The sequence below is a fragment of the Symphalangus syndactylus genome, chromosome 24 (genome assembly GCF_028878055.3).
Source record: "Symphalangus syndactylus isolate Jambi chromosome 24, NHGRI_mSymSyn1-v2.1_pri, whole genome shotgun sequence".
NCBI classification, from domain to species: domain Eukaryota; kingdom Metazoa; phylum Chordata; class Mammalia; order Primates; family Hylobatidae; genus Symphalangus; species Symphalangus syndactylus.
The window spans coordinates 22,804,102-22,948,280 of record NC_072446.2 but is presented as its reverse complement, the minus strand read 5'-3'; the positions used below and the strand labels follow the sequence as shown (position 1 = coordinate 22,948,280).

Sequence of the window (144,179 nt, the reverse complement as noted above, 5' to 3'; positions counted from 1 at the left end):
GCATCTGGCAAGAATATCATGGTATTTTTAGCACTTCTTGTACTTATTTTCATAATTTTTTTTTTGAGACAGAGTCTCACTCTGTCACCCTGGCTTGAGTGCAGTGGCACTATCTCAGCTCAACCTGCAACCTCTGCCTCCTGCGTTCAAGTGATTCTCCTGCCTCAGCCTCCTTAGTAGCTGAGATTACAGGTGTGCACCACCATGCCTGGCTAATTTTTGTATTTTTAGTAGAGACAAGGTTTCACCATGTTGGCCAGGCAATCTTGAACTTCTGACCTCAGGTGATCTGCCTGCCTTGACCTCCCAAAACGCTGGGATTACAGGTGTGAGCCGCCGTGCCCAGCCTTATTTTCTTTTTTTCTTTTCTTTTTTCTTTTTTTTTTGAGATGGAATCTCACTCTATTGCCCAGGCTGGAGTGCAGTGGCATGATCTCGTCTCACCACAACCTCCGCCTCCTGGGTTCAAGCGATTCTCCTGCCTCAGCCTCCCAAGTAGCTGGGACTACAGGCATGCATCACCATACCTGGCTAATTTTTATATTTTTAGTAGAGATGGGGTTTCACTATGTTGGCCAGGCTGGTCTCGAACCCCTGACCTCATGATCCACCCGCCTCAGCCTCCCAAAGTGCTGGGATTACAGGTGTGAGCCACCGTGCCTGGCACCCAGCCTTATTTTCATAATTGTTTGCATGATAAATGATATAGGTTTTCCATGTTTGCTAATGATATAAAATTTCCTCTGCAGAAACAGGTTTAAAGAAAAAGGTGGGCAGAAAGTCCATTTAAAATATATATTAAGGAAAATAAAACACAGATGGCACAAAATCCAAAGCTACCTGGAGTTTGGGAGACTCAGGAGCCACGGTGAAGAGGACAGACTCCAGATCTGAGGGCCCAGGCTTGCATTCTGGCTGTGACTCTGTGGGCCCTGTGATTTTAGGAAAGTCATTGGCCTTCTCTGAGTCATGGTGCTTTATCTGTAAAAGAAAGGAAAATAATAACACCTCCTTCCTATGATGATCTCTGAGAATTCAATAAAACAATGCTGAGAAAACACTCAGCCCAGTACCAGGCACATGGGTTGCATTTAATGCTGTCGAACACAAGGTGGGTGCTACTTTTATTCCTGTTAGGAAGCTGAGGCCCAGAGAGGTCATCTAGTCCATCCAAAGTTGCACAACTTGTAGGTGGTGGAGGTGGAACTACAACCCACAAAGTTCTAATGTGAGGCTGGGATTTGTGCTCTTAAACCGCTGTGCTGCTATTGGCAGATCCATCTATCCACCCATCCATCTGTCCGTCCGTCCATCCGTCCATCCGTCCATCCATCCGTCCATCCATCCATCCATCCATCCATCCACCCACCCATCCATCCATCCACCCACCCACCCATACATTCATTCAGTCAGAATTCATGGAATTGTTCTGAGTTGTTGGTGTTTTCTCAAAAAGCAGCAAAGTGCAGAGGTTCCCAGAGCAGGTTCAAATCCCAATCTGCCATGTACAGGCCACCTGGGCAAGTTGTCCCACCTCTCCGAGCCTCAGCTTGCCCATCTGGAAGAGGGGAACATTGATAGCCCTTTTAAGTTCCCGCAGGAGGTAGAAGACTGTTTTCTGGGACTTCACAGTGTCCTACGTGCCCTGCATCTGACCCCATGCTCTGCCTCCACCTCTAAGTCTCAGTGAATCAAGCCCCGCCATATGTCTGCCTCATCCTGCCTCCCTCCTCCCTTTCACTCCAATTTAGCCAGACTCAGCTATTGGGGTTCCCTGAACAACCCCTGGGCCTTTGTACACTTTGTTCGTCCAGCCTGAAATGTCCTCTTGCTTCCATCTGGTAACCATGATTCCTCCCTGAAAAATCAGGTGGGCTTCCCCCTCTGCCCCAGGAGCATCCCCTGAGGCTGAGCCAAGCTCTGCCTTTCTGGGCTCCCCCAGCTCCCCGCTTCTCTGACATGGAAAGGTCATGGATGTAATAATTTAGACAAATTCTTATGCTCTGCCACAGTCCACCTTCTTGGTCACAAATGTCTGCTTCCCTTCTTTCATGCAGGTACATGTACCCCTCTGCAGACGAGGCCATACACATGTTTAACACAAGCATGGCATGTGATCCGAAGGCATGAGATCTGCCTTCATACATCCAACATGCAATGGTGGAACAGCATTAGCTCTGGCTAGTGACCTCTCCTGGACTCAGCTATCACCTCTGCAGAAAGGGGGCAGTAACAGGACCTGCTGCACGTCTGCTGTCATGAAGACCACATGAGCTAACATATGTGGGAAGCCCTTAGCACAGCGCCTTGGAGAGCATAAGCACTCGATGCAAGGCAGAAGAGAGGCGTGTCCTAGTATGACAGGGCCCTTCCGACCAGGGCTGGTACTAAGGTGAGAGAAGCGAGGTGCCCACCGTACAAAATGTAAGGCAGCATTCACTCTCAGAGCGGTGCACCTGCTGCTGGGTCCTAGGAGCCACAGAGCAGTCCCGCTTGCCCCCTGCTGGTCACTCTGCAGAATGACGTCCCTTCCTTCTGCTCCCAGGGGTCCCTGAGCCTCGGTTTCTTCACCTGTAAGGTGGGGTAGGAGAATCTGCCTCTCAGTTTGCAGGGCAAACAGGAGGCACTCCTCCAACATCAGCGTCCTCCTCTCAATGCCAGCACTTAATGAGCACCTACTATGTGCAAAGGAAGATGACTGAGACATGATCCTTACCCTTCAGGGGTTTAGCGAGTGGAGAGGGGAGGAGGAAGGCTGGGAACAGTGACTAAAGTAAAACACTTGTCCCTGTGCAGCACCTCCTGCTTACCCCAGAGCAGTCAGAACCACTGCCCTGGCACCTGTTCATCTGCATATGTTTACTAAGCACCTACTGTGTGCCTGAGCCCAGGCTCAGCTGTGGATTTACATGGATTAAGGGATTTAATGCTGTCAGAACACAAGGTGGGTGTTCTTTATATTCCTGTTGGGAAACTGAGGCCCAGAGAGGTCATCTAGCCCTTCCAAGCTTGCGCAGCTTGTAGGTGGTGGAGGTGGAACCAGAACCCCCAAAGTTCTAATGTGAGGCTGGGATTTGTGCTCTTAAACCACTATGCTGCTATTGGCAGATCCATCCATCCACCCATCCATCCACTTACCCATCCATCTATCCATCCATCCATCCATCCATCTATCCATCCATCCCCATCCGTCCATCCACCCACCCATCCATTCATTCAACAAATATTCGTTGAGCACCTACTGAGTGCCAGACACAGTGCTGAGTGCTGGAGAGACTCCAGTGACTAGAAAGACACAGCCCGTCCCTGCCCCCAGCAGCTGTTCACAAAGAAAGGATGGGCAATAAGCAAGACAAATAAGTAAAATATATGGCACTTGGTGATTCTTGCTATATATAAAAATAAAGTACAGGCTGTGCCCAGTGGCTCACACCTGTAATCCCAACACTTTGGGAGGCTGAGGCAGGAGGATCACCTGATCCCAGGAGTTTGGAACCAGCCTGGGCAACATAGCATAGTACAGACCCTGTCTCTACTAAAAACACAAAAAATTAGCCAGGCGTGGTGGCTCACGCCTGTAGTCCCACCTGCTTGGGAGACTGAGGTGGGAGGATTGCTTGAGCCTAGGAGATCGAGGCTGCAGTGAGCCGTGATTGTGTCACTGAACTCCAGCCCAGGTGACACAGCGAGACCCTGTCTCAAAAAGGCTGAGCGCGGTGGCTCACGCCTGTAATCCCAGCACTTTGGGAGGCCGAGGCTGGTGAATCACTTGAGGTCAGGAGTTTGAGACCAGTCTGGCCAATATGGTGAAACACTGTCTTTACTAAAAATACAAAAATTAGCTGGGCGTGGTGGCGTGCCTCTCAGGTACTCGAGAGGTTGAGGCACGAGAATCGCTTGAATCTGGGATGTGGAGGTTGCAGTGAGTCGAGATCGCACCAGTGCACTCCAGCCTGGGTGACAGAGCGAGACCCTGTCTAAAAAAAAAAAAAGAAGCACAGAAGAGTGAGAGGATGGGGCTGAAGTGTTTCAATTTTAAATCATGGGGTGAGGCCTTGAGGGCCATTTAGGGACCTTGGCTCTCACTGTGAGTGAGCTGGGAGCCATGGAGGGTTCTGAGCAGGGGAGGAACCTGGCCTGACTTAGGCCGTTACAGGATCACTCCACCAGGAGGCCAGACTATTAGGACCCAGGGTGGAGGCTGCGAGCTCTAGGAGGAGGTGACCACACACAGGATGGCGGCTGGGCTTGGTGGGGCAGTGGAGTGGGGAGACAGAGTCTGGATGTATGCTGAAGGTGGAACCAACAGGATTAGCTGGTGGATGGGACACAGAGGTGGCAGAAAGGAGTCGGGGATGCCTCCCTGAGCCTCTGGGGAGGGTAGAGCTGGCTGCCCTTAAGGCCAAGAAGGCTGTGGGCAGAGCAGGTTTCTGCGGGAGATTAGGAGTGGGTTGCGGATGCATTCACCCCGAGTTACCTGGCAGTGTGGACATGGAGTTTGGGTTTACCCTCGTGTTGACTGGCACATGCTCGCGGTGCGGTTATCATGCTGCTGGTGTCGTCACCACGCGGGCGCTGCAGGGACGGACCTTTCCCAACGCCAGGCTCTTCGGGGACTGCTGCGATGCCCAGTGCAGCCGCCAGGGGGCGCCCGAGCCACACCCAGGACGCGCGGGGACGGGGTCATCCTCCGGGCGGGCTACTTGTGCGGGGCAGTACGCTTAGCCGCACCCTTGGCCTCCTCCCACTCGGAGTCTGTTGCATTCCTCCTTCCCCCCCCCGGCGCGCGCCGTGTGACAGCCAAAACTGTCTCCAGCCATTGCCAGGCGCCCCCTGCAGGGGAAAATCGCCCCCACGGCAGTCAGAGCCATGGCCTGCGCAGCCACATTCATTTACTGAGCGCCTACTGTGTGCCTGCGTCTGGGCTCCGCAGGCGCTCACGGGGGTTCCTCATTTTCATCCAGGTTTCTGTTCAGATGTCACCACCTCAGAAAGACCCTGTCCTAGACACGCTCCACTCAATGACCTGAAAGGATCTTGTTGAAATGTTAACTTATTACAATTTTGGTTTTGTTGTTGTTGTTGTTGTTGTTTTTGTTTTTGCTTTGAGACAAGGCCTTACTCTGTCACCCAGGCTGGAATGCAGTGGCACAATCTAGGCTCACTGCAGCCTCAGCCTCCTGGGTTCAAGTGATCCTTCCACCTCAGCCTCCAAGTGGCTGGGACCGCAGGTGTGCACCACCACACCTGGCTAAACTTTTTTTTTTTTTTTTAGTAGAGACAGGGTCTCACTATGTTGCCCAGGCTAGTCTCAAACTCCTGGGTTGAAGTGATCCTCCCGCCTCTGCCTCCCAACGTGCTGGGATTATGCCACTCTGCCTAACCTTCTTTATTGTCTGTCTCCCCTACCCAGCAGACAAGCCCCTGCCCTCTTGGAGCGCACCTTCCAGTGAGCCAGATGGTCACCTCTTTGAAGTGGTGGCATTTGAGTTGTGCCTTGAAGGATAGAAGCTGCTGATCATGGCGGAATTTGAAGAAAGGTCTTTCCTGGCAGAGGGGAAAGTCAAGGCGAAGGTCTAGGGGCTGCTCAAGTCCCTGCCTTAAGGCATTTAGAGCGTCCTGCCCAGTGGGTGATGGGTCCCCAGGCCACACACAGCTGCTGGCTGAGCGCCCAAGTCATCGGGAAGCCATGTGGTGTGGACAAGGGCCAGGCAGCTTGGACACACAAAGGCCCATTGACAGCTGCATGGGAAGGGCCCAGGGCACCCAAGCTGGAAGCCCAAGGCAGCTCCATCTTGTCAACTCCCAAGGAGCTTTGGGTGGGGACAATAGAAAAGCCAGACCTTCTCAGGAGACTCAAGTTTCCCTGGGGTGGGGCGAAAATGCAGGTGGCCTGGTCACTGGGACCTGCAGGGCAGCTGCGTGAGGCTTTTGCAGTCCTCCAGCCCTGGTTCTAAGTCTAGCCCTGCCCCCTGCTAGCAGAGTGACCTTGGCCGTGTCATGCTCCCTCTCAGACTCTAAGTTCTCTCATCTCTAACACAGGGTGAAAGCCGGGTGCGGTGGCTCATGCCTGTAATCCCAGCACTTTGGGAGGCCAAAGTGGGTAGATTGCTTGAGTCCAGGAGTTTGAGACCAGCTACAAAAATACAAAAAAATACAAAAAAACAAAAATTAACTGGGCATGGTGGCACACGCCTGTAGTCCCAGCTACTCGGGAGGCTGAGGTGGGACAATCACTTGAGCTAGCGAGGTCGAGGCTGCAGTGAGCCAAGATCGCGCAACTGCACTCCAGCCTGGGCAACAGAGCAACACTCAGTCTAAATAAATAAATAAAATGGGGTGCAAAATAGAAGCAACCTTCCAGCGATGGTGTGAGACCGCCTGGGTCGAGTAGTGGCAACCAGGCCTGATTCAGCAGGTGTTTAACAGCAGGTGGTCAGCTCCAGCAGTCAGCTGTAGTGGCTGGCTGGAGTGGCCGTCTGTGGTGGTCAGTAGTGGTGGTCGGTCATAGTAGTCAACTTTCATGGTCAGCTGTCATGACACTAAGCATGAGGACCGTCAGGTGAGCATGGCTGGGGTGTTTGGTCAGACAGACCTGGGTTCCACAGGTCTCCTGCTTTCCAGTGTGGGGCAGGTATGAGCTCCTTTTCCCAAGCTGCTGTTTCTCCATCTGTAAGATGGGGATAATGAGAGCCCCACACAGGGCAATGACTGTGAAGCGCCCAGCACAGAGCGCCCAGCACTGGGATTACAGAATGTTCCAGAGCTTTGGAGGGCAGCCTCAGAAGAGCAGGCCAAAATGCAACTGGCTGGGCATGGTGACTCTACAGAGCCAGCAGGTGAGGAGTGGCTGTAAACGAACAGGAGCTGGGCCTCCCTCCGCGGGCAGGGGGGATGTGTGAGGGCATGTTCCCCGCCTGATAGCAGGAAGCAATTCCGGAAAGGCCCAGCTGAATAGTGAAGATAGCAGAGCAGGAATGTGAAGAACGCAGACCTGGGGTCAGCTTGCTGGGCTCAAGTCCCCTGTACTAGCTGTGTGTCCTTGGGCAAGTTACTTAACCTCTCTGTGCCTTGGTTTCCTCATTTTTGAAACAGGAATAAGATCAACCCTACTAGGCTATGGGGTTGATGTGAGGTCCTGATGAGAGAATATTTCTACAAAGAATGACAGATAGGCTAAGGGCCTTAAACGATGACGCAGGCCAGGCATGGTGGTGCGTGCCTGTAGTCCCAGCTACTCGGGAGGCTGAGGTAGGAGGATCACTTGAGCCTGTGAGGTTGAGGCTACAGTGAGCCGAGATTGCACCACTGCACTCCAGCCTGGGTGACAGAGCCAGACCCTGTCTCAAAATAAATAAATGATGTTGGACTGAGAAAGCATCAACACTCACCCAGGCTCTGGGGGGAAGATGGATGTGAGCAAGGCCAGGAAGAGCCAGGAGGAATAGGAGGCAACCCCTGTATGTTTGTAAGAGCACAGCCAGGTGTCAGGGTGGAGGGCGGCAGGAGCAGAAACCCTGAGAATGTAAAACAACTCGGCAGCGGCTGGGCAAGGTGGCTCACGCCTGTAATCCCAGCACTTTGGGAGGCCAAGACGGGTGGATCATGAGGTCAGGAGATTGAGACCATCCTGGCTAACACGGTGAAACCCCGTCTCTACTAAAGATACAGAAAAAATTAGCTGGGCGTGGTGCCGGGCACCTGTAGTCCCAGCTACTCGGGAGGCTGAGGCAGGAGAATGGCATGAACCCGGGAGGCGGAGCTTGCAGTGAGCTAAGATCGCGCCACTGCACTCCAGCCAGGGCGACTGAGCGAGACTCCGTCTCAAAAAAAAAAAAAAAAAAAAACTCAGCAGCATTGGCAATGGCCTCGGGGACTCTGAGAGCTACTAACACAGCCACCTGGACCCACACAGGAAAAGCAAGCATTCTGAGATCGGAAGTATGAACTTTGGCCTGGGACAATAGGGAGCCACTGAAGGTTTGGTAGTCAAGGGTCAGGCCCCTCTTACCGTGAGAGTTGATATAACTAGGATACTCCACAGCTTCATCCCCAGCACCTACCTCGGGGCCTGCCACGTAGTAGGTGGCAGTAGGTAGGCAAATGATTTTAAATGAAGAAATGCATTAATGGGTGAATGAGAAACTGGCTACTAAAAGCTGGCCTTACTTTGCCTTTCTTCACCCACATAGCACTGGGTACCTCCGAGGACTTAGACACAGAGGGACCAGCAAAGGTAAATGTCCGGAGTGGGAACGAGCTCAGGGAGACAGAGGTGCAGTGAGGAGGCCAGAGTGGCTGGAGTAGAGAAAACAAAGGGAGAACGAGGAGGGGAGGCCCCGCGGAGGTCAGCCGGCTGGACCTCTCAAGGCCTTGCGGGTAAGGAACAGGGCTTTCTTCCAAGTGCAGTGGGAGCCTCCAGAGGGTTTGGTGGTTGTGTGTGTGTGTTTGGGGTTTTTTTGTTTGGTTGGTTGGTTTTTTGTTGTTGTTGTTGTTTTTCAGACGAGGTGTTGCTCTGTCACCCAGGCTGGAGAGCAGTGGTGCAATCTCAGCTCACTGCAGCCTCGACCTCACAGGCTCAAGCGATCCTCCTACCTCAGCCTCCAGAGTAGCTGGGACTACACCACCATGCCTGGCTAATTTTTTTATTTTTTGTGGAGACAGGGTCTCGCCATGTTGCCAGGGCTGGTCTCAAACTCCTGGACTCAAGCGATCCTCCTGCCTTGGCCTCCCAAAGTGCTCGGATTACAGGCATGAGTCACCATGCCCAGCCAGGTGCATTTTAAATCCTCCTATCAAAGAGCATAGGCATTATTATCATCCCCATTTCACGGATGAGGAAACTGACGCTCAGAGATTGAATGATTTACCTAAGGTCACACAGCTACATAGAGACAGTGCCAGGATTCAGCCTCAGCCCACTGGGCTGTGGGATCTGCAGGGCTGGAGGGGATAGAACAATGCCAGCTGGAGCCAGCACAGGTCCCCATCTGCTAAGCTCTGCCCTGCGACCTCTAGGTGACGCTGGGTGTTGGCAGGCATGAAGGACCTACACCGTGGGACTGTGGGGAACACGACCAGGCCCTGATCAGTAGGTCTGCTGAGTCACCAGGCCTGGCCCAGAGCTAACCTCTGGCAGCCGGGAGCCACCCCAGGGTCCGTCCTTGGTGCCCTGCCCAGCAGCTGCCAAGCACAGCTACTGCCGCTTGGGCTGGATGTCCTGCAGAAGCCAGAGTGACAAACTACCCCCAAATCTGCCCTCCTCCCTTTGCTGTGTGGCCTCTGGCAAGTCCCCTGCCCTCCCTGGCCTGCGGTGCACCTGCTGTCTCATCCAAGCCCCAGCCCGCAATGCCCCTCCCTTTGTGCTGGATAGAATCCTGGCCAATTGCTGATACTGGGTTTAGACCAGAGGGCAGAAAGGCGGGACAGATAAGTGCAGGCAGTGGAGAAGTCTGTGGGCCCCACAGGACTAGACTCCTGTGGGTGTGGCAGAGGACAAGGCTGCCCATCAGAGCCCCAGGGGCCCAGGCTCCACCCAGATAACAGAACACAAGAAGAGAGAGCCTCCTAAGCAGAACTCGGCTTCTGTAAGCAAGACAGATAGATAGGGCAAGCCAGCTAGCATTTATTGAGCACTTAATATGTGCTAGGCATTCTACAGCTATTCTCTTATTTAATCTTCTTAATAGCGGATGATGATCATGATGCAAGGTGATTCCTGTTTTGCAGATGAGGAAACTAAGACCTAAAGAGTAAAGTCCTTGCTCAAGGTCCTCAAGCCTGGAAGTGGCAGAGCCAGGGTGAAATCCAAGTCCATGTCATTCCAAAGCCCCTTTGCCTGGACCTGGAAGCCCCTCAGATTCTAAAGCTCTAATCCGCCCCGCCAACCCCCCAGCAAAATGCAGCATTCAGGACTGAGCCTCAAGGGACCAGTCAGGCCTGATTGTGAACCTCAGAGCAAGGCAGGATTGTCAGTGCAGTAAAGTAAGACTGGTGGGGCCTGATGGCCTCCTTGGGGACAGCCCGGGACAATAGCAAACAAGCTGGCTCTGTGCTGGAGCTTGCCCTGTCCTGGGGACCTCTTCCACCCAGGATGAGCTCACCTCAACATACAAGTCACCTGGGGCCCAAGTGGCCCATTTTAGGAATGTAAAACCTGAGGCTCAGAATGTCCCTGTAACGTGCCCAAGGTCACATAGAGAGTGAGCACACAGTTGGTAATACTGGAACCCAGTTGTCTCTCTTGTGCAGCCTCAGTTTGTTTTCCTCCCGGGATCGCCTGTGTTAAAAAAACATACAATGTGGCCGGGTGCAGTGGCTCATGCCGGTAATCCCAGCTCTTAGGGAGGCCAAGGTTATCAGATAACCTGAGGTCAGGAGTTCAAGACTAGCCTGGCCTACACAGTGAAACCCTGTCTCTACTAAAAATACAAAAATTACCTGGGTGTGGTGGTGGGTGCCTGTAGTCCCAGCTACTTGGGAGGCTGAGGCAGGAGAATCACTTGAACCTGGGAGGCGGAGGTTGCAGTGAGCTGAGATTTCGCCATTGCACTCCAGCTGGGCAACAGAGTGAGACTCCGTCTCAAACAAAACAAAGCAAAACAAAACAAAACAAAACAAAACACAAGAACAAAAAAACACACAATGTACTCTCTTGACCCTCATCATCTTCCAACAAGCACCCCAGTCCTCCGTCCCGCCTAAGGCTGAACTTCTGGCGGAAGCTGTGCATACTCCCTGACCCACTTTCACACCCCGCACCCTCCTCACCCCACCCCCTCTCCTCACCCCACCCTCTCCTCACCCCACCCTCCCCACACCATCACCCTCTCCACACCATCACCCTCCCCACACCATCACCCTCCCCACACCCCACCCTCCCCACACCCCACCCTCCCCACACCCCACCCTCCCCACACCCCACCCTCCCCACACCCCACCCTCCCCACACCATCACCCTCCCCACACCCCACCCTCCCCACACCATCACCCTCCCCACACCCCACCCTCTCCACACCCCACCCTCCCCACACCATCACCCTCTCCACACCCCACCCCCTCTCCTCACCCCACCCTCTCCACACCATCACCCTCTCCACACCCCACCCTCTCCACCCCGCCACCCTCTCCACCCCGCCACCCTCTCCACCCCGCCACCCTCTCCACCCCGCCACCCCCTCCACCCCGCCACCCCCTCCTCCCCGCCACCCCCTCCACCCCACCACCCCTCCACCCCGCCACCCCCTCCACCCCGCCACCCCCTCCACCCCGCCACCCCCTCCACCCCGCCACCCCCTCCACCCCGCCACCCTCTCCACACCACCATCCTCTCCTCACCACCACCCTCTCCTCACTGCCACCCTCTCCTCGGTGCCCTTGAGCATGCCTCCATCCTCTGTGTCACCAACTGGCTCTTGGTGTTGTGATCCTTGCTGCCAAGTCCCAGCGTGGGATCCCATGCTCAGAGCCACTTCTCAGCAACTTTGGACACTACTGACCACCCTCTCCTTCCCAAAACATCCTTCTTGAAACAGCCTCTATTCCTGACACTAGGTGCTCCATGGGCCCTGCCTCTCCTCCTCCTCCCTGGCAGCTCCAACTCCATGGCTTTAAACAAACATGTGTTCTGATACATCTCAGACTCCCAACAGCGTCCTTGATCTCTCTCCAGGGCTCTGGACTTGAATGTCGAATTACCTACTTGAAATATCCTAAAAACACAGCTTGGTTTCCCACAAAGACTTCTTTCTTTCCTCCTTCCTTATCTCTACACTCTCCAGTCTTTGTTCCTCAGTGACACCACCCTGTAGCTCAAGCATCAAAGTGAGGTATCATTCTCAAGTCCTCTGTTTCCCTCCCACCAACTCCAAAATTTGTCCTGAGTTTTCCATTTCTCTGTAACTCCATGGCCACCACCCCGGTCCAGGCTGCTACCGTCCTCACCCTTGACCTCCTTGCTGTTTTTTTTTTTTTTTTTTGCTGCTACATTTGCTTCCCATGCTGCCAGGGGAAACTTTCAGAAACATAAATCAAAACATGTCACTTGCCTGCTGAAAACCTTCTAATGGCCTCTGGCTGCCTTTCCCAAAACTCCCAAGTCCTCACATTGGCCTACAAGGCCCCATCTTCTTCTCCAGCCTTCCCTCCTCCCTTCTTCTTCAGCCACATTGGCTTCCTTTCATGTTTTCCAGCAAGCCAAGTTCTTTCCTGCCTAGGGGCCTTTGCACTTGCTGTTTCTTCTGTCTATAACTCTCTTCCTTCTGCTTTTCCTATAACTACCTCTTTCTCTTCTTTTGAAACCCAGCTCAACCATCACCTTTCCAGAGGTCACTTCCCTGATCATTTAACTGAAGGACCTCACCCTTCACCCTGCTCACTCTCAACACTATCACCCTGTTTATTCCCTTCGTAACTCAGCGCTGTCGGGAGCTCACTTACTTGTTGACTTGTTTATTGTCTATCCACCTCTCTTCCCCAGAATGTTGGTCCCATGAAGGCAGAGATTTAATATCTTTCTTGTTCAGTGCATTAGATGGAAACCAGGTACACATAGCACAGTGCCTGGCACATAGAAAATGCTCAATAAATATTGGAGGGATGGATGGATGGATGAGATGGATGAATGAATGGATGGGATGGATAGGATGGATGGATGATGGATGGATGGGATGAATGGATAGATGTGATAAATGGATGGTTGAGATGAACAAATGGATGAGATGGATGGATGGATGAATGGATGGATGGATGGGTAATGAATAGCTGGAATGGGTAGATGGATAGATGGATGATGGATGAGTGGATGGGATGGATGGATAGATGGATGGGTGAGGGATGGATGGATGAGATGTATGGATAGATGGGATGGATGGATGGATGGATGGATGGGATGAATGGATGGATGAAATGGAGGGATGAATGAATGGGATGGATAGGATGGATGAATAGATGGATGAATAGGTTGACGGATGAACAGGTGGGTGGGGGATGGATGGATAGGGTGAATGGATGGATGGATGAATGGATAGATGGAGGGATGGATGGATGGTTGGATGGATGGATGGATGGATAAATGAGATGGATGGGATGGATGCATGAATGTATGGGATGGATGGGATGGATGGATGGGATGGATGGATGGATGAATGGATGTGTGGGTGGGGGATGGATGGTTGGGATGGATGAATGGATGAGATGAATGGATGGATGAGTGGATGACATGGATGGATGGATAGATGGATGGGATGGATGGATGGATGGATGAGTGGACGGGATGGATGGATGGATGGATGGATGAATGGATAAATGGATGGATGGATGGGATGGATGGATGGATGGACGGATGGGTGGGTAATGGATAGATGGGATGGATGGATGGATGGATGGATAAATAGATGGATGGATAGATGGATGGGATGGATGGATATATGGATGGGATGGATGGATGGATGGATGGATGAGTGGATAGGATGGATGGATGAGTGGATAGGATGGATGGGTAGATGGATAAATGGATGGATGGATGGATGGATGGGATGGATGGATGGGTGGATGGATGAGTGGGTAATGATAGATGGGATGGATGGATGGATGGATGAGAGGTTGGGATGGATGGGATGGATGGATGGATGGGGGATGGATGGATAGATGGATGGGGGATGGATGGATGGATACACAACCAGATAAATAAACCTAAAGTACACCTTTAATCATGCCACTCTCCTTCTCCAGAATCTAACTTGGCTGCCCACTGCCTATGGAATAGACAGCAAATTTTCTTCTGGGACATTCAAAGCGTTCTGAACTGGTTCCAAAGTGGGGGTGCAGAGAGTGATACGTGAGAAGATAAGTCATTCATACTGAAGCATTAGGAAGTGGATCAGTTAACCATCTGTCTCTTTGATCTGGGCATGAGCCATTTGAGGGCAGGGTCATCTTCTCTCTGTCTAGACATTGAGCTCCTGGTCGGCAACATCAGAGATGTCTGATGAATAAATACATGACTGAGTGAGCAAATGAGCAAGTGAAAGCAGCCCCACTCTGCCCCAAAAAGCCAGCAAGTGAAAAGCAAGAAGCTTCAGACCCAGAGGGCTGAACAGTTCAAATTTAGAATAGGAGAGTAGTTTCACTGTTTCAGGTCACTGCTCCTGGCCAAGGTTTCAAAAGTATGTAAAGCTGGGGCTCTGCAGCGACCGGGAAATTGAAACTTGCCAGAAACTAGACTGGCAGTGTCTCTCGGGAGGGACTGATTTGAATGCCAATGACCTGATCCTCCAATTATAAGAGCAGCACAGTGTCAGACTAAAAAGCACACTCCCACGTAATTGCAACCAAAGCCACAAAGACTCGCACCACTAAGAGTGGCACTTCTTGAGTGTCCTGTCCTGCTGACACACTTCTGGTTTTTGCAGACCTTGGGCCCTTCCATTGTGACTCTCTTGGTTTGCAGGTGGAAGAGGAGCAGAGCTGTGAAGAGGAGAGCTTGGGGTCACCTCAGCTCTACCAGAGGTTCTGTGACCTGCCAGAGGCTCTGGGACCTTCCCTGAGTCATCATCTGTGGAGAAAGGACTTGCCGTTGAGTGGTGCGTTCTATTTGTACTGCTCTTCTGATCGATCAGTGTCTTTGGTTGGGTTCCCTGGGAAACAGACTCAGAGAGCTGGGCACACATGTGGTTTACCGGGGAGCGCTCTCACGCACAGCACCTGTGAAGGGGGTAGAGCAGTGTGGGGGACGGTGATGTGGGGCTGGAATGCAGGCACACCAGAGGCCTCACCAGAGCTCAGAGGCTGGAACAGCCCTTCTGAGTTGCCTACATCACGGCCATGAAATGGGGTCCTTAGACCCCCATGTCAACCCGACTTTGGAGGTGGCCTGCCCCTGTGGAGGAGGCAGTCTTAGGCAAGGCGGTTCCTCCTTGGCTGAAGGCGAATCCTGGAGCCTCTGTCCTGAAGGGGAATCTAGGTGGCGGACTACAGTTTCCACTGAGGTCCACTCTTCTTCACTTCCACCGCCTGGAGCCAACCCATCACCTCTCATCTGGATGCAGCCTTAAGCTTCTCCCCGGAGCTCAGCATTCATGCTTGGCCCTTCACCAACACAGAGTCCAATCTGCACCAGGAACCCAAAACCACAGGGGGACTCCCAGCACAGAAATCAGATCACTTCACTTCATTGCTTGAAACCCTCAAATGGTCTCCCAGAACAAAACACACTCAGAATAAAATCCTGAGTGATCCCTGCTTCTGTCTATGACCTCTCTCTTCACGGTGCTTCAGCCCTCTCTCTCTCTCTCTCTCTTTTTTTTTTTTTGAGATGGAGTCTTGCTCTGTCACCCAGGCTAGAGTGCAGTGGCGCAATCTCGGCCCACTGCAAGCTCCGCCTCCCGGGTTCACACCATTCTCCTGCCTCAGCCTCCCAAGTAGCTGGGACTACAGGCACCTGCCACCACACCTGGCTAATTTTTTATATTTTTAGTAGAGACAGGGTTTCACTGTGTTAGCCATGATGGTCTCAATCTCCTGACCTAGTGATCCGCCCGCCTCGGCCTCCCAAAGTGCTGGGATTACAGGCGTGAGCCACTGCACCCAGCCTCTCTCTTTTATAACAATCCATCATGACGTTCAATGTTCTCTGTTTCTTGAGACAGCAGCTGTGTTCCACCGCAGGGCCTTTGCTCTTGTTGTTCCCGCTGCCTGACGTTTTCTTCCCTCAGATCTTCCCATGGCTGACTCTACGTCCTTCAAGTCTCATCTGACACGTCACCTCCTCAGAGGCATATTCCCTGGTTGTCCGATCTAAAGTGGTTCCACATTCCTCTCACGTTACCTTCCTTTTAAACCACTTCTCGCTGTCTGAAACTATCTTATGACTTTACTGGTTGACTTCCTGTCTCCTTCCATCAGAATAAACTCCATGGGGGTAGGAATCACATCTGCCTGTTCACTTCTGTTACATGCAGCATCTAAACCAGAAACCAATGCATTGTAGGTGTTATCTATTTGTTGAATGGCTTAATAACGATTTCATGGTTCTGTCTCCTTACTTATTGCTAATCTTGCTCTTTTTACTGTTTGCGTTTAAAGAACACCTTTTTCATTTTATCACTTCTATTTTGTTTTTTCTATTTCATTAATTGCATAGTTTACCTTTACTTTCTTATTCCTACCCTTTTGGCTTCTTATATTTTCTATTTTCTTAAGTTAAATACTTAATCCATTTTGTTTTCAATTTTTAAAAATAATAAATATCTTTAAGGCTATACGTTTTCCTCTGTGGGCAGCATTAGCTATGTCTCACACACTTTGGTATGAACAGTGTCTGCTTTTTAAGACTCTAGATAAGTTTCCATGTTGGTTCTGATTTTCCTCTGATTCAGGGGCCATTTAGAAATAATAGCTATTTTTCAAGAAGTTAAAATTTTGAAGTTGCTTGTGATAATTTATTCTGAATTTTATTGGCTTATGAAATGAGAATGTGGCTTGGAAACATCTCTACCTTGAAACTTCACTTTGCCATTTACAAACTCTCACTAGACCAGAGTTTCCTTGCTGAGCATGTTTCCTCATCTGTAAAGAGAGCACAATAAATAGTGGCTAAGGATTTATGCCAGGCATGGTGGCTCATGCCTGTAATCCCAGCACTTTGGGAGGCCAAGGCAGGTGGATCACTTGAGATCAGGATTTCGAGACCAGCTTGGCCAACATGGTGAAACCCCACCTCTACTAAAAATACAAAAATTAGCCAGGCATGGTGGTGCACACCTGTAATCCCAGCTATTCAGGAGGCTGAAGCAGGAGAATCGCTTGAACCTGGGAGGCAGAGGTTGCAGTGAGGCGAGATAGCACCATTGTACTCCAGCCTGAGCAACAGAGCCAGACTCCACCTCAAAAAGGAAAAAAATAGAAAAAGAGTTTCTATGGCCACCTGGGCTAAGAGGCTTGTCTTGAAGCCACCTTACCCTAATAAACCCATTGTCTTTACTTACGTTGTATTTATATCTGTAGTGGCCTTGATGCTGTCACTGACCACTGGGACACCCCAGGCCTGACAGGCAGCTCCTGACACCAACTCAAATGCTAGTTCCACCGGGTGCAGTAGCTCATGCCTGTAATCCCAGCACTTTGGGAGGCCGAGGCAGGCAGATCACCTGCGGTCAGGAGTTCAAGACCACAAAACCCCATCTCTACTAAAAGTACAAAAATCAGCTCAGCTGATTTAATCCCAGCTATTTGGGAGGCTGAGGCAGGAGAATCACTTGAATCTGGGAGGCAGAGGTTGCAGTGAGCCAAGATCGCACCACTGCACTCCAGCTTGGGTGACAGAGCAAGACTTCATCTCAAAAAAAAAAAATTATTTTGCTGAGAGAAATCTAGACCATACATTCCAGCTGTGACCAACTTATGACACTGCAGCTACATTTTTATTAGTCAGTGGATCTGAAACCAAAAAGTGTGAAAAAAGAAAAATTTCTCAATAATAGGCAAACAAATCTTAATATTTGGTGGTATTACTTTGTATTTGGTTCCACTGATTATTCTTTCAACAGGAATGTTAGTGGCCTTGCCACCAGCGAGATTAGCAATCTTGGCTCCCAGTTACTTCTCTTGTAGGTCGGCCTTAAGAACAAGCCTTTGGCCGGGTGCAGTGGCTCACGCCTCTATTCCCAGAACTTTGAGAAGTCAAGGTGGGTGAATCATGAGGTCATAAGTTCGAAACCAGCCTGGCCAACATGGTGAAACCCTGTCTCTACTAAAAAAAAAAAAATACAAAAATTAGCCAGGCATGGTGGTGCATGCTTGTAATCCCAGCTACTCAGGAGGCTGAGGCAGGAGAATCGCTTGAACCTGGAAGGTGGAGGTCGCAGTGAGCCGAGATCACGCCATTGCACTCCAGTCCGGGTGACAGAGCGAGACTCTGTCTCAAAAAAAAAAAAAAAGAAAAGAAAAGAAAAAAAGAAAAAGGCTTTAAGGTTTTAGGATTGGATGTGGTGGCTCATGCATGTAATCTCAGCACTTTGGGAGACTGAGGTAAGGGGCTCACTTGAGGCCAGGAGTTCAAGACCAGCCCGGGCAACATAGGGAGACCTCTTCTCTACAAATAACGTAAAAATTAGCCAGGTGTGATGGTGCATGCCTGTAGTCCCAGCTACTCGAGAGGCTGAAGTAGGAGGATCACTTGAGACCAGGAAGTTGAGCCTGCACTGAGCCGAGATCGCGACACTGTACTCCAGCCTGGGCAACAGAGCAAGACTTTGTCTCATTAAAAACAAAACAAAACAAAACAAACAAAAAAAGAGACAACAAGGCTTTAATAGCAAGAGTACTTTAGATTTATAGATGGTGCTTTGCAGTGAAGCTGCCATGATGAAAGCTTCCATTGACCGACCACCTATAGTGTGTAAAGCATTGTGCTTGGTAACTCACATATGTTGCAGCATTTCCTCTTCACATTAACCTCATGCGGAAAGTCTTACCACCTCCCTTCTCCAAATGAGAAAACAGTATCAGAGAAATGTGACTTTACCAAGAGCACCCAGCTCCTGAGTGGGTTCAGCCTGGGGGTGTCTGGCTCTTCCTACATCTGGAATCTTCAGATTGAGAAGGTTCATTGTCATTTACTCAGCAAGTATTTGAGCACCTGCCCCTTGCCTTCTGTCCTGCAGTATGCCGAATTCTGGACTAGGTGCTGGAGATGGAACAGGGAGCAAAACAGCGTCCTTCGTTCCCTGTCCCAGTTGGGAAAAAAGACCAAAGAAAGACAAGCAAAACAAAACAAGACGAAAACAACACTTCACAGTATATATGATGTTAGAGAGGGACGGGGCAGCTAAGATTCTCAACAGTTCAATTCAGTACTAAACTGTTTTACTTCTATTCTGTTTCTTTCTTTTTTTCTTTTTTCTTTTTTTTTGAGATGGAGCCTCGCTCTGTTGCTCAGGCTGGAGTGCAGTGTCGTGATCTCGGCTCACTGTAACCTCCACTTCCTGGGTTCAAGCGATTCTCCTGCCTCAGCCCCCTGAGTGGCTGGGGTTAGAGGTGCCCGCCACCATACCCGGCTAATTTTTGTATTTTTAGTAAAGACGGGATTTCACCATGTTGGCCAGGCTGGTCTCGAACTCCCAACCTCAGGTGATCCTCCTGCCTCAGTCTCCCAAAGTGCTGGGATTACGTGCATGACCCTTTGCACCGAGACTCTATTCCATTTCTGTCATCAGGTGGATTGGCAGACACAAAAATGTAGTGTCTCTATTGCCCTAGATCTCTTTAGCCATGTCCCAGGACCAAGGAATGTAAAATTTGTTTGTTTGTTCGTTTGTTTTTGAGACAGGGTCTCACTCTGTTGCCTACGCTAGAGTGCAGTGGTACAATCATAGCTCACAGCAACCTCAACCTCCCAGGCTCAAGGGATCCTCCCACCTCAGCCTCCCAAATAGTTGGAAGTACAAACGTAACACCATCATGCCCAGCTAATTTTATATATATATTTTGTAGAGACAGGGCCTTGCCATGTTGTCCAGGTTGGTCTTGAACTCCTGGCTTCAAGCAAGCCTCCCACCTCGGACTCTCAAAGTGCTGGAATTACAGGTGTGAGCCACCGCGCCACCCAGCCCAGGGTTCTGTTGTAATGAGCACATCCTTCTTGTAGTGTGTCCTTTCTTCACTTCAGTCTTCACTCACAGCCCTGCCATTTCTTGTTCCTGTGTAATCTGTCACTTTGTGGCACTTCCTTTTCCTCTGTGTTGACACAGCCTGGCTTGTTTAGCCACTCTTGTGTCCTCAGGGGGTTTGATTTCCTTCCATGTTATTGCTATTATGTGTTACATAGCAATGAACTAGCCAGGACACATTGTTATTTTTCCCCGGGTTTGCCTCCCTGTTGGTAATCCTCCAACACCGTTCACATTTCTATTGATTTTTAGCCAAATTCGGGGGTTGGCAAATTACGGCCACCCGCCTGTTTTTGTAAATAAAGTTTTATTGGAACGCAGCCAAGCCTGTTTGTTTATATATTGTCTGGGGCTGCTTGAGCTATGAGAGCAGAATTGAGAAGTTGAATAGTTGAGTGACAGAGACTGCATACAGCCCCTGTGAGGGTGGAAGAAACAACTGTTTTTCCTCTGCTCTCACACTACAGCAATCAACACTAAAGACTTTTTTTTTTTTTGAGACAGAGTCTCACTCTGTCACCCAGGCTGAAGTGCAGTGGCACAATCTCAGCTCACTGCAACCTCCGCCTCCCAGGTTCAAGTGATTCTGTCACCTAAGCCGCCAGAGTAGCTGGGATTACAGGCACCCACCACCACGCCCGGCTAATTTTTGTATTTTCAGTCAATATAGGTTTTCACCATGTTGGTCAGGTTGGTCTGGAACTCCTGATTTCAGGTGATCTGCCCACCTCAGCCTCCCAAAGTGCTGGGATTATAGGTGTGAGCCAATGCACCTGGCCACAGAACATCTCCATGACCAAATGTGTGTCTGTTTTTCCCCAAGCACCAAGCAGTGGACACCAGCGGGGCATCCCCCAATTCCACTCCGATGCTGCCTACCTGAAGATAGCCTCAGGTCACACAGGTTGAGGGCTCAGTCCCCAAGACTGTCCCCTCCTTCCCACCAGTCACAAGTCCAGGCTTCCAGAACTTCTGACCGATCAGCTCCAAACCCGCTCTTTGGGTTTAATTTATTTGCTAAAGTAGCTCACAGAACTCAGGCAAACTTACTTTTACGTCTACCAGTTTATGACAAAGTTTCTTTTAAAGGATGCAGATAAACAGCCAGATGAGACACCCACAGTGAGGTCTGGAAGGGTCCTGAGCCTGTCCCCATAGGGTTGGGGCATGCCACCCTCCCAGCACGTGGATGAGTTCTTGTTCACCTTCTTATAAACCTCCGTGTGTTCAGCTATCTGGAAGCTCTCTGAGCCCTGTCCTCTTGGCCTTTTTTTTTTTTTTTTTTGAGACAGGGTCTTGCCGTGTCACCCAGGCTGGAGTGCAGTGGTGCAATCTTGGCTCACTGCAACCTCTGCCTCAAGGGTTCAAGCGATTCTCCTGCCTCAGCCTCCTGAGTGAGCTGAGATTACAGGCGTGTGCCACCACGTACAGCTAATGTTGGTATTTTTAGTAGAGAAGGGGTTTCCCCATGTTGGTCAGGCTGGTCTCGAACTCCTGACCTCAAATGATCCACCTGCTTCAGCCTCCCAAAGTGCTGTCTCTCCATCTGACTGCAAGGAAATGAAGTTGCAGGGAAGTGAAGTGACTTCCCCAGGCCATGGAGTTGTTGGCTGTAGAAGTGCAACCAGCAGAACATCTCTCCTAGGCCCTGCTCTTCCTAGAATTCACAGTGGAAGATGTATACCCTACTCTCACCTATTCCTTACCTCCGAGCCTCCCTACACAGCAGAGACCTCTCTCCTACATGACTGCCACCCACCATTGTCCTAGAAATAAGTCGAACAGTGGCATCTGTCAGTCCCACATCTAGTCGTAGCCGGGTGCTGAGTGGGGTGGGCATGGTGGCAGAGAAAAAGTGTGTCTTGGAGCAGTGAGAAAAGGACTCAGGGCTGTGCTTCCTCAGGGAGTCTCATGGCTTGTAGCCTGCCTGGAAAGTTTTCTGCCAGCATCTAGCAGGATGCATTTCACAAGCGGCATAAATCTTCCTTAACCGTTTGTCCTTGCAGCCAGGTTGCGTGTGATGGTGAATCTGAATTGTCACTCAGTGACTGTGTTTTTTAAGAACAGCCCACCTGCAAGGTACTGTGGCATCGAGGGTACCAGGTTAGGAGGAAACTAGCGTTTTTGTTTTTTTTTTATACAGAGTTTTGCTCTTGTTGCCCAGGCTGGAGTGCAATGGTGCTATCTCAGCTCACTGCAACCTCCACCTCCCAGGTTCAAGTGATTCTCCTGCCTCAGCCTCCCAAGTAGATGGGATTGCAGGCACCTGCCACCATGCCTGGCTATTTTTTGTGTGTGTATTTTTAGTAGAGACGGGGTTTCTCCATGTTGGCCAGGCTGGTCTCGAACTCCTGATCTCAGGTGATCCGCCCAAAGTGCTGGGATTACGGTGGTGAGACACAGCGCCTGACCTCAGCAAAATAATTTGGTAAGTCTAGAGGTAAAGCTTAATACTGTAAAGATGCTAAAGATGCTGTCTTCCCAGATCATTAATTTAGTGCAATGTCAGTCATGATCCTAAATAGATTTTAAAAAGCAATTTTTTAAAATATAGAGACAGGGTCTCTTTGTTGCCCAGGCTGGTTTCAAACTCCTAGCTTCAAGTGATCTTCCTGCCTTGGCCTCCAAAGTACTGGGATTAGAGGCATGAGCCACTATGCCTGGCCCTTAAATAGATTTTTAAATACAACTTGACAAAATAAATCTCACTGGATTGAGAAAATACATAAACATAGCCAAGAAAAACAATTTTTTTGAGTCAGAGTCTCATTCTGTGTCACATAGGCTGGAGTGCAATGGTGCGATCATGGCTCACTGTAGCCTCACTCTCCTGGGCTCAAGTGATCCTCCAGCCTCAGCCTCCCCAGTAGCTGGGAATACAGGCACACACCACTGCAGCTGGCTAATTTTTTCTTAAATTTTTGTAGAGACAGGGTTTCACTATGTCACCCAGGCTGGTCTTGAACTCCTGGCCTCAAGTGACCCTCCTGCCTCAGCCTCCAAAAGTGCTGGGATTACAGCCATGAGCCACGATGCCTGGCTGAAAATTTTGATGAGAATGGGGTTGTGTGAGTATGTTCACCCTGACAAAAGAGCTGTTTGCTTCGGATTTATGGACTTTTCTGTATGTACATTACACTTCTATAAAAGTTTACAAAATTTGGGGGAGGATATAGAAAGTAGAGGTAAACATGTCTTATAAAAACATACTACAGGGCTATCATAATTAAAACTGTAAGGCATAATAAGACAAATAGCTCAATGAAATGGAAGAATCTTGCAACAGAATTTAATGTGTAAGACATGGGGAAATTATTGATTGTTCAATAAATACTGTTGAGACAATTAGCAATCCATTTGGAAAAAATAAATTATAGACCTCCCCTCCTGACCATATCATACACAAAATCCCCTTTAATTCCAGGGGATTAAAGATATAAATAGCATGATCATTCACTGATGGTAGAAGGATTAATTCATACTGCCTTTTCGTAGGACAATTTGGTAGGCTCCTTCAACATTTAAAATGTGCAGGTGGGGTGTGATGGCTGACGCCTGTAATCCCAACACTTTGGGAGGATGAGGCAGGTGGTTTGATCCCAGGAATTTGAGACCAGCCTGGATAACACAGTAAGACCCTGTCTCTACAAAAAATACACTAATTAGCCAGGTGTGGTGTGTGTGCCTGTGGTCTCAGCTACTCAGGAAGCTGAGGTGGGAAGATAGCTTGAGCCCGGGAGGCCGAGGCTGCAGTGACCCATGATCACACCACTGCACTCCAGCCTGGAGTGACAGAGTGAGACCTTATATCATAAACAAATAAATATATGTATGTATTTGTGTGTGCATGTGTGCATATATATATGTGTGTGTGTGTGTGTCTGTGTGTGTGTGGATCCCTTGCTCCAACAATTTCATTTCTTGGACTCTCTCAAGTTAGCCTACACATATATGTGCACATGGATTGATGTGCATCTGTGTTCACTGTAGTGCATATAACGTGATAGTAGAAAACTGGGAACTACCTCCACGTCCATTAGGAGGGGAATGGCTAAATTACATACAACCACAGAAGAGATTACCATGTGCCACAATTCAAATAATAAGATAGGTTCAGTCATTCATGCAGCAAATATTTATTGAGCAACTACTATGTGCTAAGACCAGTTCTTAGCACTGGAGATAGAGCAGAAAACAAAACAGTCTCTGCCTTCATGGGGATTATATTTTAGTGGAGTTGACAGCCAATGAACAAAGAACAATAAAAATATAGTACAATTCAGAGTGAGAATATTGTGAATCATAAAACAGGGTAAGGGGGGACAGGGACAGGAAGATGGCATTTCAGACTGGGTGCTCATCAAATCTTCTCCAAGGAGGTAACATCTGGGCTTTATTTGAGGGAGCTCTTCATCCACGGAAAAGAGGTCTCCAGAAACATTAAGAAAAAAAAAAAAAGTAATTATAGGACAACTTACGGTTTTTAAACTATGCCTTTGTTTTCCTAAGCATGCATATAGCTATACAGGTATAGATCTGGACATCAGCCAATGGCTGGACATGGTGGCTCACACCTAGAATCCCAGCACTTTGGGAGGCCAAGGCCAAAGGACAGCTGGAGCCTAGGAGTTCGAGACCAATCTGGGCAACATGGTGAAACCCCATCTCTACAAGAATTACAAAAATTATAAAAATTAGCTGAGCATGGTGGTGTGGGCTTGTAGTCCCAGCTACTTAGGAGGCTGAGGCAGGAGGATCACTTGAGCCCAGGAGGTTGAGGCTGTGGTGAGCTACAATCGTGCCACTGTACTCCAGCCTGGGCAACAGAGACTCCGTCTCAAAAAACTAAAAAATGTGGACATCAGTCAAACTGCTAACATTAAAGGAGAGGTTTAACACCTTTTTTCCAGTAAGCACATATTCACATGTTACTTTTAGAATAGACTTTTCAACTCTGTGAACAAAAACTATTTGGAGCACATATGCAAAAGAGTTGGGTCAGCAGAAGCAGCTTAGGGGTTAAGAGCATCTTCCCTGGGGCAAAAATGTCCCCAACCGGCTCAGCTGCTAGCTTTGTGACCTCAGGCAAGCTGTGGCTTCAGTTTATCTAGAGTAGCTGTTCCATTTTCGTTTGTACCTAGAGGGAGGAGGCCAGGGGTGCTACTGAACACCCGACAATGAGCAGAACAGCTCCCCCATTTGTCAAGAGCAATGTGGAGAAGCCCTGCTCTAGAACAAGGGGCAGTGTCCGCCTCTCAAGAGTTGAGGATTCATGGTGTGCAATGCACTTAGCATGGGCCCTGGCACATAGCAAGTACTTAATAAATAGGAACTATTTTTATTACTGGACTTCCCCGAAAACTAAAAAAAAAAAAAAAATGTTGAGAGTGTGGAGGACGTGGTAGTGCCAGGAATCAGTTCTGCTGAATCCCAATTCCAGCAGCTGGCTGGAAGGGATCTCTGACCTCCACAGCAACAACGGTCTTCACGGTGTGTGTGTCTGCCAATGGGATGGCCTATACAGAGCTCCTCATTCCTCCTGTTTGGTTTTTCTGGTTTGAATCTCATCTCCTGCCAGTAGTTCAGGGACATTCCCACCAGATCACCTGGTCTCTTGTACATATTCAGCTGTCCTCTCTCAGACATTCCCTGTGGTTCAGAAGAAACACACTCAAGCTTCTCTTGTAGGAAAACCAAAACCCAAGCCCACCTCACCCCGCACCCCCAGCTTCCCATGCTTCCTGTGGCCCTGACCTCCTCTTTCCACCCCCTCCCAGGAAATCCAAGAGACACCCACTCTACTGCTATCTCATCCCTCCACCCCATCAGGTCAGCAAAACGACTCCTGCCACATTTCCAACACCTGGCCACTGCCAAGTCACTGCTTCTCCCTCTTCCTCTTGTATCGCTTCTCTGCTGCCTTCGCACTGCTGACCACTCTCCCTCTTGGCCTGCTCGTTCTCCCACCTCTCCTCCCACTCACTCATCCTCCTTTTCTCAACCAGGTTCTCAGAGGCTGGGCCAAGGCTGCTGCCTTCTCTCACTCTATGCTTCCTGTTCTCAATCCCCCAGCAATCTCACCCACTATTGGGTCCTTACTAACCTCCTCCACCCAAAGACTCCTCAGTCCACCTGTAGCCCCCACCCTGCTGTCTCTGCCAGGTTGTCTCAAAACTCCCTGAACTCAGCAGTCACAACTGATCTCGTATCTATCCCGCCAATCTGGTCTGATTCTAGTGCTCCCATCTCAGGGAATGGCCCTGTCACCTGTGCAAGTGGGAAGCCAGCAGCTTAGGTGGAGTCCTCCATCCCAATCACCCCTGGCAGGTCCTGGGAGCACGACCTCAGCATCTCCCAGTCTCCCCTCTTCCATCATCCCTGCACCCATCTCACTCGCCCCTGCTTCTCTTCTGCTTCTGTACCATCACCCATTCTCCCTGCAGCCAGAGCCAGCTCTCAAAGTTGCTATGGAATCCGAATCGCATCACACAGCCCTGCCTGCTGAAAACTCTTGAATCCATTGCTCTAAGGATGAAATGCAAACTCCTCCCGCTGTGCATCCCCCCGCCCTCTACTCCAGCCACGCTGGCTTCCTCCCTGCCCTGCAGCTGTGTGCCCCACACTCCTTGTCTCCCCCTAGCTCACTTGCTTCCTACATTCCCACCTGGGATGCCCACCCTAGCATGCACTCATCACCTGCAGCTTCCCCTTTTGGACCAGGTATTGAGGATACAATTTTAATCCTACCCCCCAATGGATCGTAAGCTTAATGAGGCCACTGATCCTGTCTTATTTTCTCTATTATTATGTCCCCAGCATCTGACACTATTAATACTGTGAGTGGCAAACATTCAACACATAGAAGCCATGATGACAACCTCTGAGCAGAATCTGGCATATACACCCTACACTGATCCTAGAGAACCTTCTGGAATCAAACTCCATCAACCCTCACCACCCCCTTCACCCCCAAGTCCCCTCACCCAAGTGTCTTATGCAACTTTCTTAGTATCACCTGGGTGATTCTTGAAAGAAAACCCAAGTGTGGGCGTGCCTGGGCAGCACAGTGGGGGACTGCTTCTGTTACACTGTGTAGCTTTTTACTCAGCCCGTTCACTTGCAGCACGGGTCAGGCAATATTTACCCCAGCAAGACCCAGAGCTCAGCTGAGCTGCCTGAAGTTGAACCCCTGTAGGAAAGGAAAGGAAAAGGCAAAGAACCCCAAGGACCCAAACTGTCCAAGACAAAGAGAAACGACCACCAAGGTTTGGTTCTTGAATATGTATTTTTTACTGAAAAAATCATTCATAAATTAACATACAAAAATGTACAAACACATGAGTAAATAATGTAATGACAAAGGACTATTTCTGTGAAAAGTGTTTTTTAAAACATCTTTAGATTTCAGTGCAAAAATGTACCCCTGGCACCTCTTAAAACGTAAGAGCAAGCTCAAAAACACGTAGTGATGGAAATAAGCTAGCTACGCTCAATGCCATCGTCAATGGTGAGTGGATACAATCAATCCATGTGGCTCCTGCTCAGCTATTAATGTCTGTAGAGCATCTCTGACAAGAGGACCTATTATGTCAAAATGAGTATTCTTGCAAATATCCCCCCACCCCCCAAAACAGCATGAACGAGCGGGGACACCTTTCCCTGCACACAGCAATCAAAGACAAGATTAAGGGGCCACCCATCAGTAGCCTTGAAGATTTTCAGCTACCAATATATGCACAACGTCACATTTGGTTCCTGTTTTTTTTTTTTTAACATGACAATTTCACGCTATTAACAGCACACAGGCCTGGCTGTATGTTTTTAACTATGACATTTCCCATATGATATTCGAGGCCTGGTGGACGCATGACTGACAGTGCACATCCAGAGATTCTACACTCATCAGACACAGACATGACTGCAAGGGTATCAAAGTGACCCCACTTTAAGCAGTGAAAAGAGACCTTTCCTTTTGTTCTCAAATCAACATTTTCTTAAGTCAGGTGTTAGCCTTTTGCCAACAGTGTGTACTTGATGGTAATTATGGTAACGTAGAGCTTCAAACAAGATCGCCTTACAACACTGCCGCATACACACACGGCACCCATGGCTCAGAATCAGTCTGTTCTGGCAAATCCTTCCAAATGACATCATAGTGTTGTCACATTGAAAGCAACTCACAGCCTTCAGTGAGGAAAGGGGAGAGGAGACTGAGAAGGGGAGAAAAGGCAAGGCAGGGACAAAGGCCCGGTGGGGGGTGGGGGTTGCAGGGTGGAGGGGGGTCTTTATTGCTATATGCACCATAAAACAAAGGAAAACCAAATGAACTTCTGTGTGTAATGTTCCCTTGTGAAGGTATTTTAAAGCATGAAATGCTTGAGTCTTAAAAAACATACACTATAGCTTACCAGCATTTTCAAGGGCAGGAGCCTGCTCTCTCATATGAGCCGATAAGAGCTTTGCAATGCAATTTATTTTCTAAATACCACTCTATTCTTCAAAAGAACAAAAACACAAACAAAAAAAAACCAAGGCCTGGCCAATCACTCCCACAGTTTGTGGGGATCATATGTCCACAGAACCATCACATGCAATGAAAAAAGCCCTAACCCACACACATACACACACACACACACACACACACACACCCCTACACACACCCATGTAAACCATAAAAATCAAGAAAGTTGAAGGCAAACAAGGCAATTAAAAAAAAATACGAAGTACTCTTCAGAAAGTACTCCTCATCACAATATATAAATATGTTTTATGGAAAACAAGGGCGGGGGAGGAAAACTGGCATTTTCCAGAATTCTGCAGAAGTCGACAGAGACTACAATTTGAGGGCTTTGGTTTGGGGAAAAACAAAGAGGCACAAATTCAAATACAATTTAGAATATGACTTCAAGGCTGGGCGCAATGGCTCACACCCGCCCATAATCCCAGCACTTTGGGAAGTCAAGGTGGGCAGATTGCTTGAGTCCAGGAGTTCGAGACCAGCCTGGGCAACATGGGAAAAACCCTGTCTCTACTAAAAATACAAAAAATTAGCCAGGTGTGGTGGTGTGCACCTGTAGTCCCAGCTACTCGGGAGGCTGAGGTGGGAAAATGGCTTCAGCCTGGGAGATGGAGGCTGCAGTGAGCTGTGATCGTGCCACTGCACTCCAGCTTAGGCGACAAGAGCCAGATCCTGTCTTAAAAAAACAAAACAAAAAAGAATATGACTTCAAAATGCAGGTGGAGGTGTAAGCAGTGCACCTGGGCTCTTGCTGTCTGGAGCTTTGTTAGCCTAATTTCAAAGCTTCAATCCGGTCTTACCTGGATCCCACAGCATACAAGTGTCACCAGCTCCCTGGCTCCTGGCTCCCTATTTGAGTGCTCCTTGGTTCTATGTATCAGTTACCAATGTTGACAAAGAATCTTTCCAGAAACCAAAAAGGGACACAGAGGAATCACTGAAGCCAAGTGGTAATGCAGGCACATTGTTCAGAAACTGTGGCCAAGTTCCACAAGAGAAAAAATAGGTGGGGGAGGGATTCCCATACACACCCCCGCCCCCCGCCCCCCGCCCCCCGCCCCACCATGCTGATGAAAAGACAGAACATGAAGCCTGGAGAGCCAGAGATGTGTGTGCAGCGAGCCCCGGAGGGCCTGCTTTGGGCAGGAAGCAGCCTGCTCTAACAGCAGCCTCTCGCTTAGCGGAGAGTGGGATGAGCACGTGCGCGGCCGACAGGGAAGAGTGAATCCAGAGCAGAAGTCAAGGGCAAGACTCATAGGGGAGGAAGAAAGGGGCAGATGCCAGCTCCCGGCAATAAAGGTTGGGTTATTTTGCTCTTTTGTGACATGCCCTATATCCACTCCCTTCCCAAAGTGACAGCAATTCGGGAGATGACATTCTTCAACTGCATTTTAACTGAGTTCCTGTACTTGCCAACCAAGTGAGTGGCCTAATATATAAATCCTCGATTTGAATTGGAGCCAGCTAGAAAATTAAATTTTAAAAAGGCATTTTACATGGCTTATTTACAATTATACTTCTTCAAGAAGTGATTGTTATATATTTGTCTATTTATCTTTCCCAAACACCCTCCCCTCCACCCTCAATCCCCACCCAAAGAAGGTAATTTTTTAAAAAAATGAAACCAAAGAGAACACCAGAGATATAGAAGAATGGTGTGGAGTTTCATTTGCTCTTCCTAAAACGCAGCTGCCCTGTGGTGGGTTTGCCTCTGCTCTGAAGGCCAAGAGGATCCAAGGTCATGTGTAGGGACAGGCTCCACGACAGGACCACGGCAGGACCACGGCAGATCACAGTTCATCATGGGTTCTGGAGACTGTGGCTAAGACAGGATGTGGGGTAGGAGACAGGGAGAGAGCAGCAGGACAGACGTCTGTCTTGTGAAAACAGAAAGCCAGTGCTGACGAAGGAAGTCCCCAAGCTCACTCCCTCAGTCCCAGCGGCTGATCCAGTGAAGGCGTTTGTGCGTGTGCTGTCACATTTTCCCCCTGAACCCTGTGATCCTTCATGAGACACGGTATTTCTGTTCTCTTGCTGTGTAGACCCTCCCCCCTCCAAAAAAAATCTCATCGTACTGCTTTCTTGGTGGCGGTGGGTAAAGCAAACGTACATTCTCTCCTCTCAGTACTCATTCACCTGAGCCAGCTCGGGTGTCAGGTTGACAGTTATGTTTTTATACAAGGCGTCGTATGTGATGTTTGCAAAGTAGTTCAGGTTGTTGAGGCCATCCAGCCCTTGCCGTTCTTTTGACTTCCTCAGCAGAGCATACCTGTTTAGGGAGGGAACAGAGAAGAGGTGGCTCTGAGTGAGGATCCACGCCTCTGCAGTCAGAGGATGGAGCAGGGCGTCCCACAGCAGAGGACGCAACCCACGGCAGCACTTCTGCAGCACAAGGCGGGCGCACGGCCATTCTGCTATGCCAGGCTGAGTGCTGCGGTCAGAAACACCTCCTGTGTTTCATGCCAGGTGCTTCACTTAATTATTTCATTTAATGCTCACCCTAGCCCCTGCTAGCAAATGAGGAAACCAAGGCTTAGTAATGTGAGGTAACTTGCCCAAGGTCAGAGTGGGGAAGTGGGAGGTAAAGTATTAAAAATACAACAGATGAGAAAGTTCATACTCTGTATTCAGTGCCATTTTACTCCCATGAAAACAGAATTTCAGCAATTAGAATTGGTTGTCTAGAGCACAGTCTTCCCCACAATTTAGAAAAGACACACACACGCGCAAAGAAAGAAAAGGTAACACAGCAACTGCAGCCACCCAGACAGAAGCTCAGGACACCATTCGGAACGGGAGCCTGCGGAAAGGGCGCCACTGCTCTGTCACCTCAGGGACCTTCATCTAAGCCGTTTCTTCCCAAATTCCCCAAAGGCTACTGGGGAGACCACAATGCTGAAGACATAGGACAAGTGGTTTCCTTAGAAGAATCTTACTATTGAAATGTTCACCAACGGTCTGATCCCCACACTGGTCTGCCTCAGAGTTAGAATACATGCAACAGCTGTCAAACAACTGTCAGAACAGGGCCTCGGGGTGGAGAGTAGGAGAAGGGGTTGTAATATGCTCTAAGACATCCGGACATGAAAGTATAGGGGATACTTCTAAGAGACAGAGATAAATTGCACCAACCTTCCAAGAAACTGGACTTCTCCTCGATGGTGATGAGGAATGGACTTGTACTTTCCTGTGTCACCCTCTGGCCGGCTCACAGAATAGCCTGCATTCTGTACTCTGTCCAAGACCAAGAGAACGGGCTTTTAGATACAACGGTAATAGCCTAGGAGTGACCAAAGTCTACAAGACATGTTACAAGCTTACCCTGGAAATCACACACAGCAAAAGCTCTCACCCGCTCAACTGACTCACTGTGTCATTTCTTAAAAACTGAGTTAAAACTCAATTTTAACTGAATTAAAGTTTTTATGTGAATGGAAAAAATAGGCTGGGCTCAGTGGCTCGCGCCTGTAATCCCAGCACTTTGGGAGGCCAAGGTGGGCAGATCATTTGAGGTCAGGAGTTTGAGACCAGCCTGGCCAACATGGTGAAACCCCATCTCTACTTAAAAAAAAAAAAATTAGCCAGGCATGGTGGCGCAGGTCTGTAATCCCAGCTACTCAGGAGGCTGAGACAGGAGAATCACTTGAACCCGGGAGGCAAAGGCTGCAGTGAGCCGAGATCGCACCAGGCTGGGTGACAAAAAGAAAATCCGTCTCAAAAAAGAAAAGAAAAATACAGAAAGAAATGGCTACTTCCAGGGAATGAAACAGAATCAAAATGGGGATTAACATTTAGACACTTATATCATCTAATTTTTTTTTTTTTTTTTTTTTTTTTTTAAAGAGACAGGGTCTATTGTGTTGCCCAGGCTGGAGTCCAGTGAGGTGATCATGGTTCAGTGCAGCCTCAACCTCCCAGGCTCAAGTAGTCCTCTCATCTCAGCCTCCTGAGTAGCTGGGACTACAGGCGTGTGCCACCACAACCGGCTAATTTTTTTAATTTTTTGTAGAGACAAGGTCTCACTGTGCCCAGGCTGGTGTTGAACTCCTGGGCTCAAGTGATCCTCAAGCCTAGGCCTTGCAAAGAGCTGGGATTACAAGTGTGAGCCATGGTGCTCAGCCTATCATTTGAATTTTTATCAGCAAAATAGTACTTATAATTAACAAAAAACACATACTTTTCAAAAGCCAAGCTACAAAGTAAACAGATTGCATTTGTTCTTTACGAGGTTACTATTTACTTACTCCATAAAAATATTACTTTATTCCACTCACACACCAGATTGTTCACCCAAGTTTGTACAGTACAAGCCTCATGTGATGGTGCAGCTAAATCTATGTAGACATATCACTAATATTACACCCTTCAGTTTGGAGTGGTTCCAATGAAATGGGCATTTAGTACACAGAACGCTGGTGAAGTGAAAAGTTTTGTTAGAACCTTTAGCAGGAGGGGTACTTAGTTATAATATGCCTTAAAAACCCTATTTGCATCCATTAAAGGACAGTGCTTTAAAAAAAAGAGCCTTAAAATGACTACATTTGCCTAAAGGAATTTTTCCTAAATAGGAATAATAGGCAAAAGAATTATCTACTATATCACACTCTAAATAGTGGAAAATGGAAAAGATTCTAAATATACAACAGGAAATAGTTACATAAATTACAGTACATCTATATAACCGAATTAAATGGAGCCACTTAAGATCCTGTTTACAGAGTATTTAACGTTGATAAATAAAAACAGTAACACCTACTGAGAGCTTATCACATATCAGATATGCCAGAGCTCCATACACATTACATCATTTAATCCTCACAATCCTGAGATTTGTGATTTTAAAAACTGATACACAGAGATTTTAAATTACTGTTCACTTGCCACTTTTTAAACACAAAATAAACTCAATGAAATGGTAACATGCTACTTATTGTTGTCGGTAATTTATTTTTATACTCATTTGTATTTTATAATGAACATATTATTAGAAGAAAAAAATTGCTAAATTATAATTTGTTGATTTTTGCATGTCAAAGGAGAAAAATGAAAATAGCTGCTTTGTTGGGATATACAGTTTGTTTTTTAAGATATTAAGATATTTTTAAATTAAGTTTTAAGATATTTTCTAAAAACTTGTGTGTGTGTGTGTGTGTGTGTATTTTTTAAGACAGGTCTCTGTCATCCAAGCTAGAGTGCAGTGGCACAGCTCTCTGTGGCCTCAAACTCCCAGGCTCAAGTGATCCTCCCACCTCGGCCTCCCAAAGTGCTGGGATTACAGGTGTGAGCAATCACAGCTGGTCAATTTCATTTTTTTTCTTAACCTTTTAAACTGTAGCTACTAGAACATGTTAAATTACACACAGGGCTTACATTATATTCCTATTGGATAGTATTGGTCTGCAGTCTAAGGTAGCATTTCTAGAAGACACCGAAAGAACAGCAGAGGTACCTGTTCCAGAGGTCGTCATCTTCTCCACCCCAACCCCAGAAAGCATTAGGAAAGCCATTGATTTTCCGAAATTGTTCCACTGTTAAGCCACTCACTCCTCCAAAGAACTCGGTGTAAGGAAGCCTAGGAGGAGATGTGGGACATCAGTCATCTGCGTGTTACAGGGTAATTGTTTTCCCTAGAAGGTTCTCATTTGAGGACTAAAAACAGGGCTCTCTGTGCTCCTGACCTGAACCATATGAACTTGCTTCCTCATGCTGACATGTATGAATCAAATTAGCAAAATTAATTTTTGCAAACTGATTTTTAATAGCTTTAGTGAGATATAATCGACATACCCATCCATACACAATTCGCCCATTTAGAGTATATCATTCAATGGTTTTAGTTTATTCACTGAATTGTGCAACCATGACCACAATCTATATTAACGTTTCATCACTGTCCCCGGCAAAGCCTTGTACCCATTAGCAATCACCCCGTACTCCTCCTGTCCTCCTTAGCCCCTTATAACCATTTATCTACTTTCTGTCGCTATAGATTTGCTTATTCTGGACATTTCAGACACCTGGAATCATATGATACACGACCTTTGTGTCTGGCTTCTTTAACGTAATGTTTTCGAAGTTCATCCGTGTTTTGGCACGTATCAGTACTTCATTCCTTTCTCCTGCCAAACAGTGCCCCAATTGTATGGATACACACATTTTGTTTATCCATCCATCAGTTGATGGGCATCTAGGTTGCAGCTAATTAGATTTCCTCTTCACATCGCTCACCATCCTTTCAGATTTAACCTCTTTAATTAAGAGGAAATGATACTCACAGATACATATACTTATCCAATTTGGTTGCAAAATGCCTCGGCATCTGTCCACATCCATAATAGTTGCGATCACTTTCTGGTATGTGATCTACATCATGAAAAATCAAACAGTCCCAATCCAAGTCCTTCATTGCTTCTTGAAAGCCAACGTTGAAAAGCATGGCTCGATTAAAGGGTTGGGTACCAACCTAAAAGAAACAGAACTTTATTTTTAAAAGAATCTTGAAGCAAAATCTTTGCTGTCTTTCCTGTGCCTAAAGAAGAGTTTATTAGAACCAACTGGAAAAGATCACTGGGCTAGTGTAACCAGGTCCAGCACCACAAATCCACTCACAGTGTGGCCCAGAAGTCACTGGACCTCTGGCATGGGCACAGTGGCTCACGCCTGTAATCCCAGCACTTTGGGAGGCCAAGGTGGGCAGATCAGGAGTTCGAGACCAGCCTGGCCAACATGGGGAAACCCCATCTCTACTGAAAATACAAAAACATTAGCTAGGCGTAGTGGCGCATGCCTGTAATCCCAGCTTCTTGGGAGGCTGAGGCAGGAGAATCGCTTGAACCCGGGAAGCAGAGGCTGCAGCGAGCCAAGATCGCACCATTGTACTCCAGTCTGGGCGACAAAGCAAGACTCCATCTCCAAAAAAAAGAAAAAGAAAAAAAAGAAAAAGTCACTGGACCTCTGGCCCCAATTTCTTTAAAAATGTAAGTGGTAGCAAACCCAAGCTTCTCTTTCCCAAGGCTACTGAAGGCAGAAATTCAACCATATAACAGCATTTAGAAGAGTACCCTGCTCCACAAAGGTAAGAGACAACACTACCATTTCTACTCTTTACCACTTGCTCTTCAGCATATCAACCAATCTCTAACTGTTCATAAACCAAATCTAGTACAAAGAGTGGTTTTTGGTTTTGTCTTATTTTTAAGATCTAACTAAGACAACAGTCACTGAGCATGCCAGGGACTCAAGCCTATGGACAAAGAATTCAGTGGCTCATGAAGAAACCAGCTCAAATCAGTTAACAGCCTAATTAGTGTTACAGCTACATTGACTCCCCCTTGCCACTATCAAAATACCCAACTTAGGACCGGCAGATAGGCCATTAGCATTTCCCAGATGCCCGGCCTTGCTGAACAGTGGTGCTCAGCTTTTTTCTCACTCCAGTATAAGGCAAGCTCCAGGGTGACCACTTAACAGCAACTCAGACTATGAGACTCAAAAGTGTGCCCACAGGGAGAGGTGAGCATGCAACAGACCCTCAGGCTGACGATCAGTGTATTCAGGGAAATCTGTCAACCTTTTGTTTATCTATGCATATAGCGCCTCTAGTTCAAGGATCACAAACTTCAAAATGCCTAGAGAAGCCAAGTCAGTAAGGTAAACATATAAAGTAGGCCAGGCAAGAGAAAACCACAGTAGGACAGTCATGTTCCATCTAAAGGCAAATAAAAAATATGCAGGACCAAAAAAAAAAAGATTTACAGACTTAATTTGCCATGTGGTCTTCTTCAGTTTGTGACTTCTGTATCTGGTTCACTACCAATATTTTTAAGATTAAAACAAAACCAAACCCTCAGGCTTAGAGAAGTCTGCAAATGTCCCAGGCCACTTGGTTGATTAACAGCAGACATGACAAACACTGAGGTCTCTTGACTCCAAGGCCACATCCTCTGTGCTGTACCTTGCTGCAGCTCTTTATCTTAAGGGGAACTTCCTGGGTCTGGAGCCTGCAGGCACCAACAAAACCACCATACAAGAGGCTTTTGTTCATGAGCAAACAAAGCTCTCTCCTGCATTCAAGTGTGCCCAGTACTGGGCAACAAACCTCAAACCAGGGGCACAGAATTGCTCTCTGCTCCCCCTTCAAACCTCAGGCAACTCAATCCTAGGATTCCAGTTTTATTGGCTCTTCACACCAACAGTGGATTAGCTTGCAGCATCCTCAACTGCTGTCTCAGAAGAGAAAGAAGAAAAGAAAAGAAAGGACCACTCACTTGTTCAACCACATAAAATGCAAACTGCAGGCGCTGGCGCTGGAGCATGGGAATCAGGTGTCTGAAGAGGACTGGGAGGTGCTCGTGGCGGTTCCGGAAGGGGATAAGGATCGCCACCTGGAGTGGATTACAGCAAAAGAAGCACAGTTAGGACTCTCAGCTTTCACTCCTTAGAAGGACACCCCTGCTGAATTGCTGACCAACCCGTGGGAGTTCTGGGAGGCTGGCTATCTTGTCCTCAACTTTCTCTAAACAAAGATCTATGTTGGCAATTTGGCCCTTGGACCTAGATGAATGTTATTCTTACATATACCATATCTTATAGTACACAGTAGGCCTACAATTTATTCTAGGCCATAACTCATAGGAAAACACACATTCTACACTGTGACAAAAATACATCTATAAACTTACAATTAAAACAAGCTTCACAAGACAGTATTTCCCCTTACAATGTGCAATGTACAAATGCTGGTTATTCAACTGTTTTTATTTCCCAGCGATGGGTTGGATACTGATCTGTTCCAGATCTGCCCTGATCACTGCTGCATCACCAGCACTTAACAAGGCTGGCACAGAATACGCATTTTAATAGATACTTGTTGAAAGAATGGACTTAAACTGGGATCACGGCTTAACGGAAACTACTGATGTCTTCTGACTATGGTCAAGCAGAAAAAAACTAAATCTCAGTGTCAAGCTAGGTAACTTTGCTTTTTAATCCACTAATCTTGTAGTAACCAATGGAGAACAGGCATGAAGCACTGACTCTGCAGATGACTTCTGCAAATGGGTCAGTAGAGACCACCAACGCCCTCATCCCCTTGCTTTGTTAATATTCCTAGTGGGAAGACCAAAGGGTCTTGCTCGGTCATCAGAATAATGCAAATTTCTGTATCTACAAAAGAGTCCTTGTGGAAACCCATTTCTCTAAAATGTTTCTACATTTGCATGGGGTGGTAGGATGAAAATGACAAAATGTCATGGTTAGCTAATCCCATGGTGATTCGGACCTAAGGCAAACCCCAGGTGGGCTTCTCAGCATTTTGGCTGTGACTTTACACCCTACCTTCCACCGAGGCATGCAATCAGAAGGCTTCCAGTGACCTCCGAGCTTGATGGTTGGGTCTTTGGAGAAGAGTTCATGAATGTAATCCATTCCAATTTCACTCATGTTTATGTCTATTGGGCCCTCTGAACAGAGAGGGGGGAAAGAGATTAAGAGGTCAGAAAATGATAGGTTTCCCTATGCCCGGGGTTTTAGTCTCTGGAGAGTGCAATGCTTTTTCAGCTGAATTTGTTTTTAGCAAGGATGGAAGTCCCTTCCTCTGCTCTCCATCTCACTGCATTTCAGTTCCTCACTATTATCAAGGTGAAGAGGCAAATCAAGGAATTAAGACTTTAGAGTTCTGCTTCTGTCAGGGGCCAGGAAGAAATGAAGACTTTAAGTAAAACCGCAGCTGAGCTTTTCTTTTTTTTTTGAGACAGTCTCGCTCTGTCGCCCAGGCTGGAGTGCAGTGGTGTGATCTCAGCTCACTGCAACCTCTGCCTCTGGGTTCAAGCAATTCTCCTGCCTCAGCCTCCCGAGTAGCTGGGGTTACAGGTATATGCCACCACACCCAGCTAATTTTGTATTTTTAGTAGAGACGGGGGTTTCACCTTGTTGGCCAGGCTGGTCTCAAACTCCTGACCTCAAGGGATCCACCCACCTGGGCCACCCAAAATGTTAGGATTACAGTCGTGGGCCACTGCACCCAGCCTTCTTTTTTTTGTTTTGTTTATTAATATGTTTTAATAGAGACAGGTTGCCCAGGTTGGTCTTAAACTCCTGAGCTCCAGTGATTCTCCCACCTCGGCCTCCCAAAGTGCTGGGATTATAGCTATGAGCTCCTGCACCTGGCTGCAGCTGAGCTTTTCTGAGAAGGAGAAAAGCAGCTAAGCTTAGAGTCATGTCAGGTTTGCTCCTGATGCAAGTGCAGACACACTGCCTCTCTCAATCCATTCACCAGTGGGTCAGGACCCTGAGTGATTATTTCCTAACTCAGAATGCTGGTCATCTCTGAGTTAAGTCAGGAAGTGGTACAGTAACAATTAATAAATGCTACTGAAACAATGAACTGATAACATTAGTTTTAGGCCTGTCAACACCTATTTCTGAAACACAAATCTCAGCCTTCCCAAACTAAGCTTACATCTAGATGCAGACAAACGCAGGTTTTAAAGGGAAAACCTATATATGTGTGGTGAGACACGCAAATGAAACAGTACGGCTTCCAACACAACTTACATACTTATAATTAATTATTCATATATGGATGAGAATATGTTCAAATACCATGCATGACTATTTCTAACATTTTCCCTATTTTCACTATGTTTGTGCATAAAAGTCAACTTTGCAAATGTAAGATTTTCTTTTTCTTGATCTCACTTCTTAAAAAAGAAACAATTTTAAAAAAAGAAGTGGGGAGCTATATAAGAAGCCTAAAAGTATAGGAAAGGTATAAAAGTTTACTGTCCTTGTTTTAGTTTACATGAGATCCAAAAAAAAGAACAAAAAGATCTAAGAATTGTTTTAACTAGCACTTCGTTAAGCAAATAACTTCCAAGCAAGGCATGGTGGCTCATGCCTGTAGTCCCAGCTACTCAGGAGGCTGAGGCAGGAGGACTGCTTGAGCCCTGAAGTTGGAGACCAGCCTGGACAACATATTGAGACCCCCACCTCTAAGATCAAGCACTACAATCAGTGGGAGATTTATACTAAAAAGACAAAGCTGCCTGCCTATACAGTGATGTGCTTTGACATTTTCACCAGTGACAGATGGCATATATGGTGGTTGCATAAGATCACAATGGAGTTGAAAAATTCCTACTGCCTAGTGATGACACAGCTGCCATAGCATTGTTGTGTTACTCAAGTGTTTCTGGTGATGCTGCTATAAACAAATCTACTGCACTGCCAGTCCTATAAAAGTATATCACAAGGCTGGGAGCAGTGGCTCACACCTGTAATCCCAGCACTTTGAGAGGCTGAGGTGGGCGGATAACCTGAGGTCAGGAGTTCGAGACCAGCCTGGCCAACATGATGAAACCCTATCTCTACTAAAAAAACAAAAATTAGCCAGGCATGGTGGCAGGTGCCTATAATCCCAGCTACTCGGGAGGCTGATGCAGGAGAATCACTTGAACCTGGGAGGCAGAGGTTGCAGTGAGTGGAGACCACACCACTGCACTCCAGCCTGGGCAACAAGAGCAAAACTCCACCTCAAAAAAAAAAAAAAGTATAGCACATACAATTATGTAGAGTACATTATACTAGATAAAGATAATAAACTATGTTACTGGTTTATATATTTATTACACTATATTTTTAAATCGTTACTTTACCCTTTTGAGACAGGGTCTTGCTTTGTTGCCCAGGCTGGAGTGTAGTGGCGCGATCATGGCACACTGCAGCCTGTTGCCCAGGCCTAGGTGGGAGGGTTGTTTCAGGCCAGGAGTTCAAGACCAGCCTGGGCAACATAGTAACACCCCATCTCTTAAAAAAAATAACAATAATTTTAAAATTAGCCAGGCATTGACAACAGGCACTTGCAGTCCTAGCTCCTCAGGAGGCTGAGGCAGGAGGGTTGCTTGAGCCCAGGAGTTCAAGGCTGCAGTTTTTTTTTAAACTTTTTATAAACTTTTTAAAAGTTCACAAGTTTAGAAAGTAAAAAGGTATAATAGTAAGGTTCATCTACCATTAAAGAAAGAAAAATATTTTCTGAATAAATTTGGTGCAGCCTAAGTGTTCAGTGTTCATGAAGTCTACAGTAGTGCAGAGTCATGTCCCAGGCCTTCACATTCACATTCACTCCACGTTCACTCACTGACTCACCAGAGCAACTTCCATTCCTGCAGGCTCCATTCATGGTCAGTGCCCTACCAAGCTGTACAATTTTTTATCTTTTATATCTCATTTTTTACTGTACCTTTTCTATGTTTAGATACACAAATACTTACCATTGAGTTACAATTACTGTATAGTACCATGCTGCACAGGTTTGCAGCCCAGGAGCAACAGGCCATACCATTACAGCCTAGGGGTGTAGCAGGCTACACCATCTAGATTTGTGGAATTTAACTCTAGGAGGTTCCCCCAACAATAAAATCACCTAATGATGTACTTCTCAGAAAGTACCCTCGTTGTTAAGCTATGAATGACTATATTCATACTTCCTCTAGGAAGTTCAAACAGAACCCAAGTTACAAAGGACAGGCAAGTGCAAAGGAAAGAGTGAAAAAGTAGGAAAGGTAGAAAATGGCACCCAAGAACACAGGCAACCTTGCAGCAGGCTTTGAAGAGGAGCCAGGAGCACAACTTTCACAAACCCTGTTTCCAATGGAAGGGAGGTATTTATATTCTCTCTGTAGGCAGACAGAGAGATCAAGAGTGCCCTCCCCTTTATCCATTTTAAAAGCAGAGGAAGATAGGCCAGAGCTGTACTCACTCATGGAAGGGAGCCTTTCAGGGCAGGTGTGGTTTGCAAAGTAGGTGAAGTCTTCAGGAAGAAATGTTGTAGTTTGCAGGAAGGTTTCACTGTGGTTCAAGTCAAGAGGATAATCTAGGGAGGTAAAGGAAAAACGCCGATCAGACTGGTATGTGTAATCAACCGTGCAATTATTAGATGCCTACCAAGTAAGTCTTTTTCTTAGCTATCATCTTGGTAGAAGGAGACAGGACTCTGGACTATCGCTTTGATGCAGCTAAAAATGTGAACCCATCAATAAAAATGTTACCCAAATGACATATTTTAACCAGTGTTCCTATTCCTATTGATTTTATAGGTTTATATGCAGCACTCAGTTTACAGTCAACTGTAATTAAATGTAATTTTAAAAATAGCAGTCGCCCTCCTCTCATTTCTATTTTCTAAAGGAACCACTTGCCCTTCTTTTGGCCAAGTATTTCAGCATTTACATTTAGTATTCACCTCTGTCAGCCTGTACGGCTGGTGGTGATGTTTCTGTTTTCAGTCTTACCTACTGACCTCCCACTATGGGAGGTGAGTGAAGACATTATCCCCTTCCTTCTGCCACCCCTGCCACACGATCCCCTTCCATTCCCCAGTCTCCCATCGGTCACATATCATAGCTGTGGTTAGGACAATCTTCAGTCTTTGTATTATGATGCTGCTGTTAAGTACTAGTCATCGCTGAGAAATGTGGGAAGTTACACATCTTGTTTTTCTGTTTGCTCAGTTTTATATGCAGTGATTCTAATTCAACACCACACCTTTCACCAAGACATTTCCTCCTAAGACACGCATTAGGTATTCTCTCAACTTCATCCTCCCAGAGGAGGTGTGGCAGCTTCTGGCTTTCTTCCATGCCAAATGTGCTTGGGGGGAGTTATTCTCTCGGTGATGATTCCTCCCTTCTGTACTCTGTGCTACCTTTCTGGAGAATACAGAACAGGAGTTGGATGTGGGACCTCCTGGTCCTCTAACTGTCTCATCTTTTCTATCCAGTTTTCCATCTTGCCATATATCTGCCCTGCTTTCCAAGAGATTTCCTCAACTTTACTCAACCTTCCTTTAATCATCATCTCTGCTATATTTTTAACTTTGAAGAGCTCTTGTTTCCTGAATGTTCATTTCTTACTATATTCTTGTTTCACGTTTGCAGTCATTCTTCTCTTATTGATATCTCCGGTGTCAATATCTTTGGGTCTTTTCTCCTGGTCTGACCAGATTCTCCAGAGAAATCCATTCGAATCTCCTGCCAGAATGGTAGAGTCCTGACTATAAACATCCTGAAACTAAGAAAGAAGAGAAAGAGGCCGGGGCATATGTAATCCCCATCTTTTCAAATACTGTGGTCATGCCAGGTATCCCCAGGTTGAGGAGCCTCTGTTTTGCCATCTCTGGGGTTATTACGTCTCCGGCTCTTGCCAGGATGGGGAAATGGGTCTGGGTATCTGACTGCTTTTTAACAGCTTTCAATCTCCCTTTTTTTTTAGTTGCCACCTTTGCTCCTACTTCCCATATTGCTAGTTCCTGAGCTTCTGGGGGATCCTGGGGTGGTTGCTGGTTTTCCTGTTGCTGCTTTGAGCAGTCAGTTTTCTTGGGTTTGTTAAGTCTTTTATCAGTGGTTCTTCTGCTTTCTACCTACCAAGATTTTTTGCTGTGGTCTCCTTTCCTGTTCTCATTCTCAAGGGTTTATAATTTAAAAACCCTCACATATGTATGCCCCTTTAGAGTCATGTTAGTGGATATGAAGAGTGTGAAGGCAGATGTCTTTTTCCTAGGGGACTGTAGTTGTAGAGTAGGAGGAGGGTCCTCCAACCTCATTTTCTACAGATGAATAACTGGAACAACATACACAGAACTCAGACCAGGAGCCCTGGCTAATGCATGGCAGAGCTCCAACTAAACTCTGAATGAGAGATCTTTCCAGTATATTGTATTGTTTTTATTTTTTTTCACAGAATATTAAATCCTTTTGGATCCATGCTGATTCTATGCAAATTAAAATATCCTGTTCAAATTCACTTTGTACCCTAGAATTCTAGAATCTTCAACTAAGATATTTTTGAAAAAGCACTATGAGCAGGTTTCCAAGAATCAAATGGCTAACACATTGAATCCTTTTATATATGCACATGGCTGCCTACTCTGCGCTGCCTACTCTGCAAGTACTCTGGGGACAAAATTCAACGAGAGGCAACTTGAAAATTTTAACAGTGTCTTAACAAGGGAAGGAACAGAATGCTTTCTGTCCTTTTTAGTAGTAGCTTTCCTGAAAAACATTAAGCCTGCATTTATAGAGAATAGTAGAGACTAATTTATATAAAGACATAAACCAGGCTGGGTATGGTGGCTCATGCCTATAATCCCAGCACTTTGGGAGACTGAGGCAAGAGGATTGCCTGAGCCCAGGAGGCCAAGACCAGCCCGGGAAACATGCTGAGAACCTGTCTCTACGAATAATTTTAAAAATTAGCCAGGCCTGGTGGTGTGCACCTGTGGTCCCAGCTACTCGGGAGGCTGAGGCAGGAGGATCACCTGAGCCTGGGAGGTTGAGGTTCCAGTGGGCAATGATCACACCACTGTACTCCAGCCTGGGTGACAGAGCGAGATCCTATCTTTAAAACAAACAAACAAAAAAAACATGAACCAGGACAGAACCTTAAAGATAATATTTACAGAGAAATTCTGAGCTCAGCTCATACATGCAAACCTGGCCTGGGTTGAATCTTCTTCTGAAGGTAGTAACTACTTCAAAAATCTATGTGAAGAATCCCTCATCCTAATTATTACTCTGGATGAATCTAATAGATGAAATTATTCTCCTTTAGAAAAAAATTAAAAGACTTCACAAGTACTAGAAAATGTGCCTGTGTTTGTGATACGCCCATGTGTGGCAAGAGACGCTGGCTGGAAACATGTATTGGCACAGTCAATACATTCACTAGAAGGCAATGAAATTCCCAAAAGTATTACACTAAGTATCTTTTCGTAAACAAATCAACAAAAACAAAGATAATAATCATTCTGGTCAATGACTGACCCAAGCCCTAGGGCTAGAACCTAATCAGGAAACTAGAATTTAAAAAACATGAGGCAAGAGACAAGCTATCTCTAACTCTAATGATTCTACTATTTTGAGTTTCTTTGAAGACAGGTGAATTCCTTTCTACTTCCTTCAAACAATGATACAATAAGCCTGGTAGCAACTAGCATGAAACAAACAAAAAAAAGCATTTATTTTTCTTCTGATTACTAAATTAATAATATGTCACTGTTTTAAGAATCCTCAAATACACAACTTTATTGTAAAAATCTTCCAGAACCTTATTCTACATCTTGGGAGGGGTGGCTTAATTTCCTGATTTCTTGTTTAAACATTTTTAAATAAAACTTTAATTAAAATAAAGTCTACTTGGAAGGCCAAGGTGGGGTGATCACTTGAGGTCAGGAGTTCGAGATCAGCCTGGTCAATATGGTGAAACCCCGTCTCTGCTAAAAACAAACAAACAAACAAAAAAAAAAAACACACACACACAAATTAGCCGGGCATGGTGGCAAGTGCTTGTAATCCCAGCTACTCAGGAGGCTGAGGAAGGAGAATCGCTTGAACCCAGGAGGCAGAGGTTACAGTGAGCTGAGATCACACAGTTGCACTCCAGCCTGGGCGACAAGAGCAAAACTCCATCATAAACAAACAAACAAACAAACAAAGTCTGCTTTTCAGTAGCAATAGAGGCCTTTTAAAATGAAAGACACAGAGGAAATTAATTGCTCACGACCTGGTAAAACTATGTGCAGTTATCGTGAGGAGCCCTTGTTTTTCTCCCCTGCTAGCTGTCCAGCAACGGGTGGGGTTATACCTTATCCCCTTGGAGTTCCAAATATAACTTCTTACTCTTCTAAAGCATGTACCTACTGAATGAGGAAAATGCTGAGAGAAAAACAAGCCTGTTGAATTTCTACAGCCACAGTTTTACTTTTTAATTTAAATCTAATCTATTTCAAACCCGGACATGTTCTTGAAGGGCAAAGAAGGCAGCTGCTTTTACATTTAGAAAATGGGAAAACAAGCCGGGCACGGTGATCTCTGCATTTTGGGAGGCCAAGGCGGATGGATCACCTGAGGTCAGGAGTTCAAGACCAGCCTGACCAACGTGGTGAAACCCTGTCTCTTACTAAAAATACAAAAAATTAGCCAGGCATGGTGGCACGCGCCTGTAGTTCCGGCTACTCAGGAGGCGGAGGCAGGAGAATTGCTTGAACCCAAAAGGTGGAGGTTGCAGTGAGCCGAGATCCCGCCACTGCACTCCAGCCCGGGCAACAGAGCAAGACTTTGTCTCAAAAACGAAAATGGGAAAACAGGCCAGGCACAGTGGCTCACACCTGTAATCCCAGCACTTTGAGAGGCCAAGGCAGGTGGATCACCTGAGGTCAGGAGTTTGAGACCAGCCTGGCCAACATAGTGAAACCCTACCTTTACTAAAAATACAAAAATTAGCCGGGCATGGTGGTGGGTGCCTGCAATCCCAGCTACTCAGGAGGCTGAGGTAGGAGAATCGCTTGAACCTGGGAGGCAGAGGTTGCAGCAAGCCAAGATCGCGCCACTGCACTCCAGCCTGGGCAATAGAGCGAGACTCTGTCTCAAAAAAAAAAAAAAAAAGACAGATAGATAGAAAATAGGAAAACAACAGACTCCTACCTACAGGTTCAAATGGCTGCTGATATCATGGGCTTGCAGACCACCATTTCTGTCCAACAGCAGCTGCTTATTCAGCGTTGCTTCACATCAGTGGTTCAGCAGCCTTGGATGCACATTAGAATCATCTAAGAAGCTTTCAAAAATCCTAACACCAGGCCAGGTGTGGTGGCTCATGCCTGTAATCCCAGCACTTTGGGAGGCCAAGGTGAGCAGATGACTTGAAGCCAGGAGTTTGAAACCAGCCTGGGCAACATGGTGAAACCTCATCTCTACTAAAAATACACAAATTAGCTGGGCATGGTGGCACCCGCCTGGTGTCCCAGCTACTCAGGAGGTTGAGGCAGGAGAATCACTTGAATCTAGGAGGCGGAGGTTGCAGTGAGCTGAGATGGTGCCACTGCACTCCAGCCTGGGTGACAGAGCAAGACTGTCTCAAAACCAAAACAAACAAAATTCTAACATTCAGGCTATACCTCAGGCCAATTAAATAAGAATCTCTAGCAGTCAGGCACAGACATCAGTACTTTGAAAAGCTCCTTGGGAATTCCAATGTATAGCTAAGGTTGGTATTGCTACCCTAATACCTGGAGGAGGTAAAAACCTGCCTTCCCCCCTGTGTTACCAAATCCAGTTGAGAAGGAATTGGAAGTGCTGACCAACGGACCCCAGCAAGAATCACCACTTTCCCCTCCCATTTGAGAAAAGACCAAACACTTGCCTCTCTGCTTGAAAAAAATATGGAAATTTACCTATACTAGAAAGATGCCATTGGGACAAATATCTGTGAAATATAAAGAATTAGCATTCTTCAAGAGTTAGTCCATTTAAGGATGACTACCTACTGGGAGGGTAGCCACATCGAAGACTACAGACTGGACATCTAAAACCACCGAGAAAGAGGTGAGGATGACCCACTCCACTAATAGATTACAAAGCACACCAGCATGACTTTACTCACTCTGCAGATTCACAATCTCATAAACCAATGGCTTTCAGTGACAACAGGAAGCTACTCCTGGTCACTACTTCAGGCTTATTTCCAGGTTCACAGACCCCATCCCCAAAAGTCTGTTTTCATTCAATAATCACCACGTTGCTTTTAAACTTAAAGAAAACCAGCATTACTTAAATGTCTCCCTGGGCTTTTGAGCTATGCTTGGCCTAACACAGACGCCTGAATGTGGGTATGTGCCTCAGCATTATTTCAGCAGAGAATGGTACATAGTCCAGGTTACCACCATTAAGCCAACAGTGCTCCAGGCAGAAGCGGTCAGGCCAGAGGTGTCAGTCATTTGGCTGTCTCAGCAGTGCTGGGCCCAGAATACCCTCTATGACTGTGCTAGGTAGACAATTGCTTTGAAATGAAGAAGAATGATGGGTTTTCATTAAATACACTTTCAGTGAAATGCTATTTTCTTTTCAGTACAGGTTGAGTATCCCCTTACCTGAAATGCTTAGGACCAGAAGTGTTTCAGATTTCTGATTTTTTAGGATTTTGGAATATTTGCATTATACTTACCAGTTGATCAACCCCAATCTAAAAATCCAAAATCTGGAATGCTCCATTGAGTATTTTCTTCAAGTGTCGTGTTGGCACTCAAGGTTTAATCATGTGTGGATTCTGGAGCAGTCTGGAGTTGGTATTTTCTGATTGGGGATGCTCAACCTGTACTTACTCGCCAAAGATGTGCCAGTGACACAGCAGCTCATCAAGATGGTGACCTCCTTAGAAACATGCTACAACACTTAAAACATGCTTTCTTGTTAAATTCATTCCTTCATGCATACAAAAATAATTTACCAAGTGCTTCCTATGTGCGAGGCAGTGTATGAGGTACTAAGGATACAAAGATGACAAAAGGAATGAAGCCATTACTGGGATTCAGGGCACAGGCCCTGGAGTCAGAGAATCAGCAAACCCTAACCCTGCTGCTGCATCAAGTTCTATGACTTCTATGTGCGCCTTGTTCCTTTTATCCCTACAATGGGGACATAGTAGCTCCCTTCTGGGTTCTTGTGAGGGACTACATGAAATCATGTGAGTCAAGTATCTAATAAACAGTAAGAGAGTCCCTGATGGCACGACTTCCAATCTGTTAGAGAAATAAACACGTTTAACAAAAAATAGATTGTTCTAACCAGAGAGGTGCAAGGAAAAAGTATTTGGGTGTATGATAATTTGAGAATAAAAGCACACCAAGTTCAATAATAACAGGTCACTGGATACACCCTCCAAAGGTGAAACTCACCTCTATACTCAGTTTTCAAAGACAGCAACTCAGGAAGTAGCGCAATCCTGTGTTGTCAGACCAGCAGTGGTGTGGAAATGGGGTCCTGCTGCATGCCCCTCTAACTTCTGAGAGAACTGCCAGTACTGCCAAATGCCCAGAGAGACAGATATTCTAGCCTCATCTAACACTGCAGAAGTATGACATCTGGACTGGATAAATGTCATGAGGACACAAATGTTCCCTTACTCAGTGCTATACAGGGGAGAGCGCGCTGGAAGGGCAGTCAGTACTGCCTCGTTTCTTCACCTAACTAGAAGCAGGATTTTGGCAGGGTTTAGGGAAAGAGTTACATGATCAAGCTGTGCCATCTTCCCCAAGATTATATGTACTATGTGTGAAAAATGCAAACAGCATAAAATTCTGCCTTAACTGACAGAGCCACATGAGTCGAGTGACAATGTGTGTGCGGATTGTGTGCAAAACCTACCACCACATGCAAGACGGAAACTGCAGGGTTTCCTCTCCCAGGTATGGTTCAGAGCTCAGGCAACTTGACCCAGTGCGACCACAATTTGTCTAAAAAGCTCTGAAATGTCATTCACTTGTTCTTTGCAAACAAGAAAGGAAGTATCAAAAGTTTATCAGTTTGCTAACTACAGTCCTCTGTTGCTAAAGTGGAGAGCAGAGGAAACTGATAAATTAGGATGTGGTCAGTTCTTTTAAGGAGAGGCAATTCTTTTAAGAGAGGCAATGCTTTCTCTTGATTTCCTAAGCACCACAGAATAATTCGCATTTGCAACATTTGCAAAGCAATTTCACATTCCACAGTGAACTTCCAAAAATCTTGTAAATTATTACAGAAGAAGAGAGGACTGATTTAGAGGGAGAATTTTTTTTTAAAATGTAAATATTTTAAAATATTGGGCTTAGACGAAATCATTAAGAAGCCACAGGAGGCTGGGTATGGTGGCTCATGCCTATAATCATAGCACTTTGGGAGGCCAAGGCAGGTGGATCGCTTGAGCTCAGGAGTACAAGACCAGCCTGGGCAACACAGTGAAAGCTGTGTCTACAAAAAATACGAAAATTAGCCATGTCTACAAACAATACAAAAAATGAGCCACGATGGCTCACACCTTTAATCCTAGCACTTTGGGAGGACGAGGCAGGAGAATCACTTGAGCCTGGGAGGTCAAGGCGCAGTGAGCCAAGATCATGCCATTGCACTCCAGCGTGGGAGACAAAGTAAGATGCCATCTCAAAAGAATAAAAAAAAAACCTTGGGCACAGTGGTTTACGTCTGTAATCCCAACACTTTGGGAGGCCGGGGCAGGCGGATCACCTGAGGTCAGGAGTTTGAGACCAGCCTGGCCAACACGGCGAAACCCCATCTCTACTAAAAATACAAAAGTTAGCCAGGTATGGTGGCGCACACCTGTAACCCCAGCTACTCGGGAGGCTGAGGCAGGAGAATCAGTTGAACCCGGGAGGTGGAGGTTACAGTGAGCCGAGATAACACCACTGCACTCCAGCCTGGGTGACAAGAGCAAAACTCCATCTCAAAAAAACCCAAACAAACCCAGAAAGCACATTAGCCCTCAGTTAAAGAAATAAGAGGTGAATCATGAATGAATCCTTAGTAAAATGAAATCTCAGAATCTATTTTTTAAATAAAAATAATCCCTGGCTGGACTAGAGAGGCCTCAAGAGAGTCCCATTTAATCACATGTGGAAGTATTACTTCCTTCCTGTATTCAGTTTTTGAAAGAGTTAAAAAGAAAGAGCCCTGGCACAGTGGCTTATGACTGTAGTCCCAGCACTTTGGGAGGCCGAGGCAGGCAGATCACTTGAGGTCAGGAGTTCAAGACCAACCTGGCCAACATGGTGAAACCCCATCTCTACTAAAAATACAAAAATGAGCCAGGCATGGTGGTGTGCTCCTGGAATCCTGGCTACTCAGGAGGCTGAGGCACAAGTATCGCTTGAACTCGGGAAGTGGAGGTTGCAGTGAGCCGAAATCACCCGTTGCATTCCAGCCTGGATGATAGGAGCAAAACTCTGTCTCAAAAAAAAAAAAAAAAAGAAGTACTCATCCAGTCACTCTTAATGTATTATGCTATAGTTTAAATGTCTGTCCCCTGCAAACCTCATGCTGAAATGTAATCCCCAATGATGGAGGTGGGGCCTACAGGAGGTGTTTGGGTCACAGGGGCAGATCCCTCATAAATGGCTTGCTGCTGTTGTGGTAGGTTCTCCTCTATTAGCTCCCAGAAGAGCCGGTTGTTAAGAAGAGCCTGGCCCTGCCCTCCTCTCACCTGCCACATTGCTTCCTCTCACCATACACACGGGCTTCCCCTTCCCCTTCCACCAAGAGTGGAAGCAGCTTGAGGCCCTCACCAGAAGCAGATGCTGGCGTCACACTTCTTGAAGAGTCTGCAGAACCATGAGCCAAATAAATCCTTTTTCTTTGTAAATTATCCAACCTCAAGTACTCTTTTATAGCAAGACAAACAGACTGAGTCATATTGTTAACAAAAATGAACGAGGATTCATTTGGCAAGAGCTTTTTTAGCAGCAAAGTAAAACTCAGCCAAATCCCTCTTTTACAATGCACTTTTCCCATTGAAAATAATTATTGCAACCGAATTTACCTCTCTTGGGAGAAGACATTCTAATCAGACCACCTCTTTACTAAAAATATACCTGAGTCATTTGCACTGCTGTTCCTCTTGGCATAAGCACTCCGAAGCACCTGCTCATAAACCTGAGCACCGATTGTTCTCACGTTGTCCCGGATCAGAATGCCTTGAGCTTGCATCATGAAGAGGTAGGTGTTCACTGCAGAAAGCCAAAGGGGAAAAAGAGGTGGATTCAGAAGCAATCATTTAAAAAAAAAAATCACATAGCTATGGATTTTTTTTTTCTTTTTGGACTTTTAAAGCCTCTTTTAGTTCTTTTAAAACTCTACATGACCATAACTCTATTTTCCATACCTTTCAGGACACCAACATCCTTTGGGTAGCTAGTAGAGCTTAGAGGAATTTGTCAATATCCAGCAGTTCTAGAAAAACCATCAATTTAAAAAAAAAATTCCATCTGTTCTCCAAATACCCAATCTGTATTCTAGCACTCTGATCATCAGAAAGATCTTTATGAATTAGTTAAAACTTTTTTTTTTTTTAAAGGTTTCTGCTCTCTTTAAGTTCACCTTCTCAGAATTAGTTCATGGTTCTTCACAGAGAAAGAAACCATTGACTCTCTGCCTGCTAGAAGCACTGAAGCCACGGTCTGGTCTTGGCAACCTTTTCAAAGGGGTAGACTGAGGCTCCAATCACTTACCCTTGGGGGATTTGGAAAGAAAAAGGAGTAACGAAAGACTATTTGCAGTCCTCACTATCCACCCATCCCAGCCCCAAAGTCCAAAGCAATAGGGAAAGAGCATAGTCCAAGGTCAATTAAAACATGCTCTTAACAAATGAGTGTTCAGATTAACCTGCCAATCTTGTCTTCTTTGGAAAGTGATCTCCACTTGCATTTTCCTTAAGTCTCTCTATGATACAAAACTAGAAGCTCACAAACACATCAAAATGTAATCCCTATATTCTACTTGCAAACTCCACTGCTATGCCATCTATTTTCAAGAAACAGTGAGATTGTAAAACATAGTTTCTTAACCAGTCACTCTAATCCCTTCAAATTGCCTTTGTCATTGTGAAAGGGGGATGTGTTACAGGGGTGGAACATTTACAAATCTAAACTCTGTGGGTGTCTGGGGCTGGATTCATCTAATCGCTTGGCTAACCTCGGGACCAGGCCCCAGTGCCTCCTCCACACTCAATACATCTGGCCTTGGGATGTGGATTCTGGCTCTTTGACAAGACACTTGGCTGACATTATGTTTCATCACTATTAAAGCAGTATCCTGTACATAATGTGCAGCAAACAATGACTGAATGCAATAATGGACGAAGCTTAGAAGTCACTGTATTTCAAGCTAGTGCTTTTGGTGCTTTATACTGGGAATGACAGAGGTGGGGTGGGTTAGCATAATGTCAAAAACCCCACGTGGCCAACATTAAATAGGGACATTGAAATCTTTCCAAAGATTTCAAATCATCTCTTAAGCTATATCCCAAGTCATAAAATAATAAGCAAAAAGGGCCAGTGTTCAGAATGCTTTCCGAAATGAGGTAGCAGTTTCAAATGCGGCCTTGCATTGGTTGGCAGACAGCCCTATGCTTAACTTCTGGCACCATCGGAGAATAGATCAGATATTGTGTTTATTCTCTAGTAGCTAGGAAAGATTTTAAGGAAAAAAGACAGCTTCCAATTATTAAAAAAAGTGTTAACTGTGTGAAGTCTCTGAAAGCAGGAGTTAACACCTCATTCTCTATTTCCAGCAGATAGCACACTGCCTGGCGCAGTAGGGGGGCAGTCCACAAATACTTGTTAAACCTAAGACTTAAACTTCATCTAATATCACATTTCTAATTCAGTCCTGTGTTGTTGTTGTTGTTTTTTAATCATTTGGGCTGTACAGTATGTTCCCACTGCCCTGAAATCTTCCTTTCATCCCAACATATTACTAAACCAGTTGTCTTATTGAAAATTTTGTGTAAAGCTTTTATTGTATTTATTGAAAATCTTGTGTAAAGTTTATAGTTAGGTGCCGCCAAGAATTCACTACCTCCTTTACTCTGCACTGCAAAGGACACAGTTGCTTAGCCCCTCCTTTAAATACTCTCTCTTTCTTAGCTTTGAATCCCAACTGGAGGATTCCTCTAGGGCCGTCATTCTCTAATGTTTGCCACCCATCCCCCAGAGTGCTTTTAAGAAGCCTGTTTCCTAGGTCCCACTACCCAGACTGATGCAGCTGGTCTGAGTGGGGCCCACGAATGTGCACTTGTAACAAGCTCGCAGGTGACAAATGGTGCCGGACTAAGGATCACACTTCTATAACCACTGCTTTAGGGAACTGTGGCCACATAATAAATGTAAGCAACATTTATTGAGCACTTAATTACATAATTCCTTATTGCATTTAATCCTCATAATTATCCTAAGAGGCAAGTAATACTATCCAATTTACAAACAACTTCTGGGCTTCGGTTTCTCCAAGTATCTTCACAAAGGTCAACTGAGAGCACTAGGATTTGAACCAGGTGTGTCTGTGCTCTTAACCACTAAGCTTTATACCTCGCTCATCCATGTTCTAGCCACAACCTCTCTCTGAAAGATTTCAAGCACCCACATGGCTTAAATGCTTACTCTTAAGGAGATAGCTCTCACATCTTCATCTCCTGCACAAAGCTGCCAGATGGATGTTTCTTGACCTTTCTTAATTACAGATTTATCCACACTGTTCCTGCTCAAAAGTCTTTTACGTCTCTTGCCTTTATCCCTGAGCTGCTGCTACAGCAATGGGTCTATTCTTTCTGCCGTGCAAATCCCATTAATCCTTCAAAACCCAGTTCCATAGACCTCTCGAGGAAGCTTTCAGTACTCTGTCAGTCTCCATCCTTCTCCAGTTTCTGTGATGGTCTATTACAGACTATCAAAACTTGGATTTGTTTCCATGTTGACTTAGTTCGCTAACAACTGTCTCGTGTTAGTCTCGTCATTCAACTAATAAATTAACGTAAACCACACAGTATTTTTTTTTCTAATTATCAAAAGGAATTAGCACAATGCTAAAAAAATAAAAACTGAGGGAGTAAAGATTGTCAAATAAAAGGAAATAATCACAAATCCACAACTTGGGATTGGATGGGATTTTAAGGAACACTCACCAATATCATCTAATGCTTCCCACTACTGGGGAAATATGACCTCCAAGAACACAGAGTCAACAGGGAAAATATAGCCATCAGCAAAGAAAACCTACTTTGGTTGGGTCCAAAATGTTTCCCAGTCACTTGTTTTTTCTTTTTTTCTTTTTTTGAGACAGTCTCACCCTGTTGTCCAGGGTGGAGTGCAGCGGCGCAGTCTTGGCTCACTGCACCTCCACCTCCCGGATTCAAGTGATTCTCATGCCTCAGCTTCCCAAGTAGCTGGGACTACTACAGGTGCATGCCACCATGCCCAGCTAATTTTTGTATTTTTCACAGAGACGGGGTTTCAGCATGTTGGCCAGGCTGGCCCAGTCACTTTCGCCCACTGGTTCTCTCTCAACCTTCCCCAGCCACCCTCTCCCACTCAGGCCCCTTCTATGTGTGCCCCTCCTATATCACAACTTCACACAACTTCACATCTTCCTCATCACAACTTCATCATCACAACCTCACTCCCCATCCAGGCTGCGCTCTCTGCATACTGGCCCAGTTGTCTACACTTGAAAAAGAGTTGTGACCACACTAACAGAGTTGTCCAGACGCAAAAGGATGAGCCTAGAAACACACAAACCACCAGCAGCCCTGTTCCATCTGTTACCAAAGATCTGTAAAAGCAAGCCCCTTTTTGGAGATTCACAATACACAATAACTCAAGGCCCAGAAATTCCCAGAAGAGAGACATTTAGTTATCTAGCCTGCCATTTCCCAAACCAGAACATCAAGTGAGTCTCTGCAGAACTTACTTTGGGAAATTCAGTTTTGGATATTTCTACGAATAGACTTTTTAAACGTCCATTACATGGTTAGGTAATCAATCAATCAATCTTTGCTGAATGTTGTTGGTAAACAGCAGTCACATCCTGTTACTAACTCATATCAAGCTTGCTAGAGGCAAAATCCCCTTAATCTTTTTAGAGATGCTAAATTGCCCTTCTCCTGTGCAATGCTCATGCAGTTGGTTATACAAATCAAACCGTAGGACCTTTCAGGTGTCTCTATTAAAAGTCTTGTTACTGGCTGGGGCGCAGTGGCTCACACCTGTAATCCCAGCACTTTGGGAGGCGGAGGCAAGAGGATCACTTGAGGCCAGTTCAAGACCAGCTGGGCAATACAGCAAAATCCCGTCTCTACAAAAAATAGATTTTAAAAATACTAGCCGAGTGTGGTAGTGTGCACCTGTAGTCCTAGCTACTCACTCAGGAGATCAAGGCTGCAGTGAACCATGATTGTGCCACTGCACTCCAGCCTGGGCGACAGTGAGATGCTGACTGGTTAACAACAACAAAAAAAGCAGTCTTGTTAATAAATTTAGGCCATGGCTCTGGCTTAAATTAGGAAGTACATATGCATACACATGTTGCTTTCAATCTAAATTATCTCATTCAAAATTCACATCTCTGTGAAGTAGATATCATCTTGAGTGTTTATTTTAAATTAGGATGTCAAATCCTCCAGGGGGTAATTTGCCCAAGGTCATATGGTTAGTGAAACCAAAACCGGAGAGGTGAACTGAGTTGCTGCATACATTTTGATGAGCTTTACTTTGTTTTTTTCTTTTTGTTTTTTGGAGATGGAGTCTCCCTCTGTCGCCCAGGCTGGAGTGCAGTGGCGCGTCTCGGCTCACTGCAACCTCCACTTCCGAGGTTCAAGCGATTCTTCTGCCTCAGCCTCCTGAGTAGCCAGGATTACAGGCGCCCGCCATCATGCCCAGCTAATTTTTTGTATTTTGGTAGAGATGGGGTTTCACCACATTGGCCAGACTGGTCTTGAACTCCTGACCTCAGGTGATCTGCCTGCCTTGGCCTCCCAAAGTGTTGGGATTATAGACGTGAGCCATCGCACCCAGCTAACTTTGAAAATTCTGAAAGCAGTACTTTCTAGTAATATGGTCCTGAGCAACAGTGGCTGAATCAGTTTAAAAAAACAATTTTAAGTTGGTGTGCAGTAGTTAAATCCTCCAGTTTCAACGAGTCTCTACTGAGCACCTCCTTTACTGTGTGCTTTTTAGGCACCGTACGAGGGCACTGGAGGCCAAGTATGCATAAGGCAACGCTGAATAGATGAGTAATGTATAGACAAAATTGAACAAATTACAATGCAATGTGGTAAATGCGAAGACAACATTTAACACAAATTCACACTTACTAATAATTTGTTTTACACTTTCATGAGACAATGTAATTATTATCCAGCCTCACTATCTAGGAGGGGGGATCTCTTATATATAACCATAATTCAGTTGAGAAAAATAAGCCCCATTCAGGTCTACACAATTAGAAATTTCCATCCAGATGCCAGTGTTAGCAGCCTTGGGCCATGGCTTAACTGGACAGTTTCCAGGGGCGAAGGACTGGGTTTCCTGCCCTTCAGCCACCTCTTGGCCACACAACGGTGCCTTTCTTCCTCTCTCCTTCTGATTCTAACATGAAAACCTCCTCCTTTCTCACTGATCCTTAATGTGTATCCTTAATGTTTGCTGTGGTTGGCTTGGTAAGCTAAAAGAGGGTTCAGAACCAGAAAAGAAACCATTCCCTTCCTGACCACTTTTTACAATCTGTGTCTCACCCCCAACATATGCAAACATACAACACACACATACTCACACCCAAACACCAATCACCCTCCTCTGCTTTGGTTTTCTACTTAACGTACTACATATTTTAAAATTTATCTTATCCTCCATGAGAATGTGAGCTCCATTAGGGCAAGGCTGTTGCCTACTTCCTTTAATGCTGTACCCCCAGTGGCTAGAACGGTGTGTCGGAAACACAGAGGATGCATAATAAATATCTGAATTTAAAAAATAGTAAGTTGAGACAATATAGAGTTTTCTGAACTCGGCTGTGCTCCAGGAGGCATGGAGATGGATTTCAAGCCCTTCTCTTTATTTTGCATTAGCCCCCTCCTCCTTTCTGAGAGGAACCCAAAATACTGTAAGTTAACCAGTTTCACTGCACTAACCTGTTCCTAAGAAAAGCTCAGTAATTCCTTTCCACCAATTGAGTAGCACTGCCAAAAAGATTAGCTTTCCCCTCAAAATGTTCTGTTACTCTCATTGCTCATAAAGCTTTTAAAAACATGTTCCATACTATAATGCACAAGTTTATTCAAAATCTTGTGCAATAATATTTGTAGTAGAAAAACACTGGGGAAAAAAGCCTAAATGACCATCCAAAGGAGACTGGTTGAATACATTTTTATACTCACTCGCATGGATGAGTACCATGAGACCATAAAAAAGAATGAGAAAACATTTGTTATAGTCCAAAACTAGAAAGAACTCAGAAGAGGTTAAATATTTGTAGCCTATTCCAATTTTGGAATACTACACAGCAACAGGAATAAATAAACTAGAACTGCATGCATCCATGTGAATGAATCTCTTACACTCTATGTGACACAAAGAAGCCAGACACAAAAGAACACATGTGGTATGATTCCATGTAGATAAAATACAAAAACAGGCACAGCTAATCTACAACATAAAAGTCAGGAGAATGGCTACCCTGGGGTGCAGGAGAGTTGAAGGTGGCTTCTGGTCATCTTATTTCTTAACCCGGATGCTGGTTATTCAGATATATTCATTTTCTAAACATTCACCAAGCTTTTTGCTTACGTGTACACATTTTAATGTTATATGTCAACAAAATTTACCTCCCCCAAAAATAAGGTGAGCAAAACCCATGAACTGACTTCCAAGACATATTATGCTACTTAATAAAGGGGAATTGATATGCACTCACATATTTTTACAAAAAAAACACAGAAAGAGTAAACCAGAAACTAATAAAAATGTAGGGGTAGGACTGAGGCCTGAGTACACCTTTTATATTTTGGACATTTACATATTAAAAAAATTATCTACCTGGGCATGGTGGCACACCTATGGTCCCAGCTACTTGGGAGGCTGAGGTAGGAGGTTGGCTTGAGCCCAGGAGTTTAAGTCTAGCCAGAGCAACATAGTGAGAATTCATCTCAAGAAAAAAAAAAAATATATATATATATATATATATATATATATATGAAAAATGGGCAAACACTAAAACTAAATACAAACACAAACAAATAATTCTAATAATACATCATACTGAAATAACACCATACATCTGTGGGTGAAAACACAACCCACAGAAAAGTACTCCGATACATTCTTTGAGAGATATACTGTAAGGACAAAAAGAACCATAAAGAATCTGGAACTCTGTTTAGCAGGTCTGTTGATTAGTCATATTTGGGTCATAATCATGACATGGAAATCAACGGATGCTAAAACTCTCAGGTGAAAGGGTTGTTGAAGAGGGAAAATAGTCAAAACACATCTTCAATGCACTACCCCACAAATTACATGTTGATCACGGCTGACATTTGTAATTTTGCTGCATAAGAGGAAGATCTAGTAGGTCATCCCTTTACCAAATGTCTCAACTCAGCAACCCCAATATTAGAACAACCTACAGTTCCAGGCTCCTAATGCAATGTAAGATATTTACTTCCTATATAATATTCTTGCTAATCTACTGAAGAGGAAACAAGAAGATAAATCTAGAATATGGGATATTCTTTTTTTTCTTAAGAGTTGCGATCTCACTCTGTCACCCAGGTTGGAGGGCAGTGGCATGATCACGGCTCACTGAAGCCTCCAACTCCTGGGCTCAAGTGATCCTCCCAACTCAGCCTCAGGAAGAGCTGGGACCACAGTGGAATGCCCCCATGCACACAGCTAACATTTATATTTTTTTAGAGATGAGGTCTCCAAATATACACACACACACACTCTTTAGATTCTTAAGGCTGAAAGAACATAGGATATTCTACAAAATAACTGATCTGGACCAAAAAAAAAGCAGGGGCTATTCTAGAGACATAACTAAACGCAATACATGAACTTTGACTAAATTCTGAATAGAAAAATCAGAGTGCTAAAATAGATATTTTTGAGACAAGTGAGAAAAATTAAACATGCAATGTATATCAGATATTACTAAATGTTAAGTTTAAGTGTAATCATAGTGCTGTGATTATGCAGAATGCGCTTATTCTCAGGAGATGTATATTGAAGTATTTAGAGGTTTAGCATCATGATGTCTACAACTTGACTTTCAAATGTTTCTGAAAAAAATGTGTGCATATGCACATATGCATGTATGAGCTTACGTATGCATACAAAAGGTTAAAGCAAATGTGACAAAATGCTACCAACTGGTGAACTCAGGTGTACAGCATATATTTATTGTACTATTTTCTCAATGTCTCTACAGATTTGCAATTTTTTTCCAAAAGAAAAATAAAAAGTTGTTAATTAATGTGTTGCAACTGCCAGGTTAAGTGGGTTACTGTTTTGCTGGACTTCAAGCTTTCTCCAAAAGGGGAAAAGCAAAGTGGCCACTTACTCTCCAGGAGTGGCCAAGTTCCCAACCTTATTTAATGAAGAAACAGGGCCAGGCACAGTGGCTCATGCCTGTAATCCCAGCAGTTTGGGAGGCCTAAGCAGGAGGATCACTTGAGGCTAGGAGTTTGAGAACAGCCTGGGCTGTTCCTAGTGAGGCTCTGTCTCTACAAACAAATTTAAAAATCAGCTGGGCATGATGGCATACTCCCAAGCTACTTGGGAGGCTAAGGTAGAAGAATCCTTCGAGCTCAGGAGTTTGAGCTGCAGTGAGTTATGATCATGCCACTGCACTCCAGCCTGGGTAACAAAGCAAGACCCTGTCTCTCAAAAAGGGGGGGGTGGGGGGGTAGTAATAATAATAATGAAGAAACATCAAGTCCTAAGGACTTTTTACACTTCTATAAAACACCAGCCACAAAGAGATGAAGAATTCTTTTATAAATGTTACAAACTGTAATTCAGACATACATTCATTCAACACTCATTATATACATATGATGTTCCAGGACTGCCCTATAATCTAAAGATAAAGTGATATAAATAAGACACAGTCCCTGCCATCACCTTGCAATGGAAGAACAGTCACGTTTATTCAGGGGTACAGGAGAGTGGCTACTAGATCATATTGGGAGCAGGGGCCAGGAAAATACTCTGAGAAGAGGTAATTCTAGAATATGGTCCTGAAAGAAGAGCACTGAAGCAGGAGAGGGAGCAGCATAAATGAAAACAAAGAGCCATCCAGGGTGAAATACATCTGCGGAGTCAAAGAAGTTTCGTATGGCTGGAGCAAAGGTTACATATGGCAAGAACATGAGAGAGGAGGCTAGAAAAATGGGGAGCAAGAGCGAAAGAGCTTCATGCACTATACTTGGGGTCTGAACTTGATTCTGAAAGCCATGACATTGCAGAAATGGTCCAGGATTGGATTTCCAGTGGGCCAATGAGTAGGTATCAATCGGAACAAGTAAATCTACCCTACTCAAAATTCCTGGCTCCAGATTAAGGACTGAACTTTTTAGTATCCGCATCTAAATTCTTAAATGAACTAAATAAGATTCTGTGTGTAGAATCCCCCAGGTGGGTAATAAAAGTTGGGAGCCTGAATCTTGGCAAAGACTATACTTTCTACATGGAGCAATGCAGAGGAACACCACATTTCCATGGCATGTAGAGTGGAGGGAAAATGTCAAGATATAAAGCCAGGGACAAATGACCAGAGCCAGAAAGAATGACACTCAGCAAAGGTGCTGCTTGGTGCTCAGGGGGGTCTGTTAGACTGCGTTTTCTTTCTCTGAATTTACTCACATCATCATCCCACTACAAAATGTGGGATTTATAACAGAGTCAAATAAATTCCAGAACAACACTGGAGCCAATCTATGGATCAGAGGTTCTACCTCTTTAACATGTCCATGCTTTTGACATAAAGAACAGGGAAAAGGGAAGAGAATCTAAAGACAAGAGAAGCAGAAAATGAATAAATAGAACAGGAGGCTCCCTCTCACGCTCATGCTTGCTAGTGCTCTCTCCTTCCCCCATATACAAAATACAGATAAGACACAATAAAAATTAAGGAAAAACATAATGTGTCAAAGGAATGCTGAAGTTTGATTTCTGACATGCTAGAGTGTCTGCAAAACCTGCATTATCTTTTTAGACCAATATTTTGTGGAAAAAGCACAACCTGAAAAATAATTGAACCTTACCCCCAAACAAGCAGATGATCAGTGTTCACTGCTCTGCACAACAGGTAAAGAAAGAATCTGCTTATTCTGCTTATAAAGAGATGGATTCCTATACAAATAATAATGCATTTATTGAGTACTTACGTGCCAGTACCTTTCCAAATGCCTATGTTTCATCTCATTTCATCCTCACAATAACTGAGAGGCAGGTCGTTGTCATCAATTTAGAGATTAAAAAACTCAGGTCTGAATACGCAATCTGACCATGTGGAGCCAAGATTTCACAGCAGGCTTTGTCTCCAGAGTCCAGATTTTTAACAAACGTGCTCTATTGCCTCTCAGATGCTCAATCCCCTGAATCCACAGCTGCTATGCTGCCCACACTTTGTTTGACTCCTTTTACTTGGATCTTTTTGAAGGTTTTTTTTTTTTTTTTTGGCTTGTTTTGTTGTTGTTGTTGTTGTTTTTGACAGGGTCTTGAATAAATACAACAGGAGGCTCCACCGCACTCTGTCACTCAGGCTGGAATGTGGTGGCACGATCATGGCTCACTGCAGCCTTAACCTCCCTGGCTCAAGCAATCCTCACACTTTGGCCTCCCAAAGTGCTGGGACTATAGGCGTGAGCCACCCCGCATGGCCAATATTACCTGGATCTTTACTGTCAACATGTCATATATTTCAGGCTTCCAATATTCCACTTCAGGAGTGGGTGCCGATACTCATACTATAGTGCATCCCCCAAATTTTCTAAGTTTGAAGCTCTAATGTGAATCATGAATTTTTGCATTTTAAATCTGCTTAAAATGCTGGATACTCATACTACGCATTGGAAGACATTAACATACATTTAAGAGAGAAAATACAGCTTTTTTAAGATACAAGGAATTTTTGGCAGCAAAATTTATACCCATTGTCTTATCTATTTAAATATTTTGGAGTAACTGTGTGACAATTTTCATACAAAAAGTGTTTAAAGAAAACTGGAAGGAGGGGGGACACATACACATATTAACAAAGTAAATAATCCAAAAAAATATTTTGGGGGAAAAAAATTGATTTGAGGAATCTTTTGCTTTCCTAATCCTTCTCATTTGAGGTGGAAAAATCACGAAGTCATTCATAGGTTTCATTTTTCACCATAACTACTATTCCTAGCTATTAAAAAAATCCAAGTGGTAAAAATTAACAGCTATGAAGTACCCTATAAACATTTCCACTGACCTATTAGTCTACCATCTGTTAAATTATTAAACTGTATATAAGATTAGACATGAAAATGCTGTCTAAACAGATATTAGATGGCTGAGTAGCCTATGGTAAGTACTTTACTGATCTAAGCTTCAGCTTTGCTTCCCCCAAAATTCTTAATAGCATGACCAGTTACCAACCCTCAGAAGTACCAATATCCACATGCACAGCCACATAACCTCAGTATAAGCTTGGGTGGGAGAAAACTATAAATTACCTTGCTGGTTCTATTGGCACTGAACACCTACATTTATCAAAACGACCCTGCAGAGTGGGGGCTGAGTCAGGGTATGAAGGATGTTGCTGACGGGAATGTGCTAGAGGCACAAGACCAGCACTGCCGCACTCCTCTCTGGAACTGAAACCAGAACAAAGGCTCTGCTCCCCTCACCTCCGCACCCCCTCGTCCTAATCTCTGTCCGTCACTGCCCCCCTCCACCGACCAATCCCTGTCCCTGAATTGCCTTGTGGTTCCAGCCTCCCGCCCCCACTGACACCTCCTCTGTATGAACGTGCTTTTGTGACACCTGTTCATACTAAGCTTTTTTTTTTTTAGACAGTATCTCGTCCTGTCACCCAGGCTGGATTGCAGTGGCACAAACACGGCTCACTGCAGCCTCAACTTCCTTGGCTCAAGCAATCCTCCTGCCTCAGCCTCCTGTGTAGCTGCGACCACAGACGCACACCACCACACCTGGTGAATTTTTTTATTTTTGTAGAGGCAGAATCTCACTTTGTTGCCCAGGCTGGTCTCAAACTCCTAGGCTCAAGCAATCCTCCTGCCTCAGCCTCCCAAACTGCTGGGACTACATGTGAGAGCCATCACGCCCAGCCAATACTAAGCTTTAATGTCCCTTTCCTAGCTTTAGCTTTTCCTGGTATCATCCTGCCCCCAAGATTAGAACTGCCTACACCTATCTTTGGGCTCTTTCTCAGCTGATACACCAACTTCTATCCATGACCTCTACAAATTTGAGCATGACTCTCTCTTCCAACAGGCTGTAAGCTCCTTAAGAGTACAGACAGTCTTCTTCTTTTTTGCATCAACTTCTGATGAATAGTAGGCATTCAACTATTTATCAAAGAATTACATAGGCTGGGCGCGGTTGCTCACACCTGTAATCCCAGCACTTTGGGAGTCCGAGGCAGGTGGATCACCTGAGGTCAGGAGTTCGCAACCAACCTGACCAACATGGAGAAACCCCGTCTCTACTAAAAATACAAAATTAGCCGAGCATGCTGGTGCATGCCTGTAATCCCAGTTACTCGGGAGGCTGAGGCAGGAGAATCACTTGAACCCGGGAGGCAGATGTTGCAGTGAGCTGAGATTGCGCCATTGCACTCCAGCCTGGGCAACAAGAGCGAAACTCCATCTCAAAAAAAAAAAAAAAAAGAAATACAACTTGGCACACAGATGCTGTGATGGCCGGAGGAGTTGCCTTGCTTTTTTAAGGTAAAAGTATACTGGTTTTTCTGCAACCACAAAAGAAAAAGTCTATAAGCCAGAAAAGGTCACAGTGAAACTGATACTTCACCAACTGTGCTGGTGTTCGTGCAGACTGGTACAACCCTTTGGGAAAACTATTTGCAAATTCAACAATAGCCATGAAAATGCTCGTACCTTCTGAGCTAGCAAAGTATCCTAAATATGAGGCTATTCTATGCACAAAGTTTTTAATTACATTATTTCTAAAAGCAAAATCTTGGGAAACAACTCAAAATCAACAATAAAAGCCAACCAGCAGCCCTCAGTGCTGCTCTGCCTATGGAGTAGCCACTGTTTCTTTTCTTCTCTAATAAACTTGCTTTCACTTACTAAAATAACAGCACATAAACTGTGACACAAAACTTGATGGAATCTTACACATCTTTAAAAGTGAAAACTATGCAACCTTATCACCATATACCTTATGTATAATATTTAGCATAGACTATCACATTTTTAACAACATGAAAAAAGTTCTGCTATATCATGACAAGTATTGCTAAGGAATAAGAACATGTATCAGGCTAAAAAAGACTTGAGGCAAATTTACCAACCTGCTTTGCTGTTAGGGAGTAAGAGTGATGTGAGATGACTTTTTTTCCTTCTGTTTTACCAATGTTCTTTACAATAGTAATGATTTCTTTTTTTGAGACAGGGTCTTACTATGTTGCCCAGGCTGGTCTCGAACTCCTGAGCTCAAGAGATCTTCATGCCTTAGCTCCCAAGCAGCTGGGACTACAGGCATGTTATCATGGTGTCTGGTTGAGTGAGGGTTTAAAAGAATGCAATTCTATAGCAAAACGCTTAATTTCTTCAACACTGAAATGCTGTCTGCCTACAACTAAGTTTCTTCTAACCCTTTGCAAACATGCAACGTAAAATTTTAAGTTGACACTACGAACTGCTTGTCTAAATGAGTCAAAAGACTGATACCTGTTCTACCAAAGCCTCACCAACATTCAGAGGCTTTGGTGGAACAGGTATCCCATACCTTGTTGATGGAAACAAATTGATGTAACCTCTAGAGAGGTTGGCAATACAGATCAAAGTGAAATGTTCATACTCTAACCCAATAGTTCCTACTTTCAGGTATTCATCCTAAAGAAATAACTGGATAAATAACAAATGTGTTCAATACTGTTTATCTCAGTGCTACTTATAAAAGCAAAACTCCAACCTATCTATGCACCAAAAGGGTCTAGAAAAAAAATTACGGCAAAATCAGACCATGACAAACTCAGCTATCACTGAAATAATGATTACTGTTTTAGAAGTACTCACTATTTAAAAATCATACCGTGCAGGCCAGGCACGGTGGCTCATGCCTATAATCCCAGCACTTTGGGAGGCCAAGGTGGTTAGATCACCTGAGGTCAGGAGTTCAAGACCAGCCTCGTCAACATGGCGAAACCCCATCTCTACAAAAAATACAAAAATTAACCAGGTGTGGTAGTGCATGCCTGTAACGCCAGCTACTCAGGAGGCTGAGGTGGGAGGATCACTTGAACTTGGGAAGTAGAGGTTGTGGTGAGTTGAAATCATGCCACTGCACTCCAGCCTGGGTGACAGAGTGAGACTCTGTCTCAAAAAATAATAATTTTCTGAGATTATGTCTGCATTTGTGCTAAATAATTTATGCTAGGAGCAGTAATAAAAGCAGAGATGAAGCTATTGATTGAAGACTGTATATACATTGTATATATACTACATATATCACATTTGTGTTAAAGATACAAAGGAAAGTATAAGCCTAGAACAGTTTTAGAAATTACTTATCAAGATGTTCAGTGTTTTATCTCTATGTGGCAGAATTACAGGTCATCTGCGTTGTCTTTTCTTTGTTACAATGCAACATTTCCATGAACATCAGAACCCTGTAAGATAAGGAGGTTCTCTGTTCCACTAGTGAAAAACTGCAGTAACCAAATCTGTTTAAATCAACTGACCCAAAATTTCAAAGTTTCCAAAGTTACTGGGAACCCCTTTTCACACAGCATCTACTTTATGAGCACACTTTAGGAATGCTGCCTTTGGGCAGGGCCTTTTTCTTATCATTTTTTTTTAAAACAATAATCAATACATTTTTGTATGGGATGGGGGGAAGCACAAAAACAGAACCTTCTGCCTTAATAAGAGTTTCCTCCCCTCTTCATTGCTCCAGACCCTAATAATTCCCCTAATCTCAAACTGTTATTCTGCCCTCAAATTATCCTACCCCAAGTGATTCATAATGATCCTAAGGCTCTTGGTGCTTCTAGCTTTAACTTCATCAAGCAAGTTTCCTCTATCTAGCCTACCATCCAAACATATTCTTCCACACACTGTTCTTTGGTCTCCCTCCTGATTCTCTTTTGGAAAGATTATTCTTCATGTCCTATGGGGATAATATATTTTAATCACATTATTGTTAGCCTGGAAGTTTGTAACAGACTAATGGGGTTATCTACTTGTTGGGAATTTAAGTGCTTCCAAGAAGGCAGCATTCCAACTGATATTAACACCCAAACTGTCAAACATAGGAAATCAGAGCCATGCTTTCCATAAAAAGGCAAAAGATGCCAGAGAAAGCACTTGAAAATTTCTAGCCTCTAAGGCACACACACTTAGCAAAACAAAGTCTTTCCTTAACACCTTGTGGATAATGAAACCCTTCATCTCCTCCAGATGGCTTGTCTTTTGCATGTATCAACTCGTGGTCCTAGAAACGGGTTCTCTGGGCCATGCAGAATGCTGGATTATTTTTCTGTCATCTATTATGACAGACTCTGTCACTTGATCAGACATAAACTTTTCTTTCTTTAGCTAAGTAATGTTCACATTTTAAAGCAATTCAAGACCCAAGTCTACAGAAACAGAAGGGCCAACCTACTCTACAAAGGCACGTTGGAAGAGCATGATTGATGGAAACTTGGAAGGAGTCAGGCAAGGTGGCTCACAACTATAATCCAAGCCCTTTGAGAAGCCAAGGTGCGGGGCTTGGCCTCGACCTCCCCAAAGGCTTGGATTTAATAAAGAAAACAAACAAACCAGAAAAAAACAAACAAGACACAAATCTTGTAAGGCTACATTTTGGAAAGAAAATTAAAAAAAATTCTTCCCACAGATCGCATAACTGCAAAGGGGGAAATGTGCATTTACAATGAAGAGATCAGATAGGTACCACTTAACCAAGTGAAACTAGGTATCACCAACTAGAACAAACTAAGATTACCTTCTGAGTATTATTGCCAAAAACTTTTAATTTAAATCGAATCAAGCTCTCAGACTTATCTTCTGGTTTCCAAAAATACAGCGGATTGGCCAGGCGCAGTGGCTCACACGTGTAATCCCAGGACTTTGGGAAGCCGAGGCGGGCGGATCACGAGGTCAGGAGTTCGAGATCAGCCTGGCCAACATGGTGAAACCCCATCTCTACTAAAAATACAAAAATTAGCTGGGCATGGTGGTGGGTGCTTGTAATCCCAGCTACTCAGGAGGCTGAGACAGGAGAATTGCTTGAACCCGGGAGGCAGAGATTGCAGCAAGCCGAGATCGTGCCACTGCACCCCAGCCTGGGCGACACAGAGAGACTCCAACTCAAAAAAAAAAAAACCCAGAAAACTAGGGAACACATCGAAGTGACACTAGGCAATTCCAGAATGCCAGAATGTAGAACATGCAATAAAACTGGCCTGAACTCTTTCTCAAAGAGTTACTACAATGAGCAGTGGATGGGGTGAGAAAGCTACTAAAGACTAACAGACATAACCAAATGTAATATGTTATTTTGGGGATGGGGGCAGCTACAAATAACATTCTGAGCACCACTGGATGAGGACTGGATATTAGAAAGTATTATGATCACTTCTCGGCCTTTTGGCTAAGATCAAGTATGGAAAAGATTATGAAAGTACTGTGAATTTTCTTAGATGCAATAATAGTACTTTGATTAAACAGGAGAATATCATTTTTTAAAGTGATGTGTGCTGAAGTATTTAAAGGTTAACTGCCTGGATAATTATCAACAATTTAACACAGCTCAGCGGAGAAAGCAGAGCCACAGTTCAAACAAAAAAAGCAAAATAGTGGTAACTGTTGACTCCAGATGGAAGATAATGCTTTTATTGTGTTATTCTTGCAACTTTTCTGTAAGTTCGAATTTTTTCATAGTAAAAAGTTGTGGGGGCCAGGCACAGTGGCTCATGCCTGTAAACCCACCACTTTGGGAGGCCGAGGTGGGCGGATCACGAGGTCAGGAGATTGAGACCATCCTGGCTAACACAGTGAAACTCTGCCTCTACTAAAAATACAAAAAAAAAAAAAAAAAAATTAGCCAGGTGTGGTGGCAGGCGCCTGTAGTCCCAGCTACTCGGGAGGCTGAGGCAGAGCTTGCAGTGAGCCGAGATTGTGTCACTGCACTCCAGCCTGGGCGACAGAGCAAGACTCCATCTCAAAAAAAAAAAAAAAAGATGTGAGAAAAGTTTGGTTTGGGATGTATCTAGATTGCCAACTAAACCTAAATCAAAGTATACTAATATTAAAAATCCTGTAAATGGGCCAGGAATTGTTACAGAGGGAATAAAGACCCTAGCAATGTTCACATAAGAAGTTAAAGCTCTCCAGGGTTTTTCTATGCCTGTAAAGTATTCTTTAGTCTTTGGAATCAAGCACTGCATTTAGTTAGTCTTTGGAATCAAGCACTGCATTTAGGGTCAGGTGTGGTGGCTCATGCCTGTAATCACACCACTTTGGAATTACAAAATCCCAGGAATTAGTAACTTTTTTTAGTGAGTCTGCAAATGTTACTGAATAAGCCAGCCGTAGGACTGCTCACGGAAGGGGAAGGGAGGCACAGGAGACCGAGGTGGGAGGATCACTTGAGCCCAGTAGTTAGAGAGACCAGCCTGAGAAACATAGTTATGAGACCCCATCCCTATTAAAAAAAAAAAAAAGAAGAAGAAGGAGAAGAAGGAGAAGAAGGAGGAGAAGGAGAAGGAGAAGGAGAAGGAGGAGGAGGAGAAGAAGAAGGAGGAGGAGGAGGAGGAGGAGGAGGAGGAGGAGGAGGAGGAGGAGGAGGAAGAAAGAAGAAGAAAAGAAAAAGAAGAAGAAGAAGAAGAAGAAGAAGAAGAAGAAGAAGAAGAAGAAGAAGAAGAAGAAGAATTGCATTTAGTCTTTACCTATAACGTCATAGGTGAACTAAAAGAAATGATAAATATATCCTCCTGTTGTCTCTCAATGGCTTTCCACCACTTTCAAGGTCCAAATTCCTCATGCTTAGCATGACTCAGAAAAGTCCATAAAACCTGGCTCCTGCCTCTGGAATTTCAGTTCTTGCCACTCCCAACTCTACCCACAATGGACAGTTCTCTGGAACCTGCTAAGATCTCAGACAATGCTGCTCCTACTGGCTAGGTGCAAAGACACAAAACCTAAGATTTCAAAATCAAAAAATCCCGGGAAAAATAACCTATCACAACAAAAGCATGAGCTCAGGAAGAAAAGGGAATGGAGGGGATAAGAGGAGGGGATGGGGACCAAACCCAGCTGTGCCTCCCTTCCCCTTTCATGAGCAGCCTGGTGGCTGGGTTGTTCTGTGTGTTCAGTAACATTTGCAGGGACCAAAAAAATCACTAATTCCTAAGATTGCTGTTACTCTCAAACAAAAGTCAATTCCCAAGCCCGCACACCCCACGGTCAAGCTGAGAGTTAAAACTCAGAAAACTCAAAGGCCTTAGGATACTGACCCTATGCTGGCAACCACATAGCTCAGAAATGCAACAAAAATTAAATTATGGTATCCTGTAATAGATTTACACTTTACTTTTAAATATTAACAAGACTGCCAGAGGGAGTAAGTTTATCAAGGGATAAGAATCCTAACAGTACCTCCTAGTTCACTCGGAGGCCAATTAACATTTCCCACCACGCCCAACAACAAGGCTCCTGGGGATGTTCAAAGTTGCTTATGACCCTGTGGAGCTATAAGCAGGTACCTCTGCCCCAGAACCTATTATGAGCAATGCACTAGGGGCTCGGTGCACAGGGAAACACCTGAACTACAACTACCCAAGCAAATATCGTATCTTTGTAGGTTGTCAGGTTTCTTCGGCTGTCTGAAGATCCAAAACCTCATGTGACTGTTTGATTTTTAGTCTCTTCTCACCTTGGTCTTCCTTTCTCACAGTTATTTTTAAAATTAGCAACTGGCTAATATTTGAAAACTGTCAGTAGCCAACTGTCCGTTTCACAATTAGATCACTGTTCAGAAGGAGCAGAATTTTCAACTCTAGTTCAACAAGCTAGCAAATCATTACAGGAATGAGTGACTTCATCTTTACAGCTGGGTCGCTGCACTATGAGGCTACACTAAAATATACCTAACTGTTGAATTCCAACATGTCTGTAGGCCCTCCCTGCATCTTCAAGGTTCGAGTTTTTATTACTGCATCCTCCCCCAACCCAACCCCCGCCGACAAAGCTTGGCATTTTCGGAATCCCTGCTCTTAAAGTGACTCAGTCCACTGATGGGCCAACTGACAAATCCTTAAGGGATTAAGATATTATCAGGTAAAAAGTGACTTTTAAAAATGTACATACATACCTATATATATATAGAGAGAGAGAGAGAGCGTGTTATAGGAAAGCTATTAACTATATTATGAATAAAAGAAAATTTCACTGAAAATAAAAGTGATCAGGTAGCACTGACTATAACCTTCCAAATTCCCCCTGAATGAATCCACAGAAATACTTGAAGGGTCTTTTGCTAATTTGCGGTTAGAACGCAACACACTCAAGAAAATGATGCTCACAGCAGGACACTAAAACTAAGTAATTTTCTGAGATTATGTCTGCATTTGTGCTAAATAATTTATGCTAGGAGCAGTGATAAAAGCAGAGATGAAGTTAAGCTATTGATTGAAGACTGTGCTAACCCCATTAAAAATAGAGAGAGGGATGAATGTGTGCCTTCACAACTCAGCTCAGGATATACTTGCCAGCTGAGCTCCTCCTTCCTTAAGAAGGCCCATTGCTCTTGGCTACTGCGCAGGGGCTATGAAGGCCCCACGGTTCTAGGACTAGAGCAGATGTGTACAAACTCCCTAAAGTCACAGGAAGGAAGGGGAGGCACAACTGGAGAGAAGTTGGTGAACTGCCTCTCTGGCCCATGGTGGCATGAGGGCGGGGGCACAGAATAAAACCATAAAGCAATAATTTTCACTATTTAAAAGAACAAGTCTAAATGGCACGCATCGTCTGTGCCTAAGATGACAAGTACTGCTGTTTTTTGGTGAGTCATGAAGGGCAGTCATGCTGAAAAGCGGGGATACTTCTGTATTCCACCTATGTAATCATTCCAAAATTATGGGATTGGACATTACAATATCTATGATGTATGTGCTTATATTTGTATGTGTTTGTGTGCTTACCCTTAAATGGTGTTTTTTGTTTTGTTTTTGCTGACTTCTTTGTTCTCTGGGGTATTTCTGCAGCATTCTCAGAAAAACCTCAGGGTATTAGAGAAGGTACAACTTGCTAATGGCAGCTCATGAGCATGGGCTGGAAAGGGAACCATACGGAACCACAGTTGTCAATAACCACACCCTCTATGGTGCAAACATGACCCACATACAAACTGAAGTACAAGTACAACCCCTCCCAAAAGTCTAGCCCTAAGATAATAGCACAGAAACTAAGCCTAACAAGGTGCTTGGAACCTCTTTCTACCTGCACCAACCACCCTCTGCACACCACCCCCAGCAAGAACCCCTGCCTCCAGCTCCCCTAAAGCGGCATTTCCATGATAGCACTATTGTTTAATCCAATGACAACTTTGGCACTGGCTAAGGCTTACTATGTTTATCCCCTTTCACACCATTCTCTGAGCAGAAATGCTAGGTGCAAACATTTGTTGGTAATTATGTTAAAGTAAGTCTTCTTAAGAACAAGTGATAAAATGAATACATGAAAAGTCTGCAATCTATTTTTGAAGAATTGTCTGCATAAAGAGTGGAAATTGAGTTTTTCTTATGCAGCTGAAAGGATAAAACAAAAATTACATACAATCGGAACACAATATAAAATAAGGATCGTACTCCCCCAAAATTACATATGTATTTGGCTGTGAGAGGTGAAATATCTTTTATTTATTTATTTATTTTTGGGATGGAGTCTCACTCTATCGCCCTGGCTGGAGTACAATGGTGCAATCTCGGCTCACTGCCATCTCCGCCCCCCAAGTTCAAGCGATTCTCCTGCCTCAGCCTCCTGAGTAGCTGGGATTACAGGTGCGCGCCACCATGCCCGGCTAATTTTTGTATTTTTTAGTAGAGACAGGGGTTTCACCATGTTGGTCAGGCTGGTCTTGAACCCCTGACCTCAGGTGATCTGCCCGCCTCAGCCTCCCAAAGTGCTGGAATTATAGGAGTGAGTCATTGCGCCCAGCCTGAAATATCTTTTAAATCTTGTTAGCATGTGCTCTAAAAGACATGTTCCACCTTAGGACAAACAGCAAACAAACTTTATTTCTTCAGAACAGAGAGAATGGCAGGGTAGAGAATCAAATGACACTGGAAGTGGGGCCTTGATCTCACTCCTCCTGATATGGTGAGCACACAGGGCCTAGAGTCGTGGGCTAAACTAAAAGATGAAGGTCAACTTGGTTACTAATTTTGCAGAGAAAGTCCAAGGCAATCAAAATAGAAAAGCAAAATCAACCCTGGAACTCACACAAGACTGGACACATGTCATGGAATTATTTATAGTCCAGGACAGGTGAACAATAGTTTGGCTGGACAAGAATGCAGGCCCTTTTCTGAGTTCACTCTCACTGTTCCAAGAATGAAGATGTCTTGCTATTGTAGCTGCAAGACAGGCACCAGCCATGAGTCCCTACGTGGTGGTGTGGGTGCTGCCTCTGAAGGACAAGCCTCATAATTATCTGGCCAAGATATCTTGAAAGAAGCCTACTAATGCATAAAATACATAATCACTGAGCCCTGGAAGCCATCCAGGTACTCTCGGGCCTTTGGGAGTTGGACAGACATGTAGCAAGGACACATTCTCTCAAACTTCCTCCTAACACAAGCCTTAATCAATATTAAAAGGTTTCATTTAACTTTGGTAAAGTAGGTATTATTACTCTCATTTTATAGAAAAACAAGCTGAGACTCAATCACTGCTTTCATCTGGCTTAACAGCTCACTACTAGGCATGCCACTAAGACCTTGAAGATCCTTGGCTTCCATATCCACTTCAGTATAAACATTGTTAGTGCTGTTACTGGTAATGGGGGCTGGGGGGAATCCCCAGGGTTCCTGGAGCACAAAGCAAAGTTTCCTCCATTCTCCTAAATACATTAATTTAATCCCTTGCCCACTACATGATTACATTAAAAGGGGCTGGGGGTGGGGAGGGTAACATAAAGCCAAGACCCAAAGTTAACCATAATACAAAAGGAGAGAAGAATGGATACTATGATCTTCCTTTTAAACTTTCATTATAGCTGACCGTTTGCAGAACTGCTGGGATGACTCAATAGATTATGGGAAATGGCCTAAAAGGTCTACTGGAAACCAGACTGAACTGTGGCCGCATCTTAAAAATAACCTCTCGCCTCTAATTTTCTTCTGCCCCAATTTTTTTACTAAAAAGGGTTTTTTGCTGTTTTGTTGTTTTGCAATCACCAGTCCTAAAATGAAACTAAAAATTTATTTTCATTTTATCCTTGGTCATTCTCTAGCACCACAATCAAGAACATTAATGAGTCTTTCCTACAATACCAAAAGTTGGTTAAACAAATACCCTGTTTCCCAGCACTTTGGGAGGCCGAGACAGGCAGATCATGAGGTCAGGAGTTCGAGACCAGCCTGGCTAACAGGGTGAAACCCCGTCTCGACTAAAAAAATAAAAAAATTAGCCAAGCGTGGTGGCACGCGCCTGTAGTCTCAGCTACTCAGGAGGCTGAGGCAGGAGAATCGCTTGAACCCGGGAGGCGGAGGTTGCAGTGAGCCGAGATCCTGCCACTGCACTCCAGCCTGGGCGACAAAGTGAGACTACGTCTTCAAAAAAAAAAAAAAAACAAACCTCGTTTCACATGTCAGCTGAACTTTCAGTGGACCTGACTCCTGAACCCCAAAGGAGAGCCAGGTTTTCCTTTAACACATATTGCTGCCATAAAAACTGCTGTTATCAGGCAAAGAATGAATAGGTTATTTAGGAAATATGGCAAATATTTAATAACTGATTTTTTTTTTTCAGTATACCTGCCCTGAAGCAACAGGGAAATATTACAGGACTTGGCCCCTAATCTCAGCAATTTGTCGAATGAGCAAGCGGTAAAATCGCACTTTCCAAGATACCTCTCACTAAATACATTTATTGCATTTCCAGAAGAAGAAAACTATTTGACTTGATTGCTACCTTTCAACTGTCCCTTTTTCAGGTTTTCTATCTATTTCAAATGAGACAAGCTTATCCTTTGATTAAAATGCCATATAATAAAATCCATCAAATCATATTAGCCAGAGAGTCAGCAATCCAGCTTTATCATTATTTTACTAGTAGCACAAATAAGAGGGCTGCATGGGCTGAAGAGCCAGTTCAACAAGCTCTTGGAGTGTTCTGGACACAGAGACCACGAGTGTTTTGGAACATAAGGCTGAGCTATGGGGACCTTTTTGCAGCAAAGAATTCCTGTCAGAAATAAGACTCGATATTAGAGGTTGTTTTAAAAAATAATAATAATAAAAGCACTGATGTGCATCCTACGATGTTTAGCAAAATTAAAACTTAAAAAATTTAAATTTTAAAAGCACTGAAACATGCTGTAACACAGATGAACCTTGAAAACATGCTAAGTGAAATATGCCAGAACACAAAAGTACAAATATTACATGATTCCATTTGTCTGAGGTACCCAGAATAGGTAAATTCACAGACACGGAAAGTAGAACGGTGATTATTAGAAATCGGGGAGAAGGGGACTAATAATAGGTGGACTAATAATAGAGATTGAGGAGAAGGGGACTAATTTTTAATAGGTGTAGAGTTTCTGTTTGGAATGAAGAAACCAAGTTCTGGAAACGAAGTGGTAATGGTTGCGTAATATTGAGATGTACTTAATGCCACTAAATTGCATACTTCAAATGATTTAAATGGTACTTTTTTTTTTCCGTAAAGTGAAAGCAAGTTTATTAAGAAAGTAAAGAAATAAAAGAATGGCTACTCCATAGGCAGGACAGCCTAAAATGGCCTATTTTATGTTATGTATATTTTACCATATATTTTACCACAATTAAAAAAAGCTGTATAGGCCGGGCGCGGTGGCTCACGCTTGTAATCCCAGCACTTTGGGAGGCCGAGGCTGGTGGATCACGAGGTCAGGAGATCGAGACCACGGTGAAACCCCGTCTCTACTAAAAATACAAAAAAATTAGCCGGGTGTGGTGGCGGGCGCCTGTAGTCCCAGCTACTCGGAGAGGCTGAGGCAGGAGAATTGCTTGAACCCGGGAGGCGGAGCTTGCAGTGAGCTGAGACTGCGCCACTGCACTCCAGCCTGGGCGACAGAGCGAGACTCCGTCTCAAAAAAAAAAAAAAAAAAAAAAAAAACAAAACAAAACAAAAAAAAACTGTATGTAGGCCGGGTGCAGTGGCTTATGCCTGTAATCCCAGCACTTTGGGAGGCCGAGGTGGGCAGATCGCGAGGTCAGGAGATCGAGACCATCCTGGCTAACACAGTGAAACCCTGTCTCTACTAAAAATACAAAAAAATTTGCCAGGCTTGGTGGCGGGCGCCTGTAGTCCCAGCTCAGGAGGCAGAGGCTGGAGAATGGCGTGAACCCGGGAGGAGGAGCTTGCAGTGAGCCGAGATCGCACCACTGCACTCCAGCCTGGGTGACAGAGCGAGACTCCGTCTCAAAGAAAAAAAAAAAACTGCATGTAAAAACTAGAATTATAATTTAATAAGTTCCAGCACTTTGGGAGGCTGACGTGGGAGAATTGCCTGAGGCCAGGAGTTTGAGACCAGCCTGGGCAACAGAGTTAAACCTTGTTTCTACCAAAAACAATTAGCCAGTCGTGGTGGCATGCACCTGTTGTCCCAGCTACTCAGGAGGCTGAGGCTGGAGGTTTGTTTGAGCCCATGTGTTTTAGGTTACAGTGAGCTATGATCACACCACTGGACTCCAGCCTGGGCAACAGAGCAAGACCCCATCTCTAAAAAAAAAAAAAAAATAGTAAGAACATAGGTGGTAAATAATAAACCTAGCCGGAAGGACACTGAGGTTCTGTATTTAAAATTCATGTTAAGAGTCAGAGTGCTACATGCATCCGCAATCAGAATCAAAGAATCCACACTCCCAAAGTGACAAAACAGCCCCAAACTAGTTTCTCTCATTTTAATGCTGCAGATCCCCAAGGTTCAGATCCTGGGCTTCTCGATCTACACTCAATCCCTTGGTGATCTCATCCAGTCTCATGATTTCAAATACTACCTGTTTGCTGGACACTCCCAAATTCTTACATTAAGCCCTGACTTCTGCACCGAGAACCAGGATTGTAGACCAACAGCCTCCCTGCCATCTCCACTCAGAAGCCTAACAGTTACCTCAAATTTGTCCAAAACCAGATCACTGTCCTTCCCACCCACAAATCTGTTCTACTGCGTCTTCCCATCCTGGTTAATGGTAACTCTACCCTTTTACCCTCATTCCTTGTCAGTTCATTCTCAAGTAGGCAACCAGTGGCATTCCTTACAACAGCAGTCAGATTTTCTAATTCCTCTATTTGAAAACCTCCAAGAAAGGCTGGGCACGGTGGCTCACACCTGTAATCCCAGCACTTTGGTAGGCTGAGGTGGGCAGATGGCTCGAGCTCAAGAGTTTAAGACCAGTTTGGGCAACCTGGCAAGACCCCATCTCTACAAAAAATACAAAAATTAGTCCGGCACGGTGGCTTGCGCCTGTAGTCCCAGGTCCTTGGGAGGCTGAAGTGGGAGGAGCATTTGAGCCTTTGAGGTTGAGGTTGTAGTGAGCTTCGATTGCATCACTGCACTCCAGCCTGGACAAAGGAGCCAGACCCTGTCTCAAAAATAAATAAATAAATAAAAACCCTCCAATGAATTCTCATCTCATTGAGAGTACACATCAAACTCTGGACAATGGCTTACAAGGCTCTAAACCAGCAGTCAGAAGCTGTGGTGGGTGAATCCTGCCCAGTGCCTGCCAGTGTGAATAAAGCACTGCTGGACACCTTGTGCCCCTCTGTGCACTGCCTACTACTGCTTCAGCACTGCAGGCAGAGTTGAGTTGTTGCTATGGACTGAAGAGTCGAAAACGTCTACATCTGGCCCTTCGCAGAGCAAGTCTGTCTACACCAGCTCTTAAATGATTTCCCTTATCCCTCTGACCTCACCTCTCTAGTTCTGCACCTCACTCACTCTGTTCCAGCCACACGGGCCTTCTCGCTGTCCTGTTCTGAAGATACCCATGCAAGCTCTCACCACAGGCCACTGACCCAGCCATTCTCTTGGCAGGGCTGCCCAGACAACCACATGGCTTGCTCGCACCTCCCGAATACCTCACTTCAGTGAGATCTTCCCTAATCACAATATATTTAAAATTGCAAAATTTCCTCTCTCTACTCCCCACAAAGCATCCACTTTCCCCTTTCTCTGCTTCTCCAAAGCACTAATTACCTAAAAGGACACACAAGTTTGTTTTTAGTTTGACCATGCCTGCACACTAGAATATAAGCACCATGCAAGCACGAATTGTTACCTGTTTTGTTCATGTTCATGTATCCTAGTGCCTAGCATGTTAGTAGCAGCCCAATAAATATATGTTAAATGTAGTTGAAAAGTTGAATATAAGCTCCATGCCAGCAGGATTTTCGTCTGTTTTGTTCAGGTATACCAGTGCCTACCATACAGCAGCAGCCCAATAAATATTTGTTAAATATAGTTGAAAGAGTATTATCAGTGAGCCTAAGGCAAAAATTCAAAATTCCAATTCTAGGCCAGGCGCAGTGGCTCACATCTGCAATCCTAACACTTCAGGAGGTTAAGGCAGGAGGATCACTTGAGCCCAGGAGTTTAAGATCAGCCTGGGCAACATAGGAATGCCCCTTCTCTACTGACTTAAAAAAATATTAGCCAGGCATGGTGGTGTACACCTGTAGTCCCAACCAGCTGGGAGGCTGAGGTGGGAAGTCAGCTTGAGCCCAGGAGTTCAAGGCTGCAGTGAACTGTGATTGCACCACTGCACTCCAGCCTGGTTGACAGAGTGGGAGACCCTGTTTCTGGGGAGGAAAAAAAAAAGTGACATAGAAGGACGACATATGCTTATATACAACAAATACAAATTCTTAACTAAAAGTTAAATAATAAAAGTTATCCTAGAAATAAATTGTTTTGATTTCACAAATAATGTTCTCCTTAGAAGTTGCAAACTATCTGCACATAAATGTGTTTTGTTTAGTCTAACAGGTATTTTCTGGTTTTCCTTTTATCTTTAAGCTGAATAAATTGTCAGGTAAATGGTTTAATGGTTGAAAGTATTAACTCTGGAGGAGGGCTAGGCAGGTTTAAATTCTTTTTTTTTTTTTTTTTTGGAGATGGAGTCTTACTCTGTTGCCCAGCCTGGAGTGCAATGGTGCAATCTCGGCTCACTGCAACAACCTCCGCCTCCTGGGTTCAAGCGATTCTCATGTCTCAGCCTCCTGAGTAGCTGGGATTACAGGCATCCACCATCATGCCCGGCTAATTTTTGTATTTTTGTAGAGATGTGGTTTCACCATGTTGGCCAGCCTGGTCTTGAACTCCTGACCTCAGATGATTTGCCAACCTCAGATGATTTGCCCACCTCGGCCTCCCGAATGCTGGGATTACAGGCATGAGCCACTGAACCCGGCCTAGACAGGTTTAAATTCTAGTCAGCTGAATGACCTTTGGCAAATTATTCATTCTGTGTTTCCTCATCCATAAAATGGGGATAATAATATCCCTATCTCATTTGTATTGAATGGGTTAATATTGGTAAAACATTTAAGAATAGACTGTAGCCAGGCGCGGTGGCTCACGCCTGTAATCCCAGCACTCTGGGAGGCCGAGGTGGGTGGATCACTTGAGGTCAGGAGTTTGAGACCAGCCTGGCCAACACAGTAAAACGCTGTCTCTACTAAAAATACAAAAATTAGCCAGGTGTGGTGGCACATGCTTGTAATCTCAGCTACTTGGAAGGCTGAGGAGGGAGGATCGCTTGAACCCAGGAGGTGGAGGCTGCAGTGAGCAGAGATCACACCACTGCTTTCCAGTCTGGGCAACAGAGCAAGATTCCGTCTCAAAAAAAAAAAAAAAAAGAGCAAAGTAAGAGCAGCAACACATGCAGAGCTCTAAGAGAGTCTTGTATGTGGTGAGCACTCATGTGTTCATTCAGAATTTACTTTAATTTAAAAAAAAAAGTTGGCTGGGCGCGGTGGCTCACGCCTGTAATCCCAGCACTTTGGGAGGCCGAGGCGGGCGGATCACGAGGTCAGGAGATCGAGACCATCCTGGCTAACACGGTGAAACCCGGTCTCTACTAAAGACACAAAAAAATTAGCCGGGCGTGGTGGCGTGCGCCTATAGTCCCAGCTGTTGGGGAGGCTGAGACAGCAGAATGGTGTGAACCCGGGAGGCAGAGCTTGCAGTGAGCCGAGATCACGCCACTGTACTCCAGCCTGGGCGACAGAGCAAGACTCCTTCTCAAAAAAAAAAAAAAATTGGTCCCTGAACTGAAAGAGGCCACATATCAAGGATACAAGCACGCAAAATCAGCAAGTGCAAGTGCCATACAGTACTACCGATCTACAACAGAAAGAAATCAAGGCATACCTGCAGACTTAAACGACATACTGAAGAGCCACATCCTTGTTCAAATAATTCCATTCCAATTCCCCAGGGAACAGAGGTGGCATAGGGTAGGATTAGAGTTTCACTCAGCCAAGACAGAGGTTTGAGTCCCTGCTTGACTTAGCTGTGTGATCTTGAGCTCGTGACCAAACTTCTTACAGTCTTAGGAGAGTTAGAAATAACAAATATAGATTCCAGAGTGACTGAAACAGAGTAGGCCTTCAGGAAGTCATAGTTATTATTTGTATAAGCCTTTCAGTTCACAGTAATTTTAGAATTATAGAAAAGTTGTGAATACAGTACAGAGTTTCCATGCTGTTATTTTTTCACCAATATTGTTATTCTGATTGTGAAGAGAGGTAAACAATTTCTAAATTACACCTTAAAAATCCATGACAACAAAGAATACTGTCACTCTAGGAAACTCCTGATTTATGCACTTAAACACACCACTCCGCATCAGGTGAACTGATTCCCCGAGCTTGTTAAGATGTGTTACACAGTTTAAAGGCAGACATGACTAAGAAGCTAACATGTGTACCACAGACCTAGGAACGCTTTCTCCATGTTACCGTCTCTAAAAGAACTTCAGCAGGTGCAGTGGGTGCCTCCTCTCAACTCATACCACAAACCCGGGGGCTTCACAACACAGTATTTCCTAACCAACAGAAAATGAAAAACTCTGTGACCCAGACAGCCCAGCCTTTGAAAGCAGCAGGGGTAGCAACTGCTGAGCCTCAAAGGTCAGCCTCTGAGTAGCCACCCAGAATGCAATGGGCTGGCAAACAGTAGGGGAGAAAAACGCTGGATCCAAGCCTGGATCCCAGTGCTCACCGGACAATCATTTGTCCCATTTCCTCAATTATCTGTTTGTCTCCTATAGATGTCTATCATAAAGGCAATGTGAAAATATTATTTTAAATTTTACAGAATAGAAATTACGGACTCAGAAGAGGCATATCCAGACAATAGGTAGAAAAGTAGAAAAATAACAGCTATTGTCCTGGAAATCAAATACAATTCACATTAACATTTAGATCTGCTTTTAAGAGCTTTCAAAAACCTCACGTTGTTAGACATTTTTGGATAGTTTTAAAAGTCTTGTTCTTTTTTTTTTTTTTTGAGATGGAGTCTCGCTCTTTCACCCAGGCTGGAGTGCAGTGGTGCGATCTCGGCTCACTGCAAGCTCCGCCTCCCGAGTTCATGCCATTCTCCTGCCTCAGCCTCTCCGAGTAGCTGGGACTACAGGTGCCCACCACCACGCCCGGCTAATTTTTTGTATTTTTAGTAGAGACGGGGTTTCACCGTGGTCTCGATCTCCTGACCTCGTGATCCGCCCGCCTCGGCCTCCCAAAGTGCTGGGATTATAAGCGTGAGCCACCGCGCCCGGCCTAAAAGTCTTGTTCTTTAACAGTAAGAAAAATGCATCCTTTAAATTGAAGCTTTAGAGTATTTAAAATGAAAAGCTTGCTACGAAATAAATGTGAAAAAAAAGGTAGTATTTGAGCATTGCAGAGGGATTTCTCCTTTCTCCTGAGCTGCTGCTGTAACATCTCCTCTGACTCAGCACCTAAGAGGCATGATGGGAAGGGAGTACTATAAAAAAGCCATGCATTATTAACAAGGCATTTGGCATCAAAGCAGAATGATTTGGAAAACCGGAAAATGTCTGTAGAATAAGAGAAAGGGGAGCTAACAGCTTAAATTATTTTTGGTAGTGTCATGCCATTCAAAATTGTCTACTCTAATCTTCTAAGCTGTCTTTTTCTCCCTTAGTTTTAGCTCTAATTCTGATCTCTTTATGTCCTTCCTACCTTACATTCCAAATGGTTACGACTTACATTCTGAGTGGATTTCTCTGTGTTGGTTTGCTCCTGTCAGTTTTAAAGAACTGCTGTACACGCATTAGATCCAATTAAGACAGACTGCAACAGAACTGCTCTGCAGAAGCCCAAGACATACCACATACAGGATGTTAACACTTACTACTGCCTAGAAATCAAGAGTCTGTCTCATCAATCCTAGAATAAGCAACCAAGTGACCTAAGTTCCCAATTCACAGATGGCAAGCCAATGGTTAAAAAAGAAAACACATTTACTCTTATAACCATTTTAGGACCCTAGAATTTACCATCAAATTGTCAGTAAAGAATGAAGCTGGGCCAGGTAAAGTGGCTCATGCCTGTAACCCCAGAACTTTGGGAGACCGAGGCAAGAGGACCTCTTGAGGCCAAGGGTTCTTGCTATGTTGTCTCTGCGCCACCCCCCACCCCCCGCCAAAAAAAAAGCCAAGTGTAGTGGTGCACGCCTGTAGCCCCAGAGACCCACAAGGCGGAGGTGGAAGGATCCCTTCAGCCCAGAAGTTCGAGGCTGCAATGAGCTATAATTATGCCACTATACTTCAGCCTGGGTGACACAGCAAGACCCCGTCTCTACAAAAAAAAAAAAAAAAAAAAAAAAAAGAATGAAGCTGGCATATAGTCCAATGGTCAGAGACAATGACTTGAGTAACTCAAAATCCAATTCTGCTTTTCTGGCATTATATCAAATTAGGAAAACTAATCCCTTCCTTTAGGCCAGTAGTTCTCAATCAGGGGTGCTTTTGCTTCCCAGGGGACATCTGGCAGTATCTGGGGGCATTTTTCGTTGTCACCACTGGGGGAGAAAGGTGCTACTGGCATCTCTTGGGTAAAGGCCAGAGAGGCTGCAAAACCTCCTACAAGGCACAGGACAGCCTCAACAACAACGTAGCGTCAACAGCGCCAAGGTTGAGAAACTCTGCCTTAGACAAATCACTTAACTTCTACTGACTTTTAAATTAACCATTGACATTGTTAGAAAGTACAGCAGTAATGCATAAACGTTAAGTTTATATTTGCTGGTTCACATTTATTGGATTAATAAACATCATGCTGGGCGAGGTGGCTCATGCCTGTAATCCCAGCACTTCGGGAGGCTGAGGCGGGCGGATCACAAGGTCAGTAGTTCGAGACCAGCCTGGCCAACATGGTGAAACCCTGTCTCTACTAAAAATACAAAAATTAGCCAGGTGTGGTGGCAGGCGCCTGTAATCCCAGCTACTTGGGAGGCTGAGGCAGGAGAATTGCTTGAACTCGGGAGGTGGAGGTTGCAGTGAGCCAAGATCACACCACCGCACTCCAGCCTGGGTAACAGAGCAAGACTCTGTCCCAGGAAAAAATAAAAAATAAAATAAAATAAACAGATCATTTATTTTCGATTCCCTATAAACAGAATATTTCTTCCTTAGTAAATGGAGCACAGACTAGCATCACCTTTTCTGCAACATAAGGAACAATGCACATGTGAAAGATTTGCATAAAGTAGCCTCTGCTTCTGGCTATGACTGAGAGCCTGTGGCAGACCAGAGATCCCTCAGAGAAACAACTCCAACAGCCAGAAAAAATTTAAAAAATAATAATAATTTTTTTTCAAGTCTGAAGACTTTGGAGAGCTGTTGAAGCTACTATGACTTGAAGAGACATAATCCGGAAGGGTAAACTCTTCAGGAGCAAGCCAATATACCACAACTGCTTCGCCCCTCAGGGCATTTGCCAATGCTAGGTGCCAGGAAGAAGGCTGAGGAAACAGAAAAGCAGCCTGGGAACATGACCAGAGCCACTATTCACAGGGAGAGAAACCAGCAGAGCTCATGGTAATGTCTCAGGCCTAAAGAAAGAAAAATAGAGACAAGGGCCCAGGATTCCTGTGAAAAGAACTGAGTGTTTTCCCCTGAAGACATTTTACAAAATCCCAAAGATGCACAAGTCAGAAGGCTGAAACTACGCAGAAAGCCTCTGACTAGCACAGCAGGTTTCTTCACCAATCCCATGTACTAAGAAGACAAAGATTAAAGTTCAGGACACACCGTGGGGGACAAAGATTAAAGTTCAGGACACACCATGGGGGAAGGACCCCAGTTCTTAGCCAGAACTCCTGCAGGGTACTTCCAAAGAGTACAGGCAAACCAAATAGAGATGGAGCCTGACCAAAACTACGCCCTTGCTGTGGTCAGCTCAGACAAGATAAATGGAATCAGCCCCCATTCTATCTGCCTAGCAAATGGTGTGAGCCGTCTAGATATTATAAAATCATCTAGGGTCGCTACAATTTTTTTCTATATACAATGCCCACTTTTCAATAAAAATTAACAGGCATGCCAAAAGATAGGACAAAATGAGTGTCAAGGCCGGGTGCAGTGGCTCACGCCTGTAATCCCAAAACTTTGGGAGGCCAAGCCAGGCAGATCACCTAAGGTCAGGAGTTCGAGACCAGCCTGACCAACATGGAGAAACCCCATCTCTACTAAAAATACAAAATTGCCGGGCTTGGTGGTGCATGCCTGTAATCCCAGCTACTCAGGAGGCTGAGGCAGGAGAATTGCTTAAGTCCGGGAGGCGGAGGTGGCAGTGAGCCGAGATTGTGCCATTCCACTTCAGCCTGGGTAACAAGAATGAAACTCCATCTCAAAAAAAAAAAAAAAAAAAGGGTGTAGTATTTTAATACTGAGTAAGACAGAGCAAAAAAAGAGAATGATTGATTGATCTAAAAGCTATGCCATCAGAAAACATCTAGACCGAAGGCTGGAGGAGAAGGAAGGAGAATAGAAAAATACAGATTTGTATCGAGTGCTAGCCTGAGAAAATGTCTCGGCAAACAGTGTTTAGGTATCCATTGGATGATACATGCAGAAAAAAACACAAAGAGGTGCCAAACACCTCTTTGACAATTATACAGGATTTATGTTACTTGATTTCCAAGTAACAAAGACAGCAAAATAATCAGAAAAAAAAATTTAGACTCAATGAGAACGACAAGAGAGATCCTTAACACACTAAGGATGAAGAACCTGATAATTCTTAGCTCACTCTTATCAATCTCAAAGTTAAAATGATCAAGGGAGTGGTCTGATTCAATGGATCCATTTCTGCCCTGTGGGAACTACAATTTCACAGATACAAATTTATAACATCTTTTTTGATATCTAATCACCAATGTGAAAATGTTTAACATTTTTAAACTGTTTTATTATGAAAAATTTCAAATATACAGCAAAGTTGAAAGGACTTTACAGTGAACTCCCATATACTCACCATCTTGATTCCACTATTAACTTGCTTATCACAAATATATCCATTAATCCATCTTACTTTGTGATGTATTTCCAAGTAAACTGTGGAGATCAGTATACTTCCTGCTAAACACTTCAACATGCATGTTAATTAGTTAGATGTTTTTTCCCTTTCTTGGTGTAAAAGTTCATGCAATGAATAGGTGTGCATTTGCGGAGTTTGACAAATGCACATACCTGTGTAATCTAAATCCCTATCAAGATATGAAACATTACAATCACTCCTGAAAGGTTTCCCAAGCCCCTTTGCAGTCAATCCCTACCCTTATTTCCCTCTCTCAGAATAAATGTTTTTTTGTTTAGAGACGGGGTCTCGCTATGTTGCCCAGGCTGTCCTGGAACTCCTGGCCTCAGGTCTAAGGAGCTAGGTCTCTAGGCATACATAGCACAAGTGTTTTTGTTGTTACTTGTTTGCTTGCTTTTGAGACAGAGTCTCACCCTGTCACCCAGGCTGGAGTGCAGTGGCATGATCTCAGCTTTCTGTAACCTCTGCTTCCTGGCCTCAAGCAATTCTCCTGCCTCAATCTCCCAAGTAGCTGGGATTACAAGCACACACCACTACACCTGGCTACTTTTTTTTGTATTTTTAGTAGAGACAGGGTTTCGCCATGTCGGTCAGGCTGGTCTTGAACTCCTGACCTCAAGTGATCCACCTACCTCCGCCTCCCAAAGTGCAGGGATTACAGGCATGAGCCATCATGCCTGGCCACAAGTGTTATTTTTAACCCACAGTACTCTGAACAATCTTCAAGTCTCTGGTGTGAAGAGACAGTCTTAGAAAAGTAATGTTTAAAAGGGATAAATACAAATTAGCCAGGCATGGTGGTGCATGCCTGTAATCCCAGCTACTCGGGAGGCTGAGGCAGGAGAATCACTTGAATCCGGGAGGCGGAGGTTGCCCAGCCTGGGCAACAACAGTGAAACTCTAACTCAAAAAAAAAAAAAAAGTGGGGGGAACAATTATATTTTAATTATAAAATAGTAAATGAAACCATATTCCTGAAGCTAAATACTTATAGAAAGTTGCAGAAAAGTTCTATCTATTACATCCTTAAATGCATATAAGCCATTTAAATGGTATCAACCTAACAGCTAATTTTCAATGAAATATTTAGTCCCAAAGAAGGCACACCGATTGGTATGTTCAACATAGGTATTCTTTTTTCCTAAAATTCTATTTTTATGAATTCATGGAGACATAAAATATTCGAGAAGAATCCTTACCCTGAAATTGCAATTTATCTATAACTTATATTCCTTGAATACCTGGGTTTCCCTTCTGCATATAACCAAATGGAATCCTTTCTTGGCAAGAATGGATTGCTGCCTCTACTGTTAACTGTAGTTACCTGGCTCTAACTGGTAGACAGATAATTTAGGGTGAATTAGCAGATTATGCCTGTGCTCTGGTCCTAGAATATTATTTAAGAGATAGCAGATAAGAGTGGTAAATGATCAACCGGGTGTTTGCTGAAACTTCCTGGAGGGTTAAGTAATTTATTATTAATTTTTGAGACCAGCTATAGATGGGAAAAATGAGTCATTCTGATTAAAACGACGGTGCAGGGCAATCAGCCAGCTTTAGACACTGCTCCTATATCAAGTACATGCCAGGCCAGGAGCAGGGGCTCACGCCTGTAATCCCAACACTTTGGGAGGCAGAGGTGGAAGGACTGCTTGAGCCCAGTAGTTTGAGACCAGCCTGGGCAACATAGTGAGGCCCTGTCTCTACAAAAAAAATTTTAAATTAGCCAGGCGTGATGGTATTATATAACTGTAGTCCCAGCTACTCAGGAGGTTAAGGTGGGAGGATCGCTTGATCCTGGGAGGTCAAGGCTGCAGTGAGCCGCAATTGCCACACTGCACTCCAGCCTGAGTGACAGTCTCCCAAAACAAACAAAAAAAACACCACACGCCAAAACATGTTCTTCTGCAGTATATGGTAGAGTCCCCATTTTCTTACAGGACTGAAAACCTGACAGTCACTTTGCCTCTAGACAACACTCTTAACATTTTTAGTTAGTATACAATCTGTACATATAATGTAAACTCAATTATGTTTTTGAAAAACTACACATACTCCCCTAAAAAAAGATCCAGAAGAAAAAGCACCAAAATGTTAACAGTGTGTTATCTTTGGGTTATGAGGTTTTAGACTGTCTTTATTTTCCTTATGCTTCACTGTATTTCCCAAATTTTATACACTGAATGTATTATTTTTATAATCCAAAATAAATTAAAGATACTGGGGAAAAAACAAAACCCTAGGCAGTGACTGACCTGTAATGATCCCCAAATGACTGATTTTATCACACTGTGATTATGAAGCTACAATGAATGAATGCCTTTTGTACGTGATTTATCCTTGCTGCCACCCAAAGGTACATATAACCTGATTCTCCTGGCAACAACACACCTTGGCATCCCACTTACCCCATGTCTGTAAAGAGGCCTCAGACAGTAATTCAACCATTTAAAAACTATGTCCCCTATAATTATGCTTTCTCACTATCTTCAGAGTATAATCAGCTACTGTTTTTTTTTTTTAATGTATTCACTGTAGTGTGCCTTATAAAAACAACAGGTATGTTGAGTGTGCTGCTTCTATTTATACATAAGCCTTTCACTCCCATCCAAAAGAAAATATCCCAGCCTGGGCAACAAAGTGAGAGCCTGTCTCTACAAAAGAAAAAAAAAAAGTAGCCAGGCATTGTGGCGCGTGCCTGTAGTCCCAACTACTCAGGAGGCTGGGGCAGGAGGATCGCTTGAGCCCAGGAAGCCAAGGCCGCAGTGAGCTATGATCGCATCACTGCATTCCAGCCTGGGTGACAAAGCGAGACCCTGTCTCAAAAAACAAAACAAAACAAAAACAATAGAAAATATCTTGGTATCACCATATCATCATCCAATGCCAACTTTATGAGAATTCCTGATGTAAACTGGTGAAAATCCTTGGAATAACAACTAGACTGGGACTCAGTTGTAATGCTGGCATTGCCTAAGAGGCTGAGTATATCCTTTAAACCTTGCCATGATTCTGTTTTCCCACCTGTAAAATACAGAGGTAAGCCCAATAATTTTGAGTATCCTTTCCACTGAAAACCTGTCACATTGCCTCTAAACTACATTTAACATTTTTAGTTAGTATATAAAACTGTACATATAATGTAAGCTCAATTATGTTTTTGAAAAATTACACACATACTAAAAAAATTATCCAAAATGTTGCAATTCTTCAGATCCTGTTGTATCTTACAGTCATGCGCTGCATAATGACGTTTCAGTTGACTAGCTGCATATCCATGGTGATCCTCTAAGATTATAATACTGTATTTTTACTATACCTTTTCTGTTTAGATATATTTAGCTACACATTTACTTACCTACAGTATTCAGTATAGTACCATGCTGTACAGATTTGTAGCCTACAAATAATAGGCTATACCATACAGCCAAGGGGTGTAATAGGCTATACCATCTAGGTTGGCGTAAGTACACTCCATGACGTTGCCACAATGACAAAATTGCCTAACAATGCATTTCTCAGGATGTATCCCTATCCTTATGCGACATATGACTGTGTTTGTGAATTCACCTTGAAAACACATCTGAGATTATAATCTCCCAATAGGCAGAATATCAATCACAGTAGCAGTAACATTGACTGGATATGCTTGCCACCGCAGGGACTTTGCTAAGTTCTTCACTATCAGGTAGAAACTAATATCAATTCCCATGAAGAAACTGAAGTTTGAACAGAATGGTCCAGTAACTGGCCCAAAGTCACCAAACCAGTTAAGTTGCAGAGCGGGGACAAGAGCTAAGAATTATTAGGCTCCACAGCTCATTGCAGTTTCTCTCTCCAAGGTGCAGGCTAATTCTCTTTGTCTTAAACAACACAGTATGTCTACCTTGCTGTTTCTAAAGGCCCTAAGCTAGATGACTAAGGAAGCTCTCTACATCTGATTTCTAGGAGTCTAGGAATTCTGAGTATAAACATCTTCACTATTCATGGTTACATATCATCAAGAAACAAGCTTACTTTCGCTACCACTTTTTAAGACATTTTCCAAAAGCCTGCTGGCAGCAGTGTGCACTTATGCTCAGGTGACTAGCTGGGCCCCAGAAGTTTAGAGAGCAGTGCAAATGAGGTTAAGGTGCCAGTTTGACTCCAGGGCAGGTATGCAGCTTTGCATAAGAACAACTCTTTGCATAAGGGATAGCCTCAGGGGAGGTTCCCCAATCCCAGAAAGCGACCTCACAAATGCCTACCCACAAACAGTTAATGAAGGGAACAAAGGCACAACAAAATTAATCTCTGCACCTGGAAAATAACTCAAAGTGACAGGATGGACACCTCACTTTTGATAATTAGCCACCTCATTAGATTTACAAAAAATAACAGAAGTGAGATGACCTGATCAACTAGGCTAGCAGAAGTCTAAGCCACTCTTCCTTGAAAAGCAGACAGCTTATGTATACATAGTACTTTTTATTAACACCCTAATTTTCCATTCATTTCCAGAAAGAAGTTAGAAAAAGTATGTTCCTCATACTTCAAAGTGCCCTTTCTGTATAGAGAGGCGATGTGCCTAGATGGGAAAAGAATGGGTTTACCTAGGCTTCACACCTACCTACCACCTATTTGCGCATCTATTTTTCTTCTCCCAACTATAACTTTCAAAAGTTATAGTTGGGAAAACTTTAACTTTCAAAAGTTATAGTTGGGAAAACCGTAACTTCCAAAAGTTATAGTTGAGAAAACCGTAACTTCCAAAAGTTATACTTGGGAAAACTATAACTTCCTCTTCCTAAATCAAAAGCAAATCAAAGTCTGGGCATGGTGGCTCACACATGTAACCCCAGCACTCTGGGAGGGCGAGGTGGGAAGGTCACTTGAGCCCAGGAATTTGAGACCAGCCTAAGCAACACAGGGAGACCTAGTCCCCACAAAAATTTTTTTAAAAAATAGCTACTGGTCCTAGCTACTTGGGAGGGTGAGGTGGGAGGATCACTTGGGCCCAGGAGGTAAAGGCTGCAATGAGGTGTGATCACGCCACTGCACTCCAGCCTCGGTGACACAGCCAGGCCCTGCTGAGAAGGGAAAGGGAAAGGGAAAAGGAAAGGGAAAGGGAAGGTAAGTTTGCTCTAACACAACTGATATACCTGGGAACAATATGAGCATAACCTGAACTCTGCCTTTGCATATGCACAATTTCATCCATGAGGAAAACCCAGAAAACTACACCCAGCTGGACAGACAGACAGACACATACACATACACACACACACACCCCTGAAGCATCTACCAGCTACTCAGTTCACCAAGTGGGTGCCACACACATCTGATGTTAGAACTCCCAATGCCATTTCAGATAACCCTCCTTCTACCACTTCACAATAACTCAAGCTGCAACCCTGCTGATGCTCACTTCTATGAGCAAACCACAGGTTGACTTTTTCAAAGTTAAGTGCCATATTTACAGTATTCCTTAACTGCTTAACATGTGAACACCTGTGCTGTTTTCATTAGGTTCTTTTTTTTGGTGATGAGTAACTAATGCAGTTTTTGAATGTTGTACACCTAACCCAATTTTTTCATAATCTCTATGGCTTTTATTGAACAATCTGGCATAGTGTGGTAATTTTTTTTTTTTTAAACAGACTTTTGCTCATGTTGCCCAGGCCGGAGTGCAATGGTGCGATCTCGGCTCACTGCAACCTCCACCTCCCGGGTTCAAGCGATTCTCCCACCTCAGCCTCCCAAGTAGCTGGGATTACAAGCATGCGCCACCATGCCCGGCTAATTTTGTATTTTTAGTAGAGATGGGGTTTCACCACGTTGGCCAGGCTGGTCTTGAACTCCCGACCTCAGGTGATCCACCCACCTTGGCCTCCCAAAGTGCTAGGATTACAGGTGTGAGCCACCGGGCCCGGCCAGTGTGGTAACTGTCAGAAATGCTTATGCCATGTTATAGCAGAACTATTTAATATAATCACCTTTATAGAAAAGAATAAACTGCATGACATCAATGATATTCCCATTCTGTACATAGATACCTTTCTAAAGGGTGGGGGTGGGAAAAGAAAACAACACATTGAGTTTCTATCTAATCATTTCCAACAACTCAGAAGCAAAGAAATATCCTGAGTTTTCATTATGCCTAATGCTTCCATATGGGATCTTCCAAAGGGTTAAGAAAGCCTGGCTCAGCCTAGAGAATGCCACACAAATTAACTACAGATTTAACTCCTTTACTGATGCAAAACGCAAGCTGTGTCACACAGCTGTGTATGAAAAAACAATGGAAATAATCGCAGTAAAGGTATATGGTTAATGTGACCAGGGTAGCCCAACTCTGGTCCTGCTCAACTGATTTGACCTATGTCATAAAAGACTCTCAATCATTCAAAGTTTACTCACTCTTGACAAACCAGAGAAAAAATAACAATCTAGAGAAAAATAATCACTAAGTCCAAACAGGTTTCTGAGAAGAGCTTTATTCTACATTGTGGAATCCAATCAAAGAAAGAAAAAAACTAATTAGACATACTGTTGTAACATTTAATGAAATTTGAAATTCTTCTATTTAAACTTATTAATAGTAATGAGATTAAATAGACTTGACATCAAAGGGGCTAGAATTTCCCAAGAAGTTTTCCACATTATTGGTAAAGACAGCAGGTATGTTTTCTTTACAGCTTTCAAGAATCCCTAGCCAGAAATAATCTTACATTAAGACACGATGTTTCGTTATAGTGGGGGAAACAGAACTGGCCAGGAAAAGATTTTATAGCAAAGAGATTGTAAAAGATTATTCTAGCACAAATACAGAATTAAATTGCTGCCATCCTTTTTCTCCCAGCCCAGCAATTCCTGAGGTGCAAAATTTTCAAATATCTGTGTATATAATGACAAGGACGCAAGTGAAAACACTTGTGATGAAAGGGTTATGAATAAATTACTGTAATTTCCTTTTATCAACCAAGTTGATTTAATGATTTAAAAATATTGTTCAACAGAACAAAGGTGGTAACATTTGTTAGATCCCAATTAAACATGATTCATTCTGGAATGTTTCTGATGACACAGCTTACATAAATAATCTACTGGGAAGTCTACTCAAAATTCACAATGAAGAGTCGGTTTTTCACACATACAGTACAACCTGAAACTATAGCTTCAATCTATGCAGATGGTTTTACTATTTTAATTATACAACTAATTAATACCAAAATTAGATCGATGTTGTTTAATTTGTGGCTACTGAGGAATGTTACTATCACAAATCACAAAATCTGTGCCAAAATAAGTCTTCAAAGGGATATTGTTGCCTCCTTACCCTTCTAAGCTTTGCAATGGGCTTTGGTCAAAGCTGACATAAACAGCTAAAGAAATTAACAACAGAGTCTCAGAAGACAAGGCCAGGGGAGCCAAAAGGACACAGGTGCTACACACCCAGGCAGTCGTTGTCTGCTCCCAGAGCACCTGACTTCAGCAGCCACAGCACTTGCTCCTTAAGCGCAGCGGCGCCTTTGAAGGAGCACAGCCTGGAAGGTTTACCCTTCGCAGAGACACTTGCTCTTGGACTTCTGGCTGTACATTCTGAGGGTTCAAATGAAGGATGGGACAATGGGAAAGCTTAAATCTTCTGGAAACGTCACTGTGATCAATGGCTTCAACCCTCCTCTACCTCGTACCAGTTCACTGGAGCTGCTAACACTGTTTCCTTCTTTATCCGCCCATCTCTATTCCAGTGGAGCCCCGTGATTAAGGGATGGCAAAGAGGAAGGGGACATGTCCTTTTTTTTTTTTTTAACAGAAAAACACTCATTTAGATAGCTGGTTTAGTAAGACATCTGAATAAATATGAAATCCAAGTATGTAAAAGCTTTAAAAATCCAGGTTATGAATTAGCCTAAACCTGTGCTTATGTTCCATTCTGTTTAGAGGAAGGGGGATGGAATCCCTTTCACCTTTGTATTTTTCATGACAAGTCCATGGTCACATCAAAAATTACTTTTGTCTTTAACACAGCTGAAGTTATTAAATGTTATCTAGACCTGACCAAATCCTATTTCCTTAATGTTATATTCAGGACAGTGAAAAAAATACTGTTTTCTTTTAGCAAAGTCTGACTTTTAAGGCTCAGTTTTTACCTGATTAAATAAACTGACCCTGCTTTTGAGGTTAAAAAAATTACTTTTGTTCATGGGGTCCCATTATACTGTACTATTAAGTTTGCTTTTATATGTTTGGAAATTTCAGGCCGGGTGCAGTGGCTCATGCCTATAATCCCAGCTACTCGGGAGGCAGAGGCGAGCGGATTACCTGAAGTCAGGAGTTCGAGACCAGCCTGGCCAACATGGCGAAACCCCATCTCTAGTAAAAACTACAAAAATTAGCGGGGCATGGTGGCACACACCTGTAATCCCAGCTACTCGGGAGGGTGAGGCGGGAGAATTGCTTGAACCTAGGAAGTGGAGGTTGCAGTGAGCTGAGATGGTGGCACTGCACTCCAGCCTGGGGGACAGAGTAAAACTCCGTCTCAAAAAAAAAAAAGAAAGTTTCCATAATACAATGAAACTCTTAAGGAAAAAACTGCTTTGAACCTAAAGCCAACCCAAAAAGTAGCTCCTACCTAAAGTGAATTTCCCCTAGTGCCAAATGAAATTCAAAAAAATCCCAATCTTCTAATTCACACAAATCTTAAGATTTCTAATACTTTAAACCAGAATGAAAAAGTCAGGTATGCCAAATTAACAATGGAAGAGAAAAATTAATCCCACACCAAAGCCAAAACATTGAACTTCCTCCCACTCTCACATTCAGACACACACACACAAGCATGAACCACACAATGAAGGATTCCAGCTGCCCTGTCCAGACAACTGGACGCACATCACACCACTCCTAGTCATCCAGGGACCATCTTGGCAGCCTGTTTCTCATCACTACCTGCCACCCTGTGCCTGTGTTGTGGACAAGGAAGGCACAGGTAGAAGCCTAGCTTTTTATTTTTTAAATCTCAGCAATAGAGGCAAGGTTATTTCTACCTTCCATCCAAGAGTATGGAGCACAAGACTAGCTGTTTATTAATTAACATGCTTACTTTCCACACCAACCACACGGTTTTCCAATTTCACAAAGTAAATACTTCCTCATCCCTCTTTAGAAAAGATGAAACAACTTATCGTAGCCTAAGCAAAAACCACCTCTCAAAGCAGACTGGTGAGCAGATTCAAGACATAAAGGTATAGCTTTTATCATAAATTTGAAACCAACAAGAAAGCCATTAACCTAAATATTTTCCTAATCAAAAATCAGAAATGATGTTAATAGCAACATATAAGAATTACTATATCTACCCCACTTAGAATGTACTGGGGTACATGACAATGACAATCAGTACTGATTGCCTTATGTTTATCAACTTTTTCATCTACATTTCAGGTTTCAGTACAAGACAAACCATTAATACATTCATGATTAGCCATTTCAAAGCATTATTGTATACATACTGTATGACACAAAGTGCTTAATTGTAACTTAAAAGGTTAAAACCCATCTTGAATCCTAAATGGGCAAAAAAAACCTCCCACTAGTCATCTGCCCACAAACCAGGCCCCATATAACCATCAAGCATCTGACTGCATTGGACATGATTAATCTGAAACTGTGCTATGAATCATACGGTAGTCCTCCCTTATCTTCAAGGGATACGTTCTGAAATTCCCCAGTGGGTGCCTGAAACTGCAGGTAGTACCAAATCTAAATACATTGCTTTTTCCTATACACACATAACTATGGTAAAGTTTAACTTATAAATTAGGCACAGTAAAAGATGAATAACAATGTAAAAGGAAAATAAACTTGGGGACCCCAAACTCACTAAGTTAAAGAGAAAAGTCAAGGTAAGAACGGCATTATGCAAACCTACCTCCCTTACCATCTGCCCAGTAGGAAATTCCTTGTGGACCTCAAGATCCTTATCCTACAACCACTCTGCTGAATTTCACCCTGACAACGTAAATTGACAGCTTATCTTCACAGGTATGGGACAAAGGACAGAACTCAAAGTCATTCCTCTGCTTACCTGAGACAAATGCATAATCTGATCACTTCCTCTGCCCTGTAAGTATATTTTGTCTTATGTAAAAATGCAGATTCACTGAGCTAGATGAATGCATAAAGGACTATTCCTCCGCTGCCCCCCACCCTCACCCACCACATGTGAACAGCTGATCAAAGACTCAAAAGAATGCAACCATTTGCCTCTTCTCTATCACGCCTTCTTAAAATTTCTTCCCCTTTAAATACTGAAGCCCTCAAAATCATCTTTGGAGAAAGGCACAGACCTTGGGCCTGGGTGCATGCCCTTAACCTTGGTAAAATAAACTTCTAAATAGATTGAGACCTGTCTCAGATACTTTTTGGTTTGCAACAAATAATAAAATGGTTTTACAATTTGGTTTACAACAACAACAACAACAATAAAATGGAACAATTATAACAATAATAAAAGTAATTAAGTAAAATTAATTTTTCTGAGAGAGTCTCACTCTGTTGCCCAGGCTGGAGTGATCATGGCTCACTGCTGCCTCATGCCTCAAACTCCCAGGCTCATGCGATCCCAAGTAGCTGGGGCTACAGGCATGTGCCACCACACCTGGCTAATTTTTATTTGTATTTTTGTAGAAACAAGTTTTCCCCCAGGTTGCCTAGGCTGGTCTCAAACTCCTGGGCTTAAGCGATCCTCCAGCCTCGGCCTCCCAAAATGCTGGGATTACAGACATGAACCACCACACCTGGCCATAAGATTAAAATTTAAAAGTATTACAAATAATAAAATTAAAATAAGGGTCACTTGAACACAAGCACTGTGACACCATGATGATGATGTGATAATCCAGACGGCTACTAAATGTGTATACAGCGTGGGTATGCTGGACAAAGGAATGACTCACATCCCAGGCAAGACAAAGGGGGACAGAGCAGGATAGTGAAGATTTCATCACGCCACTCAGAATGGTGCACAATTTAAAATTTGTGAATTATTTCTGGAATTTTCCATTTAATATTTTCAGACCTCAGTGAAACCGCAGAAAGCGAAACTAGATAAGGGGGTGACTACTGTATTCACCATTATTCCTGGCAATTAAGGAATGTTAACTCCAACTGAACACCAGATGAATTGGCCCTCAATTAAACACATCTGTCCAGAAATATAGACTCACCCAAAACTGAAAATTTACTAAAGTGAAGCCATGCTCCTTAGAAGACTTAAAAAATAACAACGATACACTGTCTGCTTTGTTCATCACTGTACCCTTCAAGTCTAGCACACTGTAGGGGTGTTACACAGAGATTAATGAATTTAGCTATAAGAAAATAGCAAAATCAGGCAAATGCAAAGACGAGTTTGTAATTTTTTCTCTTTTATCACAGGCACCAGAACATAAAAGTTTTCTAAGTACCCACCCCTGCCTTTAATCACCATTTTTATCACTCACATTTAGATAAATACATTTGCAGTTCAGCTGATATCAGAAAAAAAAAAATATGTATCAAATGGCAAATTTTACTAAGTCAGAGCTGTGGGAGTCCAGCAGCTTTTACATGTTAGATTTTTCTATTTCCTCATTCGTCAGCATTTGACATCATTTTCTGATGTTATAAAGGATAATAGAAAAAAAAACCCTGTGCACACATCACGCCCCTCCTAGTCATCTAGGGACCATCTTGGCAGCCTGTTTCTCATCACCACCTGCCACCCTGTGCTTGTGTTGTGGACGAGGAAGGCATGGGGAAACAATATTCTGGTGAATAAAGCATTACTAATTTTCAAAGAATTAGAAGGCAAAAGCAAACAAACAAAAAAAAAACACCCACAATACCAAACTCGAAGTCATGCCTCAGGGTCTTTATTGTAAGTACTTAATACTAAACACCAAAACATAAATGATGCTGGTTAATGGAGATTTGGGGCTAAGAAAATACCAAACAGGCTGGGCATGGTGGCTCATGCCTGTAATCCCAGCACTTTCGGAAGCCAAGACAGGTGGATCAGGTGTTCAAGACCAGCCTGACCAAAATGGTGAAAGCCCATCTCTACCAAAAATAAAAAAATTAGCTGGGCGTGGTGGCATGCGCCTGTAACCCCAGCTACTCAGGAGGCGGAGACAGGAGAATCACTTGATCCTGGGAGGCAGAGGTTGCAGTGAGTTGAGATCATGCCATTGCACTACAGCCTGGGTGACAGTAAGATTCCGCCTCAAAAAAACAACAACAAAAAAAGAAAATACCAAACAAAATGTACTTTTCCCTGTCTTCGAAATCATCATGTCTTTTCATTCCTGTATGGCAAAAAATAAATCCCGTGTCGCCTGCTGAATCTGAATCTAAATAAATAAAGACAAAGAATAATAAATAAAGAAAACAGCTTCAAACTTAAACACGTTAGAGCAAGAGAAACAGACAAAAAAAAAAAAAAACCATGACTCCTGCTTTCTCAAAAATCACATCAGTAGCTTATAAAGACCTTCATGGGCAGAAAAAAGAATGGGCACATTGTAGGGAGCAAAAGGTAAGTGATAATATTTACAAAGTAGTGTATTTTAAAAGGACAAACAAAACAAAAAATTAGGTAAATTGGGCCTCGTTAAAAACTTTTTTGTGCATCAAAGGACACTATCAAAAGTGAAAAGACAACCCACAGAATAGAAAATATTTGTAGGCCGGGCGCGGTGGCTCACGCTTGTAATCCCAGCACTTTGGGAGGTCGAGGCGGGCGGATCACGAGGTCAGGAGATCAAGACCATGGTGAAACCCCGTCTCTACTAAAAAATACAAAAAATTAGCCGGGCGTGGTGGCGGGCGCCTGTAGTCCCAGCTACTCGGAGAGGCTGAGGCAGGAGAATGGCGTGAACCCAGGAGGCGAAGCTTGTAGTGAGCCGAGATTGCGCCACTGCACTCCAGCCTGGGCGACAGAGCGAGACTCCGTCTCAAAAAAAAAAAAAAAAAAATATTTGTAAATCATGTATCTGATAAAGGTTTAATATTATTCAGAATCCGTAAAGAACTCCTAACAGGCCGGGCATGGTGGCTCATGCCTGTAATCCCAGTATTCTGGGAAGCTGAGGTGGGAGGATGGCTTCAGTCTACCAGTTTGAGACTGGCCTGGGCAACATAGGGCAATCCCATCTCTACACATAATTTAAAAATCAGCCGGGCTTGCTGGCACACACTGGTGGTCTCAGCTGCTTGGGAGGCTGACGTGAGAGAACTACTTGAGCCTGGGAGGTTGAGGCTGCAGTGAGCCATGATAGTGCCACTGCCACTCCAGCATGGGCAACAGAGCGAGAGTCCATCTCAAAAAAACAAAAAACAAAACAAACAAAAAAACCCTAAAAAATAGTGATCACTGGCCAGGCGCGGTGGCTCACGCTGGTAATCTCAGCACTTTGGGAGGCCGAGGCCGGCAGATCACGAGGTCAGGAGATTGAGACCATCCTAGCTAACACGATGAAACCCCGTCTCTACTAAAAATACAAAAAAATTAGCTGGGCATGGTGGTGGGTGCCTGTAGTCCCAGCTACTCGACAGGCTGAGGCAGGAGAAGGGCGGGAACCCAGGAGGCGGAACTTGCAGTGAGTAGAGATCGCGCCACTGCACTCCAGCCTGGGCGGGACTCCGTCTCAAAAAAGAAAAAAAAAAAAAGTGATTACTGCATAACATTACGAATGTAATTTATGCCACTAAACTGTACACTTAATTACTTAAATTACCAAAATAGATACATGGCAAACTTCATATTTTACCACCAAAAGAAGAAAAAAGTACAAAGTAGATTTGGAAAAAATTAATTCAGTCACTTCAAAACCAGGATTAATTAATTCCTTTCCCCAACGTAAATGCAGTCCAACAACCAAGAGGCTGATCTGCTCAGACAATAGTTTCTTCTTTCATTTCATTAAACATTTAAGTACATACAACGTGCTGGGCACCATGCTAGGCACAAGAAAATTACAATCCAGAAAACTTCCCTCTCATGACTATATAGATTATGAGGATATGGGTCAAATGAGCTTTTCTAAAAACGTTAAAGGATTAAATGCTTTTATTGAAAACACACAGATTCAGCCGGGCAGGGTGGCTCACACCTGTAATCCCGGCACTTTGGGAGGCCGTGGCGGGTGGATCACCTGAGGTCAGGAGTTCGAGACCAGCCTGGCCAACATGGCAAAGCCCCATCTCTACTAAAAAATAAATAAATAAATAAATAAATAAATAAATAAATAAATAAATAAAATAGCCAGGTGTCGTGGTGCTTGCCTGTAACCCCAGCTACTCAGGAGGCTGAGGCAGGAGTATCACATGAACCCAGGAAGCAGGGGTTGCAGTGAGCCCCGATCGTGTCCAGCCTGGGTGACTGAGACTCTATCTCAGGAAAAAAAAAAATACAGATTCAAAATAACTATACCATGAATCCTAAAGCCAGTCTACTGTCATTTTTGGTCTATCTGGTTTGACTTCCTTAGGTTGGCAATTCTGTCATTTTTCTGAACAGGAATAAAACAGTTTTTTCCTTTTCAATTACATAAGCAAGACACAACACAGTATTTAGGAAAACACTATTTTATGACCTTCACCAGCCAAGTCTACCAATCAGCAAATACATGTATCCTGATCAGGAATACAATTTAGGCTTGGTTCCTGAAAGCAGAACTTAAAATGGGATAATAAGCGGCTCTGTGAGGAAAAAATAACTCTGTCTCTCCATCTTTCCAAGCTTATGATTGTTCAACACAGTAGAATTAAGAAGGTTTAAATGTTGATTATCCATACTTTTAGGACTACTTGGGAGGGGGTGGAAAAAGTTACCTCTTCACTGATATTTAAATATCCTACAACTTTTTAATAAAAATAATATACAGTTGTGCTCACTAGCATACCCTGGATCCACTGACATGTAAAAACACAACATTGCTGTCTTACAACCTACTCCTTCCAGTACCCGATACTCCACAATATTTTTCATCTTCATAATTAGGCCACTAACCGCCTAAGAGAACTGTTCATAATTGATGACAGTAACGAAGGTGCCTCAGAAACAATGACCAGGTTTGCTTCTAGTTGCTGCAAAGTACCTGGGTAGCTCCGTCACCTGCAAAGGCAGAGGAACAATACCCAGGGTCTAATAATTGCTTACTCAAACTAACAAAAGGAGAGGAAAAAAAAGGAGGAAATGGAGAAGGGGTAGCATTCTAAATTATTTAATGTGATTCCCATGCTTGGGAAAACACTGAATTCATGCAACCAGCAGGAGCCGGAATGCTCCTCAGTATAAAACGCACCATATAAAATGAATTACTGGATCCAAATGCAATATTCATTTTCATTTAACATCCAACTACCTAGAGGATTGAGGTAATGAGTCTGGGGCTCTGTTTCACCCTTAAAAGCTGAAGTGTGAAGCCAGAGGAAAGGACTGGCTTAGCAGATCAAAATGTAAAAGGATTAGCCCACAGGACAAAAAATGGTCCAAAAAAAGGAAAAAATGGTCTTAATATCCCAAAGATATTTCCAAAAATTCTTTCTGATTTTCTTTCCTTTGACCAAGACAGTACAATTGTCCCCCCCTTCCTTAGTGACAATGATTTCAAAGATAGATTTCCGTGTAGAGACACCAAGTCTGGAGTTCCCAGGCTAATGTCCGAAAGCAATGGCACTGCACAGTGGGGAGCTTGCCATTCACCCCAAAGACTGAAACTATAAAGTCTGAAGATTACACACAAGCATGTCACCATTCTCACCGCAGCAGTCTGGGGAGGAGATGAAGTCAACGGGAAATCAGAATTTTAAAAGACAGTGTCTTTACTTGACAAAATTATTCCTTCTTTACTTCAAAGGTTCAATTCACACATGCTCAGAATCATGAAACTTCAGATCCGAAAGGGACCCCAGAATCTGCACAACAGTCCAGTCTCCTCAGTTCACAGAAAACAGGAAAAAAAATTCATACCTAGTTATTGGTAAAGTCAGACAGGAGCCCAAACCTAATCTCAGTTTAATATGAGCATGAGACCAAGAGGGCACCTCCTATGGTTATAAATAAGAATCATATGGCCGGGCGCGGTGGCTCACGCTTGTAATCCCAGCACTTTGGGAGGCCGAGGCGGGCGGATCACGAGGTCAGGAGATCGAGACCACGGTGAAACCCCGTCTCTACTAAAAATACAAAAAAATCAGCCGGGCGTGGTGGCGGGCGCCTGTAGTCCCAGCTACTCGGAGAGGCTGAGGCAGGAGAATGGCGTGAACCCGGGAGGTGGAGCTTGCAGTGAGCCGAGATTGCGCCACTGCACTCCAGCCTGGGCGACAGAGCGAGACTCCATCTCAAGAAAAAAAAAAAAAAAAAAAAAAGAATCATATGGCCGGGCGCAGTGGCTCACACCTGTAATCCCAGCACTTTGGAAGGCCAAGGCGGATGGATCGCCTGAGGTCTGGAGTTAGAGACCAGCCTGGCTAACATGGTGAAACCCCATCGCTACTAAAAATACAAAAAAAAAAACAAAAAAAAAATTAGCTGGGCATGGTTGCAGGTGCCTGTAATCCCAGCTACTCAGGAGGCTGAAGCAGACTGAGAATCGCTTGAACCCAGGAGGTGGAGGTTGCAGTGAGCCAAGATGGCACCATTGCACTCCAGTCTGGGCAACAAGAGAAAGCGAAACTCCGTCTCAAAAAAAAAAAAAAATCATAAACATAAGGACCTTTGTGTCAAGCTCTGTGCTAAGCCCTTTCACGTGCATATTCTACTTAATTCTGACAAGTAGCCTGAGAAAGGTAGTATCCTCTATTTGAAAACAAAATGAATCTGCCCACTCCAAGCTGATCTGATCCCAGATCTCTTTTCAACCATATTGTATGTGCTTCAGGAATATCTTAATAATTCTCAACTTTGGGCAAGTTAATGACTCCACTTGACTTATATGATCATCTATAAAATGAGAGATGTAGTCAAAAGTTTAGAATTCAAAGATCTCCCATAACTGATAACATGACACTCAAATCTGGGTACCTGGGTAGCTCCAGGATTTTAAGTGGATCTTAAAATCCCATTAATTTTTCCTCACAATTTTCTACAAAACATAGCTCGTGTGCAAAGGCAAGGCATACCTTTACTGGCTACTAGAAAGTGAAGAAGAACTGCCCTTTTCCCCACAGTGCACACAGGCCTGCCTCTTCTCTACAGCCCACACCCAACCTCCCCTTTTCTCTATTTCTTTGACAGGCCTCAGCAGCATTACATTGCTCACTTCTTACGTGCTAAGGTTTTTTCTTTGCCTTATGTGATTAGATGTGCCCAACATACTTCCAAGATCTAAAAAGCAGCAAAATTTAGGGAAGCAAGAAGTCAGTTGTATTCTGGCCTTCTGCTGCTTTGGAATTTCTACTCTCTCAGAGAGCTCTAAAGAGGCATGGCAACACAGAGCCCCTCCTTCCTGGTGATTATTATACAAGGCTCCCACTGGCCTATTCAGCTGGGGCAGGGGGAGTCGATGCTGGAATAGAATCATCTGCTGGCTAGGTATCCTGGAACAGCAATTAATACTGTTTGAATGGCTGAGACTATCCAAAACCAACCACTTTCCTTCTACTAAAGAAAATTTCAACTCCAAACCCAAGACCTGGCTTCCAATATAGCAAAAACTCCACAAAAAGAACATAAAACATCACCAAAGTCCTGGTCAAAAGTGGCGCTGTTTACTTTTGTAACATCAACCTGTTCTCCAAATATGGCTTCCTCCTAAGAAGAAGAGACAATATACTCAAATATGTGCGCAAGAGTGCATAAGGATTTGGAGCAAAAAAAAGGTGTCCTTCACAGGATAAGGTTCTTTAATTCTCTAAAGTGAAGTAACCCACATTTCCCCATACGTATGTCATTCTAGAAAGCTCGGAAACTGAGTGTGCTGAGGGATTCAGAGGGCTTTTTCATGTCAAGAAAAAAAAAAGGCTATTTTCAGACTACACTTGAATGGGGAAAATCTGAAATTTTCATGTGGTTATTAGGAAAAGTTGTATTTGATTAGAGAAAACATGTATCTTCTCTAAAATCATTGTTTGTTTGGAGACAGGGTCTCACTCTGGGTGCCCAGACTGAGTGCAGTGGTTCAATCATGGCTTATTGCAGCCTCGACCTCCCAGGATCAGGTGATCTTCTGACCTCAGCCTCCCGAGTAGCTGGGATTACAGGCATGCACCACATCCAACGAATTTTTTGTATTTTTAGTAAAGACGGGGTTTCACTATGTTGCCCAGGATCGTCTTGAACTCCTGGACACAAGGAATCTGCCCATCTTGGCTTCCCAGAGTACTGGGATTACAGGCATGAGCCACCTTGCCAAGCCTTTTGTTTTTTTTTTTTTGTCTAAAATCTTAGGAATGGCCCGGCACGGTGGCTCACACCTCTAATCCCAGCACTTTGGGAGGCTGAGGTGGGCGTATCATCTGAGGTCAGGAGTTCGAGACCAGCCTGCCTGACCAACATGGTAAAACCCCGTCTCTACTAAAGATACAAAAAAAAAAATAGCTGGGCATGGTGGCGGGTGCCTGTAATCCCAGCTACTTGGGAAGCTGAGGCAGGAGAATCACTTGAACGCAGGAGGCGGAGACTGCAGTGAGCCAAGATCATGCCACTGCACTCCAGCCTGGGTGACAGAGCAAGACTTCGTCTCAAAAAATAGTAAGATAAAAATAAATTAAAATCTTAGGACCAGTGTTTATGTAGAATGTAAATGAATTATCAACTTTCTATATATGAAAGCATCTCACTAGCTTTATTGAGGCATGATTTCTTAAAAATTCTCTAAAAGATTGACTAAGATGCAGTTATAGTTTTTCAAATGGCTTTGGGATTTTTTTTTTTTTTGAGACGGAGTCTCGCTCTGTCACCCAGGCTGGAGTGCAGTGGCACAATCTTGGCTCACTGCAAGCTCCGCCTCCCGGGTTCACGCCATTCTCCTGCCTCAGCCTCTCCGAGTAGCTGGGACTACAGGCGCCTGCCACCACGCCCGGCTAATTTTTTGTATTTTTAGTAGAGATGGGGTTTCACCGTGGTCTCGATCTCCTGACCTCGTGATCCGCCCGCCTCAGCCTCCCAAAGTGCTGGGATTACAAGCGTGAGCCACCGCGCCCGGCCGGGATTTTTTAAAAGTATCGGATCATTGAAATCAAGTCACTTGCTCAAGGTCATTTGGTCAAATCAGGTAAGATTAGAATTACTGGCTCCTGCCGGGAGCGGTGGCTCAAGCCTGTAATCCCAGCACTTTGGGAGGCCGAGGCGGGCGGATCACGAGGTCAGGAGATCGAGACCATCCTGGCTAACACGGTGAAACCCCGTCTCTACTAAAAATACAAAAAATTAGCTGGGCGTGGTGGCGGGCGCCTGTAATCCCAGCTACTCAGGAGGCTGAGGCAGGAGAATGGCATGAACCGGAGAGGTGGAGCTTGCAGTGAGCCGAGATCGTGCCAGTGCACTCCAGCCTGGGGGACAGAGAAAGACTCCGTCTCAAAAAAAAAGAATTACTGGCTCCTGCCTTCCAAAAGCCAGCCATAAATCAAACTTCTCTTGGAACTAAGCTGGCCAAAAATGTCAAAATCATTCCCCATCTCTTTTCTTCAGTAATCAAGGAAAGAGAAAAATTAGTTTAAATGTAGAACAGAATTTCAATTAATAAAATGTCATTGGCCAGGCGTGATGGCTCACATCTGTAATCCCAGCACTATGGGAGGCTGAGGTGGGCAGACCACGAGGTCAGGAGTTCGAGACTAGCCTGACCAACATGGTGAAACCCCATCAAAAATTAGCCAGGTGTGGTGGCGGGCGCCTGTAATCCCAGCAACTCAGGAGGCTGAGGCGGGAGAACTGCTTGAACCCAGGAGGCAGAGGTTACAGTGAGCTGAGATTGCGCTACTGCGCTCTAGCCTGGGCAACAGAGCAAGACTCCATCTCAAAAAAAAAAAAAAGTCATCAATGCATAAACAATTACTCCTAACCATGCAGAGGCACCTCTCTTGAAACTGGTAACTGTTTCAACAATTTGCTAAGGTCAGTAACCTCTACACAACCTTGCCATATGATGGTACCATAAACTTATTAAGATTTTAAATCAGCACTTCGTATGTATATTTACAAATAGCTCGCTTCTGTTATCTTTTAAAAGACCTGATCAGACTGGAGTACAGAAGTACTCTGAGTTCTCGGATTTTTTTTTTAATTAACAGGTCATAAATAAGTTCAAAAGTTTTCTGCAGAACCCTGAAGGGAACAGGAATATTTCAACATTGCAAATAAAACAAGTGATTAAATAAATAAGAATCATAAAGGCCAGGGGATAGAGGGTTGAAGACAAGGGACATCACATTTTTATGCAACATTATTACCTTGCTCCTTATCAAATCCACCACTTTCTCTCTTTCACTTTCTTTCTGTCCCAACCTTCTCCTTTTAAATTGCTGATATAAAACACTACTTCCCAAATTAACAATACAGACACAACTCCCGGCCAGGCACAGTGGCTCACGCCTGTAATCCTAGCACTTTGGGAGACTGAGGTGGGTGGATCACCTGAGGTCAGGAGCTCCAGACGAACCTGGCCAACATGGTAAAACCCCATCTCTACTAAAAATACAAAAATCAGCCAGTGGTGCCAAGCGCCTATAATCCCAGCTACTCGGGAGGCTGAGGCAGGAGAATCACTTGAACCTGGGAGGCAGAGTTTGCAGTGAGCCGAGAGCTCACACCATTTCACTCCAGCCTGGGCAAAAGAGCGCTACTCCGTCTCAAAAAAAAAAAAAAAAAAACAAATCCCAACGAAGCCGTATTTTTAAAACATTAAATGGATCAAATGGTATTATTATAGTAGCTGAGGGCATTTTATATTTTTTGCAAACACCCTATTAATAGTCTTATTTAGTAATTTTCCTCATATCCAATTTTCTATGTGAGATGGTACCCCATTTCACGGATGACTCTCAAGTCCAAGAAAAGTTTCCTTTGCTCTTAGAATACGGGTCACCCACATTAAGCGGCATTAGCGCTCAAAAATAGTAAGTTAATGGTCAGGCTGAAATTTTGGCTGGGTTACAGCATACATGGACAATTCAAAACATTTATAGCTACATGATTTTTCTTATTTCAAATTCAAGTCTACTATTTCTGAATATAATTGTAACATACTCTTGGAGTGATGATATCTCTAGCCCTTGAGCACAACGTAGCCACAAGGTACACAAAGCAAATCAAAAGCAAGCACTGGAAAAAGTTAAACCTAGAAGGAAATACAAGTCTAACACTTTTCACTGTGCCAGAAAACAGAATTGTCATTGGGAAATTTATTAAAGTAAACTACATGAAACTGCTGATATACAACTGTTTTTGACCTGCAAAAACAGAAATTTCGTATAGCTCAACCTAATGTTATTTTCTGTTATTTTCTTTTTTTTTTTTTGAGACGGAGTCTCACTCTATCGCCCAGGCTGGAGTGCAATGGCACAATCTTGGCTCACAGCAACCTCTGCCTCCTGGGTTCAAGCAATTCTCCTGCCTCAGCCTCCTGAGTAGCTGGGATTACAGGCACCTGCCACAACGTCTGGCTAATTTTTGTATTTTTAGTAGTGACAGGTTTCACCATCCTGGACAGGCTGGACTTGAACTCCAGACCTCATGATCCACCCACCTCAGCCTCCCAAAGTGCTGGGATTACAGGTGTGAGCCACCGTGCCCGGCCAACCTAATATTATTTTCTAAGCTCATTTTAGTAACCGTTAAGGTCTTCATATCCCAAGGAACAAAAAACAACCTTTTATTTCTCCAGACTGCCTTAACCTCAAAAAAATTTGCCACCCCACTGTCCAAGGCCAGACATTCGAAAACTTTAAGTTCAACAGAGCCTGTGCATCATAGTGAGATCCTGTCTCTACAAAAAACTGTTTTAAAAGTTAGCCAGGCAGGGTGGCATGTACCTGTAGTCCCAGCTACTCAGGAGGCTGAGGGAGGAGGATCCTTTGTGCCCAGGAGATCAAGGCTGCAGTAAGCTATGAGCATCACTGCACTACAGCCTGGGCAACAGGCAATCATTAGTAGGAAGGGCAAACAGCTAAATGTAACTACTCCACATCCTTTTTTTATTGTTCCCCTTTCTCACGAACAAAATTTCCATCCTAAGTAGAATTCCCCTTCAGAAGGCTTATATTCAAGGAGATACAGTACTAATGAAAATGTAAGTGCTCTGCCTCTTTTTCAGCTATCAGTGATATAGGATTCTAGGCAAGGCAGTAGCACATCGCTTTACACAGGGGTTCCACTGACCTAAAAATCTACTGTTGAGGAATCTTAATTAAATTGATAAGTTCCATTTCTGTTGAAGAATCTGGCTTCTAACCTTTCTATCAAAAGGGTGATTACCATCCCAGTGGGATATAGTTTTCCATTTAGATATAGGTGATTTATGGACTCAGACCAGAAGTACCTGTCATTTTCACAAAAGGAGAAAAAAAGGGTTATGGCTCTAAGACTACCTCTAGGTCCAAATCCCATCTTTTCACACCCATTTTTATTAGAGTCTAATAGCCAACATGCTAATGAACTCTTTTCTCAGTTAATTCCACTAATTAGTTATCTCTTCTTGTTCTGCCAGAATCCCAACCCTTTTACAATCTACTCATCAAATCCATCAGGCCACATATTATACCTTCCTAGAGGGACACTTTTCCCGATGACACTTTGTAAACAAGGCAATCTGATGCTGCCTGTTCTATCTTCCCAGATCTAGTTGATAGTTCAAAACATCAACATTAACCACAAGTAAAATATGCTTAAAAAATAATCAGGAGATGATCTCCTGCTCTATCTGGAAATTTCTCTATTCAGCTAGCTCTGTGTTGACAGGTCAACAGAGAATGGCACTAGTTACTGCTACAAACCTAAAATGTAGGGAAATCCTACATTTCCCTACAGCTAAACCATCAACCGTTTCCTAAAATCCATATAATCCAAAATTTTTCTAGCAGAACTTACTCTTCCTGCCCCTGCCCCAGCAGCAACTTCTGATCATTTTTCACCATAAACTGAGGTTTCCTCATAGTAATGCCAAGTCAGGCAAACACATTCCTTAAGCCTTCCACCTAACTCCCTTCTTCCTGGAAGTTACATGTAATAGCTGCCTTTATTTACTTATTTTTAAAACTCTTCAAGCATCAGGTACAGTGGTAAATGCTTTTAAAGAACATGGATCTACTTCCATCCTTGACACCGTATGAGATTGGGATTCATATTCCCATTTTACAGAGGAGAAAATCTAAGGCTTAGTAACCTGCCCAAGGTCATACAGGGCAGAGACTGGAATCCAAGTCTGACCTCTGTGTCCTCCGCTCTTAACCCTCATGCTGTCTTTCCTTCTGATCTCTTCCTGTCCTAACTGGTGCCCTGTGGTCTTATAAAAGACTATGCTTGGGGCAGGCGGGGGAGGGGTGGGAGGGTCAGTTTCTCCAGAGACTGCCTTTCCTTTAAAGGATAAGACTTTGAAAAGAAGGAGTACCCATTACATCTTTCCTCCATGCTCCCCTTCTCACCTGGTACCATTTCCCAAAGGCCTCAGTCATATTCCCTTCTCTAGGGCCAATTTAAACTTCTCCTTTATCCCCAGAGCAGGCACTATCCAATACTGAAGAACCACCATCTACCCTCAAGGCTAGGAGAGGGCAGAAGTGGAAGAAAGAACACAGACAGCACCCCTTCCCCAGGTCTTCAATTGAGAAAGAAGCTGTGGCTGAAAGTCTGGGGGGCTGGGGACAAAGGTGACAAGGATGTGCCCTTGTGGGTACGCGACGTGGGGGGGAGGGGAGATGGGGAAGAGGCATGGGACGCTCAGGGGGTTAGCGGGAGATTGAATGGGGGTGGACCTCTGTAAGGGGAAGGGGGGTGCCACTGGCAGGCAGAGAGATCAGGCCACTGAAGAGGTGAACGTGAGTTAGGGAAGAGGACCTGGAGGTGGATGTAATGGGGGAAGTGGAGGAAGAAAGGGGAGGGAGGGGGCTCACAAGAGCAGGAAACGATGGAGTCACGGGGAGTGGGGGAGGATGGATGGGAGCCAGAAGGTGGGGCGGCCTGAGACCCGGGCACATGGGCTCGGCGAAGAGCTGGCGCGCCGCGGGGGAATGGGGTGCGGGGAATGCCGGGAATGGGGGTTCCAGGAGACCCCGGGGAAGGGAAAGGGAAGCGGGAGTTCTCGAGCAGAGGAGCGGGAAGTGGGAGTTCCAGCGAGGCAAGAGCGGGAAGGGGGTCCCGGAGCAAGAGGCGGGCGTGAAGGCACAGTCGGGTTCGCGAGGGCGGCGTTAGGAGGGGCGGGATGGGCCGGAGGCTGGCGCGGGAGAGGGATCCCGGGAGCCCGTTGGGGTGCGGAAAGCAGGAATGTCCTGGCGTCCCCGAGAGCCGGGCCAGGACTCCGGAGTCTTCGGAGGACCATGCTCGAGGCCGCCTCCTGGCCGGGGCCCCCTAGGGAGGGGCGGGGATTCCCCGGGTCCCTCAAGGCCAGAGCGGCAGCCGCCGCGGTCCCAAGCCCCCTTCCTACCTATGCCGGGCGCCACATAGACGAAGTAGAGCAGCGAGGACGAGAGAGAAAAGAAGAAGAGCGCGGCGAGCAGCGAGCGGCGCGGCAGCCGCAGCAGCCCCCGGCGGGCGCGCATGCTGCAGCCGGGCGGCCGCTCGAGAGCCAGGCCGGGCCTGCTCCCGCAGCTCCCCGTCCGCCGCCTCCTGGGCCGCCGCCGCCACCGCCTGGGCCTCGGCCACCGCCTCCCGGGCCTCGCGGGCCGCCACTCGCCGCCGCCGCCGCCTCGCCGCTCCCAGCCGCCGGCCGTCGCGGGCCGGGACACATGAAGCGGGCGGGGGCCAGAGCGGCCCCGAGCGGGCGCAGCGGCGGGGGCGGAGGCGGGGCGCACGCGCGGGAGGCGGGGCCAACGCCGCCGGGCACCGTCGCAAAAGACCCGCGTGCTTGCGCTCGCCGCCGACCCTTGTCCGGCGTCCACGGCAGCCCGCATGGAATATCGCCAAATGGCGACAGACCCTCTCCCAGTGCGGCCACCGCCCAGGCTTTCGGGGAACGTCTCTCAAGTGCTCCGCGCTCGCTCGCCCCCATCTCGGGGGCCAAGGGGCCATCTACAAAGTCTGACTCATCTCGTTGCCCACTGCAGCAGAAGATTGGGGGCTGCAAGGCTTGGGGGTTCGGCCTGGTATACACCCTCATTCATTCATTCATTCATTCAATTCACCATTTATTTATTGAATGCCAGATACAGTTGTTGGCGCTGGGCATGCTACAGAGAAAAACACGATAAAAATCTGTGTCTACTTGAAACTTACATTATGTGAGAGGTAAAAGAAACAAATCAGCTAGTAATATCAGGTACTGGTAACACATATGAATACGATAAAACAGGAGGATGTATTGCAGGCAAGCTGGAGTGGTCAAAGAAGGCCTCACTGAGCAGTGACACGAGCAGAGATATAAAAGGGTGAGAAAGCGCCAGCTTTTTAGAATAAGCTGGGGAAAAAGCAATCATACCAGGGGGAACAGCAGGTGTAAAGGCCCTGAGGTAGGAAAAGGGCTGATCTGCCCCCTAGTTGAATCTAAGGCCAACATGGATAAAATCCAGTGAAGTAGGGGGGGAATAGGGATGAGCTTGGAGCTGTAGTCAGGGTCCACATCCTACTGTATCAGAAATAGCATAATGATGACAATTGTCAATGTCTCTAGACTTCTGCTGAGAAACATGGACTTTACTCATGTCATGAAATTCCCCCACCAGTCTTGAGATGTGTGCTGTTGTTATTACTATCGTACAAGTGAGGAAACTGAGGTTTCTAGATGGAAAGGCAATTCACCCAAGCCTTGCAGTAAGGGCTCAAATCGAAACTGGCCTGTCTCCCATGTCAGGCCCTTGACCTCTAGGTTGTAACTGTCTCAACAGTCTGTGTGGCCTCTAATTCTTATCCTGCAGGCAAATCGGTATCCTATCCCCATCACCTGGGTATGGGACCATATCCAAAAAAATGCTTTCAGATCAGCATCAGCTCAAAGGACCTCAGAAGGCAATGAACAGTCCTAGAAATTTATGGCAAGAAGCAGTAGCTTCAAGGAGCTGGACTGGGGAGGCCAGTGTCCCCTGTGTAGACATATCTGAAACTAGGGTACTGTCTTGGAATGCCAGAAGCAGTGGGGAGAGGAGAGGACTTTGCAGGGATTCTGTGAGAATCAACAATAATCCTGATTTATATTCCTAAAGTGATTTCTACTTTTTACAGTGTTTCTTTGATCCTTTAAGTGGGGAGTCTAGAGCCACACTGCCTGGGTTCTCTGACTCCCAGCTTTTCCATTGTTAGCTGTGTGACCTCATGCAAGTTAAACTCTCTGTGCCTCGGTAAAATGGAGGAGGTTATTAGCAACCTCATCAGGTTGTTGTGAGGATTTAAGTAATAGATGCAAAGTGCACGTAGTAAGTGCACTTAGCTATCACCTAATTCAATACCCCTGGGGAATGGTATGGTGGAAGAGAAGAGGCTTAAACAACAAAAAAGGAAAGCAGAGAATTTTGACTCAGGTAGATGTGAGTTCAAATCTCGGCTTGGCCTCTCCTGGCTATGTGACTCTGGGAAAGTCACTTACCTCTCTGAGCTTCTCTATTCATCACCTGTGAACCAGACCCAGTGCTGCCCACCCCCTCCACAGGGATGTGATGTGGATTAGATGAAATAGTGCAGGTAAGGCCCTGGACCAGAAATCCCAGACTAGCCGGAATCATCTAACTTGCAAATACTTTTTGTTGGCCCACACAATGGCCCCTCCCAACCCTCATATCTATGAAACATTTTCAAACATATAGAAAAGTTGAAAGAATAGTACAAGAAACATCTGTACACTCCCCACCTGGATTTGATCATTGTTATCACTTTTCCACATGTATGTATCTACACTCATATGTTGAAAATTTTTATTTTTTGCTAAATATTTAAAGGGAGGCAGGGCGATTACACCTGTAATCCCAGCACTTTGGGAGGCAAAGGCGGACAGATCGCTTGAGCTCAGGAGTTTGAGACCAGTCTGGCCAACATGGCAAAACCCCACTTCCACAAAAAATACAAAAGAATTAGCTGGGCGTGATGACGTGTGCCTGTAGTCCCAGCTACTTGGGAGGCTGAGGTGGGAGGATCTCTTAAGCCCAGGAGGTGGAGGTTGCAGTGAGCCAAGATAGCATCACTGCATTCCAGCCTGGGAGACAGAGCGAGACCCTGACTCAAAAAAACAACAAAAAAAGTAAGTTGCTGCCTTACTAGTACTTCATGCCTTAATACTTCAGTAGCAAATCCTAAGGAAAATTACATTATCCTTCAGAACCACAGTAATATTAAGCGAATTAACAATTATACCATAACATTCTGTAATATCCAGTCTGTTCTGGATAGAGAGAGAAAGAGAAACCTTCGTACATCTAAACTATGTACCAATGATCAGTCTCTACTTCTGACCTATCTGAAATAACATTGCATCAAAATAAATTGGTTATGTTTTAGGCCGGGTACAGAGGCTCATGCCCGTAATCCCACCACTTTGGGAGGCTGAGGCAGGCAGATCACTTGAGGTCAGGAGTTTGAGACCAGCCTGGCCAACAACATGAAACCCCAACTCTACTAAAAAAATACAAAAATTAGCTGGGCATGGTGGCACATGCCTGTAATCCCAGCTACTGGGGAGGCTGAGGCAGGAGGATTGCTTGAACCTGGGACACAGAGGCAGAGTTTGCAGTGAGCCGAAATCATGCCATTGCACTCCAGCCTGGACAACAGAGTGAGACTCCACCTCAAAAAAAAAAAAAAAAGCAAAATACAAAAATTAGCCGGGCATGGTGTCAGGCAGCCTGTAATCCCAGCTATTCGGGAGGCTGAGGCACAAGAATCGCTTGAACCCTGGAGGTGGAGTTTGCAATGAGCTGAGACTGTATCACTGCACTCCAGCCTGGGCGACAGAGCAAGACTCCGTCTCAAAAATAAATAAATAAATAAACTGGTTATGGTTTTTTTTGTTTGTTTGTTTCAGATGGAGTTTCACTCTTGCCCAGGCTGCGGTGCAGTGGCACATTCTCCGCTCACCACAACCTTCACCTCCCAGGTTAAAGCGATTCTCCTGCCTCAGCCTCTCAAGTAGCTGGGATTACAGGCGTACGCCACCATGCCCGGCTAATTTTGCATTTTTAGTAGGGTTTCACTATGTTGGTCAGGCTGGTCTCGAACTCCTGACCTCAAGTGATCCGCCTGCCTCGACCTCCCAAAGTGCTGGGATTACAGGCGTGAGCCACCGCCTCCGGCCGTTTATGTTTTTAAATGGAAGGAAAAGAAAGATGTCGGGGGATCCAGGGATCCCTACCTCAAACTCCTTCCTCCACACTCCTTTTTCATCTCCAAGTTAGGTTTCCAACTCACTAAAGCATGCATTCATTATATATTCACTTGACTATTCAGTTCCTCAGACAAACTCACTGTATTCTAAGCTCTGCTCAAATGTTACCGTCTCAAAAAGACCTTTCCTCTAAAATAGCTTTCCTCTCCCCATCCCAGCACTCCCTATCCATAGCCTTCCTCAGCTTGATTTTTCTCCATAGCACTTTTTATCCCCTGACATTCTACTATACATGTATGGGTTTACTTGTTCATTTTCATCTCCCAGATCAGAACGTAAACTTCATGAGAGCAGGGATTTGGTTTCATTCTCTGCTGTATCCTTGCACCTAGCACAGTGCTCAGCAGCCAGTAGGCGCTGAATAATTGTTGAGGGATGTCAGGTGTGCAGTGACTGTGTGCTGGGTATGGCAGATGCAAAGATGATGAAGACATTCTTGCACCCTAGTGACATATGACAGACAGGAAAGTGACTGAGGGACACTGTCATAAGGGCAGGACTCAGCATGGCTGGCAGTAGGGAAAGGTGTACTGTGAGATTCTAGATGGTCTTTGAAGGGACATTGAGACAGGTTTGCTCAAGGGGAAGTGAGAAGAGGCCTGCCTGGTTGGAGCAGCTAGTCCTGCCAAGGAAAAGAGGTGAGGGGTGAGGCTGGAGGAGTGTGGCCTGACCCTGTGGCTCAGCATGGGCCCTGGAATCAGACGGATCTGGCCGCCAGTCTTCCTTCCTTCCTGCCCTCACTCTGTCGTCTTGGCAAGTCACTTCACCTCTCGGAACCTCCATTTCCGCATCTGTAAAATGGAGATCAGACAGTTCCTTCTTTCTAGGATTGTGCACAGATTACAAATAGTATCTCTATAAAGGGCCTGATATGTAGGAAGTGCTCAATCCATGGGAGCCATCACTATTCTTAACTTTTTACTCTGAGCCATAGAGAGCCCTTGAAGGTTTTAGCGCAGGGGCGTGGCCTAAAGAAAGGGAGGTCCTTGGTGAAATCTCAGGAGAGCACAAGTTGGGCCTCTTGTGCTTGTCAACACCCAGTTGCGGGCTGGCTGAAACCAAACACGTAAAGAAAACAATCCAGCAGGGCATGGTGGCTCACGCCTGTAATCCCAGCACTTTGGAAGGCCAAGATGGGCAGATCGCCTGAGGTCAAGAGTTCGAGACCAGCCCGGCCAACATGGTGAAACCCCGTCTCTACTAAAAATACAAAAATTAGCCAGGTGTGGTGGCGGGCACCTGTAATCCCAGCTACTCGGGAGACTGAGACAGGAGAATAGCTTGAACCCAGGAGGCGGAGGTTGCAGTGAGCTGAGATCGTGCCACTGCACTCCAGCCTGGGCAATAAAGAGCGAAACTCAATCTCGAGAAAAAAATAAATAAATAAAAATTTAAAAAGCCAGTGCATCCTTCCCCCTACTTTTCCTTCTATCAAATAACCATCAATGTTCTTCAGGGCAGCTGCCCACCAGCTAAGTTCCAGAATGAGGAGGAGATGCCCCCAACTCCATTTTACTAATAATGACACGTAGTATGAGCAATAAATAAAGCCTCTGAGATATAGGGGCTTTTTTTTTTTTTTTTTTTTGAGACAAGACTTGCTCTGTTGCCCAGGCTGGAGTGCAGTGGCATGATCTCGGCTCATTGCAACCTCTGCCTCCTGAGTTCAAGTGATTCTCCTGCCTCAGCCTCCCAAGTAGCTGGGACTACAGGCGTGCACCACCATGCTCAGCTAATTATTGTATTTTTAGTAGAGACAGGGTTTCACCATCTTGGCCATGCTGGTCTCTAACTCCTGACCTCAAGTGATTCGCCTGCCTCGGCCGCCCAAAGTGCTGGAATTATAGGCATGAGCCACCGCACCAGGCCAAGGGCTATTTTTAATACAGAAAACCTGGCCTATCCTTACTTATCATAAATATACTGTTCTGCAACTTGCTTTCTCCTGACATTATTTTTATAAGATATTTCCATAATGATACATGTGGCTCAAGTTTATTCATTTTCATTGCTGTGTAATATTTTATCATATAACTTGGCCTCACCTTTTAAAATCCTTTTTCCTAATGATGTCTATTTAAGTTTGTTCCAATTTTTTCCTCATACTGGTCCATAAATCCTTAGCCACAATTCAAATTCTAGGAAACCTAAAAATGGAAGGCTTTTTATAATTTATTTAGCAGCAAGATCTGACCTGATTTGAACTTCTTTAGTGGCAAAACCTGACCTGAATAGACAGAAAGCTATTTATAATCATTATGCCACTTAATGTGAATATTCATATGTTCCACTGCGGAAATATTTATTTTTGTTTTTTGTTTTTTTGGTTTTTTTTTGAGACAGGGTCTCCCTCTGTCGCCCAGGCTGGAGTGCAGTGGTGCAATCACAGCTCACTGCAGCATCAACCACATGGGTTCAATCAGTCCTCCTGCCTCAGCCTCCTGAGTAGCTGGGACTACAGGCATGGGCCACCATACCGAGTTTAGATTTTTGCTTACAGGATGAACCAGTCCTCTCAAGGGGTATGATAGGAGATTTCATGAATGCACCATATTGTCTTTCAAAATTCTAAGAATTTCTTTTTTTTTTTCTTTGAGATGGAGTTTCGCTCTTTTTGCCCAGGCTGGAGTGCAATGGCCTGATCTCGGCTCACCGCAACCTCCGCCTCCCGGATTCAAGCGATTCTCCTGCCTCAGCCTCCCAAGTAGCTGGGATTACAGGCATGCACCACCGTGCCTGGCTAATTTTGCATTTTTAGTAGAGACAGGGTTTCACCATGTTGGTCAGGCTGGTCTCTAACTCCCAACCTCAGGTGATCCGCCCACCTCGGCCTCCCAAAGTGCTGAGATTACAGGCATGAGCCACCGCGCCCGGCCTCAAAATTCTAAGAATTTCTAAAATTCAAAACACGTTTAGCCCCAAGGGCTTCGGATAAGGGATGGTGGACGGGCACAAACATGACTGCGATGTATGTGTGTGGCAGAATGTATTTTCCAAAGATGCCCTCAACAATATTTCCGGTCCTCATGCTCTTCTAGAACTTTCTCTAATTCCTCTTCCTGTGAATCTGGGTGGGATTGTGAATCATCTATAACCAATAAAAAGATGAAAAAGGCCAGGCATGGTGGTTCATGTCTGTCATCCCAGCACTTTGGGAGGCTGAGGCAGGCGGATCATCTGAGGTCAGGAGTTCAAGACCAACCTGGCCGGCATGGTGAAACCCCATCTCTACTAAAAATACAAAAATTAGCCCGAGCGTGGTGGTGCATGCCTGTAATCCCAGCTACTTGGGAGGCTGAGGTGAGAGAATAGCTTGAACCTGGCAGGTGGAGGTTTCAGTGAGCCGAGATTCTGAGATTGCCCTACTGCACTCCAGCCTGGGTGACAGAGTGAGCGAGACTCTGTCTCAAAAAAAAAAAAAAAAAGATGGAAATGATGCTGCACAATTTGTGAGGCAATGCAGCTTCTAACTTGATCACTGGGACACTCACCTTTGGAGCCTGGAATCTTTATGCCGTGAAGAAGCCCAGGCCAAGTGGAGAGGCCACATACAGATGCTATGGTCAGCAGCCCCAGCAGAGGTTCCAGATGACAGCCAGCATCAGCCACCAAGCATGTCAGAGAACAAAGCTTTAGATGTCCCAACTCCCAGCTGTCAAGTCATCCTCACCCTTTAAATCTTCCCGTCTAAAGCCCCAGACAAGTTGTCCCACTGTGCCCTTTCCAAAATGATGAGCATGATAAAATGGTTATTGTTTTACACCACTAAATTTGGGATAATTTGTTATGCTGCAGCAGTAGTAACTAGAGCAACACATTTTTTTTTTTTTTTTTTTTTGAGAGGGAGTCTTGCTTTGTTACCCAGGCTGAAGTGCAGTGGCGCAATCTCGGCTCACTGCAACCTTTGCCTCCTAGGTTCAAGCGATTCTCCTGCCTCAGCCTCCCAAGTAGCTGGGATTACAGGTGCACACCACCACGCCCAGCTAATTTTCGTATTTTTAATAGAGACAGGGTTTCATCATGTCGTCCAGGCTGGTCTCGAACTCCTGACCTCAAGTGATTCCCCCCACCCCCCTGCCTCGGCCTCCCAAAGTGTTGGAATTACAGGCGTGAGCCACTGCAACCGGCTCAACATGGGTTTATATGTAATTTGTGCATGGGGCAAAAATGTCTCCAGGTCACGTGGTTTGCAAGAGAGGATTTGGTGAACAGGTGAGGTATGCAAATCTTCTGCTTTACTATTTTCCAAATTGTTCTCCAAAATAGTTGTAGCAATTTATACTCCCAGCAGCGGTGAAGGAGGGCTTCCTTTATTTCCTGCTTCACCCACCATTACTGTAATCAGAATTTTCCAGGGTTTGGTCCTTCTGCCACCAATCCCCTCTGAAGAGAGAGAGTAAGGTAAGAGTTAGCAAAGGCCTCTAAGAGCTTTGATTCTGTAAAGGACTATGTCTTTGCTGTCAAAAAAAACTGACTTATAGCCAGGCACAGTGGCATGAGCCTCTAGTCCCACCAACTTGGGGGGCTGAGACAGGAGGATCACTTGAGTCTAAGAGTTCTGTATTGTAGTGCACTATGTCAATTGGGTGTCTGCACTAAGTTCAGCATCAATATGGCGACCTCCCAGGTCTGGGGGACCACCAGGTTGTCTAAGGAGGGATGAACCAGCCCAGGTTGGAAATGGAGCAGGTCAAAACTCCAGTGTTGATTAGTAGTGGGATCGCGCCTGTGAATAGCCACCGCACTCCAGCCTAGGCAACATAATGAGACCCTGCCTCTAAAATAATTAAAAAATTAAAAATTAAATAAAATAGCCCGGGCATGGTGGCTCACGCCTGTAATCCCAGCACTTTGGGAGGCCAAGGCGGGCAGATCACCTGAGGCCAGGAGTTCAAGACCAGCTTGGCCAACGTGGTGAAACCCTGTCTCTACTAAAAATACAAAAATTAGCCAGGCGTGGTGGCCGGCACCTGTAATTCCAGCTACTCAGGAGGCTGAGGCAGAGGTTGCAATGAGCTGAGATCACACCATCGCACTCTAGCCTCGGCGACAACAGTGAAACTAGGTCTCAAAAAATAATAATAATAATAAAAATAAAAAACAAAAACTGACTTAAATCCCTTTTTTAAATTCTCCTCAGTCTTTCCTATCCTGTAGAGGAAGGCCTAAGGCATGACAAGATTGCTCCTAGTATTGCCTGATATAACTCATTCTCTCATTCAACAGATATTAGTATTTATCAAGTACTGGCCAGGCGTGGTGGCTCACACCTGTAATCCCAGCACTTTGGGAGACCGAGACAGGAGGATCACTTGAGGTCAGAAGTTTGAGACCAGCCTGGCCTATATGGTGAAATCTCATCTCTACTACAAATACTATATATATATATATATATATATATATATATATATAGGCCAGGTGTAGCGGCAGGTGCCTGTAATCCCAGGTACTCGGGAGGCTGAGACATGGGAATTGCTTGAACCCGGAAGGCAGAGGTTGCAGTGAGCCAAGATCGCCCCACTGCACTCCAGCCTGGGCAATAGAGTGAGACTCTGTCTCAAAAAAAGAAAAAATAATAATATTTATCAAGTACCAAACTAGATGCCAGACATTTTTCTAGATGCTAAGAGAAAATTATGATGATGATGATGATGCCACTGCCATCTAGGGACCAGGTATTTATTGAATTTTTTAGTCAGCCAACATCCATTCACCTGACTTCTGAAACAGCCAGATTTCCTTCTCTCCTTGTTTTCAGTCTATGTGGTTCTTTGAGGTTGTTAACTCCATTTCCATCTCCAGACATCATATGAACTAGCCTGGCCAGTCAGAATATTATATTCCTTTTGCAACAGTGATTGGTTCAGGGCTGAGCAGACCAGCCAGAGCCAATGATACTAAATGTCCAGCTTTCTTTGTGCCTTTGAAGAGGCCAACTTTCTCTTTCATGCTAGACATAAACATGACAGGTTGTGAGGCCACAGCAGTGGCAACTGTTTTATCAACATGTGGAACCTGAGAATGAAATGAGCATATGAACAGACGGATACAAACAGCAAAGAGAAATTGAGTCCTAATGATATAGTTTGACTCTTGAATTCACCTAGTCCTAACCTGCCTTTCTTTCCTTCCCCAGTTTTGCATCTACTGAGGTTTTTACAAGTGTGTTTTTTTTATTTTAAGTGAATCATAGCACACATACAGAAAAATACACATTGTAACAAAAGTATAGTTTGCTAAATTTTTACAAATGGAATATACCCATTTAACCAATACTCACATCAAGAAATAAGGACATGATATAATATATACATGTACATCATATATGTATAGGTATGTATATGCATGTGTATGTATATGATGTACATGGTCTCCAATTTATGACAGTTTGACGTACCGCTTTTTTATTTCATAATGGTTAGAAAGTGATACATGTTCAGTAGAAACTGGACTTCAAGAAGGCCAGGCACAGTGGCACATGCCTGTAATCCCAGCACTTTGCAGGCCAAGGCGGGTGGATCACTTGAGGTCAGGAGTTCAAGACCAGCCTGGTCAACATGGAGAAGTCCCATCTCTACTGAAAATACAAAAAATTAGCCAGGCATGGTGGTGCGCACCTGTAATCCTAGCTACTTGGGAGGCTGAGGCAGGAAATTAGCTTGAACTCAGGAGGCAGAGGTACCTGTGAGCCGAGATTGCCCCACTGCACTCCAGCCTGGGTGAGAGAACAAGACTCCATCTCACAAAAAAAAAAAAAAAGAAAGAAACCGGACTTCAAGTACCTATACAACCATTCTGTTTTTCAGTTTCAGTACAGTGTTCAACAAATGATATGAGATATTCAACACTTGATTATAAAATAGGCATTGTGTTAATTTTACCCAACTTTAGGCTAATGTAAGTGTTCCGAGCACATTTAAGGTGGACTAGGCTAAACTAAGATGTTTGGTAGATTAGGTGGATTAGTGCATTTTCAATTTACGGTATTTTCAGCTCACAGTGGGTTTAGCAAGATGTAGCCCCTCTGTATGTTGAGGAGCACCTGTGCTGTTATGTCTGGCTCCGTTTGCTCACCATGTTTTGTGAGATTCATGCATACCGATGAGTGAGATTGTAAAACCATTCATTTTAATTGCTGAATAGTATCCCGTTGTGTGAATACCCCATAGTTTACTTTCCAGTCAACTGCTGTCATCTGGCATTTGGATCGTTTCTAGTTAGAGGATACTAGGAATAAAGCTGCTATAAGCTCCCTGGGACAGTGGCTCTCAGGCTTGTGAAATACTCTCTTGATGTAGTGTATTAGGCATAGCTGGGGGCTCACATGATATCAGCAGCCTTAGTTTCTCTCAATATCTTAGTTCTGCTTCCCTCTGAGTTGGTTTCATCAGATTCATGTGTTCCTCCTGACCAGCTTATTCCCAGCTGCTCCAGGCTTCCATTCCCCAGCCCAGTCACTTAGCCAAAAAAAGAAATTTTATAATAAAGTCGCATTGGTCTGGCTTCATTCATGTGTTCCTCCCTGAACCGATCCCTGTGACTAAAGGGATGGAGTGTGCTGATTGGACAGAAGTGGTCACATGCCCACTCCCCAACGCGCCCCCACCCTGCAGCCAGGAAGCAAGATCAGCTTCCTGTGAACCACATGGCTGATGTAGGGAGGGGTGGCTCCCCGAGGGGAAATCAAAGTGCAATTATTCAAGTGGAATTGTTGCTGGGCAGGCAAAAACAACAGATATTTGTGGACCACACCAACTTTTTTTCAATGCCTTCATGCCTTTAGGTGCTCTGTTTCTGCTACCAGGAAATACTGTGTTCTCTTTCTCCTCATCCTCTAAGATCCAGCTTAAATATTTTTCCCATCCTGAAACCTCCCAGAACTTTTGGACTTGATTCTGGATGGATGTTCTTTTTTTTTTTTTTTTCTTTTAAGACAGAGTCTCGCTCTGTTGCCCAAGCTGGAGTGCAGTGGCGCTATCTCAGCTCACTGCAACCTCCGCCTCCCAGGTTCAAGCAATTCTCCTGCCTCAGCCTCCTGAGTAGCTGGGATTACAGGCGCCCACCACCGTGCCTGGCTAATTTTTTGTATTTTTACTAGATACAGGATTTCACCATGTTGGCCAGGCTGGTCTCGAACTTCTGACCTCAGGTGATCCGCCCACCTTGGCCTCCCAAAGTGCTGGGATTAGAAAGGCCTGAGCCACCACACCGGCCTGGATGGATGTTCTTAACCTCCATTTACTCTCCTTCTGTTGGAAGAGGCTCAAAAGCTTAAAACAGCATTCCACAGGCTCTCTTGCAGCTAGGACAGTGGGAAGTTAAATTCTGTCAGTTAGATTCATTTGCATGAGATCTGGAGGATGGGAGAGAGGGAGAGGGAGTCTTCCTGGAGCTGTGTCAGCTAAGGGAGCAGTTCTGGCAGGTGGGAGGAGCGTGTACAGTGGAGTCCACTGTGCAGTCCCCACTTAGGAGGGTGTGAGGTAGTAGGATGGAGACCATGGTGGTGGCAGGGAAGCAGCAGTTTGGTAACCTTGGGAGCAAGGCCTTGCTGGAGGAACCTTGAAATCAAAAGCCTGAAATGGCCCCTGAATTCTACTCTTACAGACCTCCTAATGATTTTACAAGCACCTATATCCCTGTATTAAATCTTATTTATTTATTTATTATTATTATTTTTTAATTATAGACACAGAGTCTTATACTGTTGCCCAGGCTGGTCTCAAACTCCTGGCCTCAAGCAATCCTCCCACCTGGGCCTCCCAAAACACTGGGATTACAGGTGTGAACAACTGTCAAGCCTCAAAATTCTTTTTTGGGCCAGGCGCGGTTGCTTCCACCTGTAATCCCAGCTCTTTGGGAGGCCAAGGTGGGTAGATCACTTGAGGCCAGGAGTTCGAGACCAGCCTGGCCAACATTGTGAAACCCCATCTCTACTAAAAATACAAAAATTAGCCAGGCATGGTGGCCCATGCCTGTAATCCCAGCTACTCGGGAGGCTGCAGGGAAGAAGGAGAATTGCTTGAAATTGGGAGGCGGAGGTACAGTGAGTCAAGATCACACCGCTACACTCCAGCCTGGGTGACAGAGAAAAACCGTGTCTCAAAAAAATACAATAAAATAAAAGATTTTTTTAAAAAGCACTTGAATAGCACTTACTCTGTGTCAGGCACTAGTCTAAGCACTTTATTAAAAATTTACGGACCAGACATGGTGGCTCATGCCTGTAATCTCAACCCTTTGGGAGGGCAAAGCAGGCAGATCACTTGAGGTCAGTAGTTCAAGACCAGTCCGAACAACATGGTGAAACCCCATCTCTACTAAAAATACAAAAATTAGCTGAGCATGGTGATATGCACCTGAAATCCCAGCTACTTGGGAGGCTGAGGAAGGAGAATAGCTTGAACCCGGGAGGTGGAGGTTGCAGTGAGCTGAGATCGCACCACTGCACTCTAGCCTGGGCAACAAGAGTGAAACTCCATCTAAAAAAAAAAAAAAAAAAAAATTTACAACCAGGCATGGTGGTTCACACCTGTAATCCCAGCACTTTGGCAGGCCCAGGTGGGTGGCTCCCCTGAGGTCTGGAGTTCAAGAGCAGCTTGGCCTACATGGTGAAACCCTGCCTCTACTAAAAATAAAAAATTAGTCGGGTGTGGTGGCACACAGGTCCCAGCTACTCCGGAGGCTAAGGCAGGAGAATTGCTTGAATCCAGGAGGTGGATGTTGCAGTGAGCCAAGATCCCGCCACTGCACTCTAGCCTGGGCGACAGAGTGAGACTTTGTCTCAAAAAAAAAAAGATAAAAAAATTTACTTAATGGGCTGGGTGTGGTGGCTCCTGCCTGTAATCCCAGCACTTTGGGAGGTCAAAGGGACGGATCATTTGAATCCAGGAGTTCAAGACCAGCCTGGCCAACATAGCCAAATTTCATCTCTACTAAAAAATACAAAAAATTCTTTCTTTCTTTCTTCTTTCTTTCTTTCTTTCTTTCTTTCTTTCTTTCTTTCTTTCTTTCTTAGCCAAATTTCATCTCTACTAAAAAATACAAAAAATTCTTTCTTTCTTTCTTCTTTCTTCCTTTCTTCCTTTCTTCCTTTCTTTCTTTCTTTCTTTCTTTTCTTTCTTTCTTTTCTTTCCCTCTCTGGCGTAGGCTACAATCTACTCGGCTTGCTGCTGCCCACGCCGCCGACTGCCTGGGACTGCCGGCGCGCGCCACCGCTGCCTGCCTTTTCTCCTTTGGATGCAGGCACGCGTTCACCATCTTGGCCACGCTGGTCGCCAGCTCCTGACGCCGAGTGCTCTGCCCGCCTCAGCCTCCCAAGATACTGGGACTACAGACGGAGTCTCGCTCACCCAGTGCTCGGTGTTGCCTGGGCTGGAGTGCGGTGGCGTGGTCTGGCCTCGCGGCAGCCTCTACCCCCCGGCCGCCTGCCTTCGCCTGCCAGGGTGCTGGGATTGCAGCCCCTGCCCGGCCGCCGCCACATCTGGAAGGTGGGGAGCGCCTCTGCCCGGCCGCCCCGTATGGGAAGTGAGGAGCGCCTCTGCCCGACCGCCCCGTCTGGGAAGTGAGGAGCGCCTCTGCCCGGCCACCCACCGTCTGGGAAGTGAGGAGCGCCTCTGCCCGGCCACCCACCGTCTGGGAAGTGAGGAGCGCCTCTGCCCGGCCACCCACCGTCTGGGAAGTGAGGAGCGCCTCTGCCCGGCCACCCACCGTCTGGGAAGTGAGGAGCGCCTCTGCCCGGCCACCCACCGTCTGGGAAGTGAGGAGCGCCTCTGCCCGGCCACCCACCGTCTGGGAAGTGAGGAGCGCCTCTGCCCGGCCACCCACCGTCTGGGAAGTGAGGAGCGCCTCTGCCCGGCCGCCCCGTCTGGGAAGTGAGGAGCGCCTCTGCCCGGCCACCCACCGTCTGGGAAGTGAGGAGCGCCTCTGCCCGGCCACCCACCGTCTGGGAAGTGAGGAGCGCCTCTGCCCGGCCACCCCGTCTGGGAAGTGAGGAGCCCCTCTGCCCGGCCTCCCATCGTCTGGGAGGTGAGGAGCGCCTCTGCCCGGCCGCCCCGTCCGGGAAGAAGTGAGGAGCGCCTCTGCCTGGCCGCCCCGTCCGGGAAGAAGTGAGGAGCACCTCTGCCCGGCCACCCATCGTCTGGGAAGTGAGGAGCGCCTCTGCCCGGCCGCCCCGTCCGGGAAGAAGTGGGGAGCGCCTCTGCCCGGCCACCCACCGTCTGGGAAGTGAGGAGCGCCTCTGCCCGGCCACCCACCGTCTGGGAAGTGAGGAGCGCCTCTGCCCGGCTGCCCCGTCTGGGAAGTGAGGAGCGCCTCTGCCCGGCCACCCATCGTCTGGGAAGTGAGGAGCGCCTCTGCCCGGCCTCCCATCGTCTGGGAGGTGAGGAGCGCCTCTGCCCGGCCACCCCGTCCGGGAGGAAGTAAGGAGCGCCTCTGCCCGGCCCCCCCGTCCGGGAAGAAGTGAGGAGCGCCTCTGCCCGGCCACCCCGTCCGGGAAGAAGTGAGGAGCGCCTCTGCCCGGCCGCCCACCGTCTGGGAAGTGAGGAGCACCTCTGCCCGGCCACCCACCGTCTGGGAAGTGAGGAGCGCCTCTGCCCGGCTGCCCCGTCTGGGAAGTGAGGAGCGCCTCTGCCCGGCCAGCCATCGTCTGGGAAGTGAGGAGCGCCTCTGCCCGGCCTCCCATCGTCTGGGAGGTGAGGAGCGCCTCTGCCCGGCCACCCCGTCCGGGAGGAAGTAAGGAGCGCCTCTGCCCGGCCCCCCCGTCCGGGAAGAAGTGAGGAGCGCCTCTGCCCGGCCGCCCTGTCTGGGAAGAAATGAGGAGCGCCTCTGCCCAGGTGCCCCATCCGGGAAGAAGTGAGGAGCGCCTCTGCCCGGCCGCCCCATCCGGGAAGAAGTGAGGAGCGCCTCTGCCCGGCCACCCATCGTCTGGGAAGTGAGGAGTGCCTCTGCCCGGCCACCCACCGTCTGGGAAGTGAGGAGCGCCTCTGCCCGGCCACCCTGTCCGGGAAGAAGTGAGGAGCGCCTCTGCCCGGCCGCCCCGTCTGGGAAGAAGTGAGGAGCGCCTCTGCCCGACCGCCCCGTCGGGAAGAAGTGAGGAGCGCCTCTGCCCGGCCACCCACCGTCTGGGAAGTGAGGAGCGCCTCTGCCCGGCCACCCACCGTCTGGGAAGTGAGGAGCGCCTCTGCCCGGCCACCCACCGTCTGGGAAGTGAGGAGCGCCTCTGCCCGGCCACCCACCGTCTGGGAAGTGAGGAGCGCCTCTGCCCGGCCACCCACCGTCTGGGAAGTGAGGAGCGCCTCTGCCCGGCCACCCACCGTCTGGGAAGTGAGGAGCGCCTCTGCCCGGCCACCCACCGTCTGGGAAGTGAGGAGCGCCTCTGCCCGGCCACCCACCGTCTGGGAAGTGAGGAGCGCCTCTGCCCGGCCACCCACCGTCTGGGAAGTGAGGAGCGCCTCTGCCCGGCCACCCACCGTCTGGGAAGTGAGGAGCGCCTCTGCCCGGCCGCCCCGTCTGGGAAGTGAGGAGCCCCTCTGCCCGGCCTCCCATCGTCTGGGAGGTGAGGAGCGCCTCTGCCCGGCCGCCCCGTCCGGGAAGAAGTGAGGAGCGCCTCTGCCTGGCCGCCCCGTCCGGGAAGAAGTGAGGAGCGCCTCTGCCCGGCCACCCATCGTCTGGGAAGTGAGGAGCGCCTCTGCCCGGCCACCCACCGTCTGGGAAGTGAGGAGCGCCTCTGCCCGGCTGCCCCGTCTGGGAAGTGAGGAGCGCCTCTGCCCGGCCACCCATCGTCTGGGAAGTGAGGAGCGCCTCTGCCCGGCCTCCCATCGCCTGGGAGGTGAGGAGCGCCTCTGCCCGGCCACCCCGTCCGGGAGGAAGTAAGGAGCGCCTCTGCCCGGCCCCCCCGTCCGGGAAGAAGTGAGGAGTGCCTCTGCCCGGCCACCCCGTCCGGGAAGAAGTGAGGAGCGCCTCTGCCCGGCCGCCCACCGTCTGGGAAGTGAGGAGCACCTCTGCCCGGCCACCCACCGTCTGGGAAGTGAGGAGCGCCTCTGCCCGGCTGCCCCGTCTGGGAAGTGAGGAGCGCCTCTGCCCGGCCAGCCATCGTCTGGGAAGTGAGGAGCGCCTCTGCCCGGCCTCCCATCGTCTGGGAGGTGAGGAGCGCCTCTGCCCGGCCACCCCGTCCGGGAGGAAGTAAGGAGCGCCTCTGCCCGGCCCCCCCGTCCGGGAAGAAGTGAGGAGCGCCTCTGCCCGGCCGCCCTGTCTGGGAAGAAATGAGGAGCGCCTCTGCCCAGGTGCCCCATCCGGGAAGAAGTGAGGAGCGCCTCTGCCCGGCCGCCCCATCCGGGAAGAAGTGAGGAGCGCCTCTGCCCGGCCACCCATCGTCTGGGAAGTGAGGAGTGCCTCTGCCCGGCCACCCACCGTCTGGGAAGTGAGGAGCGCCTCTGCCCGGCCGCCCTGTCCGGGAAGAAGTGAGGAGCGCCTCTGCCCGGCCGCCCCGTCTGGGAAGAAGTGAGGAGCGCCTCTGCCTGGCCGCCCCGTCGGGAAGAAGTGAGGAGCGCCTCTGCCCGGCCGCCCCGTCCGGGAAGAAGTGAGGAGCGCCTCTGCCCGGCCGCCCCGTCTGGGAGGTGAGGAGCGCCTCTGCCCGGCCACCCATCGTCTGGGAGGTGAGGAGCGCCTCTGCCCGGCCACCCATCGTCTGGGAGGTGAGGAGTGCCTCTGCCCGGCCGCCCATCGTCTGGGAAGTGAGGAGCGCCTCTGCCCGGCCACCCATCGTCTGGGAAGTGAGGAGCGCCTCTGCCCGGCCACCTATCGTCTGGGAAGAAGTGAGGAGCGTCTCTGCCTGGCCGCCCCGTCTGGGAAGTGAGGAGCCCCTCTGCCCGGCCGCCCCGTGTCTGGGTAGAAGTGAGGAGCTCCTCTGCCTGGCTGCTCCGTCTGGGAGGTCTACCACGGAGGCCAGAAGCAACGTGGGCGCTGGATGTGGTGGCTCACGCCTGTGGTCTTGGCACTCTGGGGGGCGAGGCGGGTTGATCACTTCGGGCTAGGAGTTCGAGACCAGTCTGGCCAACTTGGCGAAACATGAAGAATACAACAGACAAACCAACCAACCAACTCAATGACAACAAAACAGGTCTACCCTGGAGTCATACTCTAATTTTTTCTATTTTCCTCCCTTTCTGATCCTTTATCCCACTCTCTTTTTCTTCCTCTTCCTTCTCCCTCTTCTTTGTCAAATAGAGGATTGAGTTATTATCACTGATCCATATAAAGTCCCTCTCTCATCTATTTTAACTCCCACCCCCATTTCTATTCCCCGACTTCCCATGTGCAACCTTCCTAATATGTTTGATACGCATCTTTTTGTTTGTATGTATTTTTAGAAAATGTTTATTGTTTTTGTATGCAAAAAAAATTAATAATAAAAAAAAAATTATGTCCAAAAAAAAAAAAAAAAAATACAAAAAATTAGCTGGGCCGTGGTGGCATGCGCCTGTAGTCCCAGCTACTCGGGAGGCTGAGGCAGGAGAATGGCTTGAACCTGGGAGGCAGAGGTTGCAGTGAGCCCAGATCGCTCCATTGCACTCCATCCTGGGTGACACAGCGAGACCCTGTCTCAAAACAAAACAAAACAGTACAAACCACTGAACAAACAAAACTCTTAATCTTTACAACAACATCTTGAGGTAAGTACTACTGCCACCCTCATTTGCAGATGAGGAAATCAGAGTCTAGAAGGATTAAGAAATGTGCCCAAGGTCACACAACTGGTTTCTTATAAATTATGTAAGGTTATGCGTAAATTTCTTAATGCCATGGGGAATGCTCTTGATGGGAAGGACTGTCCTTGAAGGCAAGCACTGTTTTTTTTTCATATTTGCACCCCAGTGCCTAAATCAGCACCCCAAGCACTGGATAGGTGTTTGGTAAATATTGGTTGAATGAATGAATGAAACTATTTATGAATTCAACTGAGTCTGCTGTGAAAAGAAAAAAAAAACCTAAAGATTAAAAAGAAATTCAGAGTATATTTTCCCACTAGAGCACAGGTGAGCAAAGTTCTTTTATAAAGAGGCAGATAGTAATTTTTTTGTTTTTTTGAGACAGAGTCTCACTCTGTCACCCAGGCTGGAGTGCAGTCACATGATCACCGCAGCCTGGACCTCTTGGGCTCAAGTGATCCTCCCACCTTAGCCCTCCAAGTAGCTGGGACACAGACTTACAACACTATGCCTGGCAAATTTTTTTTATTTTTTTCTATAGAAACAAGGTGTCACTATATTACCCAGGCTGGTCTCAAACTCCTGGCCTCAAGTGATCCTCCCACCTTAGCCTCCCAAAGGGCTAGGATTAGAGATAGTAAATTCTTTTTTTTTTTGACCTTAGCCTCCCAAAGGGCTAGGATTAGAGATAGTAAATTCTTTTTTTTTTGAGATGGGGGTCTCGCTCTATTGCCCAGGCTGCAGTGCAGTGGCTTGATCTCAACTCACTGTAGTCTCTGCCTCCAAGGTTCAAGCGATTCTCCTGCCTCAGCCTCCTGAGTAGCTGGGACCACAGGCATGTACCACAACACCCAGCTAATTTTTGTATTTTTGGTAGAGATGGGGTTTCACCATTTTGGCTAGGGTGGTCTCCAACTCCTGGCCTCAAATTATCTGCCTGTCTCAACCTCCCAAAGTGCTGAGATTACAGGCGTGAGCTACTGGGCCCAGCGAAGATAGTAAATACTTTTTATTTTACTGGCTATACTATCTTTGGCACAGCCAATTAATTCTGCTATTCTATCACAAAGGCAGCCATAGCCACTATGTAAACAAAGGAGTGTGTTTCTGTTCCAATAAAACTTTATTTACAAAGACAAGCAGCAGACCAGATTTGGCTCATGAATTGTACTTTGCTGACCTTGCCCTATAGGATGAGTTTTAATATATCAAAAGATTTACTGTAGATTACTGTACTTAGTAAAATCATTTTTTTGCTTTGTTTTGAAAAAATTATTTTATTTTATTATATTTTTTTGAGACAGAGTCTCACTCTGTCTCCCAGGTTGGAGTGCAGTGGCTCGATCTTGGCTCACTGCAATCTCGGCCTGCCAGGTTCAAGCGATTCTCCTGCCTCAGCCTCCTGAGTGGCTGTGATTACAGGTGTGTGCCACCACGCCCGGCTAATTTTTGTATTTTTAGGAGAGACAAGGTTTTGCCATGTTGGCCAGGCTGATCTCGAACTCCTGACCTCAGGCAATCTGCCTGTCTCAGCTTCCCAAAATGCTGGAATTACAGGTGTGAGCCACCATGCCCGGCCCTCTCCAACTTGTAAGTAGGGAATATAAAGCTAACGTTTCAACATTGTATTTCATTTATTTTTATTTTTTTGAAAAGCAAATCTTTATTGTCTAGAAATACATATTTTAAAAATCCCTCACAAAAGATGCTATTCTCTAATTTCCCCATCTTCGTTTTCTTTCTTTTTTTTTTTAAGACAGAGTCTTCCTCTGTCACCCAGGCTGGAGTGCAGTAGTGTGATCTCCGCTGCAACCTCTGCCTCCCGGGTTCAAGTGATTCTCCTGCCTTAGCCTCTTGAGTAGCTGGAATTACAGGCATGTGCCACCATACCCGGCTAATTTTTGTATTTTTGTAGAGATGAGGTTTCACCTTGTTGGCCAAGCTGGTCTTGAACTCCTGACCTCAAGCGATTCACCCGCCTCAGCCTCCCAATCATTTCTCCATCTTCTTCCTCTTCTTCCACACCTCTGATATAAAGGACATTATTACACCTTATTAAAATTTCACCCAGATGTCCAGACAATGCTCCATCTATGTATTCTTCTTTATTTGCAAGCTGCATGTTCGTATAGCCATCTACAGATACCATGTAGTCCTAGTACTCCATTCCCCACCTAAGTTTCACCATCCTTGGCTTTCCTATTACTCCACTGAGGAAAGATTTGGGATTGAGAGGTAAACTCATCATCGTAACCACAGGCAAATGCTATGGGCGAATGCTGCAGGCCGCTGACCAGGCTGACCAGGCTCCTGACTACAGCAGCTACCGCAGGTCCTGAGCCACTGAGCATCAAGAGAAAACTATGTTCAAGGTTTTATAGTAAGGAATGTATTTGGTAACATTCCATGATTTCATACCGTAGAAGGCTCAGCCAACATCCATGATTCCATATAGAAGGGGGTTTAGCTAACATTCCTTGAGTCCGTACAGGTGAGGATGCTCTGTAGACATTCCATGATGATAAGCAAAAAGGTTCTGCGAACATTCAATGATTTTATACATGGACAGATGTTCTGCAAACGGTTCAAAATTCATCCCACAAGAAAGGATTCTAGCCAGGCGCAGTGGCTCACACCTGTATTCCCAGCACTTTGGGAGGCTGAGGCGGGCAGATCACCTGAGGTCAGGAGTTTGAGACCAGTCTGGCCAACATGGTGAAACTGTGTCTTCACTAAAAATACAAAAAATAACCGGGCATGGTGATGGGCACCTGTAATCCCAGCGACTTGGGAGGCTGAGGCATGAGAATCGCTTGAACCCGGGAGGTGGAAATTGCAGTGAACCAAGATCGCGCCACTGTACTCCAACCAGGGTGACAGAAAAAAAAAAAAAAGAAGAAGAAAAGAAGCCTGGGCGCCGTGGCTCACGCCTGTAATCCCAGCACTTTGGGAGGCCGAGGCGGGCGGATCATGAGGTCAGGAGATCGAGACCATTCTGGCTAACACAGTGAAACCCCGTCTCTACTAAAAAAAATTACAAAAATTAGCCTGGCATGGTGGTGGACACCTGTAGTCCCAGCTACTCGGGAGGCTGAGGCAGGAGAATGGCATGAACCCAGGAGGCGGAGCTTGCAGTGAGCGGAGATTGCGCCACTGCACTCCAGCCTGGGGACAGAGCGAGACTCCGTCTCAAAAAAAAAACAGAAAAGAAAAGAAAAGAAAGGACTCTGTAAACATTCCATGATTCTGTATACATGTGGGTGTTCCTCAAAAACAGTTCATAATTTGATTTTTTTATTGTATTATTTTTATTTATATATTTTTTTGAGATGGAGTCTCACTCTGCCACCCCGGCTGGAGTGCAGTGGCACAATCTTGGCTCACTGCAACCTCTGCCTCTCAGGGTCAAACGATTCTCCTGCCTCAACCTCCCAAGTAGCTGGGATTACAGGATGGGCCACCATGGCTGGCTAATTTTTGTATTTTTTGTAGAGAAGAGATTTCACCATGTTGGCCAGGCTGGTCTCAAACTCCTGACCTCAGGTGATCCGCCTGCCTCGGCCTCCCAAAGTGCTGGGATTACAGGCGTGAGCCACTGCGCCCGGCCAACAGTTCATAATTCTATATACAAGAAGGAAAACTTACTTGTTCTGACACCCTAAAATTCTGTACACAGGAAGTGCTCTGTAAACATTTATGATTTCATTGCTATGAATAGGCTTTATAAATATTACATAGTTCTAATAGATAGAAATGGGCTGTATAGAACTTCTTGATTTTATGCTTTTGTACACAGTTGGTGATTCTGTAGCCGAAGAGCACTCTTCAAACAATTAATGATTCTACCTAAAGGAGGGTACAGGTTTCCCTGAACCTACCTAGAACAAAGGGTGCTCTGTAAAGATTCCATAATACTAAATATAGGGAACTCTGCCTGCTGTTAATGACACTACAGATAGAAGGGTATTCTGTAAATATTCCTTGATTTCATGGCCCAGTGAGGTGGTTTATGCCTGTAATCCCAGCCCTTTGGGAGGCCGAGGTGTGTGGATCGCCTGAGCTCAGGAGTTTGAGACCAGCCTGGGCAATATGGTGAAACCCCATCTCTACTAAAAATACAAAAATTAGCCAGGTGTGGTGGTGGGCGCTTGTAATCCCAGCTACCTGGGATGCTGAGACAGTAGAATTGTTTGAACCTGGGAGGCAAAGGTTGCAGTGAGCCAAGACCGCGCCATTGCACTCCAGCCTGGCAGACGAGCGAAACTCCATCTCAAAAACAAACAAATAAATAAATAAAAATACAAAAATTGGCTGGGCGGGATGGCACACACCTGTAATCCCAGGTTCAAAAGAGGCTGCGGCAAGGGAATTGCTTGAACCCAGGAGGCAGAGATTGCAGTGAGCTAAGATTGAGCCACTGCACTCCAGCCTGGTCAACAAAGTGAGACTCTGTCCCAAAAAAAAAAAAAAAAAAAAAGGATGATGAAGCTGTCTACATAAGGATGTAGAAAAGCCTCTAAGACATAGTGTTAGGTTAAAAAGTAATTGTGGGGCTGGTCGTGGTGGCTCATGCCTGTAATCCCAGCACTTTGGGAGGCCAAGGCGGGCGGATCACAAGGTCAGGAGTTCCAGACCATCCTGCCGAACACGATGAAACCCCATCTCCACTAAAAATAAAAAAAAATTAGCCGGGTGTGGTGGCAGGCGCCTGTAGTCCCAGCTACTCGGGAGGCTGAGGCAAGAGAATGGCATGAACCCAGGAGGCGGAGCTTGCAGTGAGCTGAGATTGCGCCACTGCACTCCAGCCTGGGTGACAGAGCGAGACTCCATCTCAAAAAAAAAAAAAAAAAAAGTAATTGTGTATCTATATAAAATTGAATATATATATACATATACATATGGAGTTGGATCACAAGGTCAGGAGATCGAGACCATCCTGGCCAACATGGTGAAATCCTGTCTCTACTAAAAATATAAAAATTACCCGGACGTTGTGGCACACGCCCATAGTTTCAGCTACTCAGGAGACTGAGGCAGGAGAATCGCTTGAACCTGGGAGGCGGAGGTTGCAGTGAGCCGAGATTGTGCCACTGCACTCCAGCCTGGTGACAGAGTGAGACTCCGTCTCAAAAAAAGAAAATAAATAAAAATAAATAAATAAATTAATTAAATTAAATAAATGCAGTGTCAGGGTCCATATAATTTTTTAAATTTTTATTATTTATGTATTTTTGAGACAGAGTCTTGCTCTGTCGCCAGGCTGGAGCACAGTCATGGGATCTTGGCTCACTGCAACTTCTGCCTCCTGGGTTCAAGCGATTCTCCTGCCTCAGCCTCCCAAGTAGCTGAGACTACAGGCGTGCACCACCATGCTCTGCTAATTTTTGTATCTTTAGTAGAGACAGGGTTTCACCATGTTGGCCAGGCTGGTCTCGAACTTCCAGCCTCAAGCGATCCGCCTGCCTTGGCCTCCCAAAATGCTGGGATTACAGGCATGAGCCACCCCGCCAGGCTTTTTTTTTTTTTTTTTTTTTTCGGCTTTTAAGTAAAAAGAGACAGGATCCCAATATGACGCTCAGGCTGGAGTGCAGTGGAGAATCCAGTTTTAAAGAGAGTATTCAAGCGAGAAGCTGTGAATGGCCACTCGGAAACATAGACTCCAGAGAAATGGGGTGAGTACTCAAAAGTTAAAAGTTAGGGTCTTGCTTAGATAGGCAGAAAACAAAGAAATTTAACAGGATTATGACTTTTTTTTTAATGAGATGGGGTCTCACTCTGTTGCCCAGGCTGGAATGTAGTGGTGCGATCAGGGCTCACTGCAGCTTCAAACTCCTGGGCTCAAGCCATCCTCCCATCTCAGCCTCCTAAGTGGCTGGGATTACAGGCATGAACCACTGCACCTGCCTTCATTACAGCATTTTCTATACAAGGCTGGTTTATGAGTTACAACAATTTAATTAGTTATGGTTTGTTTTCTTTTCCATATGGTTTGTTTTTATTTCCTTTCTAGTTAGAGTGTATTTAACATTCCATCTCAAGACAGTATGATGATAGTCATGAAGTCTTTGTGTGAGAAAGGTAAGAGGGAAGTTAAACAATGAAGATGAACAGTGAAGAGGAAGGGGGTCTTCCCTGGTGCCCTTTAGTCATTTACAATATTTTCTTTCTTTTTTTTTTTTTTGAAACGGAGTCTCGCTGTGTCGCCAGGCTGGAGTCAGTGGTACGATCTCAGCTCACTGCAACCTCTGCCTTCCAGGTTCAAGCGATTCTCCTGCCTCAGCCTCCCAAGTAGCTGGGACTACAGGTGCAAGCTACCACACCCAGCTAATTTTTGTATTTTTAGTAGAGACAGGGTTTCACCATGTTGGCCAGGATGGTCTCATCTCTTGACCTCGTGATCCGCCCGCCTTGGCCTCCCAGAGTGCTGGGATTACAGGCATGAGCCATTGTGCCCGGCCATTTACAATACTTTCTAAAACAATGTAGGTAGAGAAGAGGGCTAATTATAATCAGACAAACAAAGGTAACGACTGCCTAGGTTACAGCTGCGTAGGTTCAGAGGACTTGTGTCCCACGATCACGTTCCCTTAAGGCTTGAAATATTTTAAAGTCTCAAGAGCTTAGATTTTGAAATACTTATTTTAACACTTCCCTGCTTAAAAGTTTCTCAAGGGCCACTGCGCCTGGCCCAAATGGTTGTATTCTTTTGAGTTTCTGATTGGCCTCTCCAAAGGAGCCAAAGAGATATGCATTTATCTCAGTGAGCAGAGGGCTGACTTTGAATAGAATGGGAGGCAGGTTGACCCTAAGCAGTTCCCAGCTTGACTTTTCCCTTTAGCTTAGGGATCTGGGGGCCCTAAGATTTATTTTCCTTTCACAGCATCATAGCCAAAAGTGGAAAAAAGTTACTGGGTGCAGTGGCTCATGCCTGTAATTCCAGCACTTTGGGAGGCCGAGGTGGGTGGATCATTTGAGGTCAGGAGATCGAGACCAGCCTGGCCAACATGGTGAAACCCTGTCTCTACTAAAAATACAAAAAAATTAGCCGAGTGTAGTGGCAGGCACCTGTAATCCCAGCTACTCGGGAGGCTGAGGCACAAAAATTGCTTGAATCCGGGAGGCGGAGGTTGCAGTGAGCTGAGCTGAGATCCTGTCACTGCACTTCAGCCTGGATGACAGCGAGACTCCGTGTCAAAAAAAAAAAAAGCTGGTGGCGGGAAGCAGGGAGAGGAAGGTGAGAACAATCGAAATATCATCAACTGATGAATGGATAAACAAAATATGGTATAGGCACACAATGGAAAATTAGCCAAAAATAAAGTAAAATAAAATAAAATAAAAAAATAAAATAAAATAAAAGATGAAGCGGGGCTTGGTGGCTCATGCCTGTAATTCTAGCACTTTGGGAAGCTGAGACAGGAGGATCACTTAGCCCAGGAGTTTGAGACCAGCCAGGGCAACATAGTGAGATATCATCTCTACAAAAAAAAATTTTTTTTAATTAGCCAGGTGTAGTGGTGTGCACCTATGGTCTCAGCTACTCAGGAGGCTAAAGTGGGAGGATCTTTTGAGCAGGGGAGGTTGAGGCTGCAGTGAGCCTCGATTGCACCATTGCACTCCAGCCTGGGCAACAGAGTAAGTCCTTGTCTCAAAAGAGGAAAATGAAGAATGATGTACTGAAAGAAGTATGCTACATGCTACAATGTGCATGAACCTTTTTTTTTTCTGAGACAGGGTCTTACTCTTAGGCTTAAGTGATCCTCCTCCCTCAGCCTTCTGAGTAGCTGGGGTTACAGGCATGCACCTCTGCATAAGTGGGCATTAATCTTTTTATTTTATTTTTGTTTTTGAGACAGGGTCTCACTCTGTCACCCATACTGGAGTGAAGTGGCACAATCATGGCTCACTGCAGCCTCCAACTGTTAGCCCCAAGACATCTTCCTGCTTCTGTCCCCCAGGTGGCGGGGGTGGGGGGACCACAGGTGCATGCCACTATGCCCAGCTATTTAAAAATTGTTTTGTAGAGATGAGGTCTTACTATGTTGTCTTGAACTCCTGGGCTCAAGTGATCCTCCCTGCTTGGCCTCCCAAAGTGCTGGGATTACAGGCATGAGTCACTGTGACTGGCCAGGCATTAATCTTGAAAACATTATGCTGAATAAGAGAAGCCAGACACAAAAAGCCACATACTGTATGATTCTATTTCTAGGAAATATACAGAATAGGCAAATCTATTATAGATGATTCGTTGTCTAAGCCTGAGAGCATGGGGAGAAATGGGGAGTGACTGCTAAATGGTATGGGGCTTCTTAAGGGGGTGATGAAAATGTTCTAAAATTGATTGTAGTGTGGTTGCACAACTCTGTGAATATACTAAAAACCATTAGATTGAATATTTATTTATTTAGAGACAGAGTCTCACTCTTTTGCCAGACTGGAGTGCAGTGGCGCAATGTCAGCTCACTGTCACCTCCGCCTCCCAGGTTCAAGCGATTCTCCTGCCTCAGCCTCCTGAGTAGCTGGGATTACAGGTGTGCACCACCATGCCTGGCTAATTTTTGTATTTTTAGTAGAGATGGAGTTTCACCATGTTGGCCAGGCTGGTCTTGAACTCCTGACCTCTGGTGATCTGCCCACCTCAGTCTCCCAAAGTGCTGGGGTTACAAGATGAGCCACCGCATCCGGCAGATTGAATACTTTAAATGGAAAAATTGTATCGCATGTAAATTATATTTCAATAAAGCTGTTATATATACATATATTTTTAATCCAATAAAAAATCTCCCTGCCACTTTTATTCTCCATTGAACCAGTTCCCATCACTACCTGCTCCTTGCCATGCACACACACACACACACACACACACAGCTAACTACTATTGTTAGTTTCTTGTGTTTCTCCAGTTTTTGTGTGCATAAAATATAAATATAGATTCTTTTCCCCAATGCTCTTACAAAAGAATAGCATAATACTGTTCTGCCCTTTCTTTTTTCATTTAATATTTCAGTGCGTTACACTTGCCTTATTCTTTTTATTTAATTTATTTATTTATTTTCTGTAGGGACAGGGAGTCTTGCTATGTTGCCCAGGCTGGTCTCCAACTCTTGGTCTCAAGCGATCCTCCCGCCTTGGCCTCCCAAAGTGCTGAGATTATAGGTGTGTACCACTGTACCCAGCCTGATTCTCTCTTTTTTTTTTTTTTCTGTTCTTTTCTTTTGAGAGAGGGCAGGGTCTCACTTTGTTACCCACGCTGGAGTGCAGTGGCACGATCTCGGCTCACTGCAACCTTTGCCTCTCAGATTCAAGTGATTTTCCTGCCTCACCTACCCTAGTAGCTGAGATTACAGGCGTGTGCCACCATCCCTGGCTAATTTTTGTTTTTTTGGTAGAGAAGCGGTTTTGCCATGTTGACCAGCCTTGTCTCGAACTCCAAGCCTCAAGTGATCCACCTGCCTCGGCCTCTCAAAATGCTGGGATTACAGGTGTGAGCCACCGTGCCCACTGATTCTTTTTAATAGCCACATAATATTCAGTTTTATGAATAAACTATAATTAGTTTATTCTTCTAATAGAAATTTGGTTGTTTCTAATCTTTCTACGATAACACAGTGTTGCAATATATATACATTATTTTGCACATGGCAGATGTGTCTGTAGGATTAATGACTAGAAATGGACTTCCTGGGTCAAAGGGTATGTCTTTGTAATGATGATAGAGACCTTGCTCCCAAGGGTGCTGTACCAGTTTACATGCTCACCAGCAATGCGGGAGGGTGCTTGATCTTTGCCAGCACAATAGAGTGAGCATCGCATAGTTTCACTTGCATTTCTTTTTCTGTGATACTTAAAGCATCTTTTAATATGTGTAAGAGCCATTTGTATTTTTCTGGTCATTTCCTTTGCCATTTTCCACTGGCTGTGTACTTTTCTATTTTTTTTTTTTTTTTTTTTTTTGAGACGGAGTCTCGCTCTGTCGCCCAGGCTGGAGTGCAGTGGCGCGATCTCGGCTCACTGCAAGCTCCGCCTCCCGGGTTCACGCCATTCTCCTGCCTCAGCCTCCCGAGTAGCTGGGACTACAGCCGCCCGCCAACACGCCCGGCTAATTTTTTGTATTTTTAGTAGAGATGGGGTTTCACCGTGTTACCCAGGATGGTCTTGATCTCCTGACCTCGTGATCCGCCCGCCTCGGCCTCCCAAAGTGCTGGGATTAAAGGCTTGAGCCACCGCGCCCAGCCTGTACTTTTCTATTTCTAGAAAGAATATGCTTTATGTATTAGGAAGATACAGCCCTTTCTATATGAGTTGTCATTTTTCCTGGTTTGTCATTTGTGTTTTGACTTTGTTTATGGTACTTTTTGTCCCTGGACTTTATATAATTATTTTAAAATTTTATCTTATTTATTTTTTTACTTGACACAGGATCTCATTCTGTCATCCAGGCTGGAGTAGAGTGGTGCCATCATAGCTTGCTGCTGCCTCAAACTCTTGGGCTCAAGTGATCCTCCTGTCTCCGCCTCTGGAGTATCTGGGACCACAGGTTCATCCCACCATACTCGGCTATGTCCCTGGACTTTAAGCTTCTTGGCTATCTACGCTCTGTCTTATCTATTACCTGGAACTCCCCCTATCTCCATTTCATCTGCTCACTCATTGTCTTCATCTTTTCAGGCTGCTAGATCAAAATACCATAAGCTGGGTGGATTTTAAACAACAGAGGTTTATTTTTCACAGTTCTGAAGGCAGGGAAGTCCAAGATCAAAGCACTGGCAGATTCAGTGTCTGGTGATGGTGTGATTTCTGGTTCATGGATGATATCTTCTCGCTGTGTCCTCACATGGTTGAGGAGGGGAAGTCAGCTCTCTGGGGCCTCTTTTATATGTGGCACTAATCCCGTTTATGTGGGTTCCATCCTCATGACCTAAACCCTTCCCAAGGCCCCACCTCCTAATACCACCCCATTCGTGATTAAGTTTCAATATGTGAATTTGGTAGGGGAGACATAAACATTCAGATTTTAGCATTTCTCCCCTGGCTCCCCAAAATTCATGTCCTTCTTGCATGCAAAATATATTCATTCCATCCCAATAGCCCCCAAAGTCTTAAACCATAATATCAGCCCATGCTTGTAATCCCAGCAGTTTGGGAGGCAAAGGTGGGTGAATCATTTGAGGTCAGGAGTTCAAGACCAGCCTGACCAACATGGTCAAACCCCGTCTCTATAAAAATACAAAAAAATTAGCTGGGCGTGGCCGGGCGCAGTGGCTCACGCTTATAATCCCAGCACTTTGGGAGGCCAAGGCGGGCGGATCACGAGGTCAGGAGATCGAGACCACAGTGAAACCCCGTCTCTACTAAAAATACAAACAAAAATTAGCCGGGTGTGGTGGCGGGTGCCTGTAGTCCCAGCTACTCGGAGAGGCTGAGGCAGGAGAATGGCGGGAACCCAGGAGGCGGAGCTTGTAGTGAGCCGAGATCGCGCCACTGCACTCCAGCCTGGGAGACAAAGCAACACTCCGTCTCAAAAAAAAAAAAAAATTAGCTGGGCATGGTGGCATAGGCCTGTAATCTCAGCTACTCAGGAGGCTGACGTGAAAGGATCGCTTGAACCCGGGAAGTAGAGGTTGCAGTGAGCTGAGATCATGCAACTCCACTGCAGCCTGGGCTACAGAGCAAGACTCCATATCAAAAAAAAAATAAAATAAAGATAAGATACAGGTGAGACTCAAGATACGATTCATCCTGAAGCAAACTGCTCTCTAGCCGTGAACCTGTGAACTCAGACCAAAATACATCCATGGGTCGGGCATAGGACAGACATTACCATTCTGAAAAGGAGAAGTAGGAAGGAGGAAAATGGTGACAGATCTGAAGCAAGTCCAAAACCTTACGTCTCAGGAACAATCTTTGATTCAAGGCTCTGCCCTCCAGGCCCACTGGGGGCTGTGCCCTGACTTCTGGACCCACTGGGATGGAGGTCCTGCCTCCACAGTTTGGCTGGGCAGCAGTTTGACCCCCAAGGCTCTAAGTGTTCTGTTCCCATGGCTTTGCTGAGTGCAGCCTATGCCACAGTTCTCATGGATTGGAGTCATGTGCCTGTGGCTGTCCCAGCCTGGCATCATGATCTGGTGGCGCAACCGGTCTGGAGTCTCGGGGTGGCCCCACCTCTGCAGGCACCCACCGCCATGGCTCCACTGGGCACTGCCCTTGTGGGGGCTCTCCACAGAGGCCCTGCTGCTGCCTTGCTTCTCTGCCTAGGCCCTGAGGCCTTCTGGGGGCATCCTTTGAAACCTAGGTGGAGGCAGCCACATCCCCACAGCTTTGCTGTGCACAGTACACCCCAAACCAGGGCCCACTGGAGCAGCATCTGGGATGGCCGAGGAGGTACAAATGGAGTGTGGGGAGAGAGTCGAGAGGCAGTGGCAACCAAAGTCCCACAGGCCCCGGTGGCCCCTCCTTTGAAATTGCTTTGTCCTCTGGGTCCTGGCACAATGGGCCTATCACGGGAGGAGCAGCCCCAGTCATCTCTGAAATGTCTTTGGGGTCTTTCTTTTTTTTTTTTTTTTTGAGATGGAGTCTCGTTCTATCGCCCAGGCTGGAGTGTAGTGGCACAATCGTGGCTCACTGCAACTTCCACCTCCAAGGTTCAAGAGATTCTCCTGCCTCAGCCTCCGGAGTAGCTGGGATTACAGGCATGCACCACCACACCCGGCTAATTTTTGTATTTTTAGTAGAGACGGGGTTTCACCATGATGGTCAGGCTGGTTTCAAACTCCTGACCTCAAGTGATCTGCTCACCTCGGCCTCCCAAAGTGCTAGGATTACAGGTGTGAGCCACGGCAGCCGGCCTTAGGGTTCTTCTTTCATTCTCTTGGACAATAGTTCCTGGTTTCTGTTGAGATGACTGATCCATACTAATCTCTTTATCAAATGTTTCCTTGGCCACACCTTTGTTCTCTCACTCTCTCTCTCTCTCTTTTTTTTCTTTGTTTTTTGAGACAGGGTCTTGCTCTGTTATCCAGACTGGAGTGCAGTGGTGTGATTATGGCTCTCTACAGCCTTGACTTCCCAAGCTCAAGTGATCAGCCCCTCAGGTAGCTAGGACTATAGGCACATGCCAGCCCACTATTTTTTTCATTTGTTTTAGAAACAGGGTTTTGCTATATTGCCCAGACTTGTCTCAAACTCCCTGCCTCAAGCTATCCTCCTTCCTCGGCCTCCCAAAGTGTGGGATTATAGGCCTGAGCTGCCACACCCAGCTGTTCTGTCTTATATAGGCTTTCTATTTTTTTCCAACATGGGTAGGCTTTGAGTTCTACCTTTTTGATTAACAATTCCTTTTTTTTTTTTTTTTTTTTTGGTGAGATAGAATCTCGCTCTGTTGCCCAGGCTGGAGTGCAGTGGCACAATCTTGGCTCACTGCGACCTCCACCTCCCAAGTTCAAGCAATTCTCCTGCCTCAGTCTCCCAAGTAGCTGGGATTACAGGTGCCTGCCACCACGCCCAGCTAATGTTTTGTATTTTCAGTACAGACAGGGTTTTGCAATATTGACCAGGCTGGTTTCGAACTCCTGACCTCAGGTGATCCACCTGCCTCGGCCTCCCGAAGTGCTGGGATTACAGGCGTGAGCCGCCAGTGCCTGGCCAACAATTCCATCTTTAAGTCATTTCTCTCTCACCTCATTTTACTATAAGTAGTCAAGAAAACCCAGGCTGCACCTTCAACTCTTTACTTAGAAATAGCTTCAGGCCAGGCACGGTGGCTCATGCCTATAGTCACTTGAGGTCAGGAGTTTGAGACCAGCTTGGCCAACATGGCGATAATTCATCTCTACTAGAAATACAAAAGTTAGCTGGGCACAATGGCACATGCCTGTAATCCCAGCTACAAGGGAGGCTGAGGCATGAGAATAACCTGAACCCAGGAGCAGGGGTTGCAGTGAGCAAAGATTGCACCACTGCACTCCAGCTTGGGCGACAGAGCCAGACTCCAACTTGAAAAATAAAATAAAAAGAAATAGCTTAAGCTACATGTCTACTTTTGTTGCTCACAAGTTCTTCCACAAAATAATGGGTCATAAACACAATTCAAGCAAGTTCTTTGCCACTTTATAACAAGAATTGCCTTTCCTCCCGTTTCGAGTAACATATTCCTCATTTCTCTCTGAGACCTCATCAAAATGACCTTTCTTATCCATATTTCCACCAACATTCTATTTATGACCACTTAGGTCTTCTTTGAGAAGATCAGGGTTCTCGCTACAGCTCTTTTCTCCCTCCCTCCCTCCCTCCCTTCCTTCCCTCCCTCCCTTCCTTCCTTCCCTCCCTCCCTCTCTCCCTCTCTCCCTGTCTCTCTCTCTCTCTGTCTCTCTTTCTCTCTTTCTTTCTTCAGAGTTTCACTCTATCGCCCAGGCTGGAGTGCAGTGGCATGATCTTAGCTCACTACAACCTCTGCCTCCCACACCCAAACGATCCTCTCGCCTCAGCCTCCTGAGTAGCTGGGACTATGGGTGCACACCAACACGCCTGGCTAATTTTTGTATTTTTTGTAGTAACAGAGTTTCACCGTATTGCCCAGGCTGGTCCTAAACTCCTGGGCTCAAGTGATCTGCCTGCCTTGGCCTCCCAAGGTGCTGAGATTATAGGCATGAGCACCACTCCCAGCCCCATACATGTTCTTTCTTTCTTCAAAATCCTTCCAGCCAGACATGGTGGCTCACACCTATAATCCCAGCTCTTCGAGAGGCTGAGGCCGGAGGATCACTTGAGGCTAGGAGTTGGAGACCAGCGCGGGTAACATAGCAAGACCTTGTCTCTACAAAAAAAATTTTTTTTTTTTTTTTTTGAAACAGAGTCTCGCTCTGTCGCCCAGGCTGGAGTGCAGTGGTGCAATCTCGGCTCACTGCAAGCTCCGCCTCCCGGGTTCACGCCATTCTCCTGCCTTAGCCTCTCCGAGTAGCTGGGACTACAGGCACCCGCCACCACGCCCGGCTAATTTTTTTTTTTGTATTTTTAGTAGAGACGGGGTTTCACCGTGGTCTCGATCTCCTGACCTCGTGATCCGCCCGCCTCGGCCTCCCAAAGTGCTGGGATTACAAGCGTGAGCCACCGCGCCCAGCCCTACAAAAAATTTTAAAAATTAAAATTAAAAAACATAAGAAGCAAATAAACTCTTCCATAGCTCCCCATTGCCCTCAGGAACAATCCAAACAGCCTGACACACCTCCCAGCCCCTGCATAAAGCAGGTCTGCCCACCTCTCCCACCCTTCCTCTGCCATTTTCCACTCAGTTTCTTTCTTAGGAACACCACCACACTGGTTTCCTTTGAGTCCCTGAATGAGCCATGCTTGCTCATGCTGTGTGTTACATCTTTCCCTCCCCTCACCTTCCCACTCTCTTAGACTAACTATACCTACACACGCTGCTGGGCTCAGCTCAGACCTCACCTCCAGGGAGCTTCCCTGGAGGAGGCCGCAGCTCCGGCAAGGGCGCAGAGGAGCAGGGAGGAGGCCAGCTTGGCAGGAGTGGGATGAGACAGTGGAAGGATGAGATCGGAGGGCACGGCAGAGCAAGCGATCACGGAAGGCCTTGTCAATGGATCACAGTGAGACTTTGGCTTTTCATGCTGAGTGAGGTGGGAGCCACGGGAAGATTTTCAGCAGAGAAACAGGGTCTGATTCAGAATTCTTCTGGCATCTGAGAAGCGGCTGGCAAGAAGCAGGAAGACCCTAACACTCTTAATCAGAATGAATCTCCACTTAGTCTGTGTACCCAGGGCACATGAATATACTGCTTTAAACAAGCAAACAACTTGGTTTCTTCTGTCTAATGTTTTAGTTTCCTGTACGCAGCAGGTGCTGAAGCACAGTGATTAAGACTGAGGGCTATGCAGCCCAGCCTTTCTGAACTCCCTCCACAGGGCTGTTGCAAGGATTAAATGAATTAATCTGCATAAAGGGTGCCGAGAGCATTGTCAGTGCTCAAGGAATATTAGCCATTATTAGGAAGTGTCTGTCTGCACTGCTATAACATGACTTTTTTTTTTTTTTGAGACGGAGTTTCATTCTTGTTGCCCAGGCTGGAGTGCAATGGCACGATCTCGGCTCACTGCAACCTCTGCCTCCCGGGTTCAAGTGATTCTTCTGTCTCAGCCTGCCGAGTAGGTGGGATTACAGGCATGTACCACCATGCCCAGCTAATTTTGTATTTTTAGTAGAGATGGGATTTCTCATGTTGGCTAGGCTGGTCTCGAACTCCCGACCTCAGGTGATCCACCTACCTCAGCCTCCCAAAGTGCTGGGATTACAGTCGTGAGCCACCCCGCCCCATGACTTTCTAAGGAATGCTGTATTGCTTTAAGCCAGGTTCATGGAAGCAGCCCTCAGGCAGTTTGCTGGAGATTGAAGCCTCTGT

At 45.4% G+C, this 144,179-nt stretch overlaps 1 protein-coding gene and 1 pseudogene across 1 annotated transcript; both read right to left on the bottom strand.

Annotated features, from left to right (window-relative positions):
• Positions 1-26,933: 26,933 nt before the first annotated feature.
• On the bottom strand, positions 26,934-109,516 carry B4GALT5 (beta-1,4-galactosyltransferase 5). Its single transcript, XM_055265121.2, has 9 exons — positions 109,185-109,516; positions 50,597-50,731; positions 40,943-41,056; positions 37,522-37,646; positions 36,453-36,569; positions 34,461-34,648; positions 33,635-33,757; positions 31,318-31,419; positions 26,934-30,454 (listed from the first exon to the last, which is right to left on the bottom strand). Exons 1-9 carry the CDS (start codon positions 109,297-109,299, stop codon positions 30,307-30,309), a joined length of 1,167 nt encoding a protein of 388 aa, XP_055121096.1. The 5' UTR covers positions 109,300-109,516; the 3' UTR covers positions 26,934-30,306.
• Positions 109,517-113,563: 4,047 nt separating this feature from the next.
• On the bottom strand, positions 113,564-130,013 carry LOC134735850 (small nuclear ribonucleoprotein F-like; annotated as a pseudogene).
• Positions 130,014-144,179: the final 14,166 nt, after the last annotated feature.

Bases quoted from the DNA above. Each gene is read 5' to 3' on its own strand.
- B4GALT5 (XM_055265121.2), bottom strand. From the start codon at position 109,299: ATGCGCGCCCGCCGGGGGCTGCTGCGGCTGCCGCGCCGCTCGCTGCTC. The intron at 34,649-36,452 runs GTGAGTGGTCCT...TGTTTCTTTTAG, and splicing joins CATTTTATGTGGTTGAACAA to GTTGGTACCCAACCCTTTAA. The intron at 31,420-33,634 runs GTACCTCTGCTG...GGTCTTGGACAG, and splicing joins GATGACGACCTCTGGAACAG to AGTACAGAATGCAGGCTATT.